Here is a 144,179-nt window from a genome sequence, read left to right as displayed (position 1 = left end):
ATTTGGCACTTGCATTTGCCCATCATGAAATATGAAACCTATTGATATAGGTAGCTAACAGGAAGTATGGTGCATAAAATGTAAAGGTTAGGGGAATAATAAGGACCATTGCCCAGTTTTCGCGAACTATTTAATGGCAAGAGGGCCAATGCCATTAAGACCAGAGGTGCAAGCAGGGCCCAGCGAGGTGCCTACATTATGGTGCGTGATCTGTCAGATAGGAGGGAAACATAATAGAGATGATTGTCACCTATTGCAGAAGTATACACAAACGTCCCAACAATTGTTCTATAATTTTTGCAGGTCAGTAGGCCATGATGAATGCACCTACAGAAGCTATAAACTAATGATGGATCGGACTCCTTCCTATAGAATGCAAAGCAAAATGCAAGACCTCAATCTGAATACAGGGATGGCATGCACTGGATTTCAGGGGAGCGAATGAGGATGAGGAGGAATGGGACGAGGAAGAGGTTGCAGACAACTAATTTGTTACAATTGCGGAAGGCCAACACACTACGCCCGCGATTGTATGAATCTGACTAGATCATCGTGTTTGTACTGTACTTATTTTGATCATGAGGCAGAAGACTACCCTACACTGATAACAAAGCTGCATGGAAAAGGGGTACTCCAGCCTCCCTCGACTCAAAATTTACAAATGATGAGGTCTGAACCACGCGAAGAGAACCCAAATGTAAACATAGTGCTTAGCATTGGTATCACGACAGGAGATGATAAGGGTAAGTAGCCTGAAGAAAGTGCGTGGGTTCGCTAGGCTCCTGCAAAGGAAGCTGAATTTGAAGAGTGTGCGAAGGAGACATTCATGAAAGCTAAGAAGAGCTTCATGGAGGCCTCCAATTCAGGGAGTAAGGATCAACCAGAATCAGGGATGGATCCTTCAATGATCACTACCTTTTTGGAGACATGCATGAAATTTTTATGCGACAGCAAGGCGGTAAAAGGGCTATAGGAGCTTATCACTAAGTGTGCGAGGTCAAGAGAACCGTGCATGGTCTGGAAAGTTGGAAAGCATGCATTGCGCACAGGAAGTGAAACGAGATTGACTACGCAAATCAGAGAATATGAAATGGATATGGTGATTCCGAATTTAGGATCGGATGCCAATGTATTACCAAAACGGACATGGGAATGCATGGGAAAGCCTGCATTGCAATGATCTCCCATTCAATTACAAATGGCTAATCAACAGAAGATCCTACCAATGGGGAGATTGCAAGGGATAATAGTGGATATTGAAGGTGAAAGCACATTGGCAGATTTTGAAGTGATAGAGATTTTTGACGATAGCAATCTCTATCCTGTGCTACTGGGCATAGACTGGGCCACTGATATGAATGGAGTCATAAATTTTAATAAGCCCAAAATGATTTTCGAGAAAAATTCACTACGCATCATAGTACCTCTAGACCCTGCCGAAGGAGTGCGATACACTAAACCGGTGCGTGACGATGATAGTGATGGCGATCTCAATTGAATCTACAAGATAACTGTGCAAGAATAGGACTGGGTGAATCCAACTATAGATGGTAGGATTTCATGGGAGCACAAAAGCTCCTGCACTTCAGATTCAGAGGAAGAAATATAACGATGGTAGAATCGGTTGCATGAAGTAACAATGCTCAACTGCAATACAATGATGAGATCATTGCACTGTGTGGCAACAGAGGTAAGGGATCTACCAAAGTACAATGGGTTGATAGCGATGGAGGAATTTCTGAACAAATTTGAAAGTGTAGTACCAGAACAACAGCGGTTTGATGCACTGACATGAGCACTGCGTGCTACGCTCATATGATGGTGGAGTACGCATCAAGGAAGTTTTGAGAGCTGGTGCGAATGCAAAAGGATGATGCGCCTACGATTTGGAAAACCGCAGTTAGTGATGAAAGTTGGTTGCGAGGTAAAAAACAACTTGCACTTCCACCTTTCCCGATTGTTGCAGACCTATGACATGCAGCTTGCCCCAACACACACCAGTCCCAAAATAGATAATCAGAACAAGACGCAGCAGCAGGAAAGTCAAAGCGCACTATGGATTGTCCACAGAGAAGTGTTCGAAAGGGCGTGCAAAGTACTGAACAGGGTTCACTAGGTGCGACGTACTGACTGGGACCTATGCATTCTAGTGATCCAATGGGCCTATAGGACAATGTGAAAAACCCTGACCGCGAAATCAATCCCAAGGTTGTGGAATGGAGAAGGGACCATAATCTCTGAAGAGCCTGCAAAGATGAACCCACACGGAATAGCACCTGCAGGTATGACAATGCGCGAAGCCTAGAATGAAGAAATCACACAAGTACGTGAAGTAGAACACGTAAGACTTTAGGAAGCCATTCAACAAGGGAACCGTAGACTTCGCGAACTTGAAAAGGACTGGGTACGACTAAGGAAGAAAAGCATGTTGATGGATGCAGAGGTCAAGAAGTTGGAAGACAAAATAAAGGAAACCTTTCTCGTCGAAAAGCCCTATGTGGTACGACAAGGTGCGGACACCCACAGTGATAAGTGGGAGAACTATCACCAAGAATTAATTATTCTGCTGCCATGGCTTGGATCGTATATCACACAACACAGTAATCAAGAAAGCGCACTACAACCAGTAGAGCGTGTGGCATGGACAACTGAGGATTTTTCGCGAATTATCCTGAGGGGCGAAATGGAGCTCTACATGGCTGGCATGACCACCTGACTAGCCATCAGAAGAATAGTCTCAATGCTCTAGGTAGTTGGAAGGGAGCACAGGACTATGAAAATGTATGCTTGGGAACTATGCAATAAGGGATTTGCACGCAGCGTCAGCATGTCACAATGTTTGCACCCGAGCACGGGGTTATGCGCTACAACGGGAGTAGGTTGGGAAGTGACCGTTGGTGTCACTGTTCATGACGGGATGTCCGGTTTGAGACCGAATGGAGCAGACAACGGGCATTTAAGACAATAGTTATGGGCCAGATTTTGGCAAATTTTCTACCAAGGAAGCATTGATGGCTCGGAATTGGAGGGAACGGTCGAATTTGAATTCAAAAGGCACTATAAAGTTGCAAGGGCTAGCCACAAGACAACACTTGTTCACATGAGATTTGAGCTTTGAATAGAGCATAGAGTGTTGAGCGCCGAGCAATATTAGAGCCCCTAAGTTCGTGAAAGACCATATACAGTGTAGACAAGACGACGGCTACCAGGGGTGGTTTGGATTTTGAAGAAGGAACTGCCGACAAGGCCGTGCAAACCCATATGGTACACGATGTTCCCAAAGGTACAGGGGTTGTGTCAGAAATCCAAAAATCACCTCGGATGCTGAGACCGAAAAAAGATAATCGGACAATGGGACCAGTTTGCATGTCCCCAAGAAATCCGCGATTCGGTAAGCTATCAATGGAGGAAAAGGGAAAGGTAGTCACCATTTTTTCAGATGAAGAGGAGGAGGACTTGCAGGCTCTGATTGCTGAAGAAGAGGAAGGAGAAGATGTGGAGGAGTACGACCAACCGATGCATTCTCCAACAAAATTACCCGAGTATTTCCCTTTGCAAAAAGGGAAAGCTAAGGTACCAAAGGACCTGGATGCCACAAAGAGTGCACTTCAGACCTCGCTCCTCCTCAATGGAATTACCTTTGAGGGTCCGCTCATAGGCCATGTGCCTACCTAAAAATTTGAAGATTGATACATCACGGACAGCGAGAAGTTCCCACACTTAGAGACGACGAGCCTGATGAAACAAAATATGGAGGGGCCAGTAAACACATTAGAGCCGCGAAAATGGCTGCTCGGTGTGGAGAAGTCCAGGTTGTTTCATCTGTAGTGGATATCACATTTTCACCGCACGCCTGTCACTATTTTCATCATTAGGCAGCTGCTTTGCCTGGAGCATGATGGGTACTTATGGCTGGAGGAGCATATTCCAATCACGACCGATCTCATCCACATAATTTCTCGGCTTTCCTGTAAGGGAAAGGACCCCACGATGATAGCAGGAAAAAGCATCAATTTGGCTCTCGCGGAAGCCATGAAGACCAAATACAAGGTTGAAAAGAAAAAGAGGGATTATGCCATCACCAGTATCAAGGATAAAGGGGTGCGCGTAGCTACCCAACTCCTGGTTGGCAAGTTAATGAGAAAATGTCGCGCTGCTGAAGTACCAGTGTTGGTGATTTCATTAGCCGAACAATGCGTAGAGGGGATCCAGTTCAACTGGGTTGAGTTCCTTTGCAAAGAATTCTTGATCAATTATCAGGAGGCCTAAGAGCAGGGTAAGACCTTCCACTATGCATGGTTGCTCTTATCCATTTTGTTGGTAAAGGGAGAACTAACAGAGGACAGTCAGTTCCTGAGCATTGAACATGACTTGCTAGAGGCCGTGAAGTATGCTTCGCTCTAGGCTACCAAGGATGCGAAAAGGATTCGTGACACCAAGATTTTCTGGGTGCTCATGGAGGCGAGCATTCAGATGTGCATTAATAGGAGTTCGTGCATGTCCCCCACAGTGCACAACAATCTGCAAAGTTTTGCAGACTTCAAGGTGAACATGCATAATATTTACATCAGGGTGCAAAAGGATCCGACCCAGCAGTGGACAAATCTCCCATTCATAGCCACCGACGATGTGATCTTCACAGTGTTAGAGACATGGCATCCTGAGTGGCATGCCCCGAATTTGGCAGAATTGGAATAGGAAGCAACGCAGAAAAGGAAGGATGAGGCCAAGCTGCGCGTCACACAGCTGGCCGAGGAAAGGTGCAACAAAAAAGCCGTAGCTGGGGTTAGGGAAGTCCGTGAGCAACACAGGCAGCCGCAGAGCAAAAGAAGGCCACCAAAGAAGTGGCAGCAGTGCAGACAACAAAGGCCACAACAACACAGATAGAGGAGGGCCAAGAAGTGTCTACAGGACAAGAGGAAGAGGACACAAACCTTATAAAAGAACACGTGGACCCAAGAACCACTTTGACCCAACTTAAACGGTCATGTGACACTAAAATATTGGGTCCACAGAAAAAGGTCAAGGCTTCGAAGCTAGCCATAGACCCGATCATGTTAACCGAAGGAGAACCTTTATGACAATGGTGAGATGGTTCACGATGTCACCAAGGAAGCGCTCCAAGAAGTTATGACAGAGTATCAGACTGTGTTGGGGGCCTTAAGGGTGCAGCTGTAGGAACTACAGGTGCAGCCCCCATAGGAAGGAACCTTGGCCACCTACATCACAGCAGGCACATCAGCAACAGAATAGATGCTACGCATGAGGATGGCCAATACCATAGTGTTACCGAAAGGAGCTCTAGCAGCAGCGAATGAGATCGATAGAGCTGCGGTTGGTAGGATCAATGGACTTGGTCTTAATTTTGCTACCCTTCCGCGAGAAACACTATACCAACTGTAGGATGGAATAATGGCAGAATTCCAGGCCAGGGAGGGTCGCGCGATACAGGTTCTCAGTGAGCAAAAGATAAAAATTAAACAGCTCAGCCTGCAGCATGATGAACTTGTGTCACAGAATAAGCGGTTGGAATAGGTTGTAGACGATGCTTGCAGATGCATCCTGGAACTAGACATTCGAGCAGATCTACCAACAGCAGAGTGGATCCACAAGTTGTCGACCGATGTCCGCGAGGCCAGAGTAGAAATGAAAAAGGTTCAGCTAGAGTTGAATCTTAAAATCTTCGAGTTGTGGCTGAAGGTGCAGCATTTCACTACCCTGGAAGTCAGAAAATAGCACACTAGCGCTATCCAAACAAGGTTGGAAGAAATTGGACAGGCAATGCAAGACTGTACTGATATGTTGGAACAAGCCCTTGTGGTACTCACATCTTTGTAGGAGGACCCCAACATACAACGCCTGGAAACAGAGGTGCACAAACTTCAGGAGCAGTATGATAGTGTCTGAGGAGCTACACAGATAGTTGTCCTCACTCAAAGGCTCACAAAGATGCAACAAGAAAAGGAACTAAAAGAGCAGGTGGATGTTGCGAGACAAAAAGGGGCAGTTCTCAAAGCACGTGCCCATCCATGGATTGACGAGGCCTTCACCATCACGGAAGATATCGAAGGCAAGCTGACACAGATGTAGGGGTTATACATGTTGAGGTATGGATTTTCTCCTAACAAAGAAGCTTCTGTAGAATGTATGAAGCAGGTCCAACAAACTGCAGAGCTTGATGTAGCCCAGGCCTCTCCCAGGCCACAACTACCAGGATCTCTGACAACGAAATATATAAAAGCTTGGTTCATGGCGATTTATAATCTCATGATTTATAACAGCGCCCTTAAAAGACACATATTGAAATTGGACTTGCGCACACTTTAATAATGGACATGCTCATGTGCATATATTGTATATGAAAGGCATATATACACTACCTTATATATATCCACAGCAACTATATTCCCCTTGAGTTGAATGTTCTTTACCTTCTATTACTTGGCGATGGTTATAGGCTGGGTTTTGTCCCGGACAAGGTTTTGATTAAAGCTGAGAGATATATATATCTCCGCCCTCAATACAGTTCCACAGATGCATGAACGACTCGGACAACCGCGGTTGTAATTATAGCGCATGCATAACTCTGTCCCGGCAATGAAACTTATATACCTCTGCTCCCTTCACTCGTGTAGACACAACTCGGCGATGGCACGATTACTTGCACAGAAGTTGATTTGATAACCATATGTCACAATTGTTCAACCGACGATCCTTCCCTTCAAACTGCGGATCCAACGCAAATGGACACAGCAGAAGTCGAGTTGCTCATCGCATTGACAATTCTATATACCTCCGTCCAAACCTGTTATCAGTTTAAATCGAACAGCAGATTAATCATTATGGTGGAAGCATATATATATCGCACAGGCCTGCATACAAATTTGGTCAGCATGTATATAATTCGCAATCACCCAGCACAAATGGACGATATGGCTCGCCGATCATAAATTCTTTATGATCTGATCAGAGTGATTAAGCCCTCAACCTCGATGCGATAGCACGCTGGAAAAACGCCAATCCACCCGATTACCATACAACGATTTCGCATAGGTTTGTAATTTGATACATGCCAATACGCTTCCTCGGTAATCACACATACAGCAAGTATATGAATCTTCAAAGATTGTTAACAAATGCATAAAATATAGATATCTATACAGCATCGATATACATGCACCTTCTTACCAGCGCCTCATGCAAATTCATATTATATAACATCAATTACAAACAGAGACGGAAATTCAAGAATCATCAGTTGAGCATTTAACAAATACGATCCACCAGCACATATGCGATTTCAACATGCTCATATTCACATAAGACAAATATTTACACAGAACTTGCTCTTCATGGCCAGATATGCAAATCCTACGGCCCTTTTACAAACTGCCCGAAGGCTCCCAAGGAGAAACCTTACTCACTTCTCACACACACTCCTCACTCTTCCTCCTTGCCTTCCATGCCTTTGAGGCTCCCTAATTTATTAAACTTAGCATGATAAAAAATCCTAAAATCACTCAACTAAAGCTCCTGCAATGCATACATATGGCAAAAGCATCTTTTCATCTTTTTCCCTGTTCTAAAATAGAAAAGCTATCCTTATCACTTAAAGGTCCACATCCACTCCTTTATGCCTAAAAGCTCTCCTAGTTTTATTTGAGAATATCTAATTAACTAATGCATGAACCCTATTTCTATTATTTACAATAATTTCCTTTTTGGCTGGATGCTCTGGCGTCATACTCCCAAGGTAGAAAAATTCATGATCTCCTGATCATGTGTTCAGCTCCATGTTTGCCTGGATCCCATATCTTGTACTGTAACTTTCCATTTGCCGCTGCTTCTGTCTGTTCTTCTCCAGGTCTCCACACTTTATGCTGCCTTGCTCCGCTTGCTGTACTCTTGCAATCTTCTGCTGTCTTCCTCTTGCTGCTTCTCTTTTGTTTCACTGCTGCTGGTCTCTTCCGGAATTCCTTCATCATCATCTACCTCATCATTTCAATTTCTTTGTCTAGCAGATTTTCTCCAGCTTCTTCAGTAAGACGTGTACTCACAAAACAATTGTTAGAATAAAAAATATAAGGCATCAGTGCCTCTTTTGCTGCTAGTGTTGTCTCAGCTACCATCATAAATGTCGCCCCACATGTTGCTCTAGCTGTCACTATGAGTGTTGCTGCCTCCCAAACTTCCTGTCCCTCTGCAACATTCATTTGCTTGTCACCTGCAATTTCATCTGCAACTTCTTCCTCAGCTTTCTCTGGCAACACTTCAGTATGTTGCTCTGAGTTTCTTCCCAACTTCTCTGTCAGCACATCAGTATGCTGATTCGCATTCACCATGAGACTGTCAGCTAGTCCTTCCTTCTTATCATATTTCTCCAGGATGTCTTTCTTCTCTCGTTCACTGTACTGAACTCTTTCATCTGCTGCAATCTCCTTGTCATACTTTGGATTCTCCAACCAATATTCCAACAATGCAATTTCTCTGTAGCATTGCTGAAGCAAATCATCATCACTTGCATTCATACATAAACTTCCAGTTTTAACAGACTCAACTGTTGCTTCACTTATCCGTGCTACAGACTGATCTACTTCTTCTGCATCAACATCCTGATTAGACTCCTTCTCCATCTGCTTCTGAGATCTTGCTAACTCATTATCGATCTGAATAGCCTTTAGGTTCAACTCTTCTTGCACAAACTCTAAATCTTGTTTATCTTCCTGTTCTGTACCTGCAAACATGCGCAACTCAATAGTTTTAAAACCACAAGACTTTTCAGTCTTGACTGCTTCCTTCAACATTTTTCTTTTAATATATCTTCATGTGGAAATTTCAAACTCCAATTCTGGCGCAAGAACTCTAAGTCCCTTTTCCAACAAGGCAATCACAATTTGCTTCAACCTCCTCTGCAACTTTCGCCAAATCACTCTCTTTCCCTTCAGTGGAAAGATCCATTTTCCATTTTGATTTTTCTGCTCTTGTAGCCATTCCTCCAGTACCTGCAATTGTACCTTCATTACTGCAATCTCTCTTTCTTGAACTCCTGCAGTCATCCCATTTATGTGCCATTTCTCTAGATCTCTTCTCTGATTCTCCATGATCACCTTCTCCAGCTGTATATAAGGCCCATCTACCTTATGCTTTTCCAGAACAGAATTTTGATTCTGCTAGTCTTTTTCCTTCTTCTTGACAATATCAGTCAATTGTCTTTCACTTGCAAACATCCACAAATTGTCAGATTTAAAACCATATGACCCTTTGGTCTTACTTGAAGTTTCAGTCTTCAAGCCTTCATCTTCACTATCTCCCAGAAATTCTCCTTGTTCTGGTTCACAAATGTATTCTTCCATTTCAACTTCCTCTGGACTTATATTCTTGCCATTTACCTTGGCATCCTCTTTCTTATGTCCTCTACCATGGCTTTTTCCTGAACCTCTGCTATGACTATCAGTAGTCATCTTCTCCTTCGCCATGAGTTCCTCACCTATGAGTTGCATGAAGCCTCTACCACAGCAACCTCTCTTGCTGCCACTTACCTCACCAATCCTCCCCTCCGGATCTGGTCTTTTGGTAATCATTGGTCCTCTGCTGGAACCTTTCGAGCATTCTCCACTGCTCTTTCAGGCTTCTCTCATCTGCAACTTTCTTCTTTGCAACAAGCCTCTGCAACAGCTAGTCCTCCTGGCTGCAATCTTACCTCACTAAGCTCTCCTTACTTAGTCTTTTGGTAAGCACGGTTCTTTGTCTGGAACCTTCTCCTGAGCAACACCTTTGCTCCCTCTAGGCTTCTGCAATCTCCTTCTCTCTCCTGAGAATACTTTAGTTGTCCTCTTTATCCAATTCCTTATTGGATTCTTCAGGTTCACTGCCACTTTTCTGCAACCATAAACTTCAATCCACAAATTTCAAATCAGAAAATAATCTCACCTCTTAAGATCTTGCATGATCTTGTCTTCTTTCCTCTTCCGCAATCCTGAAACACACTTCAGCTCTCGACTGTACTCATTCAATAAAACAAACTTTCTTCAACAAAGTAAACCTGGCTCTGATACCACCTGATGCAGCCCAGGCCTCTCCCAGGCCACAACTACCAGGATCTCTGACAACCAAATATATAAAAGCTTGGTTCATGGCGATTTATAATCTCATGATTTTTAACAGCGCCCTTAAAAGACACATATTGAAATTGGACTTGCGCACACTTTAATAATGGACATGTTCATGTGCATATATTGTATATGAAAGGCATATATACACTACCTTATATATATCCACGGCAACTATATTCCCCTTGAGTTGAATGTTCTTTACCTTCTATTACCTGGCGATGGTTATAGGCTGGGTTTTGTCCCAGACAAGGTTTTGATTAAAGCTGAGAGATATATATATCTCCGCCCTCAATACAGTTCCACAGATGCATGAATGACTCGGACAGCCGCGGTTGTAATTATAGCGCATGCATAACTCTGTCACGGCAATGAAACTTATATACCTCTGCTCCCTTCACTCGTGCAGACACAACTCGGCGATGGCTCGATTACTTCCACAGAAGTTGATTTGATAACCATATGTCACAATTGTTCAACCAACGATCCTTCCCTTCAAACTGTGGATCCAACACAAATGGACATAGCAGAAGTCGAGTTGCTCATCGCATTGACAGCTCTATATACCTCCGTCCAAACCTGTTATCAGTTTAAATCGAATAACAGATTAATCATTATGGTGGAAGCATATATATATCGCACAGGCCTGCATACAAATTCGGTCAGCATGTATATAATTCGCAATCGCCCAGCACAAACGGACGATATGGCTCGCCGATCATAAAGTCTTTATGATCTGATCAGAGTGATTAAGCCCTCAACCTCGATGCGATAGCACGCTGGAAAAACGCCAATCCACCCGATTACCATACAACGGTTTCGCATAGGTTTGTAATTTGATACATGCCAATACGCTTCCTCGGTAATCACACATACAGCAAGTATATGAATCTTCAAAGATTGTTAACAAATGCATAAAATATAAATATCTATACAACATCGATATACATGCACCTTCTTACCAGCGCCTCATGCAAATTCATATTATATAACATCAATTACAAATAGAGACGGAAATTCAAGAATCATCAGTTGAGCATTTAACAAATACGATCCACCAGCACATATGCGATTTCAACATGCTCATATTCACATAAGACAAATATTTACACAGAACTTGCTCTTCATGGCCAGATATGCAAATCCTATGGCCCTTTTACAAACTGCCCGAAGGCTACCAAGGAGAAACCTTACTCACTTCTCACACACACTCCTCACTCTTCCTCCTTGCCTTCCATGCCTTTGAGGCTCCCTAATTTATTAAACTTATCATGATAAAAAATCCTAAAATCACTCAACTAAAGCTCCTGCAATGCATACATATGGCAAAAGCATCTTTTCATCTTTTTCCCTGTTCTAAAATAGAAAAGCTATCCTTATCACTTAAAGGTCCACATCCACTCGTTTATGCCTAAAAGCTCTCCTAGTTTTATTTGAGAATATCTAATTAACTAATGCATGACCCCTATTTCTATTATTTACAATAATTTCCTTTTTGGCTGGATGCTCCGGCATCAGAGCTATGCACTACGGACCTCCGTGCAGCACGGGACTAGCTAGAGGGACTCTGCACCAAGATCACCGCGTTGACAGAGTGACTTGAGGGCAAGTCATGATGTTTGTGTTGGGGGCCTGTTGGGCATGGAAACCCCCCCCGCCGCCCATAATATGTTTTGGGGCTCAAAGCCCAAGTTTTGGTCAAATGTTATTGTAAGACTCCCCGTATTGTGAGCAAGGAGCACAAAGTGTATGTTGAGTCATAGGGTTGTCTGCCGTAAGTTTAGTAATGTAATGTAATGTAATGTCGGCCTACCCATGGTCCGCGGACCATGGGATTGTATAAATAAGAGCGAGGCTCTAAGTTGTAAGGCAATTGAAAAATAGAAGAAATGGAGAGCGAAGGATAAGGAATTGAGTTGGATCTGTAAAGTGTAAAACCTTGGGTCATAGTAGTAGGAAGAGGCTCTGCAACTGAGTGCACAGAGGCCTAGTAGAGTCCGCAGTTGAGTGTGTAGAGCAGAGTTGGGTCTGTAACCAAACAAGAAGAATAATAAAAGGACATTTGATTCCAAATATTGTGTATTTGTTTTTGTCTTACTTTCTATGCCTTTATACTATATTGTTTATCGCGCGCACTTATATAAATGTTGAACAATGTTAAGTATAATTGAGCTCATACAGATAAGTTAAGTAATTAATTAATAACAGATTAATGATAAGGAATTGGGTAATAGCACGGATTGCACCTCGAGTAGGGCTGCGTGAAGGCAGCATCACAGGCTGCGAGGGACTGATAACTGCGCGTAGTGACATGCGCGCAGGGTCAAACTGCAGACCGCCAAAAATCATCAAACATCTCTAGGGTGCGAAAACTTGGTTCTAGCACCCTCCAATACTACTTCAGGTGAGAACTCAGTCCGCGCTCCGCGGACTGTTGCCGAAAGGGCCAATAGTACTAGGATTTGTTTGGCTAAATCATCGCTAAACTTGGGTTAGGCCCATACAAGCCAACAAATGGTTCCATTGTCAGGGCCAGGATCTACATAAGGGATTTCTGATGTCGTGGCACTGGAATCCAATGAAGAAAGAAATTGAAGAGTGGTTGGACAAGAAGATTCAGGAGTTTGCAATGCAGGAAAATAGGAATCCATGAGTGTCTAAGGAGTAGTGGTTGGAGTGCTACTTATATACGGAAATCCATGAAATTTTTATTGCTACCTTTCCTTCTGAGCTATATGAGTGGATTGTGAAGCTAGCAGACAGTCTAGGAAGCTACAGGCTCGATAAATCAATCGTGTGGACTTTGGAATTAGTGTGCAAATTAGAAGCCTCAGAAGATAATATTGTGCGCGCTATGGACCATTGGCTTGATCAAATTATAGGAGGATTTATCATTGAGTTCGCAGTAGATACGACTATCAGCTACAGTGAGGGGGAAGGACGCTTCCTCAAAGGACCGCGAGGTAAGTATATTAAATCTTTGAACACTTGGATTAAGATGCTATTGTGTGAAAAGTAGGTTATGTGACTAAATTAATAGTTGGAACTATGCGGAGTGGGAAGATCTATAGAAATGGAGGTAGCACAGGGATAGAAAATAGCCCCTTGATTTCACCTCAACGAGAAAGAGAGGAAGAGCTCGCAGAAGTTTCACCAAGAATCGCGGTGAGTCTGATAAGGCACTAGATTCCACGTATACCACCTCCATCTACACCACCACCCATCTCACCATCTTCACCTCCATCTCCACCCACCCCACCTCAACAACCCTCGTAATTCAGTATGGTGAGCACGATCAAACTCCCGGTATTCAGAGGAGTAGGAAATGAAGATTCAGACCAATTTTGGTTCATCGTGAGGGCAGTATGGGAAGCACAAGGAGTTCTGGACAACAATATAAAGAAGGCTACATTGGTAAGCGCATTGTAGGATCGCGCCCTAACATGGTACATTAAACACTCTAATGATCATCCAAACGTAGGAATCGCAGAAATTTAGGCAGCACTAAACAGGGAATTTAGTAGGCCAAATTCGGAGACACAATCAATTATTGGATTTAAGGAGATCGCGATGCTCCTAGACAAGAGCCCCAGGGATCTAGATCAAAGACTGAAGAGTATGATTCATGAAGCCAACATGACGTTGACGGATGCACAACACCGTGCATGGTTTGTAGCGTCACTATCACTGCATTTAAGGACAATGCTGTCACAACAAAAGCTTTCCACCCAAGCTGAAGCTTTGGAGATGGCAATGAGATTGCATGAGACCCCTATACAAGATCTTGGTCTGGGAGTCCAGCAAATCCACGCGCAACTACAAAAATTGTGTCTGGAAATGCAGAGCTTGAAACAGGATAGGACACCTCGACCAGAGGCCTGTGAGGAAGTATGGTGAATAAAATGTAAAGGTTAGGGGCATGATAAGGACCATTGTCCAATTTTCACGAACTACTTAGTGGCAGGAGGGCCAATGCCATTAGCACCAGAGGCGCAAGTGAGGCCTAGCACGGTGACTAGATTATGGTGTGCGATCTATCAAATAGGAGGGAAACACAATAGAGATAATTGTCACCTATTGCAGAAGTATACACAAACGTCCCAGCAATTGTTCTGTAATTTTTGCAAGTCAGTAGGCCATGATGAACGCACCCGCAGAAGATACGAACTAATGATGGATCGGACTCCTGCCTATAGAATGCAGACCGAAACGTGAGCCCTCGATCTGAATGCAGCGATGGCATGCGATGGATTTCAGGGGCCCGGGCAAGGACAGGGATGAATGGGACGAGGAAGGGGTCATAGAAAACTAATTTGTTACAATTGTAGAGGTCAAGGACAATATGCCCACGATTGTATGAATCCAACCAAAACATCATGTTTGTATTGTACTCAATTTGATCATGAGGTAGAAGACTGCCTTACATTGATAGCAAATATGTGGGAAAAAGGGGTACTCCAGCCTCTCCCGACTCAGAATTTACAAATGATGAGGTCTGAACTGCGCGAAGAGGACCCAAATCTAAACATAGTGCTTAGAAGTTGTATCATGACAGGAGATGACAAGGGTAAGCAGCCTGAAGAAACTACATATGTTCACAAGGTTCCTACAAAGGAAACTAAATTTGATTTAGAGTGTGCGAAGGAGACATTCATGGAAGCTAATAAGAGCTTCACGGAGGCCTCCACTTCAGGTAGTAAGGACCAACCAAAATCAGGGATGGATCCTTCAATGCTCACTACCTTTGTGGAGACATGCATGAAATTGTTACATGACAACAAAGCGGTAAAATGACTATAGGAGCTTATCACTAGGTGCGGGGGGTCAGGAGAAACGCGCATGGTCCGGAAAGTTGGAAAGCATGCATTGCGCACAAGAAGGGAAATGAGATTGACTGCGCAAATCAGAGAATATGAAATGGATCAGGTGATTTTGGATTTAGGATCGGACGCGAATGTATTACCAAAATAGACATGGGAACACATGGGCAGGCCTGCGTTACAGTGGTCTCCTATTCAATTACGAATGGCTAATCAGCAGAAGATCCTACTGATGGGGAGATTGCAAGGGATAACAGTGGATATTGAAGGTGCAAGTGCATTGGCAGATTTTGAAGTGATAGAGATTGTCAATGATAGCAATCCCTATCCCGCGCTACTGGGCATAGACTGGGCCACTGATATGAATGGAGTCATAAATTTGAAGAAGTGCAAAATGATTTTTGAGAAAAATTCACTACGCATCATAGTACCGCTAGACCCTGCCGAAGGAGCGCGATACATTGAACCAGTGCGCAACGATGATAGTGATGATGATCTCGGTCGCATCTACAAGATAACTACGTGAGAACAGGACTGGTTGAATCCAACTATAGATGGTAGGGTTTCATGGGAGCACGAAATCTCCTGCACTTCGGATTCGGGTGAAGAAATAGAACGATGGCAGAATCGACTACACGAAGTAACAACTCTCAACTGCAATACAATGATGGATCACTGCACTGCATGACAACAGAGGTAAGGGATTTGCCAAAGTATGATGGGTTGACAGTGGTGGACGAATTTCTGAACAAATTTGAAAGCACAGTCCCAAAATAACAGTGGTTCGATGCACTGACATGGGCACTGCGTGCTACTCCCACAAGATGGTGGGGTACGCATCAAGGAAGTTTTTAAGAGCTGGTGCGAATGCAAAAGGATGATGCACCTACAATTTGGAAAACCCCAGTTAGTGATGAGAGCCGATTATGAGGGAAAAAACAACTTGCACACCCACCTTTCCCGCTGCGTGCAGACCTATGACATGCATCTTGCCCCAGCACACACTAGTCCCAGAATAGAGAATTGGAACAAGACGTAGTGACAGGAAAGGCGAAGTGCACTACGGATTATCCATGGAGAAGCATTAGACGGGGTGTGAAAAGTATTGAACAGGGTTCACCAGGTGCGACGTACTGACTGGGACTTGTTGTTTCCGGGAAAACTAGTGTCTATTTGATCTACTAGTCCCACTAAGAAGGGTAGCTATCTTAGAAACAAACAATTCAAAGTAACTTGTGTTTTCCTTTATGTATGATAGATAAGAGAGAAGCAGAGAGCACCAACCTTAATCTTTCTCTTGGCTCCTTGCTTGTTTCCTCTCTCCTTTGATAGAGCCTACCACTCTTTTCTCACTTGTCCCACTTCAAAGAACACCTATAGAGGCAAAGCAACAGAACACCGTCAAAGCATAGATATACCATAAACAATGTAGAATCAGAAGTACATTAACCATACAATTGCATACACAAATAGCAATATTCACAAATACACAAGTATATGGAGGAAAACTCAAATAACTTTATTGATAGTAGAAGTAGAAGATAGGATTATAACCCAGCTGTTTGATCCAACATCATCCTCCCCGGATGAAAGCCCTCTTCACCTCATGAAAAGCAAGATCACCCAACAATGCAATGTCTCAAAAAGAAACCAACAACACTTCCTTACAAATTACAAAATTCCAGCCTCTGGATCTCTGTGATGAGGGATCCATTTATAGATATTTGCAGAGGGGTGAGTTAGCTTCTGGGTTTCTGATTAGTGTCATTTCACCGATAGTTCTTGGTTCCACTTGGAGATTTCATGATCTCTTACTCATCCCCGGGCGAATTCAGAGAGGCAAGTGTCATAGCGGAAGTCTCTAGAAGATTCCCTGGGTTTCCACTTAGCAAAATGCCTCTACCATTTGTTTACTCTCGCCCATCACACCATACAAAAGGCTCTTTTAGTATGCATCGAACCAGGCCAATGTAGCAGCCAATATGCATCGCACCCTTAGCATGGAGCAGTGTGTATGGTCCAGTTTTGGCCAGTTCTGAGTGGTTTTTTAGGTGGAACTTCTGGGAAATGATGTAATCAGTTGACCATGATCCTTTAGGGTGTGAAACAACACTTTTAGGGGTTTAAGAGCCCTTGTTTTATCGACATATGTGATTGGGGTTGTAGTGCCCAAATATGTCTATAACACCTGTGCGTTCCAATGATCCAATGGGCCTATAGGACAATGTGAAAAACCCTGATTGCGAAATCAATCCCAAGGTTGCGGAATGGAGAAGGGACCATAATGTCTGAAGAGCTTGAAAGATGAACCCACATGGAATAGCACCTGTAGGGGTGACAGTGCGTGAAACCCAGAACAAAGAAATCATAGAGGTAAGCGAAGTAGAACATGTAAGACTTTAGGAAGCCATTCAGCAAGGGAACCGTAGACTTCGTGAACTTGAAAAGGACTGGGTACAGCTAAGGAAGAAAAACATGTTGATGGACGCATAGGTTAAGAATTTGGAAGATGAAATAAAGGAACCCTTTCTCGTTGAAAAAACCAGGGTGGTATGACAAGGCGCGCACACCCATAGTGATAAGTGGGAGAACTATCGCTGAAAATTAATTAGTCTGTTGCCGTGGCTTGGACCATATATCACACAACATAGTAATCAGGAAAGCGCACTACAACCAGTAGAGTGCACAGTGAGAACTACTGAGGATTTTTCATGAACTATCCTGAGGGGCGAAATGGAGCTCTGCATGGGTGGTGTGACCACCTGACTAACTGTCAGAAGAACAGTCTCAGTGCTCTAAGCAGTTGGAAGGGAGCGCGGGACTATAAAAAAGTATGCTTGGGAACTGCGTGATAAGGGAGGTGTGCGCAACGTCAGCATGTCACAAGGTTCGCGCCCGCGCACGAGGGGATGTGCTCTCGTGTGAGTAGGTTGGGAAGTGACCATTGGTGTCACTATTCATGATGGGATGTCCGATTTGAGACCAAATGGAGCGAATGGCGGCATTTAAGACAATAGTTATGGGCTAAATTCTGGCAAATATGCTGCCAAGAAAGCATTGATGACCCGGAATTGGGGGGAATTGTCAAATTTGAATTCAAAAGGCACTATAAAACTCTAAGGGCTAGCCACAAGACAACACTTGTTCACTTGAGGTGGTTGAATAGAGTACAAAGTGTTGATCTCTGAGCCATATTAGAGCCTCTAAGTTTGCAAAAGACCGTATACCGTGCAGACAAGATGATAGCTACCAGGGGAGGTTTGGGCTTTGAATAAGGAACCGTTGGCAAGGCCACGCAAACCCATATGGTACACGATGTTCCTGAAGGTACATGGGTTGTGCCAGAAATCCAATCACCTTGGATGCTGAGACCGAAAAAAGATAAGTAGACAATAGGACCAGTTCGCATGTCCCCAAGGAATCCGCGATTCAGTAAGCTATCAATGGAGGAAAAGGGTAAGGTAGTAACCATTGAGTTAGGTGAAGAGGAGGAGGACTTTCAGGCTCTAATTGTTGAAGCAGAGGAAGGAGAATGCATGGAGGAGGACAACCAACTAATGCGTTCTGCAACAAAATTACACGAGTATGTCCCTCCGCAAAAATGGAAAGCTAAGGTACCAAAGGACCTGGATGCCACGAAGAGTGCACTCCAGACCCTGCTCCTCCTCAATGGAATTACCTTTGAGGGTCTGCTCATAAGCCTTGTGCCTACCCTAAAATTTGAAGATTGGGACCTTGTGGATGGTGAGAAGTTCCAGCACTTAGAGATGACGAGCATGATGAAACAAAATACGGAGGGGCCAGTAATCACATTAGATCCGCGAAAATGGTTGCGTGGTGTGGAGAAGGCCGGGTTGCTTCATCTGCGGTGGATACCACATTTTCACCACGTGCCTATCACTATTTTCATCATCAGGCAGCTGCTTTTCCTTCTGCATGATGGGTAGTGTTATAGACATTTTTGTGCCTTACAGCATGAAGCATGAAATGTCAATAATCTGAGGGATCCAAAGTCCCTAAACATGTTGTTCCTACCCATAGAGGAACAAGGTCAGCAAACCACAGCACTTCAGATCAGTTCTCCACTGAAAAACACTCAAAAACAGGTCAATTCTAGATCATGTCAACTGCTCCACTGAGCATCTGCGCTGAATGTCAACTGCTCCATGGTGTACCTGCGCTGAATGTCAACTTCATCAAAGGCTACCTGCGCTGAGCGAGTTTGGACATGTGGAGGAATCTTTCCCCAATGTGTCAGTGCCCAGGAAGCTTCCAAAATGACAATTGGATCAAAAGATTCGCCTAAGTGAAGAGTAAGAGGTTCTAAAACTCCAAGTGGAAGGTAGAATCTCCAAGTGGACTCAAGAACTGAAGAACAACTGGGGTTGAAGAGGACACCAGTCACACATCAAGCTGACTTATCTTCACTCCAAAACTCTATATAAGGATCTCATCCCATGGGATCTGGAGGCCAGAATTTTGTGTAAAGAATTGCTGTTGGTTTACAGTTGAGATTATTGGGTGATTGCTTGAAGGAGGTGAAGAGGAGATTTCTTTCCGTCGGGAAGGTGATGCTGGATTGGGCCTCTTATGGTTGTATCACCACCTGAACCTTACTTTCTTCCATTAATAAAGCATTTGAGGTTCTTCTATTCGCATGTGTTTCAATGATGTATTGTCTTACTTGCGTATTTGATTTATGCTAATCCTTGAATCAATTATGAATGCATGCTTCTTGTTGTTTCCCTTTCTTGTCTTGTTTGCAGGATCTTGTGTAGCTGGGCCCGTGAGAAGACAAGGAGCTGGGAGCAAGCAGTAAAGAGAGAAGATTGGATCGACCATTCGCGAAAGACATCGGTGAGTGGATCTCTTCCTTTCCTCTTTTTCATGTCATAAAGAAGTAATCTTAGATAGCTTTGCTTTGACTGTTGCTAAGGAACTATCACCCTTAGAGTGGGATAGGGTCATTCCGTGTTGGATACTTTTCCCTACAACAGGTAGTTATGGCTGGAGGAGCCTATTCCAATCACGACCGATCTCATCGACATAATTTCTCGGCTTCCCTGTAAGGGAAAGGACCCCGCGACGATAACAGGAAAAAGCAGTGATTTGGCTCTCGCAGAAGCCATGAAGACCAAATACAAGCTTGAAAAGAAAAAGAGGGGTTATGCCATCACCAGTATCAAGGATAAAGGGGTGCACATAGCTACCCAACTCTTGGCCGACAAGTTAATGAGAAAATTCTGCATTGATGAAGTAGCAGTGCCAGTGATTGCGTTCGCTGAACAGTGCACAGAGGGGTTCCAGTTCAATTGGGTCGAGTTCCTCTACGAAGATATATTTCTCAACTATCAGTAGGCCATAGAGTAGGGTAAGACCTTCCATTATGCGTGGTTTCTCTTATCCATTTTGCTAGTAGTAGGAGAACTGTCGGAGGATAGTCATTTCTCGAGTATTAAACATGACTTGCCAGAGGCCGAGCAGTACGCTTCACTCTGGGCTACCAATGACATGAAAAGGATTCGAGACACCAAGATTTTCTAGGTGTTCATGGAGCCGAGCATCCGAATGTGGATTAATAGGAGGCTGCGCCTATCCCCCACAGTGAAGAACAACCTGCAGAATTTTGCAGACTTCAAGGAAGACATGCACAATATTTACATCAGGGCACGAAAGGATCTGACACAGCAGTGGATGAAGCTCCCATTCATAGCCACTGATGACATGATCTTCACTATGTTAGAGACATGGCCTCCTAAGTGGTGTACCCCAAATTTTGCAGAATTGGAAAAGGCGATAGCGCAGAAAAGGAAGGATGAGGCCAAGCTGCGCGTCACATAGTTGGTTGAGAAAAGGTGCAACGAAAAAGCAGCAGCCAATGTTAGGTCAGTTCGTGAAGTGGCATAGGGAGTCGCAGAGCAAAAGAAGGCCACCGAAGCAATAGCAACAGTGCAGACAGCAGAGGCCACAACAATGCAGGCAGAGGAGGGCCAAGAAGTGTCTGCAGGATAGGAGGCAGAGGACACAGACCTTGCAGAAGAACACGCGGACCCAGGAACCACTTTGACCCAACTTAAATGGTCATGCAAACCTGAAAGATCGAGTCCACAGAAAAAGGTCAAGGCTTCAAAGCTGGCCATAGACCCGATCCCATTAATTGAAGGTGACCCCTATGACATTGGTGAGATGGTTCGCGATGTCACCAAGGAAGCGCTCCAAGAAGTTATGACGGAGTAGCAGAGTGTGTTGGGGGCCCTAAGGGCACAACTGCAGGAACTATAGGTGCAGCCCCCATAGGAAGGAACCTTGGCCACCTATGTTGCAGCAGACACATTAGTAGCAGAACAGATGCTACGCGCGAGGATGGCCAATACCATAGTGTTACCAAAAGGAGCGCTAGTAGCAGGAAATGAGGTCGACAGAGCTACAGTTGGTAGGATCAAGGGACTTGGCCTTAATTTAGTTGTTGTTCCGCAAGAAACACTGTACCAACTACAGGATGGAATAACAAAAGAACTCCATGCCAGGGAGGGTTGTGCGATACAGGGCCGTGCGATACAGGTTCTCAGTGAGAAAAAGATAAACATCGAACAGCTCCACCTACAGTGTGATGAACTGGTGTCATAGAATCAGCAGTTGGAATAGGTGGTAGACGACGCTTGCAGATGCATCTTGGAACTAGCCATCCGAGCATATCTACTAGCAGCAAAGCAGATCCACAGGTTGGAAACCGACATCTGTGAGGCCAGAGAAGAAATGACAAAGGTTCAACTGGAGCTGAATCTTCAAATCGTTGAGCTGCGATTTGATGGTGCAGCTTTCCACTTCCCTTTAAGTCAGAAAACAGTGCACTAGTGCTATCCAAACAAGGTTGGAAGAAATTGGACGGGTAGTGCAAGACTGTACCGATATCTTGGAATAAGCCCTTGTGGTCCTCACATCTTTCCAAGAGGACCCCAACATACAGCACCTGGAAACAGAGGCACGCGAACTTCAGGAGCAGTACGACGGTGTTCGAAGAACTGCGTAGACAGTCTTCCTCACTCAACGGCTCACAAAGATGTAGCAAGAAAAGGCACTGAAATAACAGGTGGATGCCGCGAGATAGAAAGAGGCATTTCTCAAAGTGTGCGTCTAGCCATGGATTGATGAGCCTTCACCATCAAGACAAATATCAAAGGCAAGCTCGCACAAATGCAGGGGTTGTACGTGCTGAGGCAGGGATTTTCTCCTAACAATGAAGCTTCAGAAGAACACATGAAACAAGTCCAACAAACCGCAAAGCAGTGCGCTACAGACCTCCGAGTAGTGCGGGACCAGCTAGATGGACTCCGTGCTAAGATCATTGCTCGACAGAGTGACTCGAGCGTGAGTCACAATGTTTGTGTTGGGGGTCTGTTGGGCATGGAATTCCCCCCCCCCCCCCACAGCATGTTTTGGGGCTCAAAGCCCAAGTTCTGGTCAAATGTTATTGTAAGACTTCGCAAATTGTGGGTGCGGAGCGCGAAGTGTATGTTGAGTCATACGTTTGTCTACCCTAAGTTTAGTAATGTAATGTAATGTCGGCCTACCCATGGTCCGCGGACCATGGGATTGTATAAATAAGAGCGAGGCTCTAAGTTGTAAGGCAATTGAAAAATAGAAGAAATGGAGAGCGAAGGATGATGAATCGAGTCGGATCTGTAAAGTGTAAAATCTTGGGTCGTTGTAGTAGGAAGAGGCTCTGCAGCTGAGTGTGCAGAGGCCTAGTAGAGTCCACAGATGAGGGCGCGAACCCTTGTAGCTGCATTTTCAGGGCAAAGTCGGGTTTGTAACCAAGTAAGAAGAATAATAAAAGGACGTTTCATTCCAAATATTGTGTATCTATTTTTGTCTTACTCTCTATGCCTTTATACTGTTTTGTTTATCGCGCGCACTTATATGAGTGTTGAACACTGTTAAGTATAATTGGGCTCATACAGATAAGTTAAGTAATTGATTAATAACATATTAATGATAAGGAATTTGGGTAATAGCATGGATCTCACCTCGACCAGGGCTGCGTGAAGGCAGCATCGCAGGCTGTGAGGGACTGATAGTTGCGCATAGCGACGTGTGTGCAAGGTCAAACCGCAGACTGCCAAAAATCATCAGATATCTCTAGGGTGTGGAAACCTAGTTCTAGCACCCTCCCATACTACTTCTGGTGAGACCTCATTCCACGCTCCACATACTGTTGCCGAAAGGGCCAGTAGTACCAGGATTTGTTTGGATAAATCATCACTAAACCTAGTTCAAGCCCATACAAGCCAACATGCATCGAAACTGCAGGTCCCTACCTAATGGTTATTGAAGTTATGAAAAGTGGGTGGAGGGAAAAATACTTATGGATAAGAGAATCAATATGTTCGGTTGAATACTCAATTAGAAGTGAAACTCTGAAGACATTTATAACCTACAAATGACCTATAACTAGAAAATGCACTAAATATTGCAAAGGAAATGTCATAAGTGAATAGCATATGGAAGAAGATGAGGCAGGGACTTGGAACCCTTGTACATCTTGGCATGTTTTAGCACTTCTCATATCTTAGCTTTTTTGACATGTCTTCATACTATCTGACACATGTTAGCATGCCCTAGCATTCCCTAACACACCTTGGTAGTCATGACCTCACAACTGGGATTACATTTTTCCATGAATTGGGAACCTTACATTCACTAGAACACCTTGTTTATGGGAAAGATAGTGTCTATTTGATCTGCTAGTCCCACTAAGACGGGTAGCTATCTTAGAAACAAACAATTCAAAGTAACTTGGGTTTTCCCTTATGTGAAGCAGAGAGCACCAACCTTAATCTTTCGCTTGGCTCCTTGCTTATTTCCTCTCTACTTTGATGAAGCTTGCCACTCCTTCTTCACTTGTCTTGCTTCAAAGAACACCTATAGAGACAAAGCAACAAAACACCATCAAAGCATAGAGATCTATAATACCATAAATAATGCAGAATCAGAAGTACATTAACCATACAATTGCATTCACAAATACAAGATTCACAATTACACAAGTATATGGAGGAAAACTCAAATAATTTTATTGATAGTAGAAGTAGAAGAGAGGATTACAACCCAGCTGTCTAATCCAACATCATCCTCCCAGCATGAAAGCCCTATTCACCTCACGAAAAGAAAGATCACCCAACAATACAATGTCTTAAAGAGAAACCAACAACACTTCCTTACAAATTACAAAATTCCAGCCTCCTAGATCTCTCAGCTGAGGGATCCATATATAGATATTTGTAGAGGGGTGAGTCAGCTTCTGGGTTATTGATTAGTGTCATTTCACTGATAGTTCTTGGTTCCACTCGGAGATTTCATGATTTCTTACTCATCCCTGGGCGAATTCAGAGAGGCAAGTGTCATATGAGAAGTTTGTAGAAGATTCTCTCGGTTTCCACTTAGCAAACTGTCTCTGCCATTTGTCTACTCTCACCCATCGCAACCTACATAAGGCTCTTTTAGTATGCATCGCACCTGGCTAGTGTTACAGTCAGTATGCATCGAACCCTTAGCAAGGAGCAGTCTGTATGGTCCAGTTTTGACCAATTCTGAGTGGTTTTTCAGGGAGAACTTATGGGAAATGATGTAATCAGTTGACCTTGATCTTTTAGGGTGTGAAACAACACTTTTAGGGGTTTAAGAGCCCTTGGTTTATCGACATATGTGATTAGGGTTGTAGTGCCCAAATATGTCTATAACAGTTGCCCCCTAAAGCATGAGGTCGTAAATCTTCTGATGTCGGGTGAAATGCTTTATCATGAGGATCCGAGGTTTTTCGAACTGGAAGGTGACCTGTATAAAATACAATACAATACATTATCTTCATGTTATTTTCATGATCTATCTGAGGTGGGCATTCCCATGCTCAGCTTTATAAATTCATTTTCATGTACATAGGACAAACAACCGTCTGCTGTTGTAGACTGGTGATTCTTGTAGAGCCATCATCCTTTAGCTTGGATGATCATCTATGCAGCTATGGTGTACATTTGATGTCTTTATTTTCCTGAATATATCGCAGCCCAGTTGGATGAAACTAGATCTGGGGTCTTCAAACTCGTTCAATCTTCGCCCGATGTACAAGTCGCTCCATGTGAAAAGATGTTCTGAAGTCGAACACGGAAAGACATCACCTGACTACCAGCCAATGATGTAAGCTATTAACAGGCGCGAGAGGAATCACCGATAATGATAATGACCCTCAAGGTACTAAAATACAATTCACATGGTGTGAATATAGGATCTGATGTCGAACACCACACAAAATCTTTCGGTCAAAGGCCACTAATGTAAACCTGTCGCCAAAAGTGAGAAACTTTCCATTGAGGCATGCAAGCTTCAAAGTACTGAAAGGGTTCTTCCTAAGTCAACTTCTTGGATAATGAGCTGATGTCGACAAGAAGTGACCCGTCGTAGGAGGGCCTTAATGAATCCCACATCTACGACATGAAACGAAGCAAATGATTTTCTAGAGGTGAAAACGATCTGCTGATACAAGGTTCAAGAATGGCGGTCACGAAAAATGGAGAGTGAAGGTATTGCAGTGGATGAGGCATTAGCTGGGTTGGTGAATTCTCTGGACAACTTCTCTTGAACATATCGGTGACACTGAGATGGATTGGTAGCGTTAATCCCATGGATAGTATGGAGGACCAATGGTGATGGTGAACAGAATAACCCAACCTGACTCAATCATGGTGATGGAGTGAAAGTGTCATGTTCAAGAGCGACCTGCTACCAATGAAGTTCTTCGAGTTTTCTTCCCTTCTTCCCCAATCATTGCTAGCTAGTACCTCTTTATTTTTGTCAAGCTTGAGGAGGATAACATATGCTTGTTCTATAATTTGCCCTTCGGGCAAACCTATCACTATGTTTTAGCGAGCCTAGCGACAGTGAACCTCACTCTTGTCTGGATCGACAAGTTTGTCGCTATTATTTTAACGAGTTTAATGACAAAGATGACTCGGTCCTTTTCATATTTAGAGAGTTTGAAAAGAGACAGAAAGGAAACTCCAGTAGTCATTTTTCGTGGCATAATCCCTTAAGTCCGAAAAAATATAAAATAATATGAAAGGGATGACTTTTCGATAGTTTTAGCGAGCTGAAAAAGGCAAGTGCTCGATATTTTTGTGTAATGATACCTCAGGTCCAAAAGGATTAAAATGTAGAGGAGGGATGGCGCTTCCCCTTACTTTATCGAGCTAGAAAGGCCAGTAGCTCGGCAATTTTTTGAGGAACGAGTGATGTATCCAGGTAGCAACTGGTTCCAGGTAAGTTTGGAACTTCTCAAACACGGTAGTGTAATGAGGGTGGCTAATAGAATCACTCATCGTAGCTGTTCCTCAAAAGGGTAAACAATCAAGTGGAGGCATATGATCGGCTAAAAGAGTGGATGTGGTGGTAAGAACACAACCAAGGCTCAAAAGGCTGATAGCAATGTGATCACAAAGGTTATTTACCGAGGGTGGATTCATTTTTTAATGAGATTGAATCTTTAGAGACTATGCTCAGTGGCGGGTTTATTTTTTAACGAGCTTGAACCCTGCGGTAACACTGCTCGTGATAATAGTCAGAGATGTTCAATTTACCATTAACACTATATTCTTTTGACGGTCGTACTACCTGTTCAATTACTCCATCAAATTAAATAGAAATGCAAATACACACTTGAAAAATGAGTTAAAAACCAACATCTTACTTGAATTATGTGAACAGTAACATAAAAATAGCTTTACCTCTCATTTTTACCATTTCATTCAAATTTGGGATTGCTGGAGCTCTGGAGGTGTTTTTCCCCTCGAATTTCATCAGCTGATTCCGGGAGATCTAGTGGACTATTTTCTGTGCCGTTTAGACCAGGTAGGAGCTAATCCTGAGCTCTTCAATTGCATTCCTTCCTTTTTTGATTCTGAGCAACTTTTCTTGTTCTTCTGGGCCCCAAGGGTTTGAACAATTCATTCTCTCCCCATCGCACCTAGTATGCATCGAAAAGTGCGATGCATACTGAGCTGGCCATTGGCCAATTAGTATGCATCTCACCCTGTACACAGCCAGGGTGTGATGGGCGTAGAAGGGAAAGTTTATGCAGTGTTTTCTAATGAAATTTTTGCCTATTTTTGCCCAAATTAGGATCCTAATTCATCTCTTGTTTGTGTTTCAGAGATTCATCGGATCAAGATGGTCATTACATGGCATGAACGCGAGCATGAAGAAGAGGATATGATTGGCTTACATGATCCAGGTACGGTTACTGCATTGCGAAACTATGGCTTGCTCAAATTCTTCCGCATATCCAGCATGAGGCAACAAATCAATTTGTTGCAATATCTTCTCGATGCATGGGATCCGACCAACCAGGTGTTCCAGATTAGAGGCAAATCCATCCCTTTGATAGTTGAGGATATCTACTTTTTGACTGGTTTATCGAGGCATGGTGCCCCTCTCTCACTATCAGGATCCACCCGTGGGGGTGAATCCGTGAGGGATTATATTTGCCAGTTTTGTAGAGATGGATCTCAGCCAAGCAGGGATGGCAAGATTAATATTCGAGATGTCACTGATCGGTCCTTGAGGACTATTTTATTCACCTTTGCTAGATTGGCTAGTAGCGCGGCTCTTCATTTGGCCAACAAGTCTTATATGCAGTACGCCCTGGAATGCCTTAAACCAAAGGTATTCAACTGGTGTAATGCAGTAATTCTGGTTATAAAAGAACAACTTTCCAAGGTGAAGAATGGAAGATCCAAAAACTTTGGTTATGGTTCCATTCTGACTGCTTTCACCTTGGAGAGGATTCCGCTGATGCAACCATAGTACATTTTACTCAGATTGCCAGCACCGAGGGAACCACGGATGCAGAGATGGGTTGATCTCATGGCCAGACATGCTGGTCAGTCACAGATTTCATTCTTTGATGCCTTCTTTGAGTGGTTTGACCATCAAGAGATGGTCTTCGTAGAGTATCCATACGTTGGGATGGATTTCTGAGGCGACCCGGATTTGGCATTACCGGCTGGGGAGCAGTGGGGTGTTATAGGTAAAAAGATCTGACCATATCTCTATTGATTGATTTTATAATTTTCTTGTGTCTTTTAAAGGTTATCAAGACTAATTAAACTCATATATGTGTGCAGATATCGAACTAGTGCGACCAGCAAGGCGCCCGAGGGTAGCAGCTGTTGTTCCAGCAGGAGAGGTTGTAGGAAAGGCTATCCTTCGTGATCTGGACATAGCAGAGACCCTTGCAGTGTTGCAGGATCAGATCGAGGGCCTCACCCTTGCTATTCAGGATGTGAGGACTGACGAGTTACCTCTGAGATTACAACGCCATACCATCGGCGTGCCGAGTCGATGGACTAGGCTCTTATGCACGATCGCACAGGCAGTGACTTGCTAGCACCAGCACCATTAGTCTAGGGTGCTTTTCTACATTTTTGAGTTTTTGGGTCGTATGACCGATTTTGTCTTGGACACAGAAATTTTTTTAAAAACTATAAAAAACTATATATATTTTTGATTCCTGCGTTTGGATGATCATTAGAGTGTTGAATGTACCATGTTAGGGCGCGACCTTGTAATGTGCTTACCAGTGTAGCCTTCTTTATATTGTCATCTAGAACTCCTTGTGCTTCCCATACTACCCTCACGATGAACCAAAATTGGTCCGGATCTTCATTTCCTACTCCTCTGAATACCGGGAGTTTGATCGCACTCACCATACTGAACTGCGAGGGTTGCGGAGGTGGGGTGGGTGAAGATGGAGGTGAAGACGGTGAGATGGGTGGCGGTTTAGGTGGAGGTGGTAAACACGGAATATGCTACCTTATCAGACTGACCACACTTCTTGGTGAAACTTCCATGAGCTCTTCCTCATTTTCTCGTTGAGGTGAAATCAAGGGGCAATTTTCTATGCCTATGCTACCTTCGTTTCTATAGATCTTCCCAATCCGCATAGTTCCAAACATTAATTTAGCTGCATAACCCACTTTTCACACAATAGCATCTTAATCCAAGTGTTCAAAGATTTAATATACTTACCTCATGGTCCTTTGAGGAAGCATCGTTCCACTTCACTGTAGTTAACAGTCATATCTACTACGAACTCAGTGATAAATCCTCCTATAATTCGATCGAGCCAATGCTCCATAGTGCGCGCGATATTATCGTCCGAAGCTTCTAATCTGTGCACTAATTCCGAAGTCCACTCAAACGGTTTATCGAGCATGCACCTTCTTGGACTGTCTGATAGCTTTGCAATCCACTCATATAGCTTAGAAGGAAAGGAAGCAAAGAAAATTTCGTGGATTTTCGTATATAAGTGGCGCTCCAACCACTGCTCCTTAGGCACTGGCAGATTCCTGTTTTCCTGTGTTACGAACTCGTGAATATTCTTGTCCAGCCACTCTTCAATTTCTTTCTTCATTAGATTCAAGTGCCACGACATCAGACATCCCTTATGCAGATCCCGGTCCTAGAAATAGAACCATTTGTTGGCTTGTATGGGCCTGACCCAAGTTCAGCGACGATTTAACCAAACAAATCCTGGTACTACTGGCCCTTTCGGCAGTAGTCCGTAGAGTGTGGACTGAGGTCTCACCCAAAGTAGTATGGGAGGGTGCAAGAACCAGGTTTCCGCACCCTAGAGATGCCTGATGATTTTTGGCAGTCCACGTTTGACCCTGCACACATGTCGCTACGTGCAGCTATCAGTCCCTCACAGCCTGCGATGCTGCCCTCGCACAGCACTGCTCGAGGTACGATCCGTGCTATTACCCAAATTCCTTATCATTAATCTATTACTAACCAATTACATAACTTATCTGTATGAGCCCAATTATACTTAACAGTGTTCAACATTCATATAAGTGCATGCGATAAACAAAATAATATAAAAGGCATAGAAAGTAAGACAAAAAAAGATACACAATATTTGGAATCAAAAGTCCTTTTATTAATCTTCTTGCTTGGTTACATACCCAACTCCACCCTGCGCACTCAGCTGCGGACTCTACTAGGCCTCTGTGTACTCAGCTGTAGAGCTTGTCCTACTACTACGACTCAAGATTTTACACTTTACAGATCCAACTCAATTCCTCATCCTTCACTCTCCTTTTATTCTATTTTTCAATTTCCTTACAACTTAGAGCCAAGCTCTTATTTATACAATCCCATTGTCCACGGACCATGGGTAGGCCGACATTACATTACATTACATTACTAAACTTAGGGCAGACAACCCTATGACTCAACATACACTTCGCGCTCTGCACCCGCAATTCACGGAGTCTTACAATAACATTTGACCAGAACTTGGGCTTTGAGCCCCAAAACATGCTGTGGGGGGGGGGGGGGGGGGGAATTCCATGCCCAACAATGCCGCTTTGCTTGTTTAGTAAAATATTGCATAAACTTTAATTTATTGAAAGTTGTAGAATTTATAATTTATGAAGTTTCAAGGTCTAATTTTTTAAAGTATAATTTTTTAAAGGGTGCTAGCTCAATGGAAGAGCACCTGCTTTACAAGCAGGAGGTTGGTGGTTCGATTCCATCATGCCCTGACATCCACACGGAATGGTGATGATCAATTTTTGCTGACAGAGGCTCTTTTTACCATCACCAATGAGCTTTGGTGACATTTTCCGACCCTCACCAAAAATATGAAATGGTGATGGTCAACGAACGCCACCATATATACGCGTCAATAGTGAGGACCCTCAAAGGTCCTTAACCATAAATCGTTGTTGTTGATATGAAATGGTGACGGTCATTGTCCGTCATTATAGTCATTATTCGTGACAAACCCTGAATGTCACCACAACACCTATACTTCTGGCACTGCAGCTTTTGGTGACGGTCAACGAATGTCACCATATATATGCACCAACAGTGACGACCATTAAAGATCCATCACAATAAATCATTGTTGTTCATATGAAATGGTGACGGTCACTATCTGTCATTATAATCAATATTCGTGACGAACCTTGAATGTCACCATAACACCTATACTTTTGGCAACGCCACCATTGGTGACGTTCAGTTTTTGGTGACCAAGGCTATGGTTTGTCACCATTTCTCATATGCAATGGTGACGTCCACTATCTGTCATTATAAATCATTATTAGTGACAAACTTTGAATGTCACTACAACACTTGTCCTTTTGGCGATGCCACCTTTGGTGATGTTCAATTTTTGATGACGGAGGCTATGTTCTGTTATCATGGCTCATATGAAATGGTGACGGTCGCTATCTGTCATTATAAATAATTTTTGGTGATGGACTTTGTATGTCACTACAACACCTATAATTTTGGCGATGCCACCTTTGGTGACGTTCAATTTTCGGTGACGAATGCTCTTTTGACTCTCACCAATGTGCTTATGGTGACATTTTTCGCCCCTCACCGATATCCTTTTTCTTGTAGTGTATTGTCGTCCGTGACTCCTTGCGCTTCCCATACAAGTTTTATCACGAACCAAAATTGGTCTGGATCTTCATTTCCTACTCCCTTGAACATTGGCAATTTTATTGCGCTCGCCATATTGCTTCGCGGTGGTGGTGGAGGCGGTATAGGCGAAGATGGGAGTGAAGATGGTGAAACTGTTGGTAGTGTGGGTGCAGGTGGTATGCGCAGAATCCTCTGTCTTACCAAATTGATCGCACTTCTTGGTGAGACCTTCCCGATCTCTTCCTCACCCCCTCATGGAGGTGAAATCAAGGGGCTAGATTCTAGTTCTGTACTACCTTTGTTTATGTAGATTCTCCCACTTCACGTAGCCCCAAACATCAATTTATTTGCATAACTTGTTTTTCACACAGCAACATTTTAATCCAAGTGTTCAAAGATTTAACGTTTAACGTACTTACATTGCGACCCTTTGAAGAAGTGTCATTTTGCCTCACTATATCTAACTAAAGTATATACCGCGAACTCGGTGATGAAGCCTCCTATTATTCGATCGAGCCAGTGATCAACAACGCGCGATATTATCCTTTGATGCTTCCAATCTTCACACCAATTCTGGAGTCCACACAATAGGTCTTTCAAGCTTACACCTTCCTTGGCTATCTGCTAGCTTCACGATCCACTCGTATAGCTCAGTGGTGAAAGACACAAAGAAAATTTGTGGATCTCTGTATATAAGTAGTAGTGTAACCACTCTTCCTTTGATAGCTGCAGATTCCTATTTTCCTACACCGCGAACTCATGAATCTTTCTATCCAACCAATATTCATTTCCTTTCTTTGTCAGATTCCAGTGATACGACATCAGAAATCTCTATGTAGATCCTTGTCCCAGCAATAGAATCATTTGTTGGCTTGTTGGGGTCTGACCTAGGTTCAGAGTTAATTAGCCAAACAAATCCCTGTACTACTAGTCGTTTCGGCAACAGTCCGCGGAGCGCGAACTGAGGTCTCACCCGAAGTAGTATGGGGGGGTGCTGGAACCAGGTTTCCACACACTTGAGATGTCTAAGGGGTTGAATTGGTCCGCAGGTTGCTTCGCACACTTCCGAGGCCTTCGCGCCTTGATATACTTGCCTTTGCATAGCCCTAACCAGGGTCTGTGGAGCTTCTGTGCTGTTGGAGTAGCGCTCTATGTTATTCCCCTAAGTCACACCTTAGATATTACTTATCTTCCTATGCCTAGTCAATTATCTTCGCATGAATGGATGTCTTATGTTATATTTATTTATACAACACATTCATAAGAGGTCACGCAGCGAAATAATAGTACACTTGCAATTTAAACCCAATCATACATTAAAACAGGAAAAGATACACAGTAATATGGTAAACTTTTCTTTATTAATTCTTCAAAGGTTACAGACTTGACCTTCCCTGCACACTCAGCTGCAGGGGTCCACGCACTCAGCTGCAGACTACTAGGCCTCTGTGCACTTAGCTGTAGAGCTTTCTCTTACTCTACAACCCAAAGACAAACTTTACACTTCGACTCCATCTCTTAGACTTATCATACTTCCTTCTTATCTTCGCTTAACTATCCTATCTCTACACTTAGAGCCTCACTCTATTTAAACAATCCCATGATTTGCGAACCATGGGTAGGTCTATCAAGCTGACATTACATTACAAAACCAAGGATGGAAAACCCTGTGACTCTATTATAACTTCGCACTCCGTGCCCACAATTCGCGGAGCTTTTACAAAAGACTTGGTCAAAACTTGGGCTTTAAGCCCCAAAACATGCCTTGGAGGGGATTCCATGCCCAACAAACAGCCAGTGGGTTTCTCCTCTAGTGATTGTGCCTAAAATGAATGGTAAATGGAGGGTATGTATTGATTATCGAGAATTGAATACAGCTACCCTAAAAGATCATTTTCCTTTTCCCTTTATAAATCAAGTGTTAGATACATTAGTAGGTAAGAAATACTTCTCTTTTTTGGATGGTTTTAGTGGTTATAATTAGATTCAAGTAGCACATGAAGGTCAAGATAAAACCACATTCACCTACCCATGGGGAACTTATGCCTTCCAAGTACACCCTTTTGGATTGTGCAATGCACCTGCAACATTCCAAAGAGCAGTGCTAGGAATTTTTTCTGATCTAATACATGATTGTGTAGAGGTATATATGGATGACTTTACAGTTTATGGGAATACATTTGAGGAAGCTTTAGAAAAATTGGAAAAAGTTCTTAAAAGATGTAAGGAAGAAAACCTTTCACCAAGCCATGAAAAATGTTTTATAATGTTTACAAAAGGGATTGTTTCAGGACATTACATTTCAGGAGATGGAATTAAGGTTGATAAATCTAAAGTTGAAGTCATCTCTAAATTATCAATTCCAAGTTGTCAAAAGGATGTTAGAATTTCTCTAGGATTCACAGGATACTATAGAAGGTTTATAGAAAATTTCACTAAAATGGCATCCCCACTCTTCAAATTGCTCACCAAAGATTGTGAATTCAATTGGAATCCTAATTGCCAGTTAGCATTTGAGTCTTTGAAAGAAAAAATTTCTAAGGCACCCATATTAAGAGGTCCAAATTGGAAACTACCTTTTTATATTTCAACAGATGCTTTAGATACAGCTCTGGGAGTTGTATTAAGACAAAAATATTTGATTCCTTATGCCATCTATTACACAAGCAAGAATTTGACTTCCACTGAGTTAAATTACACTGTAACTGAAAAGGAATTCTTAGCTGTTGTTCATGCTATCAACAAGTTCAGACATTACATAACATGATATGAAACCTTTGTTCATACATATCACTATGCAATTAGGTACTTAACGAATAAACCTATTACTAATGGTACAGTTACAAGATGGTTATTACTCTTGCAAGAATTCAACATCGCTATTTTAGATAGACTTGGAAAACAAAACACAGTTGCTGATTTCTTGTCTAGAATTCAAAATATCAAAGATGACACTCCAGTTGAAGATAAATTTCCTGATGAATATCTTTTTGTAGTAACTACTCAAACCCCTTGTTTTGCAAATATTTCTAATTACTTAGTCGCAGGAAAATTACCTTCACATTTGTTTCCTAAGGAGAAAAGAAAAATCATTCAAACAAGTGCAAGTTACTCATGGATTACTAATGAATTGCATAAAATAGGTCTAGATCTCATGATCAGAAGATGTGTTCGAGAAGATGAAATTCCTGAAATTCTTAAGGCATTTCATGATGAACCTTGTGGTGGATACTTTGCTGACAAGAGGATAGCCTATAAAATCTTTCATTTAGGATATTATTGGCCTTCCATCTTCAGAGATGCCAAAGAATATGTCAAAAGGTGTGACAGCTGCCAAAGGGTAGGGAAACCTACTCCTTCAAATGAAATGCCACTACAAACTCAGGTACTCATTGAACCTTTTGAAAAATGGGCCTTGGATTTTGTTGGACAAATTAATCCTCCATCTAAACAAAAGAAGTATATTTTGGTATGCACTGATTATGTCACCAAATGGGTAGAGGCTAAAGCATTACCTTTTGCTAATGAAAAATCTATAGTTAATTTTCTTTTTGAGGGCATCTTTACTCGTTTTGGTGTTCCAAGAGAAATAGTGACAGATCAAAGATCTCAATTTACATATAAAACGGTTGAGAGACTTGTGGAAGAATAAAAAATAAAACATAGAAAGTCTACTCCTTACCATCCACAAGCAAATGGTCAAGTTGAATCTACCAATAAGGTGATTGGAGGAATTCTCACTAAGACTATACATCTACACAGAAGAGATTGGGAAAAAAGGCTTCTTGAAGCCTTATGGGCCTACTAAACTACATGGAGGAACACAACAGGACATACTCCCTATGAGCTTGTTTATGGGAAGCAGGTCTTGTTCCCTATAGAGTTTCAAATCAGAACCTTCAAGATGGCAGTCCAATTGGGATTGGATTTATCAGAAGCACAGAAACATAGATGGGAACAACTCAATGAGCTTGATGAACTCAAGAAAGATGCAGTTCAAAGAACCAATTTAATCCAACAACAAAGGGCTAAATGGCATGATAAGTCTATCAAGGAGAAAAATTTTCGAGCAGGGGATTGGGCACTTTTTTTTGATTCAAAATTCAAAGATTTTCAAGGGAAGTTTCAGACTCATTGGCTTGGGCCATATGAGATTGAAGAAGTCTTTAATAATGGAGTAGTGAGAATAAGGACAATAGATGAGAGAAAGGTACTTCTTCTTGTGAATGGTCATCAGTTAAAGATATATCATAAGACAATTTCAAGGGAGGATTTTGTCATAATTTTCCAAGATAACACTGAAATGAAGTTGGTGAAGAAGAATTTCTTCTCCACTAACTTAGTTTTTCTTATATATATATATATATATATATATATATATATATATATATATATATATATATATATATATATATATACAGACCTCAGTTCGGGATGGAAGGAGCGCGTGAAGGGAAGGGTTAGGGTTTCTACAGCAACCTGCGGTTTCGATGGGGCTTCAGCTTTCAACGGCGGCTCATAGGGCATAGGTTCGACAGCTACGCGGCGGTCATGATCACGGTCCTGCTACCAGCTGCTGCATTCACTTTGGAACCCTCGCCTGTCCCTTTCGGTCTCCGACAGTTTTACAGTTATGGATGACTGGGAGCAGGAAGCGGTGGACTACTCAGCGGACCCCTCGCCGGAGAATATTATTTTCGGGATCCCTCATTTTTCTCACTCTCAGCCATCCCACTCCGCTTCCTCTTCTGTCTTGGCGCATCAACATTTTCCGGCTCCCACACCATCTTCTGCAGCAGTGATTCCTCCTGTCTCTCCGCCGTTCGAAGTTCCCCCGCTCTCAGCTGGGTCTCTGCAATTTCTGGCCTCCAATACCCCCCCATCGCCCGCTTTCGACCCTTTGGCGTCCATCCCCGAGGTGTTCCACATTCCTCCGAGACCACCTCCGGTGTCTCATCCATCTGTCTCAGGCGTTCGACCATCCGGATGGTTTGAGACGCCCGCTGTCTCCTCTCCTCCCACAAACCCTAGCCCCCGGGAAGGTATCTCTAATCCGCTGGTGGATCACCCGTCGGCCCCCCGCACCGGCATAAAGAAGGTTAAGTGTGTCAGGTCGACGGCGAGGGATATTTCGATCAAGTTCGACGAAGCAAAGCCTCTGGGAGACTATATGGACATCGCGAACACAGTGTTGGTAGGGCACGTCAGGGGCCGATCTTACTCTAAACAGAGACTTGATATGTGGGTCAATGAGATCTGGGGTGGTGTACTATTCGATCTTCCTGAAGTTCATGTCCTCCCCAGAGGATGGTTCTCATTAAAATTCTCCAAGGTCTGCCTTACAAATCTTGTTTTGGGGAGATACTGGCACATCGAAATGGCCCCGGTACTCCTCAAACGCTGGAATCCCCTCTTCGATCCAGAACGCGAGCAGCTCGGCGCCGGTCCAATCTGGGTAAGACTACCTGGATTACCTATTCCTTTCTGGGACGAGGAAGTTTTTATCAGGGTTGGCAATGCCCTGGGGACATATTTGGATTATGACCGCACCTATGTGGAATCCGGGAATCGAACACTTGCTTGAGTCTTGGTTCATCTGGACACACGAGATGGGCTTGAAGAACAGATCACGCTACAATGGGGAAGATGCATTCATGTACAATTGCTGGATTATGAAGGGGTTCCCTTTCGATGCAGGCGTTGTCATAAGGTGGGACACCTCGCGAAGGATTGCCCACTCAACAAGAAAGCTACAGACTCGGCGAAAGGTACTCTGGCATCTACCAGGACGGCTTCCCCCATTATTTCGCGACCTCCTTCTGCTGGAACAGCCCCCTCGGTCTCTGCCCCTGTGGACGATGATGGGCTCCGGAGATCCTCGCCACCCAAAACCAGGGCTCGTTCGGCGGCAGAAGCGGGTACGATTCCTATTACTCTTACCACTTCTTTGCATTCGTCATTTGATGGTATTCATATCTCTGGTCCTACACACATTCCTATGATTCCTTGCACTTTATCATCCCCGCTTACTTGCTCTGAATCTATCATTTCTTCATCTCATGTGGCTAACTCCCCTCCTCGCCCTTCTTCCCCTCCACACCCATATTTCCTCCGATCTCAGAACACTCCAAAAGACTCGGCTGTTGGTCACTCGGGTTTGGGCATTGTCTTTCCTGAGGGGGAATCGATGAACTCCAGAGGGAGAAAATCCCATCTTTCTAAAGCCATCAAACAAGCTGGGGCAGAGGTGGTCTCTGGCCGGCAAGTGACCATTGACGGGGTTCTTAGAGCAGGACACACCCCGAGAGGTGTTCCCCCATGAAGTGTTTATCGTTTAACTGCAGAGGACTGGCTAGTTCCTCCAAAAAACTAGCCATGAAGAGGCTCATTGAATCTGAGCCTATAGACATTATCATGCTTAAGGAAACCCTCTGTTCAGCTGAACAAATTATTCGTATATTGCAAGCTTTGGTCCCAGGATGGAGTTTTTATGCAAATGATGCCGTGGGACGATCGGGGGGGCTAGCCATTGGATTAAACCCTCGTTCCATCAAACCTATATCTACCTAGGGAGGAGCAGGGTTCATTGGTTTGGACTTTTTCTCGGCTGACCTCGGCATGGATCTCAGATTGGTTAACATATATGCTCCTCGCTCCCATCGAGAATCATTCTGGAGGAACACCCTTCAGCTCCCCCTGCTGAATGAAGACAATGTCATTATTGGAGGAGACCTCAACTTCTCCCTGGGATTCAGGGAGTCTTGGGGCACAGAGGCACAAATTGACTCTATCTCTGATTATATGACCAATCTGCTGGAGCAATCTGAATTTGTGGATATTCCTTTGCAGCGACTCCTACCTACCTGGCGAAACCGAAGAGTTGGGGATGCTGCACTTGCTCATAGACTTGACAGATTCCTATTAAAGGGTCCTCTCCTGCAGCGCCTTCATCTCTATCGTCAATGGGTTGGCTCTGGGGGGATTTCGGATCACAATCCTATCTACCTGGAGATCCAGGGTCCATTCAGGAAGCCCAAGGCGCCCTTTAAATTCAATTCCTCTTGGCTGAAGGATCAGGATTATATCCGGCTGATTAAGGATTTCTGGGTCTCGCACCCCATCAATGACTCGGTTCCTCTTGCTAAAGGATTCTGCAGGAACTTGGCTGAAATCAAGCATTTGACAATAAATTGGGCAAGGGAGAAAAGGGATCGGGAATCTGCACAACTCTCCCAGATTGAAGCGGATTTATGTTCTCTCACTGATGACAGAGGGCAGGGCTTCATATCAGCTGCTGAGAAATGTAAGCTTATAGACCTAGAGAATCAAAAAGCAAAGATCCTCAATGAGAGAGAGGAATCCATTAGATTAAGGAGTCGTGCATTATGGATACAAGCTGGGGATGACAACACAAAGTTTTTCCATAACTTTGCAAAATGCAGAAAAGTATCTAATACTATTTGGAAGCTCCCTACACCGGATGGAGATATTGCAGACAATTTCAATAAGCTCGCTCAGCTAGGTATCACCCATTTCAGGAACCTCTACAGGAGCACACGAGATGAAAATCTACTTGATATTATCAATGTGGCTAATCATTTCCCGAGGTTCGTAGAGGAAGAAGATGTGGAGACTTTAACTGATCCGGTCACTGCTGAAGAACTGGAAGGAGTTCTGAAATGGTTCAAAAAAGACAAAAGCCCTGGGCCGGATGGATGGACCATTGAATTCTACACCGCCTTCTTCGATGTATTGGGACAGGACCTACTACAGGTGGTTGAAGAAAGCCGATCTACTGGATCAATCTACCATGCCATCAACTCCACTTTTATCGCTCTCATCCCCAAATCTGACTCCCCGGCATCCTTTGATGACTACAGGCCCATATCTCTATGTAACTACCTCTATAAAATCATATCCAAGACCATTGCAAATCGTCTCAGGCCTATCCTCTCCCGTTCTATCGCCCCTCAGCAATTTGCTTTTCTCGAATCCAGACAGATTCATGAGGCCATTGGACTAGCTCAAGAAGCCCTCCATTCCATATGGTCGAAGAACTTAAAAGCCATCCTCTTAAAAATTGATCTGTCTAAAGCTTTTGACCGTGTCAGCTGGCTCTACCTCAAAATGATCCTCATTCATCTGGGGTTCCCTCATGCTTTCATAACCTGGATCATGGCCTGCATTACTTCTCCATCCTTCAGTATACTTATCAATGGCTCGGCCACAGACTTTTTTCACTCAGGCAGGGGTCTGAGGCAGGGGTGCCCTCTATCACCCCTCCTGTTCCTGCTGGTCATGGAAGGTCTCAGTCGACTTATGGAAGCTGCAAAGAGGTCTGGAGATATTGGGGGACTTCGCATCTCTGACCTATGTTATCTCACTCATCTACTCTTTGTAGATGATGTCCTCATTCTTCTAAATGGCAGTGTTCGAGACTCTCGATCTTTCTCAAGGATTCTCCAGCTTTTTTCATCTGCCACTGGTATGATGTCAAATCAGACTAAATCTACCATCACCTGTGCCCGCACATCGGTACAGGAGACACATATTGGTTTACAATCCTTTCCATATGCAGTTTACCCCCTGGATAGAGGATTCAAATATTTGGGATTTAATCTGAAACCTACCTGTCAAAGGATTGCTGACTGGGTCTGGCTGGCTGCCAAATTGGAAAAAATACTCTCAGGATGGAGCTTCAGATATCTCTCCAGGGCTGGGAGACTGGTGCTTATTAAGTCTGTATTAGAAGCCACCCCGGTCTTCTGGATGGCCTTAGCATGGATCCCAAGGAACATCCTGGGGAGACTTCAACAAATTTGTAATCGATATCTCTGGAATGGGAATCAGGACAAAAGATTGTTTGCATGGATCGGATGGAAGAAGATCTCTCTGCCTAAAAAGTGGGGGGGATGGGGGCTCAAGGAACTGCCTGAATTTGCAAAAGCACTGGCTGCCAAGATGGGATGGACACTGCTGACCAGACAAAATCTCTGGACACAGGTAGTTTATTTTAAATACATTTGGCCTCATAATATTTTGGACTGGGCCCGCTTACCTACCTGGTCAACATCGGGATGCTCCTCGGTTTGGAAGGCCTTAATTCTATCCCTTCCTCTCATCCGGAACAATCTTGCTTGGCGCATAAATGATGGGTGGACGGGCAGAATTGGTTTGGATCCCTGGATTAACTGTGGGGGTAGGCACATTCTTAGTCCAGACCTTTTACTGCATTTACAGGCCCAAGATATTCGGCATTTTGCACAAATTGCAGACCAACAGCGCACGGATATTTTTTCTCAAGCCTGGAAATCTGCTCAGCAATTGAACCTCCCTATCCAATGGCACCAGGAATGGGATCGATACACGGAGGCCTTATCTAAATCTCATGTTCGAATTAAGCAAGGCCTGGATGAACTCATTTGGTGCTATGCCGACCATGGTATATATGTACCAAAATTGGGATACACTGCGCTCATATCTCATAGAATGCCTGAGGTGATACAGCCTTGGTGGCATGCTATTTGGAAGCTGAAGGCATCTCCCCGGTCCAAACTATTCTTCTGGTGTGCTCTTTATGGCAATGTGCCCACAGGTGAACACCTCACCCACAGAGCATTATGTGGCCCATCATGGTGTATTTTCTGCAAAAGTGCATCAGAGACTCAGGATCATATATTCCTTCTCTGCCCTGTAATCATAAACCTGTGGAATAACATATGCAACCAGCTGGGAATTGCAGTAATTTGGAGAGGAAATGATATCAGGAATGCTTGGGATACTTGGTCGCTCAGCCACCCGGGAACCAAAGTACAAAACCTTCCACCTGTGGCTACTTGGTTTATATGGCTTGCCCGAAATCGGGCCATATTTGAGGATCAAATTATATCATGGGGCAGGGTAGAAGCCTCCATTGTTTCAGCATATCATGAGATCCTGGACCCTCCTCCCCCTCGTCCGAGATCCATTCAACCTATGCCCAAATTTGACAGAACCATCCCATGGGCATTTTTCGACGGAGCAGCTAATCAGGAAGGATGTGGCGGGGGGTTTGTTCTGCACCTTAATGAACACCACCGATTCCTTGTCAAAATAGGCTTAGGCAATGGAACAAACAACTTCGCTGAACTCTCTGCTGTACACAGCCTCCTCCATTTTGCATTAACACATCAGCATACCAGCATCAATATTTTTGGGGATTCTATGGTGGTTATAAACTGGATCAACAATATCACTAATTGTCATACACACACTCTCAGTAACTTGCTACATGATACACTCATTCTCAAAGCAGCTTTTAACCATTGCTCATGTTTGCATATTTACAGAGAGCATAACAGCGAGGCTGACAAATTATCCAAATAGGCCTCGTCACTTCCCCGAGGCGAGTGGATAACAGTGGAGCAGAATGGAGCAGAGGTGCATCAGTTTTACCACAGGCCATTCATAGAACAAAGAGATCAAAGGGACAACAGTCCCAGCAATGGATAGGCTATGGCGATTTTGTTTCTTTTTTGGATATCAGAAGTACATAGAACATGGAATATGTATATAAATAGAACTTTCTTATAGATATTAAGCACAGACAGATGAATGTACACAGAACAGTTTGATTGATGACTACAGAACAACACTATGAAAAGTTGTTTTTTTTGTATGAACAATACAAGTAATGCCTCGGCATCTGCTATATGTAATTTTCAAATTTAATGAAAGTTACTGATTTTTCCAGTGGAAAAAATATATATATATATATATATATATATATATATATATATATATATATATATATATATATATATATATATATAGATATATATATATATATATATATATATCTATATATATATATAAACATAAAAATATATATAAATAAAATGTATAAGTCTAAAAACCAATTGTTCATTGGCTTACTTATACAGGAAATACAAGGTGAAAATTAGAGATTTCTGACATCCTATATTTCCTATTTTCTTTCTGTAATAAGTAGTGACATAAAGCTACATTCATTTGTAGTTCCTAATCTGCAAATTCATTTCATTTCATTTCATCTCACTTCACTTTCATTCCCTTTCACTGTTATATTCCATTTTCATTTCATTTCACATTCATGTTCCATAGCCATATTTCATCTTTATCATGTTTTGCAGCTAATTCCATTTCGCAACTAATTTGATTCTACAACCATATCTCATTCCGTAGCTCTGTTCCAAACAAATGATGATTGCAGGGAATTGAACAATCTTGTTTTAAAGACTGATATGCTAAGAAGGGTATCTGCGGATCAACATCAAAGAAAACAAAAAACGAAAAGGTTGAGTTCTAAGAGTTAAAGTGAAAAAAATTATTTTAAATAGCAAGATTAGAATATAAAGTATGTATAATATGGGCATTCATATGTTTCCTTAACAAATCATCATTGGATTTGATTGCAATCACTATCGTACTACATATCTGCCACATCCTCCATATTTTGTCACATAACGGTCCATAATTAACTCCCTCATTGTTTTTAATGGTCATGACTACGAAGTGACATACTTGTCCACGTTTCTCCAAAACCCTTACTATCTACTTATTTCATGCAAACCCATAGTTCCTTTCACCATATTTGCAGTCAGTCCATTTCATAAACTAGGAAGGGTAATTCTGAAGTTTGAGGAACTTTGCGTAGTAGAAGGCATGGGGCTCGTTGTCAGATCAGAACCAGTAGGAGCAAAGTATATGGAAGGATACCCATAGCTCAAATAAATGTTGCGGAAGGCTGGATGGCTCAAATTCATCGAGAAATTTGATGGTTTTCATAAAGAAATCACAAAATCCTTTCCTAGATCTTTTGATGGCACATAGGTAGAAATTGGAGATATTAAATTTGTAGTAATTGAGTCGTTCATAACCGAGGCTATAGAACTTCCAAGGCATGGTGAAAGATGGTTCAAAAACAAGGAATTCCAAGGTGAATCATGGAAAGTAATACTCAAGAACCCGGGTATGGATGTCTCTACTTTTATAAAAGGAATTCCCATTTTAGCTCTTAAAAGTAAGTGGAGGAACATGCTTTTGATATTACAGAAATTTATCACTTGTGAGGGGAGATTTGGTTGCATGTATGTCTACCATATCCATTTACTGATGAATTTCCTACAAAACGGAGAAATCAATCTTCCTTTCTTCCCGCTAAGTAGTTTAAGAAGGGTGACCTCAAATGTGCAAAAGAAAATAGATTTCATAGATACAGCCATGTACCATCATGGGTTGATAATGATACTAATTGAGTTTCATTTAAAAGGCATAGGAGATACCTGGGATAATTTCCTCATTAGAAACCATTTCCAAGAAGCACCAGAGTCACCCAAAGAAGATAATGTTAGAAGAAGTAGAAGAAAGAAGATTGGTATAACTATTAAAGACAAACCTGAGTCTTCGTTACAGAAATATGATGAAAAATTGATCTTTGGATAATTGACAAAAATTGGGAAGCAAATCAAGGCAAGAGGAAAAATAAGAATGGAGAAAAAGGTCATAGAGGAGGAGAATGTAAGTCATCCACAACCTAGAAGAAACTCTAGACTCTGAGGATTGGTAAAGAAAACATTGTCAAAAGGAACAGAGTTCATAAACTTAGAAGATGAAACCCTAGAAATTGCTCCTGTTAAAATCCCTTTTGCACACAGTCCTAAAAATTATCTTGACCATCATTTTGAAGGTAGCCCAAGTAGAAGATCTCCAGGAATAGACCCAGTGCAACAACAAATATATGATTATATAGAATCAATGGAGAAGAAAAGTGCCTCAATGAATCCAGAACCTTAGGTCGATCCACAAAAATCTCTAATTGACTCTCTCAAACAGGAAATTTATGAATTAGACATATTGAACAAACATATCAAATGTTATGAAACCAGTTCAAGAAAAGATAGAAAAGATAGATCAACGCCTTAGAATTCAGCCTCTTCGAGGGGGAAACCTCCTTTACATTACATAAATGAACAATTCTTGGATGATACAAATGAAAAGACCTCCTTTCTATATATAGGAGTCTAAGGGGTCATAATATAATCAGAGCTGACATAACAATAATAATGTAAGAGCACAATAATAACAATAGTAATAAAGGGGTTGTACTAATAACAATAAGGGGTTACACTAGTAATATAGGCGCCTAACATGCCCCTCTCCTTCAAAAAGTGTTGTCCTCAATGCTTGAGTAGTTCTTGATGCTTCTGTATAAAATAATTGTCCTCCCATGTGGAATCTTCAGCGGGTAAGTTCTTCCACTTGATGAGATACTCTAAAATTGATCGATTTCGTAGTTGTCAGGTTCTTGTTTCTGTGACTACTCCAGGTTCCAATATTATTTTTCCTTCCTCTTCAATTTCTGGCAATATTATTTGAATTGGGATCTTTTGCAACTTTTGAATAAGTGGCCATACTTCTTCATCCTTCTTCCATTCATCCCTTGCTTCATTTATCCAACCTGGTTGGATAATAGAAATAGCACAAAACAATGCTTCCACATACTCATCCATTCTTGAGAGTGCATCTGTAACAAAAATTTTCTTCCATTTTCTATATATGATGTCAAATTCATAACCCAACATATTTGTGACACATTTTTTCTATTCTTCTAAAGATAATAGTTGTTCTAAAAAGTATTTAAGACTATCATGATCCATTTTTACCTTGAAGTGTCTTCCCATTCGGTAAGGTTGCCATTTCTTATGTGCATGTAGTATTGCCAACATTTCCTTCTCATAAATAGCTTGCTTGAGATGTAGCAGTAAAAACACCCAATCACCTACATAAAAACATTTTTCACTACGATGTTGATCTACCTGTTGTTCATGTTGTTTCATTCGATTTTGCACCAAAGTGGTGTTATCCTTTAAAAGTTGGAGAACTTGTTGTTGATGCTTGATGTGATCTTTCACTGCTTGAACCTTTTTCTTCTTGATATGTCCTTCTATCTTTAGAGTTTGAGAAGTGGTAATTTCTTCCAATCCTTTACAAGATATGGTCGAATTCATTTCTTGATGCTCAATGTGATCTTTCACTTCTTGAACATTTTTCTTATTGATATGTCCTTCTATCTTGATAGTTTGAGGAGTGGTAATTCCGACCAATGAGTTACAAGATATGGTTGGATTCATTTCTTCTTTCTCGATGTGATATTTCACTTCTTGCACCTTTTTCTTCTTGATATGTCCTTCTATATTTAGAGTTTGAGGAGTGGTAATTCTTGCCAATGCTTTACAAGATATGGTCTGATTCATTTCTTCTTTCTCTGGGGTTGGGTCCTGGCATATATCATATTCTTTTGATGTTTCTTGATCCTTTTCTTTGTCCTCTTCATACTCTATGTAAAATAATATCTTTTCTGCACACTTATGACCTTTAGAGCTTTTGCTATCACAATTGTAACAAAACCTTTTTTCTCTTTTTTCTTCCAATTGTTGTGGTGTAACCCTTGTAGGTTGTGGGAAAGGCTAGGAGAAACAACACTTCCATCTTTATAGTTGTGAGGGGTAGACTTCCGTGTTGCCATAATTTTACTTTCCACTATGTAACAAAGCCCTTTTACTCTTTCCAATTGTTGTGGTGTTGCTCTAAAGAAGGTGTTTCTCTTTGTATCCTCATAATCTGCTATCATTTCCTCCGTGAAAATTGACCATGTAACAAGTTGTTTACGAGAACAAAGCCCTTTATACCATAAAAATTGATCCGGTTCTAAATATGATGATGCAATACATACCTTTTGTAACAGTGGTACACCATGTAGATCAAAATATTTCTCCATCTGCAGTATCCAATTTACTGAATCCTTGCCATCAAACTTCCTCATATTACCTTTTCTTGATTTTAGGAGCTCGATATTGAAATGACTATAACTCTATAATTTTGGCTCTCCCAATTCTGAAATTGCGACCTACAGTAGCGCTCTATGTCCTCTTTCCAATGCCACCAGTCTGATCGAATTTAGATTCTCCAAGAAAGAGTTATGCACAAGCTCCCAAGATGACCTGATTATATACCTTTTCAGAAGAGCGAACTTGTAGGAAGTGCCACGTGTCACTGTTTTGACCTTAGACTCTGAAAAATATACACAGGAAACTACAGTCCGTCCTCTTTTTGTATCTTCTTATGAAACTTCAATCCGATGCACAGAGAGAAAGTTATTACGATTTTCCCCAGGTCACCTGTTTGGAATGTAATTCAGGAGTTTGCAAAAAATACCAACTTCCTCAGATCATATCTCCGCAAATATAGTGCAAAAAGCTCTAAACTTCGGACCCAAGGTTCAGTGCGATTTCATCTCAAATGGGTTTTTTTTTTTTCTTCTGAAACATTGTAGAAAAAACGTTATAGCGAAAATGCCACGATGACCTATTTGGAGCAGTGAAACCCTAGAATCCAAAGCTCTGATACCAAATGTTATGAAACCAGCTCAAGAAAATGATAGAAAAGATATATCAATGCCTTATAATTCAGCCTCTTCGAGGGGGAAACCTCCTTTACATTACATAAATGAACAATTCCTGGATGATACAAATGAAAAGACCACCTTTCTATATATAGGAGTCTAAGGGGTCATAATATAATCAGAGCCGACATAACAATAATAATGTAAGGGCACAATAAGAACAATAGTAACAATATGGGCACGACATGGGTACATCAATATAATAAGGGGGTTGTACTAATAACAATAATGGGTTACACTAGCAGTATAGGGGCCTAACATCAAATAGGAGAATGAAACCTTGAAGGAACAAAATAAGTTGGACAAGGCAATTCATGATAATACATTTTGCATCTAGGACTGTGGTATAATGATGTAGGAGGTTAATTGAACAGCAATTGAATAGCAAACAAACAACAGCGATTGAACAAAAACTGAATAGCAATTGAACAGCAGTGGTTGAACAACAATTGAACCGCAATTGAACATTAGTAATTGAATAGCACCTGAACAGCGATTGAACAACAACAATTGAACAGTAACTGGTCCCACGTTGACTTCCCACATTGAATTTCTCTTTTTGCATAGGTGCTTCACTCTACACTGTTGATCAAAGCATGCTAGTTCCAATGGTTCACAACGATATCGCCTAGGGAACTTTTGCGACAATTAACCACCCGTATGGAGCCAATATGGTTCTTAAACTCTTGGTCTATAAGAGTTTGGGTCTGGATTTGAGACTATCGACCGATCATCTTAAAACCTAGTATCCATTGGATAATGGAGTCCATCAAATCCTATGGCTAGCGACTCTTCAACTACCACACGGATTAAAAACAGGGAAAACCTCGCCATTCACTGTGACTCAAAAGCTTGAATTTGTGACCAATGGCTAAGATTGATTGCAGGTCTTCAACCACAATCAAGCCTTTATGTGCTCTTCTAACCCCACCATTAATACTATTGACCATGATTAGCACATAAACACTGAGATTTATAGTTAAAATGTGAAGAAAAAAGAGAAATAACCGATTTATATTCAGAATGAAAATACATAGAGATAAATGAGAGTTTTCACCAGGATTAACACACATACACACACTAAATCAAACTCATTCCATATAATAATAGTTACAAAGTCTTGGCCCTCATGCTCAATTATAGCGATTTAACAGACCTCTAATTCAATCTCAAAACCCTCTCTATCACTCAACTCTCGCCTCTCACTCAAATCTTGATCATCTTAGCTAATCCCTCTTCATTACATTTTCTTCTATTTATGATTTGAATCCTATTGTAACTGTATTAATAACTCAATCTCTATTTCAATCATTCTAACAATCAAATCTCTATTTTCAAGCTCCATTGCACACCTACGCTAACCACTTATCCCTTAATCTAAAATAAGACAATTTCCTAACTATTACAATAATGAGATACAGATCATGTTCGAGAGATCTAACCTTCTCAATTAAAACTGACTTTTGACCACTCAGGTCAATGAAAATCAACTCATTTAGCCTCAATATGTGAACAAACCATCACATTGCTGGCTAAGTCTAGATGCTCCTGCATCAGACTCCCGGGGTGAAAAGAATTATCCCTCAGACGTTCAGGGCTTACTCCATACTTCTGCAACTCTACTGTTGTGAACCAACTAGCATCCTCCCCTGGCTTTCCTTTCCATTTGACTATATATTGAAAATAAACTTGTCCTCTAGTTCTTTTGGATACTATTTTCTCCAAAACAGCTTTCACCTCTCTCTTAACTGTCTTTGGCATTTGTTATTCCTAGTTCAAAGTTTGGAGTTCATCTTCTATAGTTTCCTCCTGTAGCTCTGTCTCTTCCTCTTTGTATGGATACAAATATACAACATTGAAGATAGGTGATATTCCAATCCCTTCTAGCAATTCAACCTCATATACTTTTGCTGAAAATTTCCTCACAATTCTGCATGGTCCTATTTTCTTCATTTTTAGTTTGTTGTAGGTTCCAACAGGAAATATTTCCTTCCTTAGATATACCATGACCAATTCATCCACTTGGTACTCCTTTTCTCTTATTTTCAGGTCTACCCTTTGCTTCTACTTGCTGCTGCTTTGCTGCAATCTGCCTTTGACCTCTTATTTTAGTTTCTGCATCTGTTCAGCGAACTCTTCAGCCTTCGCACTTCTCATCTCTTGTTTCCCCAAATTTCTCAGCTTATATACACCTCTAGGATTCATCCCAAAAGTGATTTGAAATGGGCCCATACCAGTACTCCGATTAGGAGTATCATTATAAGAAAACTCTGCCTATGCTGGTGCCAAATCCAACTATTTGGGATTGTTGTACACCAAGCTTCTCAATATGTTTTCCAAGCTTCTATTTACCGCTTCAGTTTCCCCATCTATCTGAGGATGGTAAGCTGAACTGAAACTGAGGTTTGAACCTAGTTTCTTCCACAACATCCTCCAAAAGTGTCCTATAAACTTTGTATCTCTATCAATCACAATACTTATAGGCAATCCATGTAATCTTACAATTTCTGAAAAAGATAAATTGGCAATGTGAGTTGCATCATTAGTTTTCTTGTAAGCAATGAAGTGAGCCATTTTTGAAAATCTATCTACAAAAACATAGATAGAATCATGCCCTCTTTGAGTTTTTGGCAAATCCAAAACAAAATCCATGCTGACCGCATCCCAAGGCTTGGTTGGTATTGGTAATGGTTGGTACAATCTTGTATTTTGGCTTCTCCCTTTAGCATGTTGGCATATCATACACTTCTCAACAAACCTCTTAACATCAATCTGCATCTTTGGCCAGTAGTAAAAAGCATTTACTTGAGCAAATTTTTTGTCCTGTCCAAAGTGTCTAGATAAACCTCCACTGTGTTTCTATTTGATTAGGTTTTCCCTCATAGAACATTTGGGAATGCACAGTTTGTTATTTTTAAACAACAAAATTCCTTGGACAAGATAATCCAACCACTGGCTTCTATTATGGACTGCTGGGTTTTGTACAGCTGCATAAATATCTTTAAATTCTGCATCATCTTTATACATATTAGCCATTTCTTCAAATCCTACAACACCAACTTTTAATTCTTGCATAATCAAACTTACCCTGCTTAAAGCATCAACAACCTTGTTCATCTTACCAATGGTATGCTTTATTAGAAAAGTGAAACTTTGCAAGAAATTTACCCATTTGACATGTTTCTGACTCAACTTCGGCTAGTTGTTGAAAAATTGCATTGCATGATTGTCTGTATACAATATAAACTCTCTCGGTAATAGATAATGTCTCCATTTCTTTAAGGCCTGTACAATTGCATATAATTCTTTATCATAAGACGAATACTTATTTTTAGGATCATTCAGCTTCTTGCTGAAATACGCTATCGGTTTTTGTTCTTGGCTCAAGACTGCTCCAATTTCCACTCCACTAGCATCAGTTTCAACTTGGAATACTTTACTAAAGTCCGGCAAAGCTAAGATTGGCTTCTCTATGATTTTCATCTTCAGAAACTTAAAATTCTTGTCCACTGCTTCCATCCACTTGAACGGTTGATTAGTCTCCTTGATTGTTTCAATAATTGGTGCACAAATCTGGCTAAACCCTCCGATAAATTTCCTATAAAAATTTGCAAGACCATGAAAACTTCTTACCTCAAATATATTCCTTGGAATAGGCTAGTTCCAAATTGCTTGGACTTTCTCCGGATCCATTTTTAAGCCTTCCTTCGAAACTACAAATCCCAAGTAGACTAATTCCTTTTTCATGAAACTACACTTCTTCATATTTATCAACAATTTCTCCTTCTGTGAGGTTTTAAGAAACAATTTAATGTGCTCCAAGTGTTCTACTCTGCTTTTACTGAAAATTAAATTGTCATCAAGATAAACAATGATAAACCCGCCTACATATTCCTTTAGTGCCTCATTCATCAATCTCATGAAGGTACTGGGTGCATTAGTGAGCGCAAAAGGCATCACTAACCACTCATATAAGCCACTGTTTGTCTTAAATGTTGTTTTCCACTCATCTCCTTCCCTGATTCTTATTTTATGGTGACCACTCTTTAGATCTATCTTAGTAAAATACTGTGACCAACTTAGACAGTCCATCAAGTCATCCATACGCAAAAAAGGAAATCGGTACCTGATATTAATTTTTTTTATGGCTCTAGAGTCTGTACACATTCTCCATTCACCTCCTTTCTTCGGGCTTAACACTGTCGGCACCGCACATGGGATAAGGCTCTCCTGAATCAGCCCTTTATCCATTAGCTCCTGCACTTGCCTTCCAATTTCTGCATTCTCCTGAGGTGTCAACCTGTAAGCGGCTTTGTTTGGCAAAATCACTCCTAGTATCAAGTCAATGTGATCACTGATACTCTAAACAGGTGGCAACGCATTCGACAACTCATCCACAACGATGTCAGCAAAATCATGTAACAGAATTTTAACTTCTTCAGGAAAATCATCCAAGTTCGTGGAAGTTAAAATTACCTTTTTTTTTCCCACAATAGAAAAATGCAACTCTTCTTTTTTCACAACCTCCTATAGCAGCTCCTTTCCACTCATCAGCCTAATGTTCCTTTCCGGTACTTCCTTATCTGCTTCCTTTTGCAATGATAACAATTTATGTCTATTCCCGTTTTTTTCTATTGTGTAGGTGTTCCTTTGGCCATCATGTATGGCTCTTCGATCATACTGCCATGGTCTCCCCAATAATATATTGTTGAAAATAGCAACAAGAAATGCTAAAAATAGAAGTGCAATAAATAGCATTTCAGGGTACATTCCAATTTTAGTTAGTCCCCGAACTAAAATTGAGAGTTAAAATTCGAACTTGTTCTTAGCAGCTATTTGATTAATAATTAATTAATTCATCTTGAGTTAATTAGTTGTAGAAAATCAAACATTAGGTCTATGTGAGGACATGCAACAATTATCCCTTTGATTGACGAATTTATCCCTTAGTTAAGGAGACGAGGATGAGTTGTACTTTGAGTTATAATTAGTTAGCTCAGCTAACTGAGCTAAGTCCAGTTAGATTAGTTCCAACAGTTGGAGGAACTCATTGTGAGTTCAGTTAGTTAATGCATGCATGCATGTAACTACTGCACTTCAGATAATTGAATATTCTCTCATAAATAACTCATGCATGTTATTTCAGTCAGAGACCCAGTTGAGATCAGATGGTGGGATAGTGTACTATCAGTTGCAGGAATACTCCATGGAGGATATGTCATGTATGCAGAAGGAATTCATTCCTTGAGGATTGCATTGTTACTTCTTCAGTTTGATGAGTGTATGATGAGGAAATTTCACACAGGTGGCATCATTGGACCCCAAGAAAAAATACGCAAGGAAATAGGAGCCTTGGAGGGCTGAGGAAAGGCGTATGTTGTGTCTATTTAGTATGTGAGCTGTATTGAGGGATTGTACTGAGAGATGGATAGCTTGTGAGCTAAATCTTTGTGTAATCTGGAGATAATTTCCACTTGTATGATAATACAGAGATTGGGGTTTTAGGCTGAGGCTTTCCCCGAAGTATTCTTTTGTGTTCATGTGTGATTGCTTTCTCATTCTTAGTTATATGTGTTCTATTTGATCTTGCTCATAATCGATTAAGCTTCCGCAAGTTTGTTTGTAGAAGTAGATCAAGTATTTTGATTTAGTTTATTGCATTATCAGGTGATCTGCAGTGAGAATTTCTACATGGTATTAGAGCAAAGGTGATGAAAGTGAAGAACAATATACTAAGAAGGGGGAAGTTCGAAATTTGAAGTTCCTGATTATGGAAATCGAGTTCTCATCACATCTCAAATTCACCAATGGCAGTAAACAGTTTGAGACTTGAGTATGCCCTTGATGGCAGCTCGAATTATATAGCCTAGAAGGATCACATGGAAGCGTTATTAGAGGACAATGGTTTGAAGGACTTCATTTATCAAGAAGTCCCCAAACCCGCAGTAGCTAATGCCCAAGAATTGGCAGAATGGAAGAAATGTGCGGCTAGAGTGAGCAGAATCCTCCTAGAGGGAGTTTGAGACCACATTGTCTCAAGCCTCCATGGGAAGGAGATGCCATTTTCAATGTGGAAAACATTGAAGGATCTATATCAGAATAGAAGCGATCAAGGAAGCTGGCACTGAAAGACAAGCGTCGGAAAATCAAGTGTGAAAAGGGTGACACGATCTCTACTTTTCTGAATAAGCTCACCACCTACAGGGATGAGCTTGGAAGTGTAGGGATCACGATAGCCGATGATGACATGGTGAGTCTTTCTCTCCTCAGTCTTCCTAAGAGCTGGCATAGCTACCAAGACTCAGTGAATGGAAGAGATAAAATGCCAGATTGGGAATGAATTTGGTTGAATCTGATGCAGGAGGAGATAAGAAGAAGAACCAGAGATGGATCTTCATCAAAGCAAGATGATGAAGAAAATCTAGCCTTAGCGAGTAAGGCTAAGAAAGGGAAAGGGAAGGCATCCCATTCCAAATCCAGTTCTTCCCATGGTGGGAAGAAGTTTGACAAATCGAAAGTGCGATGCTTTCATTGTCATGAGGTGGGCCATTTTGCTACAAATTGTCCATAGAAGAAATCCAAGAAGGGATCCTCGAAGGGATCAGATGGTGAGGCACTCACCTGACAATTCGAATTGAATTTCTCTCTCACCGCATGCATGGTTTCATCCATGGCAGGATGTATTTGGCACCTGGACAGTGGAGCCTCGTTCCACATGTCCGACGAAAAGAATCTATTTAGTACTTTGGAGGAGAAGGATCTCCAGATGCACATTGAGATGGGCGATGATGGAAAGTACCATGTTTCAAGTGAAGGTACGATTGTGTTTTAGAGGGATCATGGAGCTCCTCTCACCCTAAATGATGTAAAGTATGTGCCGGGTCTAAAGAATAATCTTGTGTCCATTGCTATGCTAGAAGATAAAGGCTATGATGTAGTCTTTAGTAAATAAAAGGTATTCCTGAGGCATATCGGCACCGGACTGACTAAGAGAATTGGGATTCAAGTAAATAATCTCTACAAGCTAGAGGTAGACAATTGTGCTGCATTCAGTTCCAAAGTAGAGTTGGTGCAGAGCCAAGATGTTGGTGAGCTATGGCATAGAAGATTGGGCTACTTACACCATGGGCCTTGAAGATCATGCAACATATTTCTACTGGACTACCCAAGGGTAAGCTAGAGCAAGTGGATACATGCAAAGGCTGTACCTTGGGTAAGTATGCAAAATATTCCTTTCAGGATCGAGAAAGTAGAGCTGGAGCAATCCTGGAGCGAGTTCACTCAGATGCGTGTCGACCATTCTCTACAGCCTCCATCACTAAACAAAGGTACTATGTTATTTTTATTGATGATTTTTCTGATAGATGTTGGATCTACTTTATGCAAAAGAAGGACTAGACCTTCTTGAGGTTTTGTGAGTTCAAAGCCTTGGCAAAGAAAGAATCTAGAAAGAAAATAAGAGCCTTGCAAAGCGACAATGGTGGAGAGTATGTCTCCCAATAGTTTAAGGACTTTTCCGTAGTAGAAGGAATTAAATGGGAGTTGACGGCACCACATAACCCACAGCAGAATGGGGTGGTCAAAAGGAAGAATAGATCGATTGTGGGAGCAGCTCGAGCGATGTTGCATGACTAAAGCCTACCACTTCATTTGTCGGACGAGGCATGCAATACAACAGTATATTTGCAGAATAGAAGCTCGCATTGTATACTGGGGATGAAGACACCAATGGAGGCCTTTTTTGGGAAGCGACCAGTTGTGAGTCACTTCAGGATCTTTGGATCATCAGTTTATTGCCATGTGATGAAAGGTGCCTGAAAGAAGCTAGATCCAACAGCTGAGTTGGGGATACTTGTGGGGTACACTGATACACCCCACAACTATCGGGTGTTTCTGCCTACCAGTCAGAGGATAGTGGTTTGAAAAGATCTGAAGTTCGACGAGCAAAAATCCATACGAGTGTCCCTTGAGAGGGAACTCAAGTTGCATGCAGAGGAGGAACTTTTGGTTCCAAAGGAGGAGGAGCCTCATACTGATGCGGAGTAGCTACATGCAAAGGATCCAGGAGTGGAGACATCCACTCATGCTGCGTCTTCCAGAGATGGGTGGAAACGCTCAAGGGAAGCAGACAGATTGGTGATAGACACGCGAGAGAATGTGGGGCACCCATCCTCTCAACGCAGACAAAGGAGATCACCCGAGCAGTACACTGGTTACATGGCCCTGGTTGGGGAGTGTGTAGCGACCAAACCTTCTTCTTTTGAGGAAGCAGTGCAGCAACCAGTCAGGGTTGATGCTATGGTAGAGGAGTACAACTCTACCATTCAGAACAGTGTTTGGGGTATTGTCACAAGACCAGAGGACAAGTCTGTGGTAAGTTCCCGATGTCTTTACAAGGTAAAGCGGACATATGATGGGGGTGTTGAAAAACACAAGGCAAGGTTTTTTGCCCATGGTTTCTCACAGGTCGAGGGGATCAACTATGATGAGACTTTTTTTCCTGTAACAAGGTACTCATCTATCAAATCGATGTTGGCACTATCAGCTTAGATGGGTTAGAAGATCCATCAGATGGATGTGAAGACTGCATTCCTCAATGGCACAATTGAGGAAGAGGTGTACATAGAGCAGCCAGAAGGATTTGAGACCTTCGATCGTGAATCGAATGTGTGCCAACTCAAGAGAGCTTTGTATAGGTTGAAGCAAGCACCTCGTGCTTGGTACACCAGGATCAACAACTATTTCACTGGGTTGGGCTTCACCAAGAGTGAAGCGGATGCAAACCTTTACCACATCATGGTAGAAGGTAAGCCATTGATCATTGTACTTTATGCTGATGATTTGATATTGACAGGTGATGATCAGTTGATCAAGTCTTGCAAGGAGGACCTTGCAAGAGAGTTCGAGATGAAATACATTGGTCTTATGCACAACCTTCTAGGCATGGAATTGCGGCAGAAGGATGGGGAAGTGTTTGTGTCTTAAGGCAAGTATGCCAATGAGATACTTAGGTGATTCCACATGGAGAAGTGCAAGCCCATGCAGACTCCTCTAGCTAATAACTGGAGGAAGGATGATGCTACTTCAGGTGAGGTAGTAGCTTCTACTATTTACCGGCATCTTGTGGGTTGATTGATGTATCTAGTGAACACACGACCAGATTCGTGCTTTGCGGTGAACCAACTGAGTCAAGCTATGGTTCAGCCTACCAAGCTATTTTGGAAGGCAGTGAAGCATGTGCTGAGATACCTCGGAGGTACATCTTAGTATGGATTATGGTAGAGACAGACAAAGGGAGTGAAGCTTCAGGGCTTCATAGATGCGAATTGGGCAGGGAGTCCATCAGACCGGAAGAGCACTTCTGGAGGAATATTCAACCTTGGTTCAGATGCAGTTTCCTGGTACAGCAGGAAACAGAGGTTAGTTTCACTTAGCTCAGCAGAAGCTGAATAAATGGTTGCCAGTCAGGCAGCATGCTAGGCCATTTGGATGCAAAAGATTCTAGTGGGATTGTTTGGTCAGAGGATGGATCCAACTGTGATCTATTGCGGTAATCATAGTTGTATCAAACTCTCTGATAATCCAGTATTTCATGATAGGTCCAAGCACATTGATATCCAGTATCATCATCTTCGAGACTGTGTGGTGAAGAGGATCATGCTGTTGCTGTATGTTTCAATTAAGGATCAAGATGCAGATATTTTGACTAAGGCATTGTCAAAATGCAAATTCGAGTTCCACAGGGACAGGATTGGGTGACTGATAATCCCTTTCTTGTTGAGAGGGAGTGTTGAAAATAGCAACAAGAAATGCTAAAAATAGAAGTGCAATAAATAGCATTTCAGGGTACATTCCAATTTTAGTTAGTCCCTAAACTAAAATTGAGAATTAAAATTCGAATTTGTTCTTAGCAGTTGTTTGATTAATAATTAATTAATTCATCTTGAGTTAATTAGTTGGAGAAAAGCAAACATGAAGTCTATGTTAGGACATGCAACAATTATCCCTTTGATTGAGGAATTTATCCCTTAGTTAAAGAGATGAGGATGAGTTGTACTTTGAGTTGTAATTAGTTAGCTCAGTTAACTGAGTTAAGTCCAGTTAGATTAGTTCCAATAGTTGGAGGAACTGATTGTGAGTTTAGTTAGTTAATGCATGCATGCATGTAACTACTGCACTTTAGATAACTGAATATTCTCTCATAAATAACTCATGCATGTCAGTTCAGTTAGAGACCCAGTTGAGATCAGATGGTGGGACAGTGTACTATCAGTTGCAGGAATATTCCATTGAGGATATCTCTTACATGCAGAAGGAATTCATTCCTTGAGGATTGTACAGTTACTTCTTCAGTTTGATGAGTGTGAGATGAGGCAAATTCACACAGGTGGCATCATTGGACCCCAGGAAAAACTGTGCAAGGAAATAGGAGGCTTGGAGGGTTGACGAAAGGCATATGTTGTGTCTATTTAGTCTGTGAGTTGTATTGAGGGATTGTACTGAGAGCTGGATAGCCTGGGAGCTAAAGCTTTATGTAATCCAGAGATAATTTCCACTTGTATGGTAATACAGAGATTGGGTTTTTAGGTTGAGGCTTTCCCCAGAGTATTCTTCTGTGTTCATTTGTGATTTCTTTCTCATTCTCAGTTATATGTGTTCTATTTGATCTTGCTCATAATCGATTAAGCTTCCACAAGTTTGTTTGTAGAAGTATATCAAGTATTTTTCTTTAGTTTATTGCATTATTAGGTGATCTACAATGAGAATTTCTACATATATGACAAACGTCCATTGGCATTACATCACACAGGACCACATCCTTGTAAGTGCCAATCTAGAATTCTACTTTACACTATTCTCTTATAGTGATCCGGTGTCCCTCCTGCAACCACGTTACCTTATAAGGTGTCAGATGTTCTGTCTTCAATAACCCCAACTTGTCTACCATTTCTGTAGAAACAATATTGGTTGTGCTCCCATTGTTTATCACCATCTTACAACACTTCCCTTTTGCCTTGCAAACAATTTTGAACAAACTCTTTCTTTGTGCTGGTTCTTCTTATTCCTTCTCTACTTTGAGCAATATCCCTTTTAAAAATAATGATTCTCCTACCTTAGGTCCTTCTTCTTTGTTCATGATCTGAAGTTTCTCTTCTGCTACAACAACCACATTCACATTTCATTGGTTTGTTGCTTTGTTATGAGGACAATCCCATTATCCGTGTCCCCATTCTCCACATGTGTAACATAGAATATCTCTTCCTCGGGCCCTTCCTTTGGGTGCAAATCTTCCTCTGTTAAAATATCCCCTTTGTGGTGGTCTACTACTTGAACTTCGTGCTTCGTTCTGATGTTGCTGAAACCTTGGTGTGGTAGTTCCTGTACCTCTTATTGAACTTTTCCCTCTATTCCTCTGATTTTGTTTTCTCAACATCTTCTCTTCTACCTTCAAGCCTACTTGATAGGCATCTTCAATGGTCTTTAGACTTAGCAAGCTGATCTCATCCTGTATGTCAAATCTTAATCCATTCATATATTTGGCTACCTTCTCCATATCATCCTCTGCATGTCCTGCTCTAATACTCAATCTATAAAACTCTTCTATGTATTCTTTAACATACATTCCTTTTTGCCTTAAATTCTATAACTATTTGAAAAGATTTAACTGATAATATTTTGGCATAGCTTTAGCTTTCATTTTACTCACCATTTTGTCCCATTTCTTGATCTTGGACTTTCCTTTTCTTTTTCTAGATGTTTGTAGTTCATCCCATGAAATAGTTGCATGACCCTTCAATCTGGTAGCTACAAATTTCACCTTCTTTTTGTCATCAACCTCTTCATGGTCAAAATATTTGTCTAGTGAACAGATCCAATTCATTAGCTCTTTTGCGTTGAGACTCCCTTCATACACAGGAATTTCCACCTTTGGTTTTCCACCTACTTTAGCCAACATCTTGATAACTTTGGTAGTTTCATTTTCCTCCTCTTCTTCTTCCTCAGAAGATTCTTCTGTAGCACTGGAAACTCCTTCATCAAGTATTCTTCTCTGAGCAGTCTCCATTGTGTCCATCCTTATATGCAAACTCTGGATCTCCTCCAACATAACTACATTTGCTTCAGGTCTTCCTCGACCTATGCCAGCTCCTCTCCTTGGCAGCATGTTTACTGCAGTCAAACTCAATCTCTGTGCTCTAATACCAAAATGATGTAGGAGGTCAATTGAACAACAATTGAACATCAAACAAAAAAAAATGATTGAACAACAACTAAACAACAATTGAACAACAACTAAACAGTAATTGAACAGCAGAGATTGAACAACAACTAAACAACAATTGAACAGCAACGATTGAACATCAACCAGTCCCATGTTGACTTCCCACATTGACTTTCCCTTTTTGCATAGGTGCTTCACTCTACACTGTTGATCAAAGTGTGCTGGATCCAATGGTTCACAATGATATCACCCAGGGAACTTGTGCGACACTTAACTGCCAGTACGAAGCCGATATGGTTCATAAACTCTTTGTCTATAAGAGTTTGGGTCTGGATTTGAGACAATCGACTGATCATCCTAAAACCTGATATCCATTGGATAATAGAGTCCATCAAATCATATGGCTAGCGGCTCTTCAACTACCACACAGATTAAAAACAGGGAAAACCCTGCCGTTGACTGTGACTCAAAAACTTGAATTTGCAACCGACGACTAAGATCGATTGCGGGTCTTCAACAACGATCAAGCCTTTCTGCGCTCTTCTAACCCCACCATCAATACTAATGATCACGATTAGCACATAAATGCTGAGATTTACAATTAAAATGTGAAAATAGAGAAATAACCGATTTAGATTCAAAATGCAAATACACAGAGATAAACGAGAGTTTTCACCAGGATTAACACACATACACACACTAAATCAAATTCCTTCCATATAATAATAGTTACAAAGTCTTGGCCCTCACGCTCAATTACAGTGATTTAACAGACCTTTGTTTCAATCTTAAAACCCTCTCTATCACTCAACTCTCGCCTCTCACTCAAATCTTGATCATCTTAGCTAATCCTTCTTCATTACATTTTCTTCTCTTTATGAGTCGAATCCTACTCTAACTATACTAACAACTCAATCTCTATTTTAATCATTCTAACAATCAAATCTCTATTTTCAAGCTCCATTGCACACCTACGCTAACAACTTATCCCTTAATCTAAAATAAGGCAATTTCCTAACTATTACAATAATGAAATACAAATCGTTTTTGAGAGATCCAACCTTCTCGAGTAAAACTGACTTTTGACCACTCAGGTCAATGAAATTCAACTCATTTAGCCACAACATGTGAACAAACCATCACATTGTTGGCTAAGTCCAGATGCTCCTGCATCATATAAGAAAAATAGGAACTTGAAAAGAAAGAATAAAAGCCTGAACAAAACAGTCATTAACCTCAAATACAGGCTTCTTATGAGGAAACCAAGAATGACAGTCACTTCAAAGAAGAGCAAAAGAAGAAAATTAGATGTACTAGCAAAAGTGTCTCAGCAAATGCATTAGAGAAGAAGAACTCACATTTTTTGCAAATTGCATGAGGACATGCAATGATTTTGTAGTGGGGATATGTTGAACTTTAGAATTACCTTCCCCTTGACATTTGTTCTCACCTTTTTCTCTCATTTTCTCATAAGACTACAGATCCAATCAATGATAAATGCTAGGCTTTGTCTTAGCAAAGCATTAAAATGATCACCATATTATATTTTCATGTTCTTGCTATTTTAATAATTTTTTGCAAATTAGCTACAGAATGCAGCCTATTCTACAACTAACTATGGGTTTCGTAGCTACTCTCATGGTTTGGTAGGTTACAGGTGTCAAATGAAGAACTGGGCCACATGGGCATTTCTAGAATCATCTCCACATGGATTCTATCCTATTCACTCGGTCCATATTGATAGAAAAGCATGCCTAAAGTCATGGTCAAATATGGAGTAAAATATGTTATCTAGAAGTAGTAGGACTCTTGATTTTCTCTTTCATAGCTAATCAAGAGTCTAACAGTTATGTTGAGGAGTTAATTCGGATTAAGCCACTTGTAGCTGATTAGAAGTTAAACAGTTAATTCGAATTAAGCCACCTGTAGCTGATTAGAAGTTAAACAATCCTATGACAATTCGAATTAAGCCACTTGTAGCATTCTTTTCTTATAAACAATCATGATAGATTAAAATTAGCCACATGTAGCAAGATTTTATATTAGACAGTTATGTTATTTTCCTATAAATATCACTTGAATGAAATCGAGAATTAGTTAGAAGCTAGAAGGAATTACAGGGTTTTTGTTAATACTTTGTATTCAGAGTTTGTTTTGTTCATAATACAAACTTCATTTTGTCAATGGTGGTTTAAAAGTGCATCTTTAACTAGCTAGCATCCTGCCACATCAGTTGCAGGGCCCCTGCACTGAAGGAGGGTTTTCACTTGTTTTTTTCAATTTAATTTCTATTACTCTGTTTTCTACAAGTCTATTTTCTCTAATTTAGAATGATGTTTCATTTTAGTTTGTAACCAATAGTGTAAGGATAAAATCACAACTGTGCAGCCTTGTTCTTCTGAGATATTTTATGAAAAATGACTGAATGAAGATTGAAGTAATAAGAATACACAGTTTCTTAGTTTCTTACTATTTTGTTACTCATTTTCTTAGCATAGAATTGTCAATTAGCTGTATTAATAGATGTTCTCAAAACCATTTCAAAATGATGATAATTCTAACTTAAATGGTTAAATATCTAATTCATGCAGTGATTGAGTTTACTCAGTACATTGTTTGTTTTACATGATTTTATCTTTTGTTTTCTACTTTCAGGTTCTTACTTAGTTGCATCACTTGACATTCCAAAAAATCATTTCAAGGAGATTGATTCCATCATATTCCAAAATTGAATGGTTGAATGGTTAAATGAATGCAATTACTGAATTACCTTTTGCATCAATATCACTTTTGGTTTTAAGAATTAGATCCATGGATTAGGACTAAATGGTAGGATAAGATAGATGCTCTATTTTTCTTATTAGTTTCTAACTAGTTAAACAGTTCTTGGTCCATTTTTAAGAGATTATACTAACTTAGGAACCTTTCCTTTCCTTTAAAATTCATTAGATACATGTAAATCTCTCATAAATTGTATATTCTTAGACATCAAAGAACATAAACCCCCAAAACAAACATAAAAATACAAAACAACAAAGTAAGAGAAAAGTTAACTAAGCACAGATAGTGCATCACACTTCATTAGTCTACAAACCTGAGTTGATAATTCATGCAAGCAATTTAGGACACTAAATTGACTAAACAATAGATACACAATATTTGTTGATTTCTCACTAAGTAATGATTGTGTAATTGTAACACAACGAGCTACGAATCCAACTTGACAACTAAATCCCTAATGCCAAGAGCAACTGCTTCTGACAAGAATTCAATAACTGCACTATATTCAACAATATTATTGGTTGTTCGACTAAGGGAGATACCTTGTAAGTTAATCAGCTCGCCATTAGGGTCATAGAGTACCGGTACTGCGGAAGACAGATTTTGTGTGCTATGACAAGGACCATCAGCAAAACCAACGTAATGGCTTGATGACATATGCAAACCGAGTGGAACACAGGGTAAGCAAAAAAACACATGTCTGCAAGGCAAAAAAACACCCAAAAAAAAAAAAAACGCACACTAATGTACAAAAGTCATTACACGAATTGCACACATAACACTTCTTCAGATACAATCCATTACAGGGCTGTCACAATGCATTTCCCTCATAATCACATAGCTCATAGGCACCTTTTTATAAGACATGCTTGATGATGTAGGGCCCACGCCACATGGGTTCAAACTTTCCTACTCCCAATTTATCGTTGGCTTGATCGTAAAGAAGGACCAAGTCACCTTCAACAAAAGTGCGAGGAGAAACGATTTGGTCAAAATGAACTTTGAACCATTTCTTTTGAGATTCGATGACCATCACAGCAATGTGATGAGTCTCGTCAAGACTCTCAAGATATAGTAGTTGTTCCTCTTCAGGCGAGGTATTCAGAAGAAGTTCAGTAGCTAGTTTAAGCAAGGGGATTTCGCATTCGATTGGAAGAGTTGTCTCCAAACCATACACCAACTGGAATGGAGTGAATCCAGTAGCCATCTTAGCAGAAGTTTTGTAAGACCAAAGAGCTAAGAATAGAATAAAATTGCAATCCTTTTTGTGCTTCCCAAGAGTACATTGAAGCATAGTAAACAAAACATTATTAACTACATCAACTTGGTCATTGCCCTGCAGATAATAAGGATTTGAGCTATCATGACGAAGGCTCAACTAAGCAGTCAGTTCTGCCATCATATGCTAACAAAAATTTGATCCATGGTCAGTCACGATAGCTTGAGGAACACTGAAATGTGCTATGATGTGGTTAAAAAGGAACTGAGCAACAGTAATACTGTCAACATTTTATGTAGGCATTGCCACGACCCATTTACTAAAATAGTTGACAACGACGATTATATAACCATGCCCCCCGACTAAGCGAGGGTTACATGTCATGAAATCAATGCCCCATTTGGCAAATGGGCCAACGGTAATTACAGGGTACAGTGATGTGGGTGGGGTGCACTGCTTGCACTTCAAAATCTGGCACTCGTGGCATTTTTGGATAGCTAGAATGCAATATTTAAAGATAGAAGGCCAAAACTAACCAACATGGAGGATTTTCTGAGCAGTGGCATATCCAGGCATATGAAAACCACAGGCACCAGAGTGGAAATCATTTAAGACCTGCTCAACCTCTTCTAGGGTGAGACACCTGCGAGGAACAGAGTCCACACCGACCCGATATAATGCATCACCAAGGATCCGATAGGGTTGGGACTGATGCTAAATGCGGCGTCAGTCAGATCAAGACAACTCAGAATGGAAGGTTTGGGCTTGGAGATAAAAGATAATATCTCCATACCATGGGTTAAGAGTGTTGATCAGAAAGATAGTTTCATCGGGTATCGGCTCTGTAAAATCAGTTGAAGTGCTTGCAAACAGAAGAGTGTAGATCAACTAAGCAAAGACGAGTGATTTATTTGATTTGGTAGCAGTAAATTCCAAATCAAACTCCTGTAGGATAATGATCCATTTGGAGTATTTCCCCCCCAGTAACTGATGAGTCAGTATATATCTCATGGGGTTGCAATCATAAATCATTGTGGTTTTCCGTAAATGGATATAGTGTCAAAATCTTTGGACAACATGAACTGCTGCCTAGGCAAGTTTTCGACATGGGCATATTGAGACTTCATATCGAGAAGATTCTGGCTCAAATAATAAACCATGTGCTCATTTCCATTATCATCATCCTGAACTAACACCATAGCAATAGTAGTATCGGTTGCAGCCAAGTATAGGAAGTAATTGCATCGATAATCGAGGGGATGCAGTAAAGGAGCACTGATAAGAGTGTCATTTAAAGCATCGAAGGATTTATGGGAAACTTCATCCCAAATAAAAGGGATCCCCTTATTAAGTAAGTGAGTAAAACCCTTGGCGAGTTCGACGTAATTAGGGATAAATCAACAGAGAAAATTAGCCTTTCACTACCAGCTCTACAATTGCAGTAATGATGTAGGAGGGGGGGGGGGGGGGTAAATTGAAAATGACCTCAAATTTCAAAGGATCAATCCGAATACCTTCACAAGACACCAACAAACCCAAGAGCCGGCCACACTCAATGAAAAACACAAACTTGTGTGGATTGAGACGGATATTATAATTCCGACATCGTAAAAAGACAAATCTTTAGTGATCTGGATGGTCACGATGCTTAGCAGAATGAGCTCATAAGTCATCGAGGTATGGTTGAAAAATGTGTCGAATGTTGTGAAATGCATAAGACATTGCTCTTTGGAAGGTAGCGCCAGTATTCTTCAAGCCAAAAGGAAGATTTTTGTAAGTGAAAGTACCCCAGGGACAGATAAAGGTCGTTTTATGTTGATCAGCGGGTGAAATGTTAATCTGGTAATAACCAGAAAAACCGTCCATGAACGAGAAAATCTCACTCCCATCACATTCGTCAACGATTTAATCGATAAATGGAGTGGGATAATTTTCCTTAGGACATGCAAGATTGGTATCGTGATAATCAACACAAACACAGACCATACCCTACTTTTTGGTAACAGGGACGATATTGGGCACCCAATCCATCAATGGAATACGATAAATAAAACCTACTTTTAAAAGATTCTCCACTTCTGCTTTGATAGCAGCAGCCTTTCGAGGGTGCACAGGGCAGAGACGTTTTCGAACAGGCTTAGCACTAGGATAAGTCAAAATCCCATGCACCACTATTGCTGGATCAATACCAAGAATTTCCTCGTATGACCAAGCGAAGACGTCTAAGAACTCCTTAAAAAGTTGAGTATAAATCCTGATCTCATCTAGAGAACAGGAAACCCAAATATGAATGTTCTCGACAATTCCAGGTTTAATGGAAATGTCAAGAGGAATAGTAGTAGTGATGTTCCCCATATTACCCTCCGATAAGACTTTATGCACTAGGACAGGTGTCTGAAGTGGAGGAGTGGGATAATGAAAAACAAATGCTTCAAGACAGGAAGGAATCACATCGAGGCTAGGAAGTAATGAAAAACGATGATGTAAATCATTCCATGGAGTTTCATTCAGAGAAATGACTTCAAATATACCCTTGCTAGTGGGGAATGTCTTGTTCAAAGGATTCGAAGAATCCCAAGAACCAAGCCAAGGAGATGGCACATAAGTGTCCAGGTTCATACTGAAAACAGTATGACTTTCTGAAGCAGCCATCAAAGCCAAGAAAATCTCTTGATAATTCTTATCCAATGGAATTAAAGGCATAGCATCGCAAAATAAATCAATTTGATCTGCGGTAGGGATAATCCAGGGATCCATAGAGACCGAGATCATATTGACTGAATGAACATTCAGAGGTGGGAGAGTAAAAGTACCCATTAAAGCAGAGTCTTTGAAGAGACCTGCCCCCACACTCTCGTAGGGAATCTCAGTATTTCCCACATAAGGTACATTTCCATTTGATGAACTAGAAGAAAAGGAGAGTTTATCAATAGATTCCTTCATGAGAAAATTGAAGCACGTGGAACGAAGAAGACACCACACAAAACATAGCATGGGTCCAGCTTCACCTGAGAAGAAGGTTGTAGGTGCGATTTGGATCTACAACTTCTACTTCTAATTCAACAATCTTTCCTTCTAATGTAATCAGAAAATTCGTGAGAATAAGATAACGACATGAACCTCTACCGTCGAAGGCTTCCAAGGTGTTTGGGGACTGGTTAAGAGTAGGAGAACTAATGGCCTTCCAACATGAAATAGAAATGATGCAGGTAGAGGCACCTTCATCAATAACGGTCTGATGAATCATCTTTCCTTTTATAAGAACATGTATCAGAAATGAAATATGATGAGGAAGACGAGCAACGTTGTTTTCAATATTGAAGGTAATTAGAATCGAATTAGAAGGATCAATAGCACCTATGGTAGACAACAGTGACTTTTGCTGTGTTGGACAGAATTGGAGAACCTCCAAGGCAGACATCACCGAAGGTGCCTGAGCTAAATCCTCAACAATATTGTAATGTTCCATAGATCTAGCATTCGAATTAAAAGATGATATCTTAATAACACCTTTGGGAGGTGGTCGGATGACGGATTCACTGTTAGGGTGATCAATATGGAGCGGACCATATGGAATAGAAGTAGAAGGAATATCGGTAACTTCTTTCTTCACTATCTGCTTAGGTGTGGTTTGATAGTCCTTAGTTCGACTGGTGATCGAGATAGGTGATGAACCTTGCATCATGAACACTTGGGAACCAGAGGAAGTAGAGGACTGTGGTTTGTCTTCCAACTATGTCTGTTGAGATGGAAAAGGTTATTTTAAGACAGCCAGAGTCCCTTTCAACAAGTGATTAACTTCAAAATGTCGGGGGAAATCCTTGGTGTAATGATCCTCCTCACAGATGAGGCAAGGATATTTTGGCTTTCTTTTAGAAGCATCATCAGTAGATGATTAAGAAGGGTCCTGTTTTGGGGCATCAGGTTTGGCTTTACCTTTTCCCTTATTTTTACCTTTAGAGGCCTTATTTATTGCGGTAGACTAAACAACATGTATCTCCGAGTTTCACCAGGACTGGATGAATTTTTTGAGGGATTATTATAATTTTTTGTAGAAATTTCTCACTATAGATCACCTGATAATGCGATATACTAAAAAAAAAATACTAGATCTACTTCTACAATAAAACATTGAAGAAGCTTAATCAATTTGAGCTAGATGAATCAGAACGCATATAACAAAGAAGAAGAATCAATACACATGAAACACAGAAGAATACTCCGGGGAAAGCCTCAGCTAAAAACCCCGCTATCTGTATTATCATACAAAGGGAAATATCTCAGAGATTACACAAAGCTTAGCTCTCACATAGCTATACAACTCTCAACATAATCCCTCACTACTCATAGATAGAACAAACAACTCATATGCCTTTCCCTCTGTCCTCCAAGCCTCCTATTTCCTTGCGCAGTTTCTCTTGGGTCCTCTAGATGCAACCTGTGTGATAATTAACTCACACACAACACTGACCTCTGAAATAACTGCGCAATCTTGAAGGAGATGAATTCCTCATACATGGATGAGTTTCCTTTATAGGAAAAATTCTTCCAACTGATAGTACACTGTCCCTTCCTTTAATCTCAACTGGGTCTCTGTCTGAACTAACATGCATGAGTTATTTATGAGAGAATATTCAGTTATCTGGAGAACACTAGTTTCATGCAAGCATGCTTTAACTAAATGAACTCGCAATTAGTTTCTCCAACTGTTTGGAACTAATTTAACTAGACTTAACTCAGTTAACTGAGCTAACTAATTACAACTCAAATACAACTCATCCTTATCTCCTTGACTAAGGGATAAATTCCTCAACCAAAGGAATAATTGTTGCATGTCTTCACATAGACTTCATGTTTGATTTTCTCCAACTAATTAACTCAAGATGAATTAATTAATTATTTTTCAAACAGATAGTGAGACCAAATTCGAATTTTAGTTCTCAATTTTAATTCAAGGACTAATTAAAATTGGAATCTATCCCAAAATGCTATTTATAGCAATTCTATTTTTAGCATTTCTATTTTATCATTCCTTGTTGCTATTTCCAACACCGGTTCCTGAAATGATATTTATAGCAATTCTATTTATAGCATTTCTATTTTTAGCATTTCTTGTTGCTATTTTCAACGCTCCCTCTCAACAAGAAAGGCATTCAACTCGAACCCGATCCTGAACCTTTGGAATGTTCTGCATGCAACACTTCACCCTAGTTTTGTTGCTCCAGCAACTCTAGAAACAAAAAATATCCAACCTGAATCACAATGATGCCTCTGTCATCAAAGTCTCTGAATACTATTGCCTCTATCGACTGAAAACTTTGCACCTTTGTGCTCTTCAGTATCTGACTGCTCTAGCCTATGTCACTTTGATCTCTGACTGCATCGATCACACTGATTCCTTCTGCTACATCTGTACTACTGCTGGTCCTATCTCCTAGCACTGCATCCGCACTGCACCTCCTCTCATTATGTTGCATCGTGCTGCCCACTGCTGCACTGCAACTCAATTACTGAGAAGTAAGTAACTGATCTCCCAACTGACCTCCCTGTTGGGTTAGAAACACCCTTTGATGCTCAAGCTCCCTCTGCCACTGACAAGTGCTCCCTCACTGACCTCTGCGCTACTACAACATCTCCATGCATCTCTCACTATTACACACCTCTCTATGCCATCCTGCACTAGTGTAACACTCATGTGCCTCTCACATTGTTGCAGCCTACTAGCTCTCCGCTGTCTTGGGATTCCTACATTGTAGCTCTCTCTGCCACTCCATCTGCGTCTATCTCTACCCATTCAGCCAGTCCTTCTACTCCTCTGTGGGGCTCCCGTAGAAAGATCTAATCCAAGAGGTTGGCTACCTCAAGGATCCTGCCCCTATTTCAACCTTCTTGGGACTATCACTTCACATCGCCCCACCTCTCACCTCAAGGTATGGCTGCATGTGATCCCTCTGCCCACTTGGCTCAAAATTTCCCCCTACTGGAGGTCTCTGCATGAGTGGATGCCTCCACTCAGTCTCCTCTCAGCTTCTCTAGTTGTGGCTTCTCCACAACTTCCTGAAGTTGCTTCTCCAATTGTGGCTCCTCCACAATTGTCTGAGACTTCTTCTGTGGCTGCATGTTGAGAGGTAATTTACACTCCCTCTCAACCACCAAGTCTCTAATATTCGCATTTCTCCTCAAGGCTTTGCATGCATATTTTACCTCAAGTGCATACAGGTTCTTCGCCAGCACACCAATCTGTTTCATCTTTCCCGCTGTCACGAAATTTTCTGGAAAAAGAGTTGATTTAAATCAGTGATATCTCCCTCATCCGAACTCCAATTCAACTGATTTTTTTTTGGATTTGGGTATTGTTTTGCAAGGAATCCAGATATGCTTTGTTTTTGAAAAATTTCAAAAAAAATTCCAGATCTGCTTTGCAAACTCGTGGCCCAATTTTTTTATTTTTTTATTTTTATTTTTTATTTTATATATATATATATATATATATATATATATATATATATATATATATATATATATATATATATACTTCAATTTCTCTTCTTCATATACCGTTCATAGCTCTGATAAACTTAGCTCTGATATACCATGTAGAAATTTGTCACTGTAGATCACCTGATAATGTAATATGCTAAAGCAAAATACTAGATCTACTTCTACAATCAAACTTTGAGAAAGCTTAATCAATTTGAGCTAGATCAATTGGAACACATATAACAGAGAAGAATAAATCAATACACATGAAACACAGAAGAATACTCTGGGGAAAGCCTTAGCTAAAAACCTCGCCCCCTATCATTATTATCATACAAGTGGAAATATCTCAGAGATTACACAAAGCTTAGCTCTCAAACAGCTATACATCTCTCAGCACAATGCCTCACTACTCATAGACAGAACAAACAACTCATATGCCTTTCCCTCTGTTCTCCAAGCCTCCTATTTCCTTGCACAGTTTCTCCTGGATCCTCCAGCTGCAACCTGTGTGATAATCACCTCACACACAACACTGATCTCTGAAATAACCGCGCAATCCTAAAGGAGATGAATTCCTTCTACATGGATGAGTTTCCTTTAAAGGAAAAATTCTTCCAACTGATAGTACACTGTCCCTTCCTTTAATCTCAATTGGGTCTTTGTCTGAACTGACATGCATGAGTTATTTATGAGAGAATATTCAGTTATCTAGAGAACATTAGTTTCATGCAAGCATGCATTAACTAACTGAACTTGCAATTAGTTCCTCCAACTATTTGGAACTAATTTAACTGGACTTAACTCAGTTAACTGAGCTAACTAATTACAACTCAAATACAACTCATCCTTATCTCCTTAACTAAGGGATAAATTCCTCAATCAAAGGAATAACTGTTGCATTCCTTCACATAGACTTCATGTTTGATTTTCTCCAACTAATTAACTCAAGAAGAATTAATTAATTATTTTTCAAACAGTTAGTGAGACCAAATTCAAATTTTAATTCAGGGACTAATTTAAATTGGAATCTATCCCGAAATGCGATTTATAGCAATGCTATTTTTAACATTTCTATTTTATCATTCGTTGTTGCTATTTCCAACACTAGTACCTGAAATGCTATTTATAGCATTTCTTGTTGCTATTTTCAAAATTCTTTGTTGACAAGGTTAATCCTCTCTGCGGACAAAGATGATCCCTCTAGCCCAATGATTGGGTCTAGCAACTGAAGTGACAATCAACTAGACATATTCCTATGTTATAATTGAAAATTAGAATGAACGAGATGACCTACCTCGTTCTGATGCTATTCCGATTTCCTTTGTTGAGGGCCTCAAACCACTTGTGTCACAGACTTGTTTCTGGTTCCCCTAGTGCTTATGTACCAGCACAAGTGATCAAGAAACAACAAAGCATGCCAAAACCAATAGAAAATAAATAACAACCTACTTAACTAATCAAGGAATGTCGAGCTAATAAATACATGAACATATATATTTTGGGAAGATGAACTAGCAGTTGTATATTATTTAAGGAATAAACGGAAGCTTACAAACAAAGCCTTGATGTTGAAAGGCTCCCCTTGAGTGGTAATCCAAGTCCAAGCCAAGGAACTCTCCAAGAACTCCTTCTCCAAGTCTAATGAATAGCCTCTAGGCACAAGCTTAGCATAAGGGTGAAAATATACATAGACCAACCCAGCCTCTAACCTCACCAACCATTTGGGAATGGGAGAGGATGAATTTATAGGCTAGGAGAGGGAGTAGGAATTATCCAAATATAGGATTAGGCCCTCATCTCAAGGAGGTAGCTCATAGGGATAAGACCAAGAGGCCAATATGAGAGGATTCAACCTCATCTATGCGATACAACCTCCAACTCGCTGCTTTGGAAGCTTCTACATCACGAAGCTTTTCATCCTCTTTGGAAAAATACCTTTTTGGGATCATTATGGGTATGCAAGAGAACAGAGCGATGCCATTGCTGGCTAAGTACAATACAATAGGTGACCATCATTGTTTTAAGCCTCATAAGAATGATGACTCTCATTTTAGGGTTTTAAGAGCTATTTCTTCAGGGAAAGCTCAAGACATTTTCCAAACAAAGTATTAGGAGGGATCTGAGTTGTATACATGGATGAGTATAATGTATAATGGTCATGTTTTGGGCACTTCGGGGTATGTCACAGGGAAGTGCAAGAGGCATGACAAAATACTATGTAACACCTCCCCTTTATCATATTGTATTTGTCTTTCTTGAATTTCTCTAGGGAATGTTCTCCAGTCAAAATCATTGGGTAAAGGTTTCCACTCTTTGTCGTCCAACCATTCTCACCATTTAGCCTTTCAATTGTTAGGCTTCCATTAATGAGCTAGTCTATTTTTTCCTTTTTCTTTCATTATGTTGCATAGTTGGGTAAACTATTCCCTATTTAAATCTGTCGTTTACTGCCATGCATCCTCCTAGAAAAGAGCCTTTTCTCCATTTCCTATTTCCCAGAAGTTGTGTTTTTTGATGAAAACCTTGTTTTCCCACGCTTGATTTAGTATTTCCAAACCTTTGATTTCCCCATTGAGCCTAATGATATTCTCAATTGAGTGATTTGGGACATATATTTCTTTCCAGATACGACCCCAGGGAGAGTATGGGTTTTCCAACCAGCGCCACTAGGTTTTGGTCCCAAGGGTTTTTCCCAGGATTTTCGAGTCCCTAAAGCCCATACTTCCAACATTTTTTGTTCTGCATACCTTATCCCAGGCAACAAGCACCCATTTTTTTTAATTTTCAATGCCCCTCCATAGAAAGTTTCTTTGGATGTTTCAGATGGTGTTGGTGATCAATTTAGGAGAATCAAGAGCAGAGAACATATATAGGGGCATGGCTTGCAACACAATTTTTACTAGGACCCACCTACCACTCAAGTTGAGGGCATGGAAAGTCCAATTAGCCAGTCTTTTTCCTAGTTTGTTTATGAGGTCTTCCCATATGGATCGGTTGAAGGGTTTGTCAGTTAGAGGGACCCCCAAGTATCTGGAGGGGAGAATACATATTTCAAATCCCATCATTCTAGTGATGTTCCTTTGAATGGATATAGGGGTATTAAAAAAGAAAAATTTGGATTTCTCCAGGTAAATGGAGGTAGCCAATGCTTCCGAAAGCTCTGTGAGGATTTCTTTGAAGGAGTTGGCTTCCTTAATAATAGGAATGTCCAATATCAGAGTGTCATCTACGAATTACTGATGGGTAGAGGGAGGGGCATTTCCATGAAGCTTGAGGCCTATGAGAGAGTTGTTTGAATTTTCTGCCATGATGGATCTGCTTAGACCTTTTGCCATACTAACAAAGAGGAAAGGCGATAGAGGATCTCCCTGTATAATGCCTCTGGAGGGGTAGAACGACTTTGATGGGGAACCATTGAGAAGAATAGAGAATAAATCTCTTGAGACCATTTCCATAATCCACTTTATGAAAGCCTTATTGAAGCCAAAAGCTTCTAGTACTCATTTCATATAGTCCCAACTTATTTTGTCAAAATATTTTTGACATATCTAGCTGCATCATCATACTTAGTTTTTCTTAGCTTTTAGTGAGTGTATCAGTTCATGTGAGAGGATTATGATGTCCAAGATTTGTCTACCTTCCACATAACCTGATTGGTTTGAGGAGATTAGGACAGGAACAACAATTTTGGTCATGTTTTCTAGGACCTTTGAGACAATATTATAGATTACGTTACAAAGGGAAATTGGTTTAAACCATTATGGGGAGTCAACCCCTTCCTCCTTGGGAATGAGAGTAAGGATATTATCATTTAGGGCTCTTAGAACCAATTTATGGACTGTGGATTCTTCCACCAGAGCATGAACCTCCTCTTTTTTGATGGGCCAACAAGCTTTTTAGAAGTTAGTTGTGAAGCCATCTAGTTCAGGGGCTTTTCCATTTGGCATGGTCATTACTACCTCTTCCATTTCTTGCATCATTACTTTCCTCACGAGCATTCTCTTGTGCTCCTGATTGAGGATAACAGGTATGTTGTTTGTGATTTATTTTATTTCTATGGCTTTATCCATCCTAGGTTCTTCAATAAGATTGTTGAAGTAAACATTTAATTCATTTGCAATGTCCTTATGGTTGTGGATCATTCTCCCATCTGTGGTTTTTAGGGCAAGGATTCTGTTATGTCTTCTATGTTGTATCATTGAGTGGTGAAACTTAGGAATAATTTCATTCTCCACATTTAAGCCAATTGATGTGAGACTTTTGTTGCCATAATTTTTCCTCCTAAGAGACTATTTCTTCTCGGTTATTTTAAAGGCTTAGTTCTTCTTTATTCATTTAATCATTGATTCCACTGTTGATGATTTTTTGTTGGAGCGTTACCATTCTTTCTTCTAGATCTTTTTTGTTTGTAAAATGTTTCTGAAGATCTCTTTGTTCCAAATTTTTATTTTATTTTTATGAGTTTCAATCTTTGCTGGAATTGATACATTTTGTTTCCTGATTGTGGCATTGGGCTTCTCCACTAATATTTCATGTTTTCTATAAATTTTGGGTGCTCAAGCCAGAATAATTCGAATCAGAAAGGCCTATTTTTCGGTCCTGTGTATATTTGAACTTTCAAGGAGATTGGCCAATGGTCTAAGCCTACTTGGCGGAGGGTACGAACCTCCATTTCCTAGGAGGTCATGTAATAGATTCACACAAAAGGAAGCAATTGAGTCTAGATGCTATTTGTTTGTCTCCCCCTCTTCTATTGTTCCAAGTGAAGATACCATTATTTGTGTGGATATCTATCAGAATTAGCCCATTTATTGTTGATTGGAAGGTTTCTAAGTCTTTTTCTAGTTTAGAGATCCCTCCTTTTTTTCCCCAAGGTGTAAAACCATGTTGAAATATCCTGCTATAATTTTGAAAGGCTGATGAATGGTATCTAGGAGTTTTCTGACATTGTGAAGCATTTGGATTCTTTCCACTACCTTTTGGGGAGTATAAATGTTCATGACACATATACTTTTGTTGGTTCCAATTATTTTTAGGACGGTATTAATGGAGTGCCTTGTTGCTACAGAGGAAGGTATATCATACAATGATATTTTCCAAAGAGTCATAAGTCCTCCAGCAAAACCCATTGCCGAGTTTTCTGTGTAGTAGTTTTTGAAGTAGTTCTTTTGAAGGATGTTCTTGACGTTCTCCATTTTGAGTTTAGTTCTTGAATGAGTACCATATCATGTTTATCTGTGATGAGTCTATTTTTTAGGACTCTTTTTTTCCCTGGACCATTGAGGCCTCTTATGTTCCATGAAATACAATTCCTTGATAATGATGAGGGGTAAGGGTAAGATCTTTTACCTTCCCTTCATTGAGGAGTCTTGTGCCAAGTTCCTGAAGGATTTGTCTTGTCATTTTTCTTCCTCTTTTTCTGCTGGGTCCTTTTCAGTTGTATCTCTCTGTTGCCATATTCACCATTATCCCTTTGTTTGCTTGATTGTCTGGTGGTTTTTGAAGTTTACTCTATTTTAGTACTTCTTGTAGGAGGTATGCTCCTTCTATTCTCTGTATTTTCTCTTTTGGTATTACAACCAAACCATTTTTCTGCCATTCTTTTGCTATGGATATGAGGTCGACTCCTTCCAGGGATTCCTCCATCGCATTATATTCCGGGTTGGTTTCCATCATTGTTGGTTCCGTGTTAGTGTCTTATAGTAAGTATTCCTTCTCTATTTGAATATGCTTTGAGTGCTTCTTCCATTGTTCCTAATTTTCTAAGTTTTGGATGCTTCCAATATTTTCTTCTTCATTCTTGCTATCTGAGAAAGGGTCTTCTTGTACTTTCTGTAGTGCTTCATATTTGTTTTCACTGATTACTTGGTATTGATCTTGTTTTCCCTGTGCCTTCTTGTTATGCTTTTTTCATGGTATAACGTTTATGAAACCTTGTGTTGACGGGCCAAAATGTATCGCCAACAATTAAGGGAGACTCCCCAGTGTAAAGTCCCAATCAGACCTCACATTGTTTGGGATAGCAACCCCATATGGTATGTGGACCCGGATACCACCATGAATGTTTCTGCTCTTGTTTATCAAATCAAAAGGTGTCAAAGTGGGGACGAGAATGAAATGCTTAGGCAGTGAAACAAAATCCGCCCAAGATTGACAAATTGCAGAAGGAGGTACATACAAGTCTCAACAACAATAAGAAGAGATATACCATGAGAGGGATTAGTGAGCTAAAACCCAATCAAACATACAATAAACAAGAACATGCTAGAAGTTAATTGTAAAGTAGTTCACAATAGATCACTAACATGGCAAGGAATAAGTAAACATAGATTCAAAAGCACAACATACATGCAACCACTATGTACCAGTCCATAACATATTGCGTATATGAAAGTGTGTAGAAATTTCACCTGTAGATCAACTGATAATGCAATGTACTAAAGCACAATACTAGATCTAGTTCTACCATAAACCTTGGAGAAGCTTAATCACATATAAGCAGTATCAAACAAGAATAGATATAACTAAGAATGAGAAGCAATCACACATAACACAGAAATATAATCTGGGGAAAGCCTCAGCCTAAAACCCCTATCTCTATATTATCATACAAGTGGAAAATATTCATAGAATTACACAAAGCCTTAGCTCGGAAGCTATCTAGCTCTCAGTATAATCCCTCTGCTGCTCATAGACAGTCAAAGGCCTCTCACAAACCTTCTCCTTTGCCCTCCAAGACTCCTATTTCCTTGCGTGGTTGTTCTTGGGGTCCAGTGCTTCCAAACATGTGAATTCCCACCTCACACTACTCACTTGGCCCAATAGTAATGTTAACACCCAGGTTGTTCCCTTTGACTCCCAAGGGAATACGGCCGGGGTAACCACTAACCAATCTTTGGATTACAGTCTCTAGCCAAACTGCAATCAGAGAGGGCTCTCTCTTTAAGATTTGTCTCTGTTTTGTAAGGATTTTAGGCTAGTTATGAAGTGAGGGTTTGGTTTGAATTTTGGTTGAAGGATATCTTTCAATACCTAAGATGTAGTGTTCAGACGGTTGTACTTCATTGGGCAATGGAGTCTAGAGCTATGAATTGTTTGAAATGCTTAAGTGGGAGTGTTCAGACTGCAGGTCCTATTGGGTATTTCAACAAACAAACTTAAAACTGTGGTGATGATGTATGATTAGCCAATGGAAAGCATTTAAGAATTTTCCACTAAGCTAGTGGTGTGAAAGTGAAGTATATTGCACAGGAGCAAACTTGAATTCCTGAAACAAGGGTCACTGTGAAAGATATATTCCGAAAGTGCAGCAATTAAGAATTACACTTATCAAGATTATAACTGAAGAAAACATTTGTTAACAACACAGATTGAGCTCAGGGTATTTCATGAATAAATCCTGAAAGCTATTCTTTTTCTTTGCTGCTAAATACTAGAATTTAGAAACATGTATGGATTGTAAAAGACCGAAACACATAACGAAGAGAGTTACAGAAGACTTATTGTAATGTGAAATGCACAGGGATCCTGCAACTTTTAACAAACACCATGAACGCATTCAAACAGCTCAGAACTTGAGAGATTCCATCACTTCTTTTATTGAACTCTGAATAAATTACAGCATAGGATATCTTCAAGAGGAAATCAACAACAACCCCTGCAAGCTTATGCGAAGGGGAAATATATACAAATGATAATACAAAATATCTTAGGTGTTGAGTCATCTGAGAAGTAAATTTTTTCACCAACTTGTACAGAATAGTAGATAAGAAGTTATTACTGCTTTTAATACAACATAAATGCTCTTTATGTCTGTCAGGAGATATTTTGACCTTAGGAGGCCACTGAGTCAGTCTGAACGCTCTGCTTCAGTGCTGGAAAATGCGCCTTTATGGCTGTCGTGCTGTAACTTTCGGCCCTGCTACCTGTTAGCTGTCAATTGTGCTTTGTTGGCCGAATATGATCTGCTGAGTTGGCTCAGCCCTTCCCTTTTCATGCATGCTGTTTTTACTAAGTTTTCCTGTGCATGCCAACTTGTATTTTTTGATGAAAAAACTTAGTGAATGGCTTCCAGGTCTATAAGATCATCTGTATTGCCTTAGTCCACCATTCCTGTGTGGGCAGTTGATGTCTAAGAATTGCATCCAAAGTCTCATCTGCCTCTTTGTATTTATAGAAATTGGGAGGCACTTCGAACAGGTGTTCAATTTCATTCATTATAAAGAATAGATTCTCTACCCTGTTGTAGAGACTTTGTCCTGTAGCTGGCCCTGTTTCTTCTGAGGTGCTGGGCCTTTCAGTGATCTGATTTGTGGCGAATGTGTTGACCCTCTTGGCATACTGCTCATGTGTAAGTAGTCTTCCTGCGCTGTTCAGTAAGCCAGGGAGACCTTTGTTTTGCAATGCCACAAATTTATCCATGAATCTGTTGACCTCTGTCTACATGTCCTGGGTCCTTCTTTCTAATGTCTGCACCAGGTTTCTTAGTGTCAGGACCCTCTTTACTAACAAAATAGTCTCAGTCCTGTTGGAAATTCCCATAGTTGCTAACTGAGCACTTGTTCTATGATTAAGCACATTGATCATCCTGTTGGAAACTTCAGGCATATTGCCTAGAGAGGCCCTTGATCTCTGAATTTCCTTCTGTGCTTTTGCAATGAGCTCCAACTGCTCATGAATTGTCTCAATATACTGCCATTGATTAGTGATGGATTGGCCAATATTGGCCCATAGCACTATCTTGAGCTCAGCCACTACTTTATCCAGTTTGAGCTCCTTCTCCAGTTCCTTTATCCTGTCTTTGAGGGCTTTTATTTCCATGCCCTTTTCTGCCACAGTCTGCTTGGATTTGTCATATCTTTCATTCACCTTGGCTAAGTTCTCCCTGGCCTCATTTAATTCTGTCATTTGAGCTTCCAGGGCCTGAATCTCATTTCTCAGCTTTTGCATGTCCAGGCTTGGGGCCTGCTCTGTTGTTGGTGGTGGTGCTGAGGTAGAAGGTGCTGCTTGTTCTGTTTGTTGAGCGAGGGGAGCAGTAGTTGGAGGAGCTTCCTCAAGGTTAATTATTTCAGGAGGAGGCTGAGATGTTTGACCTCCCTCCTTTTGCTGTAATGATGCTTGCAATGCTGCCTGTGCAGCCTCTGATTCTCCCAGCTTTTCTTGAGTCTGGATTAGCTGTTTATATAAACACACCAGCAAAGCTGAGGCATCTTGATCATGTCTCAGCTGCGCAACTTCATCCGTTTGAGGGTGAATTGTTGCTGGAACTTTAATTTTTCTCCTCAAAGCTGCCATGTCTGCATCCCTTAATTTCAATATTTCTTGTATGCCCTTGATGTCCTTGGGATCATGCCCAATCTCTATGATTATATCTTCTAAGGACCTGATCCTGTTGTCCTTTGCTTGAAAGGATGCTCTCTCCAACTCAAGTTGAGCAGCTATATTATTTAGGCTATTTTCTAGCCTATAATTATCCAATGTCTTGTCTGCCAAGGAGGCATACACCATCTCACCCGTTTGCTTATGCAATTCGATTTTGTCCATTGGGTGGATGTCCTTGGCAAGGACCTCAAGATTGGTCCTCAAGTAGTCCGAAGGGGACTGTGGTTGCAATGCAGTTGGCATGAAGTGACTCATGATCATTTTGCCTTCACTAACATCGTATGCAGACATCAGTCTTTGTTGGTTAGTGGGAGCCATTTTCAACAAATGATTATATAGCTGAATTCTTATTGGCTCATTCCTCCTCTTTATGTCAATGAACTACTGTTTGATGCTCAGTTCACCTTCTCTCTGCTGGCTTGAGGAGCTGACTTCTCCTCCCACTATCCTCTCTTGTTCCTGCTGGAAGGAACTCCCAGATGCCTCCCTGCTAGGTGGGCCCATGCCCAAAGGTTGCCCTATAGGCACTTCTTCCTCTGAGAAGGGATTCATTCTATGTCTTTTCTCCCCATGAGTTGTCGATGTTGTGAGGGGAGTCTCTCTGTCCCTCTTCCTGCTTATATCTTCTCTTTGTGGAGTTTGGAGGACTGAAGCCTCCACTATTGTCTCTTGCCTAGGAGGCACAATTTGTTGGGGCTGCTGCTCAGTGGATTTTGGGGCTTCCACTGTTTGCTTTTGCTGTACAGGCTGTTCCTATCTTTGTTCTTCTTGCTGTTGGTGCACTTCCTGCTGCTGCACTTCTTCTTGTTGTTCCACCTCTTTTTCTGTTTGCTCTTCAGTCATGGGAGGTGCCTGTTGAGTGTCCATGGCAGCTTGCTGATGTGCTGTTGAAGATGAGGCAGCTGCTCCAAGTTGCCTTTGATATGAGAAGGAAACCTGTCCACAAGTTTCCAAGTCAGCCTCTTTTCGAATATTCCTAGCCTCTCTTTCTAGCATTTGCTCTCTAGTAATTGGCTCTTATAGAGTGCCCTCTTTCCAGCTCAAAGAATTGGCATACTTTTCAATATGAGGCAGCCTTATATGCGCATAGTTACCCAATTTGTATTTTATCCTCCTGAGGGAAATAAAATGATTAGGGTCATAAGGTGTCCATTTGAAACTGGTTTGTAATTGGAAGCCCTGTAGGATCATATCTGCTTCCTTCCATCCCTCCTCTCTTTTATTGTATAGAAAAGGCCTAGCTGGTTCCTTACCTTCAGCTGCACCTTCTTGTTCTTACTTTGGAAATGGAAGCAGTCGGCATTTCCAAATTGCCTGAAGTATTCTAAGGCAAAAAGTCTCATAGGGACATATCTTGGCAGCCTATAAGGGTCCAACTCACAGCCATATATTCTGATTACTGTGTGGTGTTGGTAAAGGTACCAATCACCAATGCTGTAGGCCTTGGAGAGATGGAGAACTCTTTGCATGTCATCAGTCAACCTTGGAGGGGGAACACCATACAACAATGTCATAGCTGGGTGAATGAACAGGTCTATGAATTCACAGTATGTGTATGGTGATTCAGAAGTATAATGAAAGACTGAAGTCCAAAACACAACTGACCTTGGATTTCCCTGGGCATTAAGTTTCTTGAGGGGAACGGAGAAACTGTCTGGTTGATAGAATAAGAACAGATGGTAGATGTATGAGGTGTATCTGAACACCCTTTCCCTTTGTAGATTCATTAGCTGTTCATGAATCTTTTCTGCAATATATGTGGCATAGTCATAGTGTACAGCAGGAGGCTTTCCAGGAGAAAATATGGACAGCATTGCCATTATGGTCTCATCAACATCCTCAACTCCCCTGTACCCCAGGACGTAGCTGATCAAATCCACCAGCATTCTGCCCAAGTCATTCAGGTAATGATATCCAATAGGAGGAGTTCTTGTAGTTTCAGAGCTTGGCTGTATGAATAACTGATTGATTTTGATGATCTGGGCACTTGACAAATTACTCCCCTTCTTTACTAAGTCCAACATGGAGAGAGGGGTCAATGGTCTTGCAGTGTGAGAATGCAGCATCTCATTTATGGTTTCTGGGGTGATATGGAACAAGACTGAGCCTGTAGGACTGAGAATAGCTCTCTAGCATGGATCATAGCACTCCTGGCATCTATGGATCAACTCTGGAAGGGCATTGACTTGAGGGAGGTTGTAAATGGGCAAATTTGAGTCCCAAATCCCTAAAATATCAGCTCCACTAAGGTGTTGGGCTTTCAATTCATTTAGCATATGAATATTAAATTTAGAATTCATTGGGAACTAGTCTATCATCTGATAATCTACATCTCCCAGGGCTTTCCATTCTAACTCCCTTTGAGGGGCATTCAAAGGCTGAATATTCAGGGCTATTGGTGTTTCCATGGCTAATAAGGCTTCTGACTTGTATGCGAGCTGGTTTGAGTGAGCAGAGCAACACAGGGGGGTTTCTTTGCAATAGAAAGGTGAACTGCAAGGAATAGAGGGTGAATTGTGAAAGCAGCAATTGAAATACTGCTCAGAGGACTGATGAAGCCAGTGCCAGGATTGATAAAAGTGTTTCTATGGTGGATTTATGCAGTTGAGGTTTCTAGTTCACGACTGCGCAAACTACCTATGAATTTATGTAAATTTTGCTAAATGCAGGTTCTGCAGAAGGTTTTTTGCCCCACCAGTTGGAAATGGATACAGGTCACTGGATGTTTGCTGGTGAATTCAGTGCTTTACACTCTCTTAAGCCAGTTTCTTGTACAAATATGGATAAAACCAGGTGCGGGGGAATGATTTTGAGAAATACCTTGTGAATTGCCGGTAACAGTTGCAAATGCAGGTATGACGAATGCGCCCACGGTTTCTGAGTCGAGTTCTGCAGGTTGGTGCTGGTTTGGTCGTGAAATGCATGCAAGGAGAACAATAGTCGCTTTTGCAAAAAGTGGGAAAAACGTAAATTTTTGGCTAAAATATGGATTTTTTGGAATATTTGGCGCGTTTTTTGGATGACGTCAGCATGACGTCATCAGGTGGGGTCAAGGTTGGATGACGTCAGCATGACGTCACCGGTTGATGTGGCAAGCTGTGAGTGGTCCACGGGGATGGTGAGGTGGCGGACAGATCATAGCAGTGGCAGAAAAGGGTGCTGACGCGGTGGCGAGGTGGCACTGACGTGAGCCTGACGTGGTGATGACGTAGGCATAGCAGGACCGGCGGTAAACCAGAAGTGGTAATGGTTTTTCTCGGACCGCCTTAGATACGGTCGCTGTTTTGTCAGAGGGCGACCCGAGAAATTGTGAGGGCGACGCGTGGCAGAGGCCTGACGTCACCCTCTGACAGTTTCTCGGGTGCTATCTTATGGACGTCGGGCCCGACCCAATATGCATAGAGGCCGTCCGATCAAAGGTGCCTGATCCGTCTGTTGACGGATTGCTAAATTGTGCGGACGATACGGCAGCGGGTGGAGTAATTAAATATTATTTTCTTTGAAAAACACGCCCAGCGGGACTTTGGGTTTCGGCGGAGTTACATAGTTTTCATTGTATTTTTCAAATAAAACTGTATATTGCCCGATACTTTGGATGAGTCGGAAAAAGTGGGTTTTTTGTGTATTTTTGCGAATAGAACGGATTAGGGGTAAAAATGGGGTTTTTACAAGGTCTTTAAGCAAATGAAGGGGTTAATGGTTTGGATAACTTGTGAAGGGGGAAAGAGGGGTAAAGCTTAGGGCTCTTAAACTGACCAGATGTCAATTTAATCCCTGATAGTGAACATATGGCTATAATGCCAAGGGGAGGGATATTTATACAATGCTTGGGGTTTATACACCATAGTGTTATAATAGTAGGGAAAGGGTAACATAGGGGATTTAGATAGTAGAAGTTAGGGGTTAATATGGATGAAAAGGTGAATGAGGAGTGATATTACTAAGTGTATTTGAAAATCACTTAGCTTAGGGAGTAGATCAAAATGAAAAGAATTTTACACAGGAAATGTGGCTTCTTTTCAGGGATAAGAACCAACATAACACCTTAAAAGCTTTCATGAATCATAACTGATGAGGGGAGGATAATTATGAATGTACAAGGGGGAAAAGGAAGTTGGTGATGCTCCTTTGCTTTGCTGCAACCTGATGGAGAAGAGGAGCTTCTCAATCCACTGATATTCTTTTGTGAACAGGTTATCAAACACTTAATTAAGAGGAATGACACTTCTGCAACTCCATCTACTTACCCATCTATTTGCCTAACATTTTTTGTTTCTCCATGGAGGGTGCACTTGGACTTGCAGACCCTTATGTGCCTTTTCTTTTCCTTGGCTTTTTTCCTTTTGATTTTCTATCTAAGGCTACCCTTATTGCTTCCAAGGTCCCAGATTAAGCAGTTGGGAACCTTAATTCTCTGCCTAACTACTGGTCTGCCAAGATTAAACAGTTTGGACAGACTTCTTTCTCTATTCTACAATAGAAAATTGAAACATGGCATGATCCAGATTAGGCTGTTGGACCATCCACCAAAATTGAGTCAACACCAAACTATGTACATACCTTGTCTTCTCTTGGAAATATGGGATCTTTGTATCAGCAAAGCAGCGCATATTTGGCACTTGCATTTGCCCATCATGAAATATGAAACCTATTGATATAGGTAGCTAACAAGTAACTGCGCTATCCTGAAGGAGATAAATCCTTCTGCATAGATGAGTTTACTTTATAGGAAAAAATACATCCAACTGATAGTACACTGTCCCTCCTCTGATCTCAATTGGGTCTTTCTCTAAACTAACATGCATGAGTTATTTATGAGAGAATATTCAGTTATCTGAAGTGTAGCAGTTACATGCATGCAAGCATTAACTAACTGAACTCATAATTAATTCTACAAGCCGTAAGAATTAATCTAACTGGACTTAACTTAGTTAGCTGAGCTAACTAATTACGACTTACAATTACAACTCATCCTTATCCTTTAACTAATGGATAAATCCATTAATCAAAGGAATAACTATCGCATGTCCTCACATAGACTTCATGTTTGTTTTTCCTCAACTAATTAACTCAAGATGAATTAATTAATTAATTTACAAACAACTCCTAAGATCAAATTCGAATTTTACTTCACTATTTTAGAACAGGGACTAACTAAAATAGGAATCTATCCCGAACTGCTAAAAATAGCAATGCTATTTTTAGCACTTCCATTTTTCATTCCTTGTTTCTCAACCCAACACTGGTACCGGAACTGCTATTTCTAGCAGTGCTATTTTTATCACTTCTATTTTTAGCATTTCTTGTTGCCATTTTCAACACTCCCTCTCAGCAAGAAAGGCTTCAACTCAAACCCAATCCTGAACCTTTGGAATGTTCTGCATGCAACACTTCTTCCAAGCATGGACGCTCCAACAACTCTAGAAACAAAAAAACTCCCAACTAACCTCTCTGTTGGGCTAGAAACATACTCTGATGCTAAAGCTCCCCCTGTCGCTGACAAGTGCTCCCTCTCTAACCTCTACGCTATTGCAACATCTGCATGCATCTTGCAACATTGTACACCTCTCTATGCCATCGTGCACTAGTGCAACACTCCTGTGCCTCTCGCATTGCTGCAGCCTGCTAGCTCTGCACTGTCTTGGGACTCCTGCACTATAGCTCTCTCTGCTGCTCCATCCACATCTATCTCTACCCACTCAGCCAGTCTTGCTACTCCTCATTAGGATTCCCGTAGCAAGGTTGAATCCAAGAGGTTGGGTACTTTAAGGATCCTGCTCCTATTTCAACCTTCTTGGGAGTATCAATCCACATCGCCCCACCTCCCACCTGGAGGTATGGCTGCATGTGATCCTTCTGCCCACTTGGCTTGAAATTCCCCCCTATTGGAGGTATTTGGATGAATGGATGCCTCCACTCGATCTCCTCTCAGGTTCTCTAGTTGTGGCTGCTCCAAAACCTCCTGAAGCTGCTTCACCAATTGTAGCTCCTCCATAATTGCCTGAGACTTCTTCTAGCATTGCATGTTGAGAGGTAGTGTACTCTCCTTCTCAACCACCAAGTATCCAATAGTTGCCTTGCTCCTCAAGGCTTTGCATGCATCTTGAACCTCAAGAGCATACAGGTTCTTGACTAGCACACCAATCTATTTCATTTCACACTTGATTTTCCAAAGCTTGTTCTGATATAGATCCTTCAATGTTTTCCACATTGAATACGGTGTCTCCTTCCCATGGAGGCTCGAGACAATGTGGTCTTGAACTCCCTCGAAGAGGACTCTCCTTTCTCTAGCCACACATTTCTTCCATTCCACCAATTCTTGGGCACTAGTTGTAGCGGGCTTGGGGACTTCTTTATCAATGAAGTCCTTCAGCCCATTGTCCTCTATTACTGCTTCCATGCGATCCTTCCAGGCTATATAGTTTGAGCTGCCATCAAGTGCATACTCAAGCCTCAAACCGTTGAACGCCATTGGTGAAATTGATATGTGATAAGAACTCAATTTCTATATCCAGGAACTTCAAACTTCTAGCTTCTCCCTTCTTGTATACTATTCTTTTGTTTGATCACCTATGCTCTGATACCATGCAGAAATTTCACTTGTAGATCAACTGATAATGCAATGTACTAAAGAATAATACTAGATCTAGTTCTACCATAAACTTTGGGAAGCTTAATCACATATGAGCAATATCAAACAAGAATAGATATAACTGAGAATGAGAAGCAATCACACATAACACAGAAATGTAATCCAGGGAAAGCCTCAGCCTAAAACCCCTATCTCTATATTATCATACAAGTGGAAAATATTCACAGAATTACACAAATCCTTAGCTCGGAAGCTATCCAACTCGCAGTATAATCCCTCTGCTACTCATAGATTGTCAAAGGCCTCTTACAAACCTTCTCCTCTGCCCTCCAAGCCTCATGTTTCCTTGTGCAGTTTTTCTTGGGGTCCAGTGCTTCCACACATGTGAATTCCCACCTGAAACTTCTCACTTGGCCCAGTAGTAACTGCGTAATCCTAATGGAGATAAATCCTTCTGCATATATGAGTTTCCTTTATAGGAAAAAATCCATCCAACTAATAGTACATTGTCCCTCCTTTGATCTCAATTGGGTCTTTCTATGAACTAACATGCATGAGTTATTTATGAGAGAATATTCAGTTATCTGAAGTGCAGCAGTTACATGCATGCAAGCATTAACTAATTGAACTCACAATTAATTCTACAAGCTGTAAGAATTAATCTAACTGGACTTAACTCAATTAACTAAGCTAACTAATTACAACTCATCTTTATCCTTTAACTAATGCATAAATCCCTTAATCAAAGGAATAGTTGTTGCATGTCCTCACATAGACTTCATGTTTGTTTTTCCTCAACTAATTAGCTCAAGATGAATTAATTAATTAGTTTACAAATAGCTGCTAAGACCAAATTCGAATTTTACTTCACTATTTTAGTACAGGGACTAACTAAAATAGGAATCTATCCTGAACTACTAAAAATAGCAATGCTATTTTAGCACTTCCATTTTTCATTCCTTGTTGCTCAGCCTAGCACTGGTACTTGAACTGCTATTTATAACAGTGTTATTTTTAACACTTCTATTTTTAGCATTTCTTGTTGTCATTCAATAAAGCACATACAAATATAGTGAAGTATCAGACAGCTAATACAACCACCATAAGAAAGCATGGGAATCAGTGCCAACGATAAATAACATCTTATTAATTCCATTGCAACTTCAAATACATATCATGAAATAGGTCAAAACCCAATAGTGGAACATGGGCTATTCATACCATTTCCTAATGCCAAAACCCCAGCCCCTCTACAAATCCACCCCACCAGCTGCCAAGAGCTGACTGGCCCTAGCTCTCCAGCATAAATCAACTATCTAATCCTAGCCTCAACTGAAGTGCTAAAGTCCTTTTAACTGAGGCATGAGGGCACATTTATAGAGGTCAAGTGACTGTTCACCTACCGTGACCTTTGACCTTCCCTCATGCCCTTTTAGCTACCCTCGTGACTCTTGAGTTTACCCACTTGTTTCTCGAGCCAAAATGATTGTTACACACCCACATCATTCCTAACATAGCTTCTCATATAATGGGGGAAATATTTACATTACAATGAAGGAGAGAGAGGGGAGGATGTAGAAGGTCATTCTAAACCATAGAATGCTTATTGCCCATATGTCGCAATGATGCGGATGCTTTGTGCTGGAAGCATCTTGTTTTCTTGCCACTCTGCTTCACTTGTATTCATCAATCCTCTGGTGATTTGCCTTGGCGTTTATTGAGAAGTTCTTGGAGCTTGCAAGAGACCACCTAGATTGCTATGCAAGCTTCATGATACATCCTAAACCTTATGCATAGACCGAAATCTTGCTACCTTCCTTCTGCCTTGGAGCTAGCTTGAATTCAATATCTGTTGTTAACTAGGATCACGGATTTCCACAGCATTGATCCCTTGGGTCATTTTAGCAACCAATTCGGATTATGTGTTTGCATAAACGGCAGGGATCATCCTTCACAGCTTCAATCCTACACATGTACAAAATCATCAATTAAGAATCAAGACAAATGTATTCTGATGAAATATAATAAATAAATATCACAATTAATAATGATCAAGAATTCTTCGCCTTGAAATTGCTTGGAATTTCATGGTCACAATTTTGTGCATTTCTCTTCTCCATGTCTTGGCATCAAGGTGTCTCCAATGGTTGCTTTCCCTGAGTGGTCAAATTATTATTGTTATACCATCTTTCATGCGAATTTGCATCCTCATCCCACATGTCAGGCATTGTTACATTGCATTGTTTTTAAACATTTGCAAAGGTGTTAAGTAAAAATCCTTGGCCATTGCCATTGAATAACATGACCCTTTGCAACCTTCGAACCTTGCACTACCTGAATAGTATTTATGGATGCACAACATATCTACGAAACCCAGGGTTAGCGAGCTTACTTCTTGAGTTTGCACCCATCATCAACACTCACCGTTATGCTTCTCATGCCACGTTTCTGGAGGTGAGTGAATGATTTTATTTTCATTGAAGTTATGAACCATCTCAAATTCCTCCTTGAATTTGCATCCTTTGTTCTCTTATCTAAATAATAAGACAGTTGGTGTTGTAGTGGGAATAAGGACCTTTCAGGGAAATGATTTTCATCAACGATATATGGTAGTCTCTGGTAATTTTTAATGGGCACAAATGTTTCTTTGTCACTCGATGAATTAATTCATCATCCTAAGAAAAACGACACTTGACAAAATGATTCCAAAGCAGATATTTCATGTGACTTGAATCAACATGTCCTTATACTCTCTTCATGCCATATAATTCCATAAATAAATTTTGTATGTTGCGTTATTTCTTAAATGATTTCTTAGTGTGTTGATTGCTAGTTATATTTTTCCTTCTTGAAGAGACATCGACAAGAGGATCCTGTGTGGTCGCATAGTCGTTGAAGGGTACGTTCGCACTAGTTGTCAGCTCCTTCAGGCGTGATTTTGCGACCAAGTGACTTGGGAGAGGTTGCATAATCGTATTGAGGGAAAGTTGCATCCATTATTAACTTTCTCTGGTGTGATTTTGTGACCAAGCGACTTGGGAGAGGTTGCAGAGTCGCGTTGAGGGAAATTCGCACCTTTTGGCTGCAAGTTGGAATGTAACTCAACAAATTTAGTGGATTTTTAAGTCACTGGGGTCACATGGTCACTTACATTAAGGTTACATATTTTTGGCACTTGTTTGAGGTTCCAAAACTATGATCTTATGACTCGGAGAGGTAGCATGGTCGCAGGTCACATTTAGAGTTTCATCCCTAAGCATCATCCCATGTGAATTTGCGACCTATCCAGTTAACATGATGGTTCAGTCATATTTTTAATCCACCTAATAATGCAATTATTAGAGCATAATGCATCCCTTTGCTAGCCCCTTGTCCTTCACGCATTGTCATGTAGCTTGCACTGAAAACTTCCCTATGAAATTGGTGTTATCACTCCAGAATCTACAACATGCATGTTCCATAGACACCAGAATATGCATAGTTCCATCACGTCCATCGTGTGGTTGGATCCATGAAACGTTTGGGGTTCCTGTCCATCGCATGGAATTAGGCTTAATCTTTTCTTTTCTAATGCAACTTAATGTTACTAACACGCTTTCCTTCCAGTTATATAGTATGAGACCAATGGCTTATACATAGCATTCCCATCTAGAAGAAAAATTTGGCCTTAATGCTATGGTTGTGGTCCTCAACGAATCCTGCAATGGGTTGTCGTTTATATCCTTTGAATGCAGCGGTAGAAAACTTCTTAATCACATAATTTTGTTGTCTTTGAAATTGGCCTTCTTAATCTCGCTCCAAGCGTGTTAGCGACTATTTAGGTGTTCTTGTTCACATGCGACCTTCTCAAATAGCTACCATCAATCGCGCATGGCCTCTGATTTCTAGAAACCAGTGCCTAGTGCTATGCCACTCCTATGATATCGCAGGGCTTTCCCATGTATGTGTTCTTGGGCATGAAGATTCCAAACCCACTAACACCTCAATGCTCTCTGCACCACATCGTTTCTGGCGTAGGTCAAGAATCCAACTTAACGCCTTCTTGCATAACCTAGCGAGGTTGATGTTTATTTAATTAATTTTTGAAATAAATTTCCCAAGCGATGCCCCTTTCCTAAAAAAAATTCATATTGTTGAATGGCCTCTCACGTCATTAATATGTGTGCCAATAAAATGCTTTTAAATTATTATAGGGAAGTGCATTGACAAGGAATGACTAGGGGACATGCTAGTTCTGATATTAGATACGTTCTATTTCAATGGGGAACCAACTGCTATCCCTACAATACGTTTATCATCAGAACATTAAAGTTTTAGGCCCCTTTCACCATCATATTTTCCACGGTTGATGTTATGCCTATGAGTGAGTTCATGAAGCTAAGAGATCCCTTCTCAATATATGATTTTCATCGATTGGTGTGTATCAAGTGATGTGTCCCAATTCAAACTGGGTGCTTAGTGTGAATTTATGAACAGATCTTTAGCATTGTTAACATGATATAATGAACATGGGGCCAACTCTTAAAATGCTTGTTATAGGAATTTTAGAGGTGTTCTAAATGGGAACATAAATACCACTAATGTAAACGACCTTCCTACAAGCATAGTAAATTGTGTATGTTAGCCTTGCTGGCAAAGGGCCCACAAATGGATTCATATAGGCTCTTGGAGTCTATAAATTTGTTTAGAAACATGCCTATGGATCCATTAATTCCCTTGACATTTTTCAATTGTGGCTCAAAGATCATCTAATGATCAAAATCAGTGCAAAGAGAAAGCCCTTGGAAGGGCAGAAATACACTATCGGGAGGCTCAAAACTCTCCAAAACCATGAAAAATCATTATCGCAGGCTTAAAGCGGGCATTACAAAGCATTCGTTAGATTTGGCCAATCAACGGCCCAAATCTAAGTGGCAAATCGCATATCAGAGATCACAGAGCGCTTAAAAACGGTCTGAGACAAAAGCAATATGCGATTGTGATCAGATCGCATTTCCATATTGCATCGGCGGGGACATACGCTGTGTTATATAAAGACCATTGGCTTGGGTGATATGCGATTGCGACATCGTTGCATCGCAATATCACGTCGGAACATTGCGAAGGGGCAGGGCCTTTACACACATATGGATGCGACTTGCGATAGCGATTAAACGCGGACCTGATGTGATTTGAAATGATATTGTATATTTTTTCAAGTCCGCCAAAGGCCGTTTTTAATGCATTTTTAATGTATTTCTTTGTATAATGAAAATACAAAGGAAACCTGGAGGCCTTGCAATTGTGATGAATCCGGGAACTGAAAGGGCCCGGGAAGTGATATATATAATATTTGAGGTCTGCCAACAGCAAATTTTCCCAAGATTTCAGTGTTTTAGGCATATTTTAAAATACAAAGGAAAAGTCAAAATAGGCAGGATTTCGAGCAGGCCATGGGTGGTAAGTGGTCTAGGTCGAGCTCCGCCCGATGCCATACAGTCGCTGCCACGTATCCAAGGCAAGGAGAGAGAAAACCACCCTCATCGGGTGGTTAACTATAGTACAAAGGAGACGCCCAAAATGAATCATCACCCAAGGACGGACCCAAGAGGAGAATCAGCTATAATCTAACGATTTTGAGTTCTGAAAAGGACATAGAGTGGCGAGATGTCTCTGTATCACTGTGTTTTCTGTTTTAAACAGAAAACAGTCTTGTATTAACAGAAAGGGGCCATTTAGAGGGATATACAGGCCCCAAAGACCCATTCTACCATATAGTAGCGCCCAGAAGATAGTTTGTCGGGAAACAAAGCTTGGAAATGGAAAGAAAAGAGCCATTCCACCACAGAGCAGAGGTCGAATCAACGACGAAACAGTCATGGAAAACACATCATGACACAACCAAAACAAACTGAAGCATCAGGGAGCATGCACAACCAGCCTGAAACAGAATCGACCATGAAGCATCAATAGACAGCGCAGCTCATCCATAACAACAGTGTCAATTGTGGGGCATCTTTGGCATGAGAGAGCTCTCAGATAGCCCAACAATTGCCCAAAATATCTGAATGTTGTTATTCCTCTGTCAGGAGAGGAAAATTGTCGAGCCATGCTTGCCTAGAGGGTATCAAATCAGTTAACAATGCATATCAGGTAGACTAAGACTCTGAGCGTCTTAGAGGTCAAGAGCATTGTAAACAAGCTATAAATAGCTGAAAATAAGATGTAATAGGGGTTCAACTTCTGGAGATTATTGCTACTTTGTTCCTTCAAGCTCTTCATCTTTATTCTAGCAATACAAGCTTCTTTTGCCATCATATGTTCAAACATCCATTCTCTGTACTGTTCTATGCTTGCACTTGAATATTTTGTTCATGTTTCCTTTGTGTCTAACGCTAGATAACTGTTATCTTATCTATGCTTTGATAACTTAGACTTGCAAGATTCTTTGCTGCCTATAGCTAACCATTCATATGTGGTCATATATGCATCTACCAGTACAGTCAGTATTCCCTTTTGTTGCCTGTAGCTAGTCATTCATTTATGTTTATATATGCAATCCACTGATATAGTTAGTATTCTCCATCTATCCATTAAATCTATAAACTATTGAGCATTAGGGGTTTAAAGCCTTGTGTTGTTGAGGGTGTTCATGCATGACTTGTGATCCAGGTGGACATTGGTGGCCACCTGCCAAGTCCACCTGGACCCCCACCATTGTCTTTTTCAGCATTTTCAGTTTCCTTAATTGTAGCACAACTTACTATTTTTAGCAGTTTTTCGGGTCCTGAACTTCCGGAGCCGTTTTGAGGCCCTAAACGACATTTTTTGGGGAACAATAAATAGGCCTTCGAGCCTCATTGTAACACATTTCAGAGGCATGTAGCCATCACATCTCTTCTCAGAGATAAGCTACCATCGCCCTAGCTGATTTATTTCCATTTCTGATTGTAAGCCTATTTCAGTGTTTTTCCATTAATGAAATGAAGTATTATTTCCGCTGCATCTTTGTGTATATGGTTATCTCTGTAATTTGTTGCGTTCCTGTTTAAATCCGGATCAGTGGTATCAGAGCGGTCTGCTTTTTCTCTGTTTTTCTTTGCATGTCCCCAACAAGGTCGGGATATAAGGAGTTAGGGCTTGAACTGGTTGAACCTTTGCAAGACCAGCCTCGTAAATCCCGACGGCCTCCCATGGCGGACGAGAAGAAAGACGAGGGGGCAGGAGATCCCATCAAAATCTTGCTCGAAGAAGCCCTCGAGCGACAACGGAACGCGATGATGGACAGCTTTGCCCAGATCCTTCAGCGGCTACCCAGAAGCGGCGCATCAGCTTCCAGCAGCTACTCTAGAAACACCACACCCTTTAAGGTACAAGTTAATTTTGAAATCCCCATATTCGAGGGTCCGATAGACGCAGATGCGTAGATAAATGGTTAAATCTGCTAGAGGGTTATTTTTCTGTTCATGAATTTTCGAGTCGGGAAAAGATTGTTTTTGCTCTTCTCAAAGCAGCCCCCCACGTCAAGGACTGGTGGGAAACCTACTGCGAGCAGAAGGATGAAAGTACTGGCTCACTATTTTCAGCCGCACCCACCTGGGATTCGTTCCGGGATGCCATCAAGGAGCAATACTACCTTGTCGGAAGCTATGAGGATGAATACATAAAGTGGACCACGCTGTGGCAGGGAAGGGACCAAGACGTGCCGGAGTTCACGAATCTTTTCCATACCCTTCGCACAAAGTTGGGTATCAAGGATTCGGAGCAACATTTGATACTCAAATACCGTGGCTGCCTGCACAAGTACATCCAGGAAGAAATACAATTCCTAAACATCCCCTCGCTCGACGCAGCATACCGATATGCCGTCAAGGTCGAGCAGAAGTTGAAACAAAAGAAGCGAGACTTTGGATCTGCAAATCCAAAGCAGGGGAAAGGTGCCCCTAAACCACAGAACAAAGGACAAAGCCAAGGCGGGGCAGCCCAAGACAACCAGCCGAAGCTGCAAGCAAAGAACAACGCCGCGAAGCCGAGAAAGGACACTGGAAAATGGTGCGAGTTCCATAAGAGCTCCACTCACAACACAAGTGAGTGTCGGGCCAAGCAGTCACTGGTGGCTGAGCTAAAGGTTTCAGAATCAGATGCATGTTCCGACTCTGAGTCAGAACTCGATAAGGGGTATGAAAAAGGGAAGTAGATCGTTGATGCGGATCCCAGCGCCACTGTTGCTACCGCAAAGATCCAAAAAAATGAACCCGAAGATCCAGAGGAGGAGGAGCGTCTCTTCCACTCCCAGATGTGGGTAAAGGGCTCCCCGATACAGTTCATTGTTGATAGCGGGAGTCAAAAGAACCTCATTTCGGCAGAGGTCGTGAAGCGGTTGGGCTTACCGACCACAGCACATCCACAACCATACACCATTGGGTGGCTTCACCAAGGACGAGATCTTCGCGTGAGCCAGCAGTGTCGCCTTCCATACAACATCAAGCCCTTCACGGATGAGGTATTGTGTGACATTGCTCCTCTTGAAGTTTGTGATGTATTACTAGGACAACCATACTTGTGGAAGCGACATGCTGTGTATGAATCAAGGCCCCGTGCTGTTATTATTACATTGGGAAATAAGTTGTTCAGGATACCAGAGGTAGCACCACCTGCTGCCATCTCTTTGATTACTGCGAAACAATGCAGTAAGATCATTTCCAAAACCAGGAAATTTGTTTTCCTGATGATACGCCCTCAAGGAAAGAAGAAGACAGTGGCCGCGGCCTCCAAACGGGGTCCCTCTGCACGACAACTACAGATGGACAAGGTTGTGGAGGAGTACGAGGACATCTTCACCTCCCCGACAGGGGTTCCTCTGCACTGTCAAGTCAAGCACTCCATCGATCTGACCCCAGGTGTGCCGCTACCCAATGGACCAATTTATCGGCGCTCCGTTCTGGAGAACGATGAAATCAAGAGGCAGATTCAGGAGCTCCTGCAGAAAGGCCACATCCGTCCGAGTTCATCGCCCTGTGGGAGCCCGATCGTGTTGGTACAGAAGAAGGATGGGACGTGGAGACTCTGTATTGACTATCGGGCGCTGAACAAGATCACTGTCCGTAATAGGTACCCGATCCCGCGGATTGACGACCTCCTAGACCAACTAAAGGGGGCGAAATATTTCAGCAAGATCGATCTGAAGTCAGGATATCACCAGGTACCAATCGAACCCTCCGATGTGTGGAAGACTGCCTTCAAATCCAAGGAGGGCCTCTTCGAATGGTTGGTCATGCCGTTCGGATTGACGAATGCTCCTGCAACCTTTATGAGGCTAATGGATGACATCTTGCGGCCATTCACCAACTCCTTTGTAGTAGTATACTTGGATGACATTCTGATCTTCAGCCAGAGTTGGGAAGAGCACCTCCACCACATCCGACAGGTTCTCCAAACACTGCGGCAACACAATCTATGTGCCAATTTGGAGAAATGCACTTTTGGCATGACCCAGGTTCAGTATCTGGGATACATCATTGATGAACAGGGGGTGCATGTCGATCCAGCCAAGATCCAAGTCATTCGGGATTGGCCCTCTCCAACCACTCTAACAGAGCTCCGCAACTTTCTAGGGCTTGCCAACTTCTACCGCAGGTTTGTGTTGGGGTTTTCTCATATTTCTTGGCCCTTGAGTCAAGTCACCAAGGGCGGGGCGAAAGAAAAATTCTTTTGGTCTGAATCTCAACAGAAGGCATTCAGGGAGTTGAAGGATCGCCTCTGCACGGCACCAGTGCTCGCGTTACCAGATTTACAACAACCATTTGAGGTCGAGACAGATGCCTCTGACTATGCTATTGGGGCAGTCCTTACTCAACATGGACATCCAGTGGCATATCACAGTGAAACACTTTCAGACACAGTCCGGAAGTACCCCACTTATGATAAAGAGATGTATTCCATTGTATAGGCCTGCCGAAAATGGAAGCATTACATTTTGGGGAAGGAAACGGTCATCCACACGGACCATCGACCTCTGCAGTTCATACAGACCCAAGGGAAATTGCAGAATGATCGCCATCAGAAGTGGTCTACATACCTGCAACAGTTTCACTTGAATATCAAGTATAAAAAGGGCAGCACCAATAATGTTGCAGATTGCCTCAGTCGACCACCGATCATGGCGCTAACCACCGTGCTCAACTCTTGTGGGCACGAGACTTCTGATTGGCCACTTCTCTACAAAAGCGACCCAGAATTCGGCCACACCTACCAGACACTCTTGGAGGGTCGGCATGTTGCAGATTTTCACCTCCAGGATGCCTTGTTATGCCACCTCGGTCACCTTTGTGTTCCTTCAAGCGAGCGTGCCAAGATGATTTGGGAAGCACACTACAGTCGGGCTGCTGGGCATTTCGGGGTCGAGAAAATAGTGGCAGTACTGCAAAATTATTTCTATTGGCCGAATCTTCGACAGGATGTTGGGAAGTACATCCGATCATGTACTGCCTGTGCCATTGCCAAACCGGCCATTAAGAAGCACGGCCTCTATACCCCATTACCTACCCCTAGTCGACCATGGGAATCCATCTCCATGGATTACATGTCAGGCCTTCCTTCCACTAAGCATGGAAATGACTGTGTTTTTGTGGTCGTCGACAGGTTCTCGAAGATGGCCATTATGATGGCCTGCAAGAAGAATATCACAGCAGAAGCCACTGCTAAACTCTTCTTTGAACGAGTGTGGGTGCACTTTGGGATCCCACAGTCTATCATCTCAGATCGGGACAGTCGGTTTCTCAGCACATTTTGGTCCAGTCTCTGGTCAATACTGGACACCAAACTCACGAAGTCCACAGCCTTCCATCCTCAAACTGATGGCCAGACAGAGGTTGTCAATAGGATGATTGTGCACATTCTGCGCATGTATAACTCAAAGCATCCACGCACATGGGACGAGAGCCTCCCCTATGTTCAGCACAGCTACAACCGAGCTCTTCACAGCTCCACTGGCCATAGCCCTTTTCAGGTGGGTTTGGGATTCCAGCCACTATGCCCCATTGATGTGGCCATGCCACTTGCAGCTACTCACATGAATTCAGCTCATGTCCAGTCCGAAACAGATAAGGCCACCAGCTTCATTGAGCGCATCCAACATATTCGCCAGCAGGTCCATGACATTCTTGAGAAATCAAATGCCAAGTACAAGCTGCAACTGATCAGATCATGGACACACAGATCAAGAACACTTGCCAACAGAATATCCAACTGTATCGAATTGTCAAAGCAGGCCAACTCCTTCAGCAGGGCAAGTGGCTCACCAGGGAACAAGTTCAGCAGAAGTTTCCTCATCTCATGGAGGAGCTCAACGCAATGGGGACCATTGCTTCCTAAGGGGGGAGGAATGATCCAGGTGGACATTGGTGGCCACCTGCCAAGTCCACCTGGACCCCCACCATTGTCTTTCTCAGCATTTTCAGTTTCCTTAATTGTAGCACAACTTACTATTTTTAGCAGTTTTTCGGGTCCTGAACTTCCGGAGCCGTTTTGAGGCCCTAAACGACGTTTTTTGGGGAATCCGGGGGCAACATGGGTCCATGGAATGGACCGATGTTTCCCGTTCCAACAATGATAGTGCTCTGATAGATCTTTCTAATGAGCTATTGTACGCGTCAAACGGAGATCATATGCCAAAGTTACGACCCCGGGAAGTTGATGTACCAATTTACCCCAAACAGGGCCCACAGTTTGGCGTTTCATCTCCTAGGGTTAGGTTTTGGAATGTTAAGGGTTTTTCCATTGTTTCTCAACAATAAATAGGCCTTCGAGCCTCATTGTAACACAGTTCACAGGCATGTAGCCATCACATCTCTTCTCAGAGATAAGCTACCATCGCCCTAGATGATTTATTTCCATTTCTGATTGTAAGCCTATTTCAGTGTTTTTCCATTAATGAAATGAAGTATTATTTCCACTGCATCTTTGTGTATATGGTTATCTCTGTAATTTGTTGCGTTCCTGTTTAAATCCGGATCAACTTGAGTGGGAATAGAGCTGAAATGGTCATCTGACTTGATCCAAACCATAATCCATTCCAATAGTTATGAGAACAATATTGAAGACTATATGTTACCAAGCATCTCCGAGCTACAACCTGGAGTGCTAACATAATTGGCGTCTTTGCCGGGGAGAGGAAATAGAAGCTCAGCTTCCCTGGGAAATGACATAGATCCAAGTTTGATGATAGACAAAGTATGGGCACTTTTTTGGTTGTAATCATCTATCTGGTGACTCTACTGGATGCCGAACCTCTTGGCAACTCCACATCATAGTTCTAGCTTAGTTCATGAGGCATACTCAGAGAAATCCTCAGAAGCTACAAGCTGACCTAGTACTTGACCCTGAAAAGATAATCAAAGAAAGAAAGTTTTTGCAGAAAGGAGCATCAGGTTCAGGTAAACCTAAACAATCTCCTATATCTCATCAAGAAAGGCTTGTAATAGAACAAATACATGTTGAGAGTATAGCATCTAATACTGGCAGTGAAGAAAAACTTTTAGAGATTCATAAAGCTCCTTATTTTTTAGGTTCTCCTTTTGCTTTAAGCCTAAAGGAAACCTCACTTCCTATCCATCATACTTCTTTAGTCCTATTAGTCACTCCTCAACCCTCTATCATTCAAACTACCAGTACTCTTTTAGCCACCATAGCCATGGCAAGCCCACAAGCAGCTACCAAAATGGAAAGAATCATAGGTGCTAGGTATGGACCCCTAATACTGCCCACTCCTTTGAATGCCATGCCTACTGGAGAATATCAGAAATATAGGCCTAAGTTCACTGGGACTGAAGGTGTTATTGCTAAAGAACATCTTGAGTCATTTTATAGCTACGTTGATAATCTAGACATTAGTGAAGATGATGTGTGGATGAGAGTCTTTGTCTAAAGCCTAGATGCAGAGGCTAGAAAATGGTTCAGAGAACTAAACCCAAGATCTATAGCAGACATTGAATCTTTAGATGATGCATTCCTAAAGCATTAGGAGGATAAGAAGGATCTCCTCTACTACCACACTGAGTTTGGCAACTTAAAGAGAGAAAATGGTGAGTTGTTATTTGATTTTAATAAGAAGTTTAACCGTATGTACAACAAGATACCAGCTAAAGTAAAACCCACTACTGCCTCTGCTAAACTCACTTATGCCGGTGCTTTTGATTTTGACTTCTACCTACTATTGAGGGAAAGGATATGTGCTACTTTGGCTGACATGCAGGATGCAACCTTGGAAGTGGAATCAAACATCATGGCTGTAGAGAAGCTCAAGGGAAATGTTGATAGAAGAAGACATAGGGGCGAGTCTTCATCATCCTCTGATCCTATGATAGATAAAATGACCAAAATGATAGTCATTAGCCTCTGAAATATCCAAACTAAAGGTGGAGCAGCACTTGGGGAAAGGGAGATCTCCTAATACCTTTGCTCCTAGAAATCCAAATCCATATAGAAGAATTAATGAGAAGTTGCAGATTTTGCAAAGAAACAAAGATGCAAATGAAGACCAAAGGGTGAGGGCTCCTTTCAAAATACAGTCATGGAAGAAGAGCAGTTTGAAGAAGAGGATGAGATCCATTCTCTGGAAGACAAAGGTAATGCTTCCTTTTTGACCTCAACTACCTATGAAAAGTCATTATGCAATGACAAGATTAGCCAAGAATGGGATGGTAAAGCTATACTACAAATTGTGGATCAGCAAAGATATAATTTGAGGTCAAAGATAAATAATGACAAGGAAACTCCTATTCAAAGAGCTATTGTCCCTGTAGTACAATAAGCTAATAAGAAAAAACAACCGACAATTTATCCCACCGTCCTCCAAGCTCCAACTCATGAGGTAAGAAATCTTCAAAAGTCTCCTTGTCCTTTCAATTTTCAATCAGAAATTTAGAAGCTAAGGATACCCATGCCTCTGATTATACTATTGAAGAATGAGTACTTCAAAAGAGCCATCCACGAGGCCCTTGAGACTAAAGCCATCCAAGCCTCCACTGACTGTGTGAATCTCCAAGATGACAAGCTAGCTGTTATTCTCAGCCTAATGATTGAAAATTGTGAAGACAGCTCCCCATCATTCTATGTCTCTCTAAATATTCATGATAAAGTCCTTCATAACTTCCTTCTAGACACTGGAGCCAGCCATAATCTAATGCCCAAGGCTGTCATGGATGAGCTGGGTTTGGATATTACCAAGCCTTATCATGATCTGTTCTCTTTTGACTCTAGAAAAGTGAAATGTCTAGGATTAATCAAAGACCTAGCCATCCCTTTGTCTCAGCTACCCATGAAAAGCATGATGATGGATATTGTGGTAGTAGATGTACCCCCCAAGTTTGGCATGTTACTTTCCAGAGGTTGGATCAAGAGAATATGTGGATCATTACAAAATTATTTGTCTTATGCCACTGTCCCAGTTTTCGAAGGTGAGAGCCAGAGATTATACAGAGAGCCACAGTTGGCTTATATCATCAACGATGAGAAGAATCTCACTAATCATTACATTTACACTGCGGACACTGATTTTGGAGCATGCATTCTTCATATTGAAGAATCTCAATTGAGCTTCATGCAGCTCAAGAAACCAGGTTGCCATATCGCAGAGGAAGAAAAACCACATATTTGGGATATGTGTTTTGATGGGGCTTGCTCTAAAGAAGTTTCAGGGGCAGGGATAGTCCTTGTGTCCCTAACACATGAATATATTCATTTATATTTCAAATTTACCTTTCAGGTCACAAACAACATCGCAGAGTACGAAGCATTGATTCTGGGCTTGAGCGCTACTAAAGAAATGGGTGTCAAAGGCCTGAGAGTGTTTGGGGACGCAGACCTCATTATTCAGCAGGTAAATAAAACTTTCCAAGCTAAGCATCGAAGGCTGAAGGCATACATAGATGAGGTATGGAGGCTCAAGGACTCTTTCAATAATTTCAGCATTTCTTATATTCCAAGAATGAAGAACCAACTTGCCGACTCCCTTGCTGTCTCTGCTAACATGTTTATTCCTCCTCTACCTCATAAATTGACATCTGAAGCTCAAGTAAAATACAAACAATCTCTACCTGACAATGTCAAATATTGGAGGGTTTTTGAAGACGATGAGGAAATTAATAGGTTTTTGCAAGTCATTGGGGAATTTTCTGAAACGCGCATCAATCAGGAAAATGAAACCATGGAAGAATGCAGCCAGTCCAAGCTGAAAAACAAAATCAGCCAAAGAAGCATCGTCCAGCTGCCCAACAATCACATACCAAAAGGATTGGTGCCTCTAGAGAGGCTTTTCGATCATAATGACATGCCCTATAATGCGGCCAAAACAGAGAATGAGTCTGATGTCTGTAAACATAATATAGGCAGCCCAACCCATCCAAAAAACATAAATCTATCCACGCATTTGTCCTCTGCCTAGAATTCCGAGTATTGCACCCTCATGAAGCAATTCACTGAAATTTTTGCCTGGGAATACAACGATCTTAAAACCTATGATGTAGACATCATTCAGTATAAGATCCCATTGGAAAACAACACCATACCTTTTAAGAAAAAACTAAGACCTATCATCCCTCTCTTATTGCCTTTGATTGAGAAAGAAATCAAGAAGCTATTAGATGCCAAAATCATAGTCCCCATAAGGTATTCAAAGTGGATAGCCAACCTTGTGGTTTTAAGAAAGAAAAATGGAGAAATCAGGCTCTGTGTCGACTTCAGAAATCTGAACAAGTGCTCTAAAAAAGATAACTATCCCTTGCCCAGGATGGAACACTTGCTACAAAGAGTTTCAGGGGCTAGAGTCGTGTTTCTCAGATGGATTTTTAGGTTATAATCAGATAGCTATACACCCTAAAGATTAGGAAAATATCACCTTCACTACTCCTTGGGGCACTTTCATGTGCTCAAAGATGCCTTTCGGACATATGAATTCTAGGGATACTTTTTAGAGGGCCATGGACATAGATTTTGTGGGAGAGAAGGACAAATTTGTCCTTATTTATCTAGATGACATAACAGTCTTCTCCAGAAGCCACAAAGACCATTTATAGCATTTAAAGAAGGTCTTCCTAAAGTGCAGAAAGTTTTGAATCTCAGTGAACCCAAAGAGGTCTCAGTTTGCTCTAGAAGAAGGAAAACTTCTGGGACATATTGTTTCTATTGAAGGCGTGAAGATTGATCTAGCAAGGGTTCAAGCCATTCAAACACTGTCCATCCCAAGGTCAAAAAAGGACATCCAATCCTTCCTGGGTAAGATTAACTTTGTAAGGAGCTTCATTCCAAACTTTACAGAGCTAGTAAATAATATCACTTCCATGGTGAAGAAAGGATCAAAAATAAAATGGACAGCTGCTTCAAGAAGCTCTTTTGAAGCCATCAAGCAAGCTATCATGGAAGCTCCCACTCTAATCAGCCCAGATAACAGTAAGAGGTTCTGCATCTTCTCTTTTGCCTCTTATGATACACTTCCAACAGTTCTGTTGCAGAAAAATGATGAAGGCATAGAGCACCTTGTGGCCTTTTTCAGCAAAACTCTAAGGGATGTTGAATTAAGGTATGACCTTATTGAAAAACAAGCTTATGTTCTCATTAAATCTTTGAAAGAATTCAGTATTTATATTCTGCATTCCAAAGTAATTGCATATGTACCTTCAGCCTCAGTAAAAGATATCTTAACTCAGCCAGATACTGATGGAGAAAGGGGAAAATGGATTTCAAAATTCATAGAATTTGACATAGAGGCGAAGCCCACTAAGCTTGTCAAAGGCCAGGGCTTGGCTATGCTTATGGTTGAAGAAAATTGCAGCTTGTTAGATATAAATTGCATAGGTCTAAATTCGGATAATGAACAAACAGAGGAAACAACAGAAGAGCAAAAGTAGAATCAGCTTTGGTTGAATATCTAGCCACATGTAAATGATATTACAACATAATTTATTTTTTGCAAAATCTAGAAGTCCCTCCTGGGCTTAGCTCAAGTCATGCTCGTACCATTAAACTCAGATCAACCAAATTCTGCATTAGTGAAAATTTTCTCTATTGGAAAGACCCATTAGGAATCCTCTTGAGATGTCTAGATAAATAACAATCTGTAGAGGTCATACACTAGTTCCATTCTAGCATCTATGGAGGGCATCATTATTGGAAAACCACAACTCACAAAATCTTGAGGGCTGGATATTATTGGCTTACTTTGTTTTCTGATGTGTTTTCTTTTGTAAAATCTTGTGACAAGTGTTAGAGGTTTGCATGAAGACAACAAATAGAATCTCTGCCCCTGAAGCCAGTACATGTCAATGGTCCCTTCCAACAATGGGGCTTAGACTTTATAGGTGAGATCAACCCACATTCTAGTGGCTAACACAAATGGATTTTATTAGCCACCAATTATTTCACCAAGTGGATTGAGGCTATACACACTAAGAATGCCAATCATCAGGTTGTCATAAAATTCTTGAATGAGAACATTTTTACTAGATTTGGTTGCCCAACCATACTAGTCACTGATAATGCAGCAACTTTCAAGGCAAAAGAATTGATGGATGTGACTGAATCCATGGGCATTCAAGTGGTGCATTCTACCTCATATTATCCTCAAGGCAATGGCCTAGTAGAATCATCTAACAAAGGCTTGGTAAGGGTAATAAAAAAGCTGTTAGAGGACAACAAAAAGAGCTGGGATTCCAAGTTGAAGTTTTCACTATGGGCTGACAGAGTTACCATCAAAAAGTCCATAGGGAATTCTCCATTCAAACTGGTTTATGGTGCTGATGCTTTTTTCCCCATCCAACTCATTCTCCCTGTGGCTATGTTGTTGCAAGAAGAACAAGATGAAGAGAATGATATGGTAAGAAGAATGAATAACCTGGTTGAACTACATGAGATAAGAGAGAAGCTGGTTGAGAAATCAAAGGCTCATCAGAGGGCAATCAAAGAAACCTTTGACAGGAAGGAAAAAGTGGACAATTTCGAAGTTGGTGATTGGATGCTTAAATGGGATGCATTTAAGGAAAAGAGAGGTAATCATGGCAATTTTGACTCCTTGTGGATAGGTCCTTTTGTCCTTGCTCAAGTTCAGCACAACAATACATTCATCCTACACAATCTGGAAGGAGGAGATACTTTGGTAGCCCAGTAAATGGGTGGTTCCTGAAACTCTATTTCATTTAAGGCCTTAAAGGCTCGATATTGTAAATATGTTTTTCTTTTAGTTTTTAGGTTTATGCTAAGAAGACTCCATGCCCAATGGAACACTAGAAGGAAGATTTAATTTTTGTTTTACAGGAAAGGCATTGATCTGAGATCCTTGAAACCTCACAGGGAGGATTTCATCCCCAGAAGGAGCCAATGTTAGCCTTGCTGGAAAAGGGCCCACAAATGGATCCATATAGGCTCTTGATGTCTATAAATGTGTTTAGAAACATGCCTATGGATCCATTAATTCCCTTGACATTTTTCAATTTTGGCTCAAAGATAATCTAATGATCAAAATCAATGCAAAGAGAAAACCCTTGGAAGGGCATAAATACACTATCTGTTGGAATTATGATACAGGTATTGTCCTTGATGGCAACTCACTCAGATGACAGATCATAGTGTAGCAGGTCAATAACAAAGAACTAATGATCAGAAAGAGGTATACGCAGGTTCACTGTGACAAAGGAGCGTACCCACGTGCGTTAGCAGACCAAAAGCAGTGTATAACGTACACATGCACTTTAACAGAAGGAAAGGCGTGTACATGTTGGAAAACTAAGTTTTGTTCCATGGTATTTGGTCCATGGTATTGGTCCATGGTATTTGGTCCGAGGTATTGATCCCAGGTACTGGGTCCAAGGTATTGGTCCTACATGGTTTTGGACAATGAGAGAGGCCTAAACCTATATAAGGAGGAGAAGATCATTAGGCCAAGGTGTGCAAGTGCTGTAAGTGATGAATATCTGATGAGGTGTGAGATCCAACATGCAGGTTATGGGTTTGTGATGCTTTGCTAAGGAGGCACCTATGTGGCAAATGAAGGTTGATGAACCAAGATCATGAAGACTAAAATGCATTATCATTATATGGTATGAATAGTTTAGATCTGAATACTGACATATGTTTTAACCTTTATATATGATGAGCTGGATATGTCTGAAGTAGAAAATTGTAGCGAAGGTATAAGTAATTATTTTCAGATCTCTACGCAGGTTGGCTTTGGAAAAAGTGCGTATACATGCTGGTTCAGTTCATCAGAGTAGCGTATACATAATGAAATATGATATTTGAATTTGCAGATGGCTCTAGTGGTAGTGGTTGTTGCAAAGTTCTGCTTTGTGTTCTGGTGACTGTGTTTTGATGACAGGTTTCAGTGTTTCAGTGATTGGGTGATTCAGAGATTGTGATGCAGGTGTAGTTGATGGTTATTGATTTTGAGCTTCAATGTTGTTGATGGGTCCAGCATGAAAATTGGATGAAACGTGGCCTTCAGATTAAGGTGTTGTGATCCAGGAGTATCCAGTCTAAAAATTTATGAAACGTGGTCCCTAGAGGAAGAGAGAAGGTCGTAGCCTTATGTAGGCCAGCACCTATGTACTCGTAAACATATCGCCCAGTGCAAGAGCTAGGGGGTTGGAGCTCCCTTCCAGTAGTAGCTGGAGAACGAGAGAAGGTTGTAGCCTTCTGTAGGTGGGTGCCTGTGTACTGGTATGAGTCTGCGCCAGTACAAGATTGTAAACAGGTTTTTATTATATTAAAGGAAGACGACAGCAGGTGGTTTTTGTCCCGCATTGGGTTTCCACCTTATATCAAGGTGTTCATGTGTGTCTCTTATGTGTGATGATCTATTTTGTTTTACTGCACCTATTTACTGTTTATATGGTTAATGAAGTTCTGATGCACTAATTAAAGATCAACATATAATGGATTAACTGAATCATAAGTTTACTGGATATATGCTAGTTGCATTAAACACAGTTGCGTGTACACACGGGTTCCCTTAACTGAAGTAGCGTATATGAATCTGATTATGGAAATGAAAAATTTAGTGATCTGCTAATACTGATTCACCCCCCCACCCCCCTCTAAGTATTATTTCCAACAATTGGTATCAGAGCAAGTCCTTCAGAAGAAGCTTGACCGCTTGAAGGAAGATCCATCATCATGAGTAATCAACAAAGAGAGGGATCCATTAGACCACCAATCTTCGATGGGAGCAATTTTTTTTACTGCAAGATAAGAACCACAGCCTATCTACAATCACTTGGAATGGATGTTTGGGAAATCATGGAAGGAGGATATACATTTCCATCAGCAATTCCTACAGATACGACAGGTAGAAAGCAATATCAAACCAATGCCAAAGTTGTTTCTATTTTATTGGGAAGTTTGTCAAAATCAAAGTTTTTCAAGGTCATGCAGCTCAAAGCAACCAAAGAAATATGAAACAAAATCATTTTGAGCTACGAAGGAGACTCTCAGGTAAAACGTGCTAATCTTCAAACTCTCAGAATTCAGTATGAAACTCTTAAGATGCATAGTGATGAAAGAATATCTAGTTACTTCCTACGTATAGATGAGGTTGTCAATTGTATGAAGAATATGGGTGAAGAAATTAAGGAAGTTGTCTTAGTTTAGAAGGTTTTGAGATCCTTGTCTGCTAAATTTGAACCCAAAGTATCTGCCATAGAAGAAAAATAGGATCTGCAGAATAACAATACGTCGCAGCTTCACGGAATATTAACTGCCTTTGAGATGAGAAAAGGAGGACCATCAGATAAGAGAGAAGCAACATTTAAAGCATCAACAAAAGGAAAAGAAAAACTCTATGAATCAGGACAGATCTCAGAAGAAGAAGATGAGGTAAATTTTGTCAAGCAACTTCAATGGGGTTCTGGAAGGTTCAAAGTTAGGCTACCTTTCAAATGTTTTTCTTGTGGAAGAGTTGGTCATTACACTGCTAGATGCCCCCATAACAAAGGGAAGATGTCTAAAGAAGGTAATAGAAGTTATTATACTCATGATGATATTGATGGCTTGTCCAATAGTGATGAAGATGAAGAAGAAATTAGACTACTCATGGCACGTGAAAATAATGACTTATAAAAGGAAGATTTCCTTAAAGAAATCAATCAACTTAAAATCAGTTTGGTAGAAAAGGATACAGTCATAAACACAGTGACACATGAACTCACTGAAAAGGACAAACACAATGAAGTGTTAGAATGTGAAGTGGTAATTCTAAGAAAAGAACTTGAAAAGACAAAGACTCTGAATCTTAGATTTGCTAAAGGATCAGAAATGTTAGATGAAATTCTCAAAGTTTAGCGTTCGCCCATTATAAAGATTGGTCTTGGTTTTCATGAAGGAGAATCTAGTTCACAAGGTAAGGTAAGAAACTCCAATGAAAAATCTGAGATTCTCAATAAGGAAATAGAAAATCAACCACATCAACAACTAAGGAAAGAGATTCTTCAAAGAAAATCTGTTACTCCTAACTATGGAAGTAATAGTTGGTTATTTCCCCCAAAGAATGATGTTGAATGTTTTATATGTCATAACTTTGGACATGTTGCAGCTAAATGCAAAAGAAGAATGGTTCAAGACCGTCACACAGAAAGATCATCACCTTCCAGGTACTTTAAGGGATATTGTTTTGCTTGCAATATGTTTGGTCACAAAGCCTTTGACTGCTATAGAAGGAATATGAAACATGTAAGATGTTATGCATGTAACAAGTTTGGACATAAAGTAAAGGAATGCAGGAGCAAAATTCAGACACCAAACCAAAAGGAGCATACATCATCACGATCCTAGTTATCGAAGAAGATGTAATTATTGTCAGAAAGATGTGGCATAGCTTAGTTTGCAGACATAACAGACCCACGGGAAGCTGAAAGTGTAAACCTTCAGTATTGCAATTTTCATACGCAGCTATTATGAAGCGAAGTCGCGTATATACGTGAGTTAGAGATTGCATAGTCGCATATATGGTGCTCTGAAGAAAAATCAGCAGGACAGACTGTCATAAATATCATTTGGTGTAAAGGTCATGCAAAGACATAATTTGTACCCCCACTATGCATGGGAAGTATGATGTAATAATTTCTATTTTTAGTCATGTATAAACATTTGGTATATCCCTACTTGGTTGGGAGATTGATGTATGTATGAGTCATTGGTGATAGGAAGGTCATAATCACTTAGTTGAGTTGTAGAGTCATGTTATTCTTTTGAAAAATATTTTTGCAGACTCTGAATGTGCTCAAGGGGAGCATGGACGGATTGGTACATCTTGGCATGTACAAAGGGGGAATTCAATCAGAGAATTCAACATGTGCTCAGGGGGAGCATAGATGGATTGGTACATCTTAGCATGTACAAAGGGAAATCTCAATCAGAGATTTCAGCATGTAGTCAAGGGGAGTATGGACAACAGAATGTATATCAAGGGAGAGAATATCTTGGTCTGCCCTTTGCCCTTGACGTCAAAGGGGGAGAGTGAATTGGTGTTGTTGTTGCCATTGAGTCAAAAGGGGGAGATTGTTGGCATTATGATATAGGTATGATACAAGCATTGTCCTTGATGGCAACTCACTCAGATGACAGATCATAGTGCAGTAGGTCAATAGAAAAGAATTAATGATCAAAAAGAGGTATACGCAGGTTCACTGTGACAAAGGAGTGTATACACGCGGGTTAGCAGACCAAAATCAGCGTATAACGTACACACACACTTTCACAAAGGAAAGGCACGGACATGTTGGAAAACTAAGTTTTGGTCCATGGTATTTGGTCCATGGTATTTTGATGCATGGTATTGGTCCATGGTATTTGGTCTGAGGTATTGAGCCCAGGTATTGGGTCTAAGGTAGTGGTCCTACGTGGTTTTGGACCATGGTATTGAGAGGCCTAAACCTATATAAGGAGGAGAAGATCATTAGGCCAAGGTGTGCAAGTGGTGCAAGTGATGAATATCTGATGAAGTGTGAGATCCAGCATGTAGGTTATGGGTTTGTGATGCTTTGCTAAGGAGGCACCTATGTGGAGAATGAAGGTTGATGAACCAGGATCATGAAGAAAAATATTCTTTATCATTATATGGTATGAATAGTTCAGATCTGAATACTGATCTATGTTTTAACCTTTATATATGATGACCTGGATATGTCTGAAGTAGAAAATTGCAACGAAGGTATAAGAAATTATTTTCAGATCTGTACGCTGGTTGGCTTTGGTAAAAGCGCGTATACACACTGGTTCGATTCATCAGAGTAGCGTAAACAGGATGAAATATGATATCTAAATTTGTAGATGGTTATAGTGGTTGTTGCAGAGTTCTGGGTTCTGCTCTATGTTCTTGTGACTCTGTTTTGATGACAGGTTTCAGTGATTCAGTGATTAGGTGATTCAGAGATTGTGATGCAGGTGTAGTTGATGGTTATTGATTTTGAGCTTCAATGTTGTTGATGGGTCCAGTATGAAAATTCGATGAAACGTGGCCTTTAGATTATGGTGTTGTGATCCAGGAGTATCCAGTCTGAAAATTTATGAAACATGGTCCCTGGAGGAAGAGAGAAGGTCGTAGCCTTTTGTAGGCCAGCGCCAATGTACTAGTAAACATATCGACCAGTGTAAGAGCCAAGGGGTTGGAGTGCCCTTCCAGTAGTAGCTGGAGAATGAGAGAAGGTTGTAGCCTTTTGCAAGTGGGTGCCTACGTACTGGTATGAGTATGTGGTAGTACAAGATTGTAAACAGGTTTTTCTTATATTAAAGGAAGACAGAAGCAGGTGGTTTTTGTCCCGCATTGGGTTTCCACCTTATATCAGGGTGTTCATGTGTGTCTCTTATGTGTGATGATCTGTTCTGTTTTACTGCACCTATTTACTATTTATATGGTTAATGAAGTTCTAATACACTGATTAAAGATCAACATATAATGGATTAACTGAATCATAAGTTTACTGGATATATGCTAGTTGCATTAAACACAATTGCGTGTACACAAAGGTTCCCTTAACTAAAGTAGTGTATATGAATATGATTATGGAAATGAAAATGTTAGTGATTTGCTAATACTGATTCACCCCCCCCTCTCAGTATTATTTCCAACACTATCGGGAGGCTCAAAACACTCCAAAACCATGAAAAATCATTATCACAGGCTGAAAGCAGGCATTACATAGCAGCTGTCAAATCTGGCTGATCAACGGCCCAGATCTAAGTGGAAAATCGCATATCGGAGATCACAGAGCGCTTACAAATGGCCCAGGGCAAGGGTGATATGTGATTGCGATCAGATTGAATCACAATATCGCATCGACGAGGACATACTCTGCGTTATATAAAGACCATTGGCTTGGGCGATATGCAATTGCGACATCGTCGCAACGCAATATCGTGTTGGAACATTACGAAGGGGTGGGGCCTTTACACACATATGGATGCGACTTGTGATATTGATTAAACCCGGACCCAATGGGATTCGCAATGATATTGCATATTTTTTCAAGTCCGCCAAAGGCCGTTTTTAATGCATTTTTAATGTATTTCATTGTATAACGAAAATACAAAGGAAACTTGGAGGCCTTGTGATTGTGATGAAGCTCGGGCTCGAAAGGGCCGGGAAGTGATATATATAATATTTGGGGTCTACCAATGACAAATTTTCCCGTGTTTTCAATGTTTTAGGCATATTTTAAAATATGAAGGAAAAGTCAAAACAGGGAGGATTTCAGGTGGGCCATGGGCGGTAAGTGGTCTAGGCCAAGCTCTGTCCAATGCCATACAGCCGCTGCTATGTATCGAAGGCAAGGAGAGAGAAAACCACCCTCATCAGGTGGTTAACTCCAGTACAAAAGAGACGCCTGAAATTAATCATCACCGTTGGATCTAAGATTGCTAGATCAATGGTGGAGATGGGTTATTACTGCAAGGATGAACCCAAGAGGAGAATCAGCTATAATCTAACGATTTTGAGGTCCGAAAAGGATAGAGAGTGGTGAGATGTCTCAGTATCATTGCATTTTCTGTTTTAAATAGAAAACAATCCTGTATTAACAGAAAGAGGCCATTTAGAGGGATATACAGTCCCGAAGACCCATTCCACCATATAGCAGCGCTCAGGAGATAGTTTGCCTGGAAAGAAAGCCCGAAAAGGGAAAGAAAAGAGCCATTCCACCACAGAACAAAGGCTGAATCAACGACAAAATAGTCATGGACAACACAGCATGACACAACCAAAACAAACCGAAACATCATGGAGCACGTGCAACCAGCCTGAAATAGAATCAGCCATGAAGCATCAACAGATAGTGCAGCTCATCCATAACAACAGAGTCAATTGTGGGGCATCTCTGGCATGAGAGACCTCCCAGATAGCGCAACAACTGCCCAAAATATCTTAATGCGGTTATTCCTCTATCAAGAGAGGAAAACCGCTGAGCCATACTTGCCTAGAGGGTATCAAATTAGTTAATAATGCATATCAGGCAAACTAAGACTCTGAGCCTCTTAGAGCTGAGGAGCATTGTAAACAAGCTATAAATAGCCGAAAACAAGATGTAATATGGGTTCAACTTCTGGAGACTGTTGCTGCTTTATTCCTTCAAGCTCTTCATATTTATTCTAGCAATACAAGCTTCTTTTGCCATCATATTTTCAAACATCCATTCTCTTTATTGTTCTATGCTTGCACTTGAACAATTTGTTCATGTTTCCTTTGTGTCTAAGGCCAGATAATTGTTATCTTATCTATGCTTTGATAACTTAGACTTGCAAGATTCTTTGCTACCTATAGCTAACCATTCATATGTGGCCATATATGCATCTGCCAGTACAGTCAATACTCTCTTTTGCTGCCTGTAGCTAGTCATTCATTTATGTTTTTATATGCAATATGTTGATACAGTTAGTATTCTCCATCTATGCATTAAATCTATAAACTATTGAGCATTAGGGGTTTAAATCCTTGTTTTGTTGAGGGTGTTCATGCATGACTTGAGTGGGAATAGAGCTGAAATGGTCATCTGACTTGATCCAAACCATCATCCATTCCAATAGTTATGAGAACAATATTGAAGACTATATGTTACCAGGCATCTCTGAGCTGCAACCTAGGAGAGTTTCCTGGAGTGCTAACAATGTCCATGTGTATTATCCAAGGCTTTAATCTTGGGTATGTAAATGAAACTTTATCAAATGTATCAAACCCCTTATCATGTGAACTGGATCAAATTCAATAATGAATTTGTAGTGGTCATGTCTAGGACTGAAGTTATGGTTACTTCTTGGAGAGGGAAGAGATTGAGGTTATAATTTGGAAATCATTAAAATCCCTCCAACACTGGTGCAGCCAGGATGATGTTATGGTGTGCTATCAATGCCATATTAAACAAGAGTGGGGCTTTATTCGACCATCCAGGGTTTCAGGTGTGTAAGATGGGGATAATAATATACAAACCTTAATACATTTAGGAGGGGCAAGGATGATGGGGAGGCAGTGCCATCGAAAAAATGTATCCCCATAAACCATAATGCTACTGATGTGATCATGCTCCAAGATAAGATGAGAAAGGTTATGATAGTAGGAACCCTAGACAGTGAGGATTAATTCAAAGCAGGGTTTGATCTTTAATCACATGCACCTAGGGTTACAAAGATGCTACGGGAAAGTCATGACTCTTACAAACCCTAATATGCATTCTGAGATGGGGAACCAACCATGAACCTAGGAGATTATGATCTGCAATGATTCACCATGATGTCATGCAATTTTGATTACAATGCGCCCCTGGGGTATATGAAGCTTAAAGTGTGAAGAGAACCCTTATTTGGATAATCTAGGGTTTCTCTTGAACCTTAATTTGGTCAATCATAGGGAAATCCATACTGAAGACTCACCCTCCCACACACAATTCATCCACTAATTGCGATGTAAATTATGGAAACAAAATCCTAGAAGTGACGAGGAACTCCCAATACACCCTAGATGCAACAAACCTTCCAAACCCTATTATGATCATGAGGTCGATTGAGGTAACATACAATGTGTGGGTGCAACATGTAGCGCATGAATGGGCCCAACATCAGGATTTCATAGGAAGGGTAGCGAGGAGAGGAATTAGTTGAATTCGCAATCAAAACCCTAATGGGTTAGGCTAGCAGAGGGCGACCCAAAATTTTGGATATGCCCAAAAATTTTGGGTGTTGTTGTAGCAGCTACAACACCTTGCTCATCTTTTCTCGTTTGAGCTTGCTTGTTGCTTTGTGGAGCCTTATTTTGGGGACAATATTGGAATAAATGTTCGTGTTCATGGCATTTCCTACATCTGAATGGTATATGATCGTATTCGATGCTTTGAAGCGAGACTTCATCTCTGAATACTAGCTTTATTGCCTCAGGTATGACTCCTAAGACATCTATGTATACATATATTCTTGCATAGGAAACTTAGTGGCCATTTTTAGTGCCTTCTGACATTTTTATTTATTCTCCTAGTTCATCTCCTATGCCTTTAAGTATTGATGGTGCCCAATAATATATGGCCAGTGTGTATAGCCTAACTCAAACCGAGACCGTTGTGAAATATTCTTTCTCTGGGGTTAAATTTTCCTTCCAAAATCTCATGTAGAGCACAATTGAGTTCAAAAAATAAGGACCTCCTTCAAAAATTTTATCTCTGTCTTCTAGGAGGTCAAAAATGACAGTGAAGAATCCCTCTAATCCCAATTGCAGCATGAACTCTCCTTTTGGTTTCCATTTTGTTTGTATCCACCAGTTGAAGGATTTTTTATTGGGCCAAATGCCCATGAAATTGCATATAACTGCATGCTCATGCATGTAGCCTTTGTACACTGCTACATCTGGGTCTTGGATTTCAAGAATTGGATTTTTTCTCCCTTTGGATTGAATTTGTTTTTTCTTTTTTCTTTTTCTCTTTGGGGTTGTTTTGAATGTGTGTGTTCTTCCTCTACTTCATTATCTTCCCCTGAGGTCGATGTTTTTTTCTTGGATGGTCTCCTTTGTAGACTTTCCTTATGCTTCTTTTCTGTTTACTTGCCTCACCTCTCTCAATGATTAGGTTGTTCTTGAAGAGTGAAATGCATTATAATTTGTGAGCTTCGTAAAAAATGAGTTGTCCGGATCCTTCTTCTTACCAGCTATCGTATCCCGAAAGGAGGGGGATTCAGAGCCGCTGCCCACCCCCGCCTCTGCCATTTGTTGCAGTGTGATGATAGAATGAAACCCTAGTAGCAGAACTCTGAAGTTGCTCCTTCAATCTCCAGGTTCCAATCACTCAAAATCACCAAATAAACTCCAACCCTAAAGACTACATAGTTTTTTTCCTCAATAGGAAGAGAAATACTGTTCACTGCAATCATCACTAAGCCTTGCTTAAGCACATCAATAAAGGCATAGGATCTCTGTAACCAGTGGAATTGGTAACCCATTAGAATCGCCATATAAACAAAGTGGAGTCGTCAAGTGAAGGAATTGCAAACAATATCAAATGCCTACTTCTTATCACTGGACAATAGCCTATAAAGAAAAATGAAAAGATCTATGATTTGTATAAGTGGTTGTTGATGAATATCTAATATCTAGTCAGAAATAAAGCCCTCTTTTGCTGAAACTTGATCTAAGTGCCAATGTATTGTTCCGACAGAATAACATAGCTTCGTGGTGTGAGTGACCCAATCTTTTATGCCACAACTCACTGATGTCTCGACTCTACACCTTCTTTGGTTTAGTGCTCAAAGCAACGTAGTCTTCTACATCCAATTTGTAGAGGTTTATCACATTTCCCTGATGATGGACTCACCTGGCTAGTCCGAAACGTCGGTTTCATAAATTGCTCACAGGTTTTTTCCATTAATTATAATATTCTATCCACTTCACCTGTCCTAAGGCTATGTAATGAAGGAAAGCCTTTCCCTTTCTAAATATCACATCATAGCCACGGTCCTCCAACATGGCAACTGAAACCAACTTCTTCTTCAAACCTGAAACATACATGGCATCTTTTAATGTGAGAGGAGTACCGACTCCCTCTTAAAGGTAATAGTACCATTGTAAGTCATGATATATCCCATCATCTCCCATCTCAATGTGTATATGGAGGCCCTTCTCCTCCAAGTCACTGAATAACTCTTTGTTTCCGGTCATATGGAATGAGGCTACATTATCTAGGTACCACACACTACCCATCACTGATGCCACCATTCAAGCGATGAGGATGAAATCCAGTTCGAATTGTGAAGCAAGAGCTTCACTTGCTGCTCCTCCTGAGGGCTTCTTATTGGCCTTCTTGTGTGGACACTTTGTGGCATAGTGTCCCAAATCATGACAATGAAGACGATTAATATTTAACATGTCCTTCTTCTTGCCGCCCTGATTATAATCTGATTTGGAATGGGATGGATTCTAAGGAACAATTACCCTCATCATCATGCTTGGATGAGGATCCATCTCTAGTGTTACATTAAATCTCTTCTTGTACCAGGTCAGACCACAATCGCTCCCACTCTGGTAGCTTCTCCCTCTTATTAACTGAGTCCTGGTAGTTGTGCCAGCTCTTGGGAAGTCCTAAAAGTGTCAGGCTCACCAAATCGTCTTCAACAACTATAACACTGACATTTCCAATATCATCCTAACATTGAGTGAACTTGGTGTTTAGTCTAAAATGCGGATGCAAATCAGAGTTCAATTAATGTCAACTCGTGAAGGTAACTTAGAAGTACCACCTATAGGTCTAGAAACATTTCTAATTTGTCTAACATATATTGGTTCTCTTACAAGAACACATTCGACAAGATCTCTTCCAATATCTAAACAAACCAGAGAGATTCCTAATTTGTCAGAGATCTTAAGGTTCCCTTACAAGAACACATGAATTTTAAGATCTCTTCCAACAACTAAACAAACTAGAGAGATTCCTAATTTGTCGGAGGTCTTAAGGTTCCCTTACAAGAACACATGAATTTTAAGATCTTTTCCAACAATTAGAATATCTAACAAGAACTTAAAAGTTGAAATGAAATAAAAACATAAATTAAATTATACCTAAAATAAGCATGCAAGTGAGGCCATGGGAGCCCTCCATAACTCCACAACCACACCACTTCAAAGGAGACTCAAATGTAGAAGTAACAAAATCAAAGTATGATTCTTTATTTCAAAATATCCATCATGATGCACAAACCAAATCTAAGATTACAAATGGAACTCTAAATTACAAATGGAGGATATTGTACTCTTATTTATACAATGAGATGAGATAACAAACTCATAATGATGATCCACTAATCTCTCTTTAGTTCCATACATCTCTCAACCATCTAGACACATAACCCCCTTTTGTCCTTGATTTTCTCCATGAGATCATGATCTTCTCCATGAGGCTTATCTTATCAAATTCGAATTTGATCATTCAAGGCCACATAAAGGTGTCTTGGAAGCTTCCTTTGTACCTACACATGTCACAAAAACAATCCACTTTCCATATATGAAGTAAAATATATTATTTTCTAATATTTAATCAAGAATTTCTCTTAAAAATGCTTGAAAATAAATAATATTTGGAAGATATAAATGAGACCCATTAATGATGAACAATAGGGAAAATGAAGTGACATGGTAGTGAATAATGAGTGATATAATGGAAGAATAGATGAAAAATGTATGGTAATGAGTGATATTTGTATGAAATTTTGAAGCCCAACATACCCCCCAACTGAAGCTCTTGCATGTCCTCATGAAAGCTACTATAATGACTTATTTGATTTGATTCTTAGATGAGCTTCCTTTTACAAGATGTTTGGTTCTTGTGTAACAACCATCTTTCAATCATGGACTTCATTTTGACTTTGCACATCTTTTGATAGCTTTTATTTTGCAAAGCATTTGCATCTTTGAATGATTGGTTCTTGTGTTACAATCATTATTTACTTTGTTGAGATGATTGGTTTTTGTGTTACAATCATTATTTACTTTGTTGAGATCAATCATTTTTAAGAAGTCATTTAATATGCTCATTATTTTGTAGTAGTTTTTATTGTGGGAAGACCATGTGGGTTAAGGTGTAATATGAATGAGAGAAAGAAATGAAGTGTGCAATTCCCCCCCATCCCCACCCCCACCCCCAAATGATGGTTTTTGGCAATTTTTAATGAGAAAGGGAATTGTGAAATAGTGGAATATTTTCTAAATATCATCATTTTAGCATCTAAAAAGAATTTCAAGATTAAAGGTTAGAAAACATCATATCTTACTTACCTAAAGAAGTGGATGAATCATGCATGTTCAGCTACTGCAATTCTAATCTGAAGCTTCTTCTGCAAGTTGTGGATGAAAGATGGATCTGTATTGTCATATTTGATGCTGGATCTTCTACTGGATAGTCTGATGAATCTGATGAGTCTGCTGAATATGGCTGAAAATGTATAAGGCTTGGAAGGTATACAAAATATAGAAGTTACATCCCCCCTAGCCTTATTTATTGACTTGTCCTCAAGTCATGACAAATTGAAAGACAATGAAAGGAAATTTGCTTCATCTATTACAAAATATGGGTCTTCAAATCTTCAACGCTCGATGGCACAAATCTTACCATGTGAATAAATGTGCTGGTGTCGTACATAGCAAGAAGTTGTTGACTTAGTGGCCATTAATGAATGCCACTAGCCAACACAAGAGCTCCCACCTTTGATTCCAATGGGAGTCAAGATGCCTAGCACATCTTTGTAGGTACGAATAAATTTGTTGTGGTCGAGTCACCTACAAGATCCAATGAGCAGGGGATATTAATGTACTCCCATTATTCATTGGCAAGAGTACTTGCCATTAAGGCATGCAAGCCTCTAGGTGTTTTTACAAAGATAATTAGACTCTAGGACTTTGACTCTTTATACATAGAAGCAGGGTTTTATTGGCGGAAATGAAAGGGAAAGGAAATGACAAGGAAAATGACAATAAGCTTGTAAGTGAGCTTCTTGGTTTTATTTTGTGGGTTAGGAATGGATGAAAGGAAATGCCTGGTGTATGAATAAGAACTCTTGCCGTGAAAAATGGATATGGAAATGTCATGCTTTATGGATTTACAATTGGTGGAATTCAAAATATTTTTCAAAAAGGGAGGTGCAAGGTAGTGGTTTTGGAGATGGATTTGTCTGTAGAATTTTTCATGAATCTAATCTTTGGAAGACCAATTGTCGTCACAATGTAATATCCTTAATGATCACTTGATTGTCCTATAACCTGTAAAAAAAACTTGGCATAAAGAAAACATAAGTGTGTTCAAGAAGAAATGCGCATTTCCTTCATGATTCTTACGCAAAAATTTCATACCAAATAAAATAGATTCAAGGAAAATCAAAGTGTTGAGATTATCTCAATTCATGATATTAGTATCAATCGAAAAAAAAACCATGAAAAGTAATACTCCCTGTTTGTGTCAGATAACTCATGAAATGTGCTCGGCAAAAAGCTTGGCATTAGAAAAATCTGTTGTGTTTTGCATATTAGTATGTCACATAAAAGCATTCAACAGAAAGATGTTATGAGTTTAATGCCAACTTGAAGCTATCGAAACAAGATAATCATCATCTATAGAATCCTCCAAATGTTTAATAAATCGATTTTCGAAATTTGTTTCCAAGTATTCCATTATTTATTTTCAAACCTGCGTGAATTTTGTGGAAAGTGTTTTTTTATTTTTTTATTTTGCACCTATACCAACCAGTTTCTGTAATTCTCATGATTCTCTCAATTTGCATACCACCAAAGTTTTGTTTTATGCCAATATTCACCCTTTAAATCCTTCAAACAATAACTGTCACAAAAAACATAACAATTTTTTATTTGTATTTTTTATTTTTAAAAAATGATAACAATCATAACATAACAATAACAATCATAACCTAACATTATAAAACAATATATTAATACAATCATATATTATAACATAACAAATTACAATTAAAAATACATAACAAACATAACAACAATTATATACAACAAATTACATAACAAATAACAAATTGCAACTATAACAATTAATACAATTAATATATTAATATACAATCATAACAAACATTAACTATAATTAGAACTAAAAATATATAATTAAATACAAAAGTAAATGCAAATCAAATCAAATCAAAAGAAAAGCAAAACAAATGCAAAATAAAACACAACACATGGAATTGAAGGCATATGGAGTACATCGAGTTTTCTTATCCTGTGTGTCTAGTTTCGTTAATCTGTTTCGTTAAGCTTCTGCAAGTTGCATCCCTGAGCAGGGATTCGGTGCAATCCCTAAAATCCCCCATCTCTCCAAGGTTTGGACAGGAACTTCACGTGAAACCTGATCTGGTAGGTGCAAAGAATCATGCTGGAGGCGCTTGTGGGCAAGCATCACGACAAACGTTCGCATTCAGCCAAAAATGGTCGTCCCAAAAAGAGTGGATGTGGTGGCAAAGGCACTTGGGGAGGATTATTCGACACTGATGGGGATTTACACGTTCACTTGGGCCATCAAACATATTGCTGCGAGGTTGTGAGCTGAAAAATAGTTCTTGGGTTGTTGGAGTCGTTGTTTATGCTGGTCAAGAGATCAAAGCGATGTTGAATAGCTCAGGTGCACCATCAAAATGAAGTAGATTGGAATCCCATTTGAATAGGGATACATTGTTTCTATCCTCGTTTCTCATTATCATGTGTGCAGTTGTGGGAGTAGGCATGGGTTTCTAGTTGCATCGCCATAAGGATGAGATTTTGTTATCATTACCAGAAGACGCAAGCAGTTTTGACACAATGTTTTGAATCATGTTTTGTGATCAAACCAAAACAAATCAGGAAAAATGAAGACATGGGTTTTTTTCATAACAAAATGAATTTCATAACACAGAAATCATTTCCTTGGCATCCTAACAGTTTGAGAGGAACTTTCAGTTCTTTGGGACCCTGTTTTGGTATTTGCATGAAAAAATAGTTTTTTTTTAAATTAAATCCAGGGACTGTTACGGATTTTGATGGCAGTGAAGGTTGTGGCTTGTTGAATGAGGATGAAGAGACTGCTCAGATAAAATGGTGTGGGCACAATTACTGCATATCATGCATCCTTCAATGGGCTTCTTACGTGGACAATCCTTGGTGTCCTCAATGCAAGCACTGTTTCTCCTCGATGTATGTGTATAGAGCACTAGATGGGAGCATGCACGATCACGTGCTTGAAGAAAGCATAAGCCTGCTGTTGCGAGAATCATGTTTGAGATTTTTCCACCCTACGAGGCATATGATGAACAAGATGATTACCCATACGAAGATGAGATTAACGAGGAATATTCTTGGAGTGTAGTGAGAGATCTAGTGACAGTCATTGAAAATGAAGAACAAATTTCTATAAGAGAAGATTTTTTTATTATGACTCAAACTATGGGTAGCAGATCTGCAATTAAATTTCCAGCAAGATTTTTTTATTTTAAAATAATTCAATAGATTTTCTGAAGAGAGCATAGCGGGGAAGAGAGCATACTAATTTCTTGAATTAATTTTATTTCTGCAGGTTAGTGTGGATGGATAATAAACGTAATTAAGATCTGTGATCAAACCTCGCATTATCTACACTCTTTCTGCCATGTTGCATGGGCGTTTAGACTCTCGGAAAACAAAGCTTTCCGATAATCAAGCTCTTGGCTTACCCGTGATACATAAACAAGATATAGAAATGTGATGATGAAATATCTCTTACTGTGCCATTGAATTTATTCATTTAATCATGATGATTTATTATTACATTTCATGTTTTGAAAATAAGACAAAAAACTTCTCATGACTTCTAATGAGATCTCATTTTTATTTTTCTAATCTATTCTACCTATCTTTCTTGAAAGATTTATTTATTTCCTAGGTAAAAGAATGCTTCCAGTGAAGCCACCTATGGACTAAGAATTTGAAAATGCTCACATCAAGATTTAAAATTTTTACCTTAGGATTTGCAAGTATGTGAGTAACTTGTCTTAGAGTTGGCTCAAGGTTATTGTCCTTGCTCTCCAAGAAGTACCTGTTCAACACTGTCAAATTCTTCATCCGTAGATGGATGAGTGAGAAATGGGCGATTTAAAATAGAAACTGAATTTAAATTAACTATGTGCAAAAATAAAAATGCTCCAAACTTTGAACTCATTTATGAACCTGCCGTCACCAAGTTCCACAAATTAGTCCATAAAAACGAATGCATAAAATAATTACTAAATCCTTCTAGTTGCACTTCCCCGGCAACGGCACCAAAATGTTTGGTCTAAAATGCGGATGCAAATCAGAGTTCAATTAATGTCAACCCGGGAAGGTAAACTTAGAAGTACCACCTATAGGTCTAGAGAGATTTCTTATTTGTCTGAGATCTATTGGTTCTCTTACAAGAACACATTCGACAAGATCTCTTCCAATAACTAAACAAACTAGATAGATTCCTAACTTGTCGGAGATCTTAAGGTTCCCTTACAAGAAAACATGAATTTTAAGATCTCTTCCAACAACTAAACAAACTAGAGAGATTCCTAATTTTTCAGAGGTATTAAGGCTCCCTTACAAGAACACATGAATTTTAAGATCTCTTCCAACAACTAGAATATCTAACAAGAACTTAAAAGCTGAAATGAAATAAAAACATAAATTAAATTATACCTAAAATAAGCATGCAAGTGAGGCCATGGGGGCCCTCCATAACTCCAAAAGCACACCACTTCAAAGGAGACTCAAATGTAGAAGCAACAAAATCAAAGTATGATTCTTTATTTCCAAATATCCATCATGATGCACAAACCAACTCTAAGATTACAAATGGAACTCTAAATTACAAATGGAGGAGATTGTACTCCTATTTATACAATTGGATGAGATAACAAACTCATAATGATGATCCACTAATCTCTCTTTAATTCCATACATCTCTCAAGCATCTAGACACATAACCCCCTTTTGTCCTTGATCTTCTCCATGAGATCAAATCTTCTCCATGAGATCAAATCTTCTCCATGAGGCTTATCTTATCAAATTCAAATTTGATCATTCAAGGCCACATAAAAGTGTCTTGGAGGCTTCCTTTGTACCTACACATGTCACAAAAACAACACACTTTCCATATACGAAGTAAAATATATTATTTTCTAATATTTAATCAAGAATTTCTCTTAAAAATGCTTGAAAATAAATAATATTTGGAAGATATAAATGAGACCCATTAATGATGAACAATAGGGAAAATGAAGTGACATGGTAGCGAATAATGAGCGATATAATGGAAGCTGTTAGAGTTGGTCTGGTCAGCCCTCCGTCAGAGATCAAAGCTCTTTCTGCATTTCAATTTTAGGTGTCCCGCTCCATCCACTCAGCTGCATTTCGCTAGGGACATGTCATGATCTGATGGAGAAAGTCATGCTACTCATTTTCCCTCATGTCTGGCCCCTGCTGGTTCAGGTCTTGATCCACAATCACTGAAATTCATGATAGCCAAGGTCTGGTCATATTACAGGTCAAAGTCCTTTTTATTGCTGGGTCTAGGAAATCATCAATGTGGTTTTTGAAAAAACATGTCCAGAACAAAGTCATGTAGGCCAGAGGGAGATCTTATATAGCTATGGTTCAAGAAAGCATCATCATCACCTAAAGAGACATCGACTCTTCTTCAAAACTCTGTTTTCAAGAAAAGTCAAACAAGGTCAACTATGACAAAATTTTCCAAAAAATCGACAGTTGACATTTTCAAATGCAGTCATGGATTTCAAAGCCAGAGGCCCAGTCACACAGTCCCCGCAAAGAAATGCCGAAAATTTTATCATGAGAGCTAAAATTTCAAAGAAAAAGGGAAAAAGCAGAGTGTTTTAAAGTCAATAAAAAGTGCAAAACATAAACATTATAAAGTGGGTTTTCAAAGAAGAAAAAATTGAACCCAACTCTCTCAAAGCCTATATATATTTGTTTTCACCCAAAACTAAGTCATTGTTATATGCAAAAGCTTGAGAGAGGCATTGTTGAAGAAAAAAGAGCTAAGGAGGAGGAATTCGAGTAAGGAGGGCAAGTTTCTAGGTGGCGATACGCATACATCAGGGTGTGCGGCGAACATGGAGGGTGCAACGCACCAGCAGCCAACCCACAGTGAAAAACCAACAAGAGCGCAAAGCACTCAAGGCGCGTGGCGCACTGGGCTTGGCGCGCGACGCACACAGCCAGGTGCCTAAAAAACACTGCAATTCATCTCAAATCTCGGCGAAGTCAGCGAATCAAGAGGTAGGCCATGATCGACACCTCTTCTCGATCACTTTTGTCATTAATATGAGGTTTGTAAGACGTCTGATGGTACCCAAAAGCTCAATGGCCATCCATGGAAAAATCACCAAGGAAAACGAAAAATGGGGTCACAAAAAGTGATGATGACCACCAAGGTTTTGTTTCCCCTCCCCTTGTCCCCACATTCCTCGTCATAGTCACCTCATTTTCACCTCCATTCCATCATGCTCCCCAAAGAAACCACCCTAAAATCGACCTAAAAGCCCTCTCCCCTGTTTTCCAAGCAACTGTAGGGTGAAGTTAAGTGCACGGCGCACACACAAGGTGGCACGGCGCACTGGGAGCCCGGCCACAGTGTTAACACTGCACTAGCACGGCGCATACCCGGCGCACGACGCACGGGGTAAAGCGCGCGGCACACAAGCCTGTGAGCCTAAAAAAGCACCAAATCTCCCAAATTTTTGTAAATTGGCTCTCAACATTGCAAAAGTGCCCATAAATCTTTTAACCATTGATCCTTAACTCAAGGAAAAATATGTTTTGGTGACCATGAAATCAAAAGAAATTTTTTTTAACCAAACCCAAAAATGACATAAAGGAGGACAAAAAGCTAGGGTTTTTGCTACAGTAATACAATTGCTAAATAAGCTCTTATCCTACCTTGATCAGCTAATTTCCCTGTAGCATTTTCCCCTTACCATCACCCTAGCTATATTGCAATCATATCTATTTGTCCCCTTTATTCCTATAGCTAAGAATATCCCAAACCCTACCCCATCAAAACAATACCCCAAACACTCCCAAGTCCCTGATAAATTTCTCCTTTAAACCCCTATTCCCCTTTTCATCATTCCCCTCCTAACACTTCCCTTGTTGGGACACCAAATTAACCTCAATTTTCACTCCATTTTCACCTGTATCCTCATTTTGTCACCTCATTTCATCATATTATCATTACATAACCCTATATTTCCATTACCATATGAGTTTATATTTTCATTTTCCAAAGTTATTAATTTCATGTATTTAGAGTGAATTTATGATTAAAATTTAGAGAAATAACATGTATTTGCTTATACCTAAAAGTGGCTTGAGTTTGATGACATGTGTAGATCATTTGGAAGTTTCCAAGGCACCCTTATGTGGCCTCCCAAGATCAAATTCGAATTTCAACTCAAGAGGTGGACCATATTCCAAGAAGAAAGATCATGGAGATTTTGATGTGTCATGGGATTTGTATCTAGTATTTAGGGATAAGTTGAGACAAGTATGGGTCTAGTAGATATTTAAGGGATCTACATTTATTGAGTAGATATCCCTAATTCATGTATAAATAAGAGGAGCATCCTCCAAATCATGTTATGATGAGGAGGAGGGAGAGAAAACAATTATCAGTTATTCATTAGCACCAAATTTATGATTGTTCATTCAACATGAATAATATCATTTTCTCCAAATCATGAGTTATGAGTGTTGTTTGATTCTTAAGGTGTGATAGTTGTTCATGTGTGCTCATTGAGGAATGGAAGGATCCCCATACTGAGATAAGTACACTTTGTTGTAAAGTAATGTTGTGAATATACTAATTTTAATTATGATGTTCATATTATTTCTTTGTTGTAAATACTTGTAGATAATTTCAGTATGAATTCATGTTGTGGCCATGTTTTGTTGTGTGAAGGTTGATCTCCTTTCAGTAGCTAGTTTTGATGTGAGAAGGAAAACCAGGAACTCCTAAGTTAGGAGTCTCTTCTCCATGAGCTAGATTAAATTGAAATAAGATTTACTTTCTCATATGCTTTCCTAGATTACATTTATGTGAATATTGATTCCCTTTCAGTATCTAGGGAAATCAAGTCCTCCTAAGTTAGGAGACTCTTCTCCATTAAGAACTATACTGAAAATAATATTTACTTGCTTTTATTTATATGCTTTCTTTCTTGCTTTTATTTATATGCTTTCTTTCTTGCTTTCTTAGGTGTTTGGTAATGTTATTATAGGAAGATTGTAGCAGGACAATCAGGACTCTTGAACGAGAGACTCTTATCTATCTTCTAAAGTAAAATAATTCCATTGATCAAACATTTTTTATGCTTTCATAAAATAGATCTGATAGTTTAGATTTGTAATATACATTTCCATTCTAAACAAACTTCCTACACCTGTTTCATCTAAGGTCCCATATATTTTGGTTTGCTTCTAAGTTTACGATACCCCGGATTGATAAATTAAATGATAGGGATTTAGCAGACAACTAAATCGCCCAACATTTTGGCGCCGTTGCCGGGGAAGCAAACTTAGATGTAAGCTAGTTAAGAAGATTGTTTAGGAAGAAAGTGTATTTAAGATCATTTAGGGTTAATTGCATTTAGGAATTTTCATTTAAGTTTATTCTCATATAGAAAACATAGAAATAGAACACAAATAAGAAAACCCACATTCACTAAAAAAACAAAAAAAAAAACACAATAAAAACAATGAGTATAAGTTTGGAACAACTCGCTCAGATCCTAGCAAGTGTTAGAATCTCCTCTTCTTGCGAAGAAGAGATCTTGACAGCAGCCAAAAGCTTAACTACTCCTCTAGAAGAAAACAATGAATTAACATTTGAAAAATCATCCTGTATATCTAATGATGAACAATTATTTGAACAGGAGAATGAGGAGGACGAAGAGAAGTTACAGCATGATCTGAATCAGAGTGGATATCATGCCTATGAAAGCTTTATCGACAAGTGGTTTCGATGGTTTCAAACAAGTACGAGGTTAGATCGATTTTGTTTTTATTTCATTAGATCATACTCACAAAAACTAGATTTGATCATCCTTGTATAGTTTCATTTTAAAATTGCGAAATTGAAAATGAATATATTTTTACTACTATTGTGTGAATGGTTACACTGGAAATTTAATTACACGTAATAGTTTGTAATTTTCAATTAGCATAGAGTAGGTAGGATTCTATTTTATGTTTCAAATAAATATGCTCTCCTCCTGCATTTTCACACGATCTCAAGGATCAGAAAGTAGAATGTTTATAAATGTTTTCAGGGTAGCAATATACTTGTCTCCATTTGCTAAAAAAATCATCCTAGATCAATAAAAAATCTTAGGTCTTTTTAGGGTTAGAATAAAATTTAAATGCTCTTTAAAAGATTTCAACTTTAAAACAATATATAAAAAAAAATAAAAAATAAAAAAAATTAGGAATGAAATTCAATTTGTAAAAATAAAATCATCATAAATAAATTTAATTTCTTAATTGGAAAAGAAATTTAAATTTTAGTTAAAAAAAAAAAAAAATATAAGATAAATTTCATTTTTTTTTTAATTTTTAATTTTTAATAACAATACAATATAAATAAATAAAACAATTAATTTCTTTTTCCTTTTGTAGTTTTTTTAACACAAAACAAAATAAAACAATTTTAGTTTCAAAAAATAATTTTAATTTAGTTTAAAAAAATTTATGTATCATAAAAAAAAATATATATTATTTTAGAATCAAATTTCATTTTTTAGTTTTTAACACAATAACATAAATAAAGAAAAAAAATCAAAACCTTTCATACAAACAATGAATAAAACAATAAAGAGGTCGAATCATATAAAAACAAACATACAAAATCCCATACGGCATTGAAAAAAAAAACCAAAGGCCCGAAGTTATTCGCCCTGGAGAAATTTGCATTACGAGTTGCATTTAGATTTATGTTCTCGTTCCGCCTCTTTAAACCTGCAAAAACAAAAAAAAAAAATCGCTGCTCTTCTGTATTCAACATGCTCTGGTTATTTTCGCATGTGTGAGCGCAAGGACCAAAAGACTCTTGACAAATTGCGTACTGAAAGTGTTGGAACTACTACACACCTACATGTAGACTCTTAGTTAGAGCATGTGACTGCATGCAAGATTCTTTTTGCATGTTGGAACTACTACACATCTACATGCGGACTTTTAGTTAGAGCATGGGATTGCATGCAAAATTCCTTTTGCATGATTTACTCCTTGATTTGCTCCTTCTTTAACTCCACAACTGACTAGTTATCTCCGGAACTTGTTGTAGGTGTTGAGTCTTCTCATTGATCACCACTATAGTCATTACCTTGGGATCTTCACCCAGTGATGCTATATCATGAGCATTGTAACATAATTTTCAATAGAATCATTATTTTCTTCTTTCGATTTTCTTTTAGTGCTTTTGCTCTGCAAAGCTGTGTGTTCAACCTTTACTAGCTAGATTCATCTGTGCAGGTTTTCTAACACATTTACATGGTATCAGAGCCCACAGGTTGCTAGATAAAAGGCGCATCAGTACTTTATTTTGCAAGTATTACAGCTTGGAGATCGAAGATTGACAGAAAAATGGAGTTTCCAAAAGCATCGATCCTAACACCGTACAACTATCATGAATGGAAGGATCAAATGGCTCGATACCTTCGTCATAAAGGGTTGTACAGGATTACCATGGCTACAGAAGTGGAACCCACTTCAGCCATAGAGAAATCCAAGTACCTCAACCGTATGGATGAGGCTCACGGATCCATATGCATGTGCATCTCTCCAGAGTTGCAGTTTCATCTATCTGCCTGCAATACTCCCAATGAGATTTGGAAAAAGGTTGAAGAGCTCTACGGGAAACAGGATGAGATGAAAGGACATCTGCTCGAAGTGGAACTGCTATCATTGGATCCACGGAACTATGACAGAATTCAAGACTTCTTCACCAAATATAATGATCTATTGCTGCAACTCAAGGGTTGTGGAATTGACAAATCCAAGGAGGAGAGTCGCCAAGTTCTCTCTATTATGTCAAAGCTCGGACCAGAATACTCCGTCTTTGTGTCTACATTTCATTCAGTAAGGCTCGCAACAGGTAAATCCTACACTATGCCTTCTCTCAAAGAATTTATGGAGTCCCTTATTTTTGAGCAAGATAAACTCATTGGCATGGGGAAAATCAAACCTCCAAAAGCACATGCACTTGCTGTGCATGATGGCAGCCACAATAAAAATCACAGATCTGATTCAAATCAGAAAAATCAGCAGCAAAAAGACAAAGGAAAAGCACATTCCCATCCAAAGAAGGAAGGGTACACCAAGCCCTTCAATGACTCCTCCGGCTCGAGAAATGAGAAAGGGAAGAAAGGAAACAGATGCACCTACTGTCAAAGAGGATTCCATCCAGAATCCTCTTGCATGAAGAAACAAATTGACCAAATGGCAGAAATCCTTCAGAAGCATAACCTTGGGGACCACATCCCTCAGGGCGCCAAGAAGAAAACTGAGGATCCGCCACACGGAAAAGGTAACAATTTTCATGCTTTAGTTGCAATTAATTCTTCTCCTGATGCATGGATTATAGATTCTGGTGCATCACATCATATGGCTGCTGCAAAAGAAATATATTCCTCTTTGGATGCATGCAAAGGACCTCCCATCCTCATGGGAGATGACTCACCTATTGAGGTCACCGGAAAAGGTAGAGTGGAACTTTTACACGGAAGCTTTGAAGATGTGCTTCATGTTCCAAAACTTTCGGTAAACCTGCTTTCAGTTTATCAGATCACTCATTCCGGCACCGGAAAGAGAGTGGAATTCACTCCAGATGCAGTGAACATATATGATCTACATAGCAATGCCAAAATTGCAACTGGTGAGGTAAACAATGGAGCCAGACTGTATACATTTTCTGAATTTATTGAATCTGAATCCTCCTTATTGCTTACACATGCTGATGATAGTAGTAGGCTTTGGCACGAGAGGTTTGGTCACTTAAATTACAGGTATATGCAGCAGCTAAGCAAGAATGAGATGGTGGAAGGCTTGCCAAATATCAGTTTCTCCAAAGGAGTTTGTGAAGGGTGTGTTCTTGGCAAACATCCCAGAGAAAAGTTTGACACCGACAAGACTCACAGAGCATCCTCTCCTCTAGATCTGATCCATAGTGATCTCATGGGGCCTTTTCCTCATCCTTCCATCAACAAAGCAAGGTATGTGCTTACATTTATTGATGATTTCTCACGGTATACTTGGGTGTATCTTCTCAGGAATAAATCTGAAGTTTTTGAGCACTTTGAAGATTTCAAAGCACTAGTTGAGACACAGTCAGAGAGAAAGATCAAAGCCCTCCGTACAGACAATGGGGGGGAATATGTTAACACAGCACTTCAGAACCTTTGCCTTCAGTCCGGCATACAGTTGCAGTATACAGTTCCATACACTCCGCAGCAGAATGGAGTTGCTGAGAGAAAGAACCGATCTCTCAAAGAGATGGCTTCCTGCATGTTGCATGCCAAGTCACTGCCTCATAAGCTTTGGGCCGAAGCACTTAATTGTGCTAACTACATCCAGAACAGATCTCCTCATAGGTCTGTCAAGGACCAGACCCCCTTTGAGGCTTGGAGCGGCACTAAACCAGAGGTCACTCACCTCCGTGTTTTCGGCTCTCGAGCATGGGCCCGGATCCCCTCTGAAAAGAGGAAAGCTCTTGATCCACAGAGCATTGAGTGCATCTTTGTTGGATACCCTGATGGTGTGAAGGGATATCGACTCTTGATTCCCTCTACGGACAAGCTCATCATTGAGCGAAGTGTCAAATTTGAGGAAAGTCTCTCGCATGCACCTCAAGCGCCGCATGCAGACACTTTTTATCTACCTCATGTCCGAGATGATGACTCAGTACATTCAGATGCCGATACAGATCATGCAGATGCCGAGGAAGAGCATGCAGATGCAAAGACAGAGTCTTCAGATACAAATCTAATGCATGCAAATGATGATCCACATCCAAGCCCAAATCGGGCTTCCAGCAGTGAATCATATTCCCCTGTCATAAATCAGAGAACAAGGAGCTTACGTGAGATATATGCACAAGACCAACCAGCTGCTAGAAATGGTCTTGTGGGGGACAATTCTGATCTACAGAGGACTAGCTCAGAGTTTATTGATCCTCCTCTTGTCCTCACTGCCGCTGAACCATCGCCCTCCTGGCATTGTCATTTGGTTCAATCTTCTGATCCACAGTCTTATGCTGAGGCTGCTGGGCATCCATCTTGGGAGTCCGCCATGGAGGAGGAGTATAACTCCCTCCTCGAGAACCAGACTTGGGATCTGGTCCCCCTTCCTTCAGGAAGGAAACTTGTCCGATGCAAATGGGTCTACAGGACCAAGAGTGCTGCAGATGGGCAAATCACCAGACGGAAAGCAAGGCTAGTAGCCAAAGGCTTCCAACAAGTGCATGGCATTGATTATGACGAGACCTTTGCTCCAGTAGCAAAGATGGATTCCATACGCCTTACACTTGCCATTGCGGCTGCCCAACGGTGGGAAGTACATCAGATGGATGTGAAGAATGCCTTTCTTCACGGAGACCTATCTGAGGAGATCTACATGGAGCAGCCACATGGTTTCATTCAGGATTCATCTTTGGTCTGCAGACTGAAGAAATCTCTCTACGGCCTTAAGCAAGCCCCGAGAGCTTGGTACGCGAAGATGGATTCTTTTCTCTTATCACAAAACTTTGAAAGATGTAAGTCTGATCCGAATGTTTACATGCTTAGGACAAATGATTCTCTTCTTATCTTAGTTTTGTATGTAGATGATCTCCTAATCACTGGCAGCTCAGCTTCAGCCATTGCTACAGTCAAGAGGGCCTTGCATGATAGGTTCTTGATGACGGACATGGGTCCATTACACTTCTTTCTTGGTCTTGAGATTAGCCAGAATGCCACAGGCATCAAACTCTCTCAGGCTAAGTATGCACGGGATCTCCTCGAGAGATTTCGCATGACTGACTGCAAGCCATCACCGACTCCTTTTCTGTCTGGGGTCCGCCTTGAGGATGGAGGTGACACTCCATTAGTTGACAGCACTCTCTACCGACAGCTAGTGGGGAGCTTATTGTACCTCACCCACTCCAGACCAGATCTCTCATATGCAGTAGGGGCAGTTTCCAGATACATGCAGGAGCCGCATGAGCTACACTGGAATGCTGCCAAGCGCATCCTCCGATATGTGCAGGGTACCATCACCTTCGGGATTCACTATGCAGCAGGCACTTCATTGAATCTCCTTGGCTTCACAGATTCTGATTGGGCGGGAGACAGCATTGATCGCAAGTCCACCTCCGGATATTCACTCAGTCTAGGATCTGGCCCTATCTGTTGGTCGAGCAAGAAGCAGGCTGCTATTGCTCTCTCTTCAGCTGAGGCTGAGTACCGAGGTGTAGTCAACATCACCATTCAGGCTCTGTGGCTACAACATTTCCTCACTGAGTTGGGCGTCCAGTTCCACCAGCCCATTGTCATCTGGTGTGACAACCAGAGCACTCTCAAATTTTGCAGGGATCCAGTACAGCGGCAGCGGACGAAGCATATAGAGATCCATATGCACTACATCAGAGACTTAGTACATGATCGGGTCATTGATTTGCAGTTCTGTCCTTCAGCAGAACAGATTGCAGACATCTTCACCAAGACATTCACTGAGCAGAAGTTTCGCTCTTTGCGTGATCGTCTTGGAGTGAAGGACATGATTGCTTAGCAACTGTATTTTTCTTCCTCTTCTCTTTTGATTACATTGTATTTTGAGGGGGGGTTTTTCCCACGAGGTTTTCCCTCTTTCCTCAATTTTAGTACAAGTTGCACTGTATTTTGGGTGACCTTTGGCCTTAGTTGCCAGGGCCCATTTTCTATTTTTCCCATAGTGGTGTTCAGGGGGGGTGTTGGAACTACTACACACCTACATGTAGACTCTTAGTTAGAGCATGTGACTGCATGCAAGATTCTTTTTGCATGTTGGAACTACTACACATCTACATGCGGACTTTTAGTTAGAGCATGGGATTGCATGCAAAATTCCTTTTGCATGATTTACTCCTTGATTTGCTCCTTCTTTAACTCCACAACTGACTAGTTATCTCCGGAACTTGTTGTAGGTGTTGAGTCTTCTCATTGATCACCACTATAGTCATTACCTTGGGATCTTCACCCAGTGATGCTATATCATGAGCATTGTAACATAATTTTCAATAGAATCATTATTTTCTTCTTTCGATTTTCTTTTAGTGCTTTTGCTCTGCAAAGCTGTGTGTTCAACCTTTACTAGCTAGATTCATCTGTGCAGGTTTTCTAACACATTTACAGAAAGAAAAGCTAAAATTGATGAACTTAAAGAGCGGACAAATTATTATCTGACTCAGCAGCTTATTCAGAGATATGACCTTGATCCTGCTCCAAAGGCAGCGATTGCTAGTGTTTTAGCATCCAAATTAGGGACAGAGTCAGGTTTGAATTTCACCATACAAGATGATGCAGGCATTATCCAAAACCAAGCAAAAAGCCATGATGTCGAAGTTGTACCATCTGCTGGGCTTAGAAACAGGAAACATTCCCATGAAAGGAGTGTTAGTGATGGTAGCATTTCGACTGAGCAATTGGCTGACGATCAAGATGGTTCTGCAGCATTGGTAAACCCTCAAGGTGGCACAAGGCAGCAGGGATATGTAGTTGAGCATCATCAAAAGGGTAGTGCGAGTGAAGGAGGTTGGACTTGCAGCGATGCTTGTTGGTGAAGATCCATCGCAATGTTATGCCCTGAATTATGGTAACTGTCACATTCACAATGGTTTGGCTAGGAAAGAAGATTTTCCATACGTAACATATTACTGCCCACACTGCCATGTGTTAAATGGTTTGCATCAAGCAGGATTTGGTGATATCGTAGCTGCGTCAGGAAGCTCCAGAACAATCATCGATGTAAATTCTTTTGTGGCGATTTCAACTGCCTGTAATTTTGCACGCATCTGCTAAACTCGGTTAGAGAAAAATCCTCCTAAAATTGGCCTCTCTGTTTTAATTCGTTGCTATCCTATCTTGATGAGATTTCCTGTGATCTCTCTCCACAGGATCTCGACTTCCCAATCCACGAATCATTCAAAAATATGATTTATTGGAATGACATAGTGACAAGCCCAACAATCCCACCAAATCTGCGAAGGCGAGAGGGTCTGATTTACGTGTTCATTTTAAAACTACAAGAGACACTGTGCATGTATGTCCTTTCTCTGGCAAAGAGCGCTAGGGTTATAGCTTTGCAAAGCTAACACAGATGCATTTGAGTATTTGCTCGGTCCTAGAGAGTTACGTTGGTGGTTTTCATCATTTCAATCGAGTTATGAGGGCAATATTGATGACGAATGGGTGTTTCCAACGCGGCGAGGAAGATCTTAAGAGTGTAGAAAAAGGGGTTTCGACACCCAATTTTTTCTCTCTGGCGGGACCTGTTATGCATTGGATCTTACTCGTTTTCGACCAGATCTTTCACTGTTATGTGATTTGTATTCAGATCGCAAGAGTTATGGGGATGCGGGGTCTGTTTGGCGTTAATATTTGTCTCTATTAGCATATCGAAGTGTGGATATAGCTGGGGGAGCTCTAACGTTATGGGACCCGAAGCTTTTCATCCCAAAACCAACAAGATCTATACCAGATCTGGCGATGAATAGTGAAAAAGATATTGAATTTCATTTTTTTTTTATTAAGAATCTTAATGAGAAGACTTTTGTTCATTGGATTCGGGGTTCGGATCCAATAAGAAACCTGAAGTAAATGATCCAAAAGAGTATGGGTATACCAGCCTTGTTCCAAGTCTTGGAATACGTTGGAAAGGTACTCCAAGTCAACCATCGGTTGGAAGTTTATGGTCGGGCCCGTTTACCGTAAGATCGAGGGAAAGCCCTTCGAAGTTCTGCGTCTCGCCAATAGAAAGGTGGATGGTGCGATCGTTAAGCTTGATAGTCATGTGCCTCCATCACTCGAATCAAGGACTTGTGAACTCTATGGGGCAGTGAAAAAGGCACCCGAAGCTGCCAGGTCGGTTGTGACTGACATTCGGCAAGTCGGTGTATTGGAAAAGACCAAGGAAGTCGCAACGACTTTGTACGTCAAGTCTGAACCTGCAGCCAAGAACTTCTATAACAAGTATGAGCCTTTTGCAGTAGAATTGTCCCTCTCGGCCTGGTACAAGCTGCGTCAGAGTTGTGGAGATGCTTATACAACCGAGTGCTTATTGTGTCGAGAAGTACAATTATGGTGTTCAGTATTTATCTGATGGGGAGTACTGGGTCACGGCTTACCTTCCTGTGGTTCCTGTGGAGAAGTTAAAAAATTCAATTCGCAAGGAATTGGGAACGAAGAAAAATGGATCCAAAATTAATGAAGTTGCAGAGATTATTCAGTAGATAACTCTACTGAAGAATGAAATTCTTCTGTTGCGATTACCTTTGCTGCCCACTGACTTGCCCAAATTTTGTGAGAAAATGAATTTGACGGTGATGTAAGCATTTAAATCAGGGTAAGGTCTAATGGGTTGGGGCATGATTGGAATTTTGTTTTTTTTATTTGACAGACAATTTTTTTTTTTTATTCATTATGTTTTTATCTTTTAGGTCAAAGAACATTATAATTAAAAATTAAAAAATAAAAAAAAAAAATCAAATCAAATAAAAAAAAAAATTAAAAAATAAAATAAAATAAAATTCAAACAATTCAAAATAAAAAAAAATCAAAACAATGCAAAACATTTTTTTTATTTTAATAACAATCCAAAGTAATTTTTAATTTAAAAAAAAAAAATCAAAGCCATTAAAAAAAATATTAAAACAATTCAAAAAAAAAAAAACCAATTAAAAAATAAAAAAATTTCAAAATAATTAAAAAAAATTGCAAATGGAAATTTCTTAACAGCTGGAAACATTTTATGCTAACTTGTCTTGTTGGAGTTGGGAACTAGCGCACAAAGGCAACAGGTAAAAAAATTCATTTCATTTTATTTTGTTGCTAGCATTTATACTTGTATTTTATGTTCTTCAAAAAGCTCTCACAATTTTCATGCAAGATTTGTACTGAGCTTTGACAGGTGCGCGATGATCCAAGTCCATGTAGATGTGATCTCTCGAAATCACATTCATTATTGAAAGCTTGAAGGAGTTAATTACAAATGTCATGACATTTGTGGCTACAGAGAAATCTTTTGCGTCATGATATGTTACCCACACTTCTCCTTCAAAGCCTCATCAGTCATCCATGTTAAAGTCCATTGATTCATTGCCTTATCCATCATGACTTCATACATGTCTACTTTTCTGAGTCACATACATTTTTGCCTACCATTCAGTTCATCCTTTTTGCCTCATGAATAAACCATCCATCTCTCTATATTGCCTTGCTTTCCTTGCCATAAAAACTGTTTGACCATAACATCTTGTATCTATAGTCCTACCAATCATTTGTACGAACTCGCATTGACTGATGTGGGATTCCTTAAAGCCCACCTTTCAACAAGTCTTGACCCATCGACCTCAACACCTTATCTGGGACAAATACTAGAGTCATTATTAGTACCTTGAGGCTTGCATGCCCTAATGGCAAGTCTTCTCGCCAACGAGCAATGGGAATACATTAATGTATCTTGTTTGTTGGATCTTGCAATGGCTCGATATCAGCTCATTCATTCGGACTTTGCAAGATGTACTTGGGTACCTTGGCACTCATTGACATTAATGATGAGTTTGCCTCACATTGGTTAACGACATTCATCAATGGTCGATAATCCAATGACTTCTTTCCATGTTCGACATCGACACATTCATTCACATGGAAAGAATTATGCCACGGTATGGGACGAGATGAAGACTATATGATTCAGGAGCAGGTTATTTTATACTTTGGAACAGATTCAGTAGCAGTAATAAAGGATCCACATTCTCGACTTCATCCATCATATATGCAACCAAGACACAGATCACATTCTTGTATTCTTCATTCCATGATTCAACGGCAGAAGCTACACTTTTCTACATATACACACTTTGTCCACTCAGGTAAGTAAAGGTATGTTCTTTTCTAGCTTTTTATCATAAAATTCCTTTAATACTAAAATTATAATTTTTTGAAAATGTTTCACCATGTTCATATTCACATTCATACTCCATTATCACCTTCCATATGTCATATATGTCCTTTCTACACATATCATCCTAACCAACATACTTTTTCCAAACAACTACTATTGCATTATGATTCAAATGTTACATGTTTTGCAAATAATGATCAAAGAAAGAATGGTTGATTAAACGTTTTCAAAGTCTTTTGATGCAACACAAAAACAATAAAAGTATTGTTACACAAGAACCAATACTAAACAAATTTTGGTTGTCACACAAGAACCAACCAAAATAATATGTTGCAGTCAAATGTTTTTAAGAGAAAAGACTTTGCAAAAAGGAACAAAGTTGTCAAAAAGAAAATTATGTGAAGTTAAAAAAATCGACATCAGCCAAAGTACATGTAAAAGAAAGACAATTCAAAAGATCAAATCATGATCAATGTAATAGATTGCATGAGGACATGCAATAACTTAAGTTGGGGGGTATGTTGGGCCACCAAATTAACCTCAATTTTCACTCCATTTTCACCTTTATCCTCATTTTGTCACCTCATTTCATCTTATTATCATTACATAACCCTATATTTCCATTACCATATGAGTTTATATTTTCATTTTCCAAAGTTATTAATTTTATGTATTTAGAGTGAATTTATGATTAAAAGTTAGAGAAATAACATGTATTTGCTTATACCTAAAAGTGGCTTGAGTTTGATGACATGTGTAGATCATTTGGAAGTTTCCAAGGCACCCTTATGTGGCCTCCCAAGATCAAATTCGAATTTCAACTCAAGAGGTGGACCATATTCCAAGGAGAAAGATCATGGAGATTTTGATGTGTCATGGGATTTGTATCTAGTATTTAGGGATAAGTTGAGACAAGTATGGGTCTAGTAGATATTTAAGGGATCTACATTTATTGATTAGATATCCCTAATTTATGTATAAATAAGAGGAGCATCCTCCAAATCATGTTATGATGAGGAGGAGGGAGAGAAAACAATTATCAGTTATTCATTAGCACCAAATTTATGATTGTTCATTCAACATGAATAATATTATTTTCTCCAAATCATGAGTTATGAGTGTTGTTTGATTCTTAAGGTGTGATAGTTGCTCATGTGTGCTCATTGAGTAATGGAAGGATCCCCATACTGAGATAAGTACACTTTGTTGTAAAGTAATTTTGTGAATATACTAATTTTAATTATGATGTTCATATTATTTCTTTGTTGTAAATACTTGTAGATAATTTCAGTATGAATTCATGTTGTGGACATGTTTTGTTGTGTGAAGGTTGATCTCCTTTCAGTAGCTAGTTTTGATGTGAGAAGGAAAACCAGGAACTCCTAAGTTAGGAGTCTCTTCTCCATGAGCTAGATTAAATTGAAATAAGATTTACTTTCTCATATGCTTTCCTAGATTACATTTATGTGAATATTGATTCCCTTTCAGTATCTAGGGAAATCAAGTCCTCCTAATTTAGGAGACTCTTCTCCATTAAGAACTGAACTGAAAACAATATTTACTTGCTTTTATTTATATGCTTTCTTTCTTGCTTTCTTAGGTGTTTGGTAATGTTATTATAGGAAGATTGTAAAAGGACAATCAGGACTCTTGAACAAGAGACTCTTCTCTATCTTCTAAAGTAAAATAATTCCATTGATCAAACATTTTTTATGCTTTCATAAAATAGATCTGATAGTTTAGATTTGTAATATGCATTTCCATTCTAAACAAACTTCCTACACCTGTTTCATCTAAGGTCCCATATATTTTGGTTTGCTTCTAAGTTTACGATACCCCGGATTGATAAATTAAATGACAGGGATTTAGCAGATAACTAAATCGCCCAACACCCTTGTCTTATTGTCCCCTTGGTAACAGATTGTTAGAGCATTCATCAGTGTCATTGGATTCAAAGGGCAGCATTAAACTCAGGGTACAAGCAGCAGTGATGGCATCAGAAAATTCATCAGATTATGAGGGGGATACACACAGTGACACATCTTCAGGAGAGAGGGCCCATAGGAGACATCACCGAAGTGGCAGACATCTCAGAGACGAGCCCAACACCCTCACAAAACTATAGGCATGCCCACTTGCCATGTCTTGTTTCCAGCACTTGGCATGTTATGAATTTTGCCAAAGGGTGGCAAATGTCAGAGTACATCATGAGTTGGCCCGCCTTTTTGCACTTCATCTACAGGGAGGCCAATCTGTCCTGGTGGGGGTCACTTTCACCTTGACATCGGAGGCTATATCAGTGGCAACAGGGATACCTAACGTTGGGGAGCAGTGGCATAAGAAAAAGAAGGTGGAGAGGCATCACTATGAGCCTTACATCAAGAACAGTTGTTTGAGCCAGCTCACCAGGGTTTTTCCCTTCAGATTTTTGCGGGAGGACTATGCCCCACTCATGAGATTGATCATGAAGTATTTCAGTTGCGAGGGGAGGTTTTCTCGCCTTTATGCCTATCACATCCGCTTGCTCATGCATTTCACCAGGGTGAAGACGATGAGCCTCCCATTTTTTATCTGCAACAACATTGAGAAGATGAAAAACTTCATGCAGCGCAAGACCCCACGATAGCAGCTAAACAGTGTCTATCATTTTTCTCTCATCCGGATTTTAGTGGACCATCAGTTGGGATTGCAGGGTATTGCTTGGGAGGACTTCATTTCCTGTGATTTCTTTAGCGCTCCACCGGTGATATCAGAGGCAGAACACAAGGTGGGAGGTCCTTGACATCAGGCTGAGCATGAGTTGGGAGGTCCTTCACATCAGTTTGAGCCTGAGATGGGAAGTCCTGCACATCAGTTTGAGAGCCATGAGACTACCACCATGCCAGTTTTCATCACATATCATAGAGGCTATCCGAAAGGCACCAGACCGTTGTTTGTAGCAGCAAAGCGAGTGTTATCTCCACCTGGGGTGGAAGGGGCCTCGCTTTTGCCATCAGCACCACAGGAGCAGGTTAAGGGCAAGGAGCCAGTGCAGGAGGAAGGGCCATCAGGTGAGCAAGAAACCGAGCTTGTTCTCCTCCAGGATGATGAGACCGATGCAGAACCCACCAATGAGGAGCTTATAGAGATTATCAAGGAGCAGCAATCAGAGATTGAAGACTTAACCATTGATTTAGAAAGGGCCAAGTGGAACATGAGCTACCTGGAGCGGAGAAACAAATAGCTTGAGAACCAATAGATGATCATGGAGCTACATAACATCCGTGAGTAGCGCCAAGCTGCTCAAAGAAGAAGGGTTCCGCTCACCTCTTTGGAGCAAGAAATCAATGAATATCGGGAGTCCAACCTTGAGAGGGTCAACATGCATTTGGAGAGGCTGTTGGAAAAAGAAAACAGGGAGAAAGACATGCTGAGGTGCTTGACTCATCACTACTAGGCCCGCAACATGAGTTCCAAGGCGAGAATCAGGAGCCTAAAGGCAAAATTGAGCAAAGAGAGAAAAGAGGCAAAAGAGGCAAAGGACGCAAAGGAGCAAGATCAGCTTAAAATATTGGCTAAGACTTCCTTGGCATAGCAAAGCACTTCATAGGGAACCTCCAGCCCAAATTCCAAAAAATTTGGGCACAAAACAGGAAATTTCTCCCTATGTGTTGCGCCACTGGCGTGACGCTAAAATTCTAGAGCTCCAATGGAGAAACCGCTTGCATATTCAGATTCAGCATCAAAAAATATGTCTACTGGTGTCTGGGCAAGAAATTTTGACAAGTTTTGGGTCTCCTAAAGGTAAAAAAACACCCAAAAATGGCCTCTCTGCCACTTTTTGGACACACAGAAAGCAGTCTTGGGAGAATGAAGCTTTGGAGGGGAAAATGAGCTTCAAATTCAGAAATTCTAGTTGGGTTGGAAAGTAGACGGGATAGGATTTCTAACAAGCCCACTTGGGAACATTTTGGACACCTGCAAGTGCCCCAAAATAGGCTCCAAAGTGGCACGACGCACAGGGAATTTGGCGCGATGCACAGGGGAAAAAACGGCCAAATTGCTCCCGTTTCGCGAAATTTCGGGTCGAGACTTCTCCAAGTGGGCCCGGTCATCTACTCTTTGGTTTTTTGGCACCAAGGGCAGCTTTTAAAGACTTTTCTCTCCAGGTGGGCATCTATCCAAGTGGCAAAAGAATACAATGGGTCACCGCAGCCAAATGGCATGCTTGAGAGCGCTGCACCTGTAGCTGATGGTTGGCTCTCCATCTCCTTTTCAAAATGATTTGAGTAACTTCCCAACCCCTAGGTGTTCTATCTCTTCTCTACACCTTCTATATATTGTAAGCAAGTTATTTGCAAAGGGTTGGCTAGCTTGTAACTTCTGGGAGACTGTGGGAAAGAAACTCTGTTTCTGCACTGTCTATTTTTGACAGAGAGTTAATGAAAGGCAATGGCTCTGTTTCATGAGATTCTTGTGGTTGTGAGTGTGGAAAATGTGTTCTTATGTTCCATATGTATCTTGTTATGTTTCATAATTCATTTCATGTTTCATTTCAGTGAAATTTTCTAAGTGAGATTAGGTAGAATTCAATTTATATTGCTCTGCCTGTGGGAAAATTTCATGTGCAGTGTTATTCTTTTGTTGAAAAGGATTCATGCGACCATGCCCTTTTCACTATCTTCGGTAATCTTTCCATTCCGCGTCACTTTAAGTTGAAATTTCTGCGCTTCCCACCTACCTTGCCTCACAGAATAATCTCTGCCTTCATTCTCAATTCTCTATTCTTTGCTAAGCACCAGTCCCATATACATCCCAGAAGCTCGACCACATTCAAAAATCTTTTCCAAAATCCTTTTTCACTTACTAGCCTAAGGTAAATATCGCATTGCAAGTCATCTCAGAACATTTTTCCTATCCATCCGTTGAGCGTGACTCGGAGAGAGCCCTCTCCTGCTCTGGTAGGGTTAGCTACCAGGCTGAGCGTGGTTTGTGGTTACCCTAATTTTTTCCTTCCTTCAGCGTGAGGTAGATTTAGGCGATAACATATTGGCGACCATACTTGGGACTTAAGTTGAAAATCAAATCCCCTTGTTTCATAAGAATTCTAGGCTTCCGGATGATGAGCTTAGGATTGGAAAGGCTGAGTAAGTTGATTGTGTCCCGTAATTCCTCTCAATAGCACGCTGGCTTCAAGATGATACACCAGAGCGAATCCGGACCCGGACCCTCCTCACATTTATGAAAATCCAAATTTGATCCCAAGACTCCTTCGTCAAGAAAGCACCATAACCCTCGTGTTCAAATCCCATTCATGTCCCGACATTTTTGAGTATCTTGAGGAGCTTGAGTTTGACGAACGGTTTGAGATATCACTGTTTGAATCTAAATCCGAAAAGGTTGTTGATTACACCGTCCCCGATCCGCAATTTCTTGTAGACCTTGAGACGGAAAGAGCTAATAGATTAATCGATAACTACATTGCCACACAGCCCCAAACTCCAAGTGCAAGCCCCTTGCAAACTGTGCATACTCCTCCAACACCTCCAAGGCCAAATCCACCGAGAATGATGGCTTCCCGTTTTGCTCCTCTTGTTTTGCCCCAAGTCCTAGATGACATGCCAAATGACTATCAAAGTAAAATCCCATTTTTTGATGGCACTCCTAACAGCATTACAGCTCAACAACATGTGGATAAAATGGCAGATTTCTATGAACTTCATGAGATCGATGCGGAGAACGTGGCAATGAGGCTCTTTGTACAAACATTTGCAGGTGATGTGAGGAAATGGTTCAGAGGTTTGACGGCTGCAAGCATCACCACCTTGGCTAAGCTAAAAAAGGCAATTTTTGAACAGGTGGGAAGTCAAAAAGAATCCCCTTCAAATTCTAGCCGAGTATGAACAAATCAAGCGGAATGCCAGTGAGTCGGTCCAAGATTATTGTGTTAGATTTAATGCAGTCTACAATGATATCCCAGACCATCTAAAGCCACCGGTGGGACTAGCAATGATGAAGTTTCCGGATGGTTTTGATGTTGACATGGTGTATCAATTACGAGAGAGAGAACCGGCTACAATGAAAGGTATGCAAAAAATTGCAGTCAGCGTTGAGGCTAACCTGTTGTCCAAAAGAGCAAGAGCGAAAGCAGAGAAGAAAACCATGGTGAAAGAAGAATCTTCTTCAATGGATCAGCTGCTCAAGAAGGTAGAACAGATGCTCGAAAGGGTAAAACTTGACAAGCCAGAGCCACAAGTTAGGAATCCTAACTTTCGTGGCCAACAGCAGCCACAATATAGAAATAGACAAATAGATCAACGGACTCAAGAGCAGACAACACAACAGCCAATAAAAACACCTTTGCAGTAGAATTTTGTACATGGACCGGAATCAGATGAGGAAGGGAATGTAATAGGTGAGGAAAACCATCTTTTTACTCCAGATGAGCTGCCTACTTACATCACCAAAGAAGAAGAATGTGCAGTGAATTCAGCTACACACCAAGACACCGATTTTATCCTAGCTAACGAAACCATGTTGGAAGAAGAGTCAGAAGAATATCAAAGGGGGTATATGAATGCTTTGTCAACACAACAACAACGATATTCCCTTCGAAACAGAGATGTACTGGCTAGACAAATTCAGAAAAAGAAGGAGGATGAAACAACAAAGAAAGATCTATCAGCTACACAAAGAAAGGAAAAGGAGGCGGTTGTTTTGGAGAGCGGCAAATCGAAATCAACAGAACAATCACAGCAACCGGCCACCTCAAAAGACAAGGAAAGGAAAGAGATCCCAGTCAAAGAGGTAGAAAGAACGCCCGCTTTCAGCCTAGAGAATGAGATTTCTAAGCTAAAGGTATCCATCCCTTTGACTGAAATCATGAATAACAGTAGCTATAGAGGAAAGATTTCTAAAATGTTGAACTTGGACCCAATGTCCGACATGGTAAACGTGGAAGATGATCAGCCTGAAATGATTTTTGGGCCAGCGAGAAATGGTGAGTCTCCCAAGAGCGAAGTGCCACCCTTCTATATCAGTTTACGATTGCATGACTTTGTGCTACACAATGCCATGTTCGATTCCGGAGCCTCTCACAATCTCATGCCCAAGGCTATCATGGATAAGCTTGGTCTAGACATCACCCGCCAATATCATGATCTCTATTCATTCGAATCCAGCAGAGTAAGGTGCATAGGGCTCATCAAAGACTTAGTTGTGAGTTTGGATCAGCTTCCTATGAAAAATGTTCTGATGGATGTAGTGGTAGCAGATATTCCTCCAAGGTTTGGTATGATTCTTTCCAGGTCTTGGGTAGCAAAATTGAAGGGGACACTACAGCTGGATTTCTCCTATGCAACAATCCCGGGTTTGGACAAACGAGGAAATTATATCGGGAACAAAAGATGAAGTATATGATCACAAGCAAGGAGAAACGGATAAATCATCCTATAAACTATGTACATACAGATTTAGAGTCTTTTATTTTATTTTCAGATAGTTTAAATGAAATAGATAGTCAAATAGTAGAAGCAGACGACATTCCAGAGATAACAGAAAATTTTAGAGAGATTTTGAAGAAAGAAAGACAATAAAAGCAACAAAAGATTGGGCAATCAGTTGGGAACGATGGACATCAAACAAACAATGGACAAAAAACAAACGATGGACAACAAACTAACAATGGACAGCAAAAATATTTTCAGCACTTGCAAGAAGAAGAAGAAGGCTTATGGACCATGGATTTTGATGGATCAGTAGGGAATGATGGAGATGGTATTGGTATTTGGGTACGTAGTCCTTTCTCCGCCCCAAACAAAGTACCTAGCAGTGTGAGAGTTTGCTCCTACAAGCTGGCCTTCGAATGTTCCAACAATGAAGCCGAATATGAAGCTCTGATTGCTGGCTTGAAGATTCTTAGGAAGCTGAATGCAAAGAGGATTTCAGTATATGGCGACTCCGAGTTGGTGATAAAACAGGTCAGAGGTGAGTACCAAGCAAAACATCCTAGGATGCGGGCCTATCGTAATGCAGTTTTGGACATTTTGAAGCTATTTTCCGAATACACCTTGACATGTGTGCCACGAATACAAAATAGTATTGCTGATGCTCTTGCCAAGGCAGCGAGCAGCTTGAAGATCCCCATGAACTCCTGCAATAAATTTGAAATTCATGTCAAGTATCGTCCAACCATTCTAGACAATCAACGACATTGGCAAGTGTTCCAAGATGATGAGGAGATTAAGGATTTTCTGCTCAACAAAGGCAAGTTCAAAGAAACCTTAATCGATGTGGAAAACGATGAGAACAAAGGGAATGGTACAGAAGAAGTACAAATCAATCAAATGGACGTATTGCAGCTGAAGAACAACATCATTCCTAAAGGCTTGATACCCCTAGAAGAGCTTTTCGATCAGGATGACGTAGCCCGCAAGCCAAATTTG

At 40.6% G+C, this 144,179-nt stretch overlaps 1 protein-coding gene and 2 pseudogenes across 1 annotated transcript; all 3 read left to right on the top strand.

Moving 5' to 3' along the window:
* Nucleotides 1–38,038: 38,038 nt before the first annotated feature.
* LOC149173844 (uncharacterized) lies at nucleotides 38,039–41,785 on the top strand. The gene is made up of 2 exons (XM_089426844.1): nucleotides 38,039–39,102; nucleotides 39,625–41,785. Exons 1-2 carry the CDS (start codon nucleotides 38,039–38,041, stop codon nucleotides 41,783–41,785), a joined length of 3,225 nt encoding a protein of 1,074 aa, XP_089282970.1.
* Nucleotides 41,786–74,650: 32,865 nt separating this feature from the next.
* On the top strand, nucleotides 74,651–132,653 carry LOC149173843 (uncharacterized protein At2g24330-like; annotated as a pseudogene).
* An 889-nt stretch (nucleotides 132,654–133,542) lies between these two features.
* LOC149173842 (stress-related protein pseudogene) lies at nucleotides 133,543–134,093 on the top strand (annotated as a pseudogene).
* The last annotated feature ends 10,086 nt before the right edge of the window (nucleotides 134,094–144,179 follow it).

Source organism: Pinus tabuliformis, chromosome 4_2 (assembly GCF_031772625.1).
Source record: "Pinus tabuliformis cultivar Carrire ecotype Pingquan chromosome 4_2, CPIR1, whole genome shotgun sequence".
Classification (NCBI taxonomy): Eukaryota; Viridiplantae; Streptophyta; class Pinopsida; order Pinales; family Pinaceae; genus Pinus; species Pinus tabuliformis.
This window is presented reverse-complemented; position numbering and strand designations above follow the sequence as displayed.

Coding starts and splice junctions, on each gene's coding strand:
- LOC149173844 (XM_089426844.1), top strand. CDS start 38,039: ATGGATCTCAGATTGGTTAACATATATGCTCCTCGCTCCCATCGAGAA. Junction 39,103..39,624: donor CTGGAAGGAGTTCTGAAATG/GTTCAAAAAAGA, acceptor TCCATCCTTCAG/TATACTTATCAATGGCTCGG.